The following is a 104329-nucleotide window of genomic DNA, read 5'->3' on the forward strand; positions in this document are numbered from 1 at the left end:
TGAATGGAGGTGGATATATTCCCCTAGGGATAAAATGTAGGTGAGGCACTGAATATAGCCAAAGTCTCTCAAGGAATTTTCCCAGGGCAATTTACTGGCTACATACATCGCCAAAAAAGTCACAAAAGAAGTCATGAAAACTCCTGAAAGGCAAAGTTTTCGTTAAGGTGACTAAAAAATAAAAAACTTCGTAACTTAGTGAGAAAGTCGCTAAATTTAGTAACATAGTTACATAACATGCACTGTGTTGAGATTGGTGCAGCTGCAGCTGAGGGTTACTGCAACACCCAACAAACGAATATTGCTTTTTGAGTTGCCTGGCAGACAGCTCTTTGCAAATAAAACAATGGGCTGTGGATGGCCTACATGATTTATGGTCCTTTACAAAACCTCAATGTCAACATCCATGCAGGCTACTCCTTTACCACAAAACTTCATTAGCAAGACAAAATAGCATCTCTTAGTGTGTGGCTCTTACACACAAATATTGTGCCATGGAAGGTCTACAGAAGCTCAACAGCACCCAAGAATTGGGGATTAAATGCGTAGGTTTTGTGCGAACATCCGCCTTGAGTTAGACACCGTGGTAAATGCCAGTCGTTTCACTGGGCAGAGAACCTCACTTGAAGATCTTGCAAAGGGTCTATGGATTTTGTGTGTTAGAAAAAGCATGTTAAAGAAATTCACAGATGACAACAATACTCACTAATGCGAAATTTGAGCGCAGCTTTATATGCGTTTTCATTTTGCGATATATTGGCTGGCACGGACAATCTGTCTCATGCGGCACATTGCAAATGAGCGAAGTGTGGTGTGACTACCTCGCTAATGTGGAGATCGCGAGAGCCAGTGTGTGCATGATGCATGGGTGATTCACAGCAGCCATTGCCGACAGACTCCCCAGACAATGCGCGCTATTATGGCCATCATCATCACACTACGCTTTTCTTCTCACGCTATCACCATAGCCTCCTCAGCTTTCCACCTTATGGTTTCGCTGCACCCTCCTCTCCACTTTCCTCCTCATGTGTTTCATCTCCCGCGGCACCCCACATTTGCTCTTTGACTTCCATCCTTCGCTTCGTTACGCACGGGACAACGCTGACACCAACGCTTGCTGCAGGAACGGGTGCTTAAGAGCTGTGCTCTAAAACAGTACTGGAGCAAGATAACTATGGCAGCTTTGTTCTCACTAACATCCTCATCTAGGATTTGAACATTTATTTATCACCGGGTAAAAGTCAAGCTGCCCGCTTCATGACTAACTACATGACTAACTACATGACTTAACTTACGAAATTCTCAAATGAATAACATCAATAACAAAAACAGCAGCATGAGCATCAATTGGAGAGCCTGTGTTGCAAAGAACATTAGAGGAGGTCATGTATTTTTGCTGTGTACAGGGCACAAAGTGAATTAAGAACACAAGAGTCTAATAACAAACAACCCATAACTTTATTTAACCACTACGCTACATAATGAGCCTTCAATAACTGTTGCTAGTACCAGTGAACACCTTTGCCAACCAACATTTTACATATATAAGTGCATTTTTTATCGCAGGCAATATCAACCACTCTTATGGTATAGAGATTTCAAGGATGGTTATCAGCTGCGATTTGATCGTTCCATGTCAGCAGCAAATGCTGCCTTAGCTTCAGGTATGAGCACATCCGGGTTGAGCAAAATGTCAAGGCATGCTAAAGCCATGGCTTTAGCAGCAACTAGTGTTGGTGGCTGAGCAGATGGATGGCCTGCAGCATCTGTGAACTCCTTTGTGTGGTTTGGTCCTGCTGAGTCAATTCGGTAAATAGGGTGAATGCTGGGCACTGTGTGGCACACATCGCCCATGTCAGATGAAGCCACAAAAAGGTTGGCCTCACTGTTGCCATCATCAAATTTAACACCTGCCAAAAGAACGGAGGAAAACACATTACTTGGGATAAATGTACATGCGATAACTTTATACTGCTGTTCAGAAAAGCTACTTCCTCGTACAGTAACAACATTTCCATAGAGCAAAACTATTGCAGCAATTACGTATGTGCTGTAGGTATGTACAGTTTACTGCAAAAGCTCACAGAGCATGGGGGCTGTGGAAAATAATATTCTCAGCCAGAGCATGCATTCAGGAATTTGAAAATACTATCTGTGCTTGTGTGTACAAGCTGCATGCTTTTGCCATGAAGAAATGTTTGTTCACTCAAGTGCTCCGTACACTTTTAGGGCCACCACTTTTACAGCCTTTTAAGGCCACCAATACAAGTGAATGAGACAAAACGCACCACATTTTTCTACTGTCCTTACACTATCTGTTTGTCACTTACAAATTGCTGGCAACAGTGAATAACAGCAATACACAGTTGATAACTGAAGGTTTATTTGTAGGGATCCGTGAATCTTCAAAATTTTGAGTATGAATCGAATAGTCCTTTGCTATATTATTCACATTTGATTAGAAAATTTACAATTTGAAATTTATTGAACATTAATTTATTTTCAAGTATAAGGGCTAACAACACTTACTGGAGTCTCGAGGGACAGAGATAGATGCAAAGGAGTGTTCTGACTGATTCTGTTGTAAGGGAGCTGTGATTTTTGTGCAGAGGCACCAGTTCTCGAGCAAGCACACGAGGCAGATAACTTCAGCGCGATAACTTCCAATCATTCACTAAGAATGCTTCGCTTTTAGGCAACCTGTATACAAATTTGTTGTCTTGATATAGCCAAAGCAATTTATTATTTAACTAGTATCACCATATTTGCATCCCTTTAAAACAAGGCTGCACAACTCAAACCAGCAAGGGCCAAAACCAGCTTCTCTGGGAGACACACATGCCACAATTTGGTGAGAAATGCTGCACTCATTTCTTACAGAAAACTGTCTGGTATATTTGCACTCATTGCTGTTCTCGGCATACCTTGTAATGTCACATTGGTCGCTTAAGACTGAAGGCAGCTCTTGTTCAAAATTATCAAAGAGAATGTCAGATCACAGATGTATATCATATAGGTGCTCCCGAAAAGAGATGCCAGTTTCAAGACAATGTTAGCTGTGTTTCTGCGTTTGTTGCTATAAGGTTCTTGCAAGGCCAACAGAGGGGGTGCTTCTACAGCGTAGCATTTAGCTCCATCGAACACTGCAACTAAAGCTCATCCAACTGCAGCGTTTCGGCTTCACTGATACTAAATGGTCGCAAAATAGGTGGACGCTCTTTCTCTCATCCTCAAATGACTTGAAATACTGTGGCACCAGAGCCACGCTAGAACACATGCTATGGAAATGCCAGGGCTTAATACAGGACAATGAGAGAGAAGCCTCCATCGACAGCCTCCACGCGCGATGGCAGGCTGCGCTGCTCAGGTTGAATCTGGAAGACCAACTCTGCGCAGTCTAGCGGGCCAAGGAAGCCACCGAGAGGCAAGAACTCTTGACCGTAACCTCAGTGGGTGCCCCAGCCCACTTACTCACCGGACGCGAATCATTCTGATTTGAAATAAAGTTTTCTCACTCACTCTACCAAAAGGTGCTCGACATAATGAAAATTTGGTGTTGCATAGTCTTCATGTAAATGAACATCTATCTATAGATTCAAAAACATTATCTGATGATGAAAATTATTGAAAAAGATGCAGTTTCCTTCGCAGTTTTTTTTTTACTATTATACGGACAGAAAAAAAATTCTGGCATTTGCTGTTAAAAGAGACAAGTAGGAGATACATCACCATAATCTGCAGCCTATTTTATGTCCACTGCTGGATGAAGGCCTTTCCCTGCTTATCTCCAATTACCCCTGTCCTGTGTCAACTGCCCGTGAATTTCCGAATTTCGTCGCCCCACCTAGTCTTCTGCCATCCTTGACTGCGCTTCTCTTCTCTTGGCACCCATTCTGTAACCCTAATGGTGCACCGGTTATCTAACCTGTGCATTACATGACCTGCCCAGCTCTACTTTTTTCTCTTAATGTCAATTAGAATATCGGCTATACCGTTTGCTCTCTGATCCAAACCAATCTTTTTCTGTCTCTTAACTTATCTCTTGAGTTGGACGCTTTCATTCTTTGTCATTTCATTAGGCCCTTTGTTACTTGGGAGAGCTTGCCTACTGGTTGCCTCGGTGCTTTGTCTCCCACTTCAATTGCTGCCTCTGAAGCCAGCCTAGTTACGGTTTCATTCATTACCTCTATGTCATCTTCATCTCTCTGTTCTAAGGCTGCATATTTGTTTGCAAGTGCCAACCTGAACTGGTCTGCTTTTACTCTTACTGCATCTGGGTTGACCTGTTTCTTCTTGACCAATCTTTATCTTTATCTCTTCAAATTGAGGTGAATCCTAGCCCTCGCTAACTTATAATGACTGCAGTTTGCCCTACCCATCACTTCTACATCCTGCACTATGCTGGGATCAGCAGAAAGTATGAAGTCAATTTCATTTCTTGTTTAATCATTAGGGCTTTTCCAGGTCCACTTTCAGTTGCTATGCTTCCTAAAAAAGGTGTTCATTATTCGAAGCTTATTCCTTTCTGTGAATTCTACCAGCATATCTCCTCTAGCGTTCCTAGAATCGACACCGTAGTTGCCAATTGCTTGTTCATCAGCCTGCTTTTTCCCCCCTTTTGCATTGAAGTCGCCCGTTACTACAGTATACTGAGTTTGCACTTTGCTCATCGCTAATTCAACATCTTCATAAAACTGATCTACTTCATCATCATCGTGACTGGATGTTGAAGTGTAGGCTTGTACTACCTTTAATCTATACCTCTTATTAAGTTTGATTACGACTACTGCTACCCTCTCATTAATGCGTAGAATCCATCAATGTTGTCCGCTATGTCCTTATGGATTATTAATCCTACCCCGCATTGCTTTTTATCTGGGAGACCTCTATAGCAGAGGACATGGCTGTTAGTCGGCACTGTATAAGCCTCACCAGTTCTAATCTCACTAAGGCCGATGATATCCCAAAAAATGTCTGATAGTTCCTCAAAGAGTCCTGTTAAACTAGCTTCACTCAACAGAGTTCGGGTGTTAAAGGTTGCCAGGGTAAGTTCCCTTGGAGGCCTGTCCGGTCCAGAGATTCTTAGCACCCTCTGCTGCGTTACAGGTCTAACCGCCGCCTTGGTCAGGTGCTCTGCAGCTGCTGGTGACCGAGGGCCATGGGTTAATTGTAGCAATCATGAGGGAAGTACAGTGGCAAAACTACCGATATTGCAAGTCATGCTACCAGCGTATAAAGAAGTCAACCCACGAAGCGCTGGTCACTTTATTCCGTGCTTCTTTAAATGTGTAAGTGTGGCATGCTGTTTGTATCCTCATATAAACAGTATACAAAAGCTCGACCGACACCATGGGTCCAAATGCTACTAGATCTATAAATAACCTTGACTAACACTTGCTCACGGTGCATTACCGTGTAAGAAAACATTTGTGAACATTGAAAAGTCAGGCGGACAAAGGCAAGAGCACTAATTTATAGCTACTGCTGCCTATGATCATTCAGTCGAAACATACTGGGAAAGTGCGTGTTCAACTCATTGATAGTGTTGCACTCTTTCTGCAGATAACCAACAGTTTTGGAGGTCGCACACCTTTCTTATTCCCAACAAAAGAACCCATGCTCCAGCATCTTTTTAATTTTAATGCGCTTGGCACCGTCTACAGTTAATGTTGGGCACCGTGTTTGGCACCAATATTGTTGTTTTTCTCAACATATGGTGATGCACTGATAGCAGCAACCAGCATACCACAGTAGTGCGACTTCCATCCGCAGGCTGATAATAATGCACTCACAGGCCTGTGGCCTGTATGTTGTGCAGCCCTTCTTTAAAACAATGTGCAGTGCTATAGTATCACACTTCTCTCCTTCAATAAACACAACATTCCATGTGCATCTGGTGACATGTTGTTCCCTTGTTTCATTACCGTCACTTTTCAAGCTACTTAGTTGACTGGATGTACAGTTGCGAATGGCGTCACATCCATGTATCAAACAATGTAAATAGGCCTCATTATTGTACCAAACTAAACTCCACACAATATTCAATTATTCTATCTTCGACATACGAAGGTTATTTTTCTCAAATATTCATATTCACTTACGAAATCTGACTATTCAAACACTCCTACTTATTTGCCAAACAGATGAAAGTTTTTACTAAATGGTATGAGCACAGCTGAACGCCACAAAGTCAAAATGATAGGTGAAGGCAAAATTTTTGGCACACAACAATTTTCATGCACAAAACAGACATTCAGACAGAGATACACATGTGGCCCTTGCAACGACTGTTAAACAGCTGATACCCATAATATGCCTAACCTTGCTTCGATGCAGCCTCAAAACTCTGCCTCTGCATACATGTAGGTATGGGTTGTAACAAAGAAAAAGAAGTGATTCTGAAGCACATTTTCAGAACATACCAAGTGTTTCGGCATGCTTCTTGTAAAGTCGTGCGAGCACAGAGTTGGTAACAACTGGCTTGAAGCTAAAGGACCGTGTCACTTCCATGGTACAACCTGTGGCTTCAGCACCAGCAGAGATACAAGACATGACCTTCTTGCGCAATTCAGCCATCATGCTCACAGTGGGAGCACGGTATAAGATGTCCATGGCAGAACGTTCTGGGATAATGTTAACTGCTGCACCTCCATCAGTAAATATAGCTGCATACAAAAGTAAAAATTCATATAAATAATTTTGAAATTACCGCACTATTCTAGTGAACTTGAAATGGATAAATTTCAGGAAATAACGATCGTCACTCTCAGTCTAATTAAAGTGACAGTTCCGCAGATATTATACTTCACTTATTCCCTTCCAAAAAAACTGAATCCAGACTCCTCACATTATGTTTTGAGCGGTTTATGCTCATTTAATTAAGCACACATTCCTGAAAAAACACTATTTGCAAGAAGCCCATTAGTGCTTTCTACACTCTTGGTGGCATGACAACACAAGCCAATCACAAATGAGGTGCTGGTGATATTGTTGACAGTTGACGACTATCCTGGCTCAGGGCTTAGCTTCATTAGTTAAGTGTAACTAGCTAATGTTGCCCTACATGTATGTGGGTGAGAAGGCGCATGCATAAAAAGTACTCAACACATGGCTCTTGAACTCTCACTTCTGAGTGCACATAAAAGGCTGGCAGTGGAGGTAGAGTGTCATTTTTGCAAACCAAGGAATACACCAGCTCAAGAACCAATTGATTCTAGCACGTACAGATGTATCCCATGTCCATCCCTTCATGCTGGGATCATCACATGGTTTCAAAATCACCTCCTGGGATGGAGTTGGGGGACCACTTAAGGTCTGGATTGTAAATCGCAAGAAGCCATACTAAAAGGAGCCCAGGCAGTGTTTCACAAGAAGCATTTGATCAGTGTGCTACTTGAGAGGACTGGTGTAGGGACTTGTTCATTCTTGCATTTGTTTTGAAGCCTCCCGGGTACAAATTTGACGTAAGTAGGCTTGCTATAAACATGGAATGTAAGAGGGTTTTACTGAATTTTGGCATATGACAGTAGTATCAACCAACTACACACATGTTACTGACTTGTGGCTCATAGCAGTTCATGCCTGTGCTGATGAAGTTGACAGCCATTTCTACTCCCAAATTTTAGAAATACATTAATTAACCCATCAGAATAGGGCATACAACATAGTCTACAGCATACATGCAAAACTGATATTCACGTTAGCCTCTCTTTAAGCGTCCATTGGAAAATAGAGGCCCCTACCAAGTATTTCCAATTGCCCGTTTTCTACATCCCCCTTCACTCATTTTGTCCAGAGGGAACAGAAAGCTGGGCTAAAGTTCTATCAAGAAAACCTATCCACGTCTAGAGTTCCATCTAGAAGAAACGACTACTAGAGTTGCCCAAACAGCTTCACATATGCAATAGAAATGTGCAAGTTGAGCTTTACTAGCCAATGCATTACCACAATGTTGTACTCTATAATCATACTACACAACATCATAGCTGCAAGATGCTGTGCAATCTAATATGCAAACTTGAAAGCATTTTGACACCACTCTTTAAACCAATATATGTTTCACATTTAACAAAAAATGTTGATTGCATTCAAGATTTCCAGAGAAAGACAATACACAGCCTTACTCTATAGCACGATTATGTACTTTTGTGATATCTCCTTAGACAGTGTTGGCTTAATTGATTGATTGTTGATTAATTGATAGATTTATCAATTCAGTGATTTGGAAATGCATTTACATGAAAGCACCATTCCCATGTCTTTCCGAGTGTTCCTCAACATACAATCTGTTTTATTCTCCCACTCTGCCTTACGCCTAATCCCACCAGACAAGAGCTGATAAGGTGTGAAACGTACCATCAACCAGTGCACCACAGCTTTACTCCATCTCAGTAGAAGATCCATGCAGCACTGTGGAAGCAGCAGGACTTAGCCAATATCAGGCGGTGCTTACAGTGGCTAAGCTCCCTGTTTTCCCCTTTTTTCTCCTCCTCTTAGCCAATTGGAAAGGCCCCACAAAGTGTGTTAATCCGCACTGCATTGTCTGCTAGGCATCTGCTTGCCATCCTCTTGATCCATACTCCCCGAATCAGTAAGTCTGTTGATGCAACAAATGTACTGGTGCTGTATAACATAAGACGTGTTCACATTAATGCAGTAGTAGGGTGTGGCATTATCTATACCCTTTCTCAGTACTTCTGTGTAGCCTCCTTAGCCAACAGCAAGGGCAAACGCTCTTCTGTTCATTTGCACTCATCTGCTTGGCGTCTAGTAGGTGCTTACTTGCCACCCTGCCATATCTGTTATGTTCCAAGACCCATTGGTACAGCGAATACTTGCTATCGTTTGGTAGGAATGTGGTTCACTTGATAATTTCAGTCATACTAGCACTCTGCCCACATTTCTTTTTTTTTTTGGCCGTACCAAACAAAATGGGGCCTAGTGAGAAGTCCCGTTAACAAGAACACTGCCATCAATCAACAATTATAACTGTCCTACTGCCTGATACTATTGTACTGCCTTAACTCCTTCATTACACTAGGAATGTGCTCATTTTCAATGCCTTTACGTTTTAACATTATAATTCAAGACATAGTAGTCAGAAAGCATAATGCAATACATACATACACGTATGTATATATATATACATTATATATATATATATATATTACACACACACACACACACACACACACACACACACACACACACACACACACAATGTATACTGCAATCAATGGTGTTTTGGATGGATGTATAGCAGTAATTTCTCAATGTCGTAGAATTCATATATGAAACTTCAAAGAAAATAATAATTCGCTATTTTTTAGTGTACTTATTGAGTAAAAAAAATCTGAAATCTACAAAGTATGCACATCTTTTCTGTATTTATTTGTTCAAACAGGTGATTTTAACCCATGAACAAGCCCCCCTTATAATGCCTTCGAGCCCTTAAGGTAAAACAAATGAATTGAAATGAAAATATAAATGCATACCTCCTACACGACAGTTTGGCTTGATATGCTGTCTAAGATACGACAGACCATTGTAACACATGACTGCTGCATCCACAGCATTAATCCCATCCCAAGGGGCACCTGATGAGTGCGCAGCTTTTCCATGGTATGTTACACTGATCTGCAAAGAAAAAAAATGTCATGCTAACCTTTTCTTAAAAGTGCCTGATGGTAAATGAACCCTTTCCATGGTATGCTACCATGGGTCTGTGAAGAAAACATAATAATAAGAATCGCAGGTAAGCCACCACAGTAGGATAAGAATTTTGTTGCTTTACTTGTGAATGTACTGGTAGTCTACCATGATTTGCATTATGTTAGTTCATGACAATGTAAACAGCAATAGTTTTGACAGCAAAGTCCACAGCTGACAACTTTTGTCGTTTTAGCAATTTTGTTACTTGACTTAGTGACATTTTGGTCTGTTTAGCGACCTTCTGGATTTTTAATTTAGTGATTTTTTTAGCACCGTGACAGAACAATTGTTGATATTTTCGTGACTTTGAAGTCAAGAAAGTTGTTTAGAAAATGATTTTCAGAACTCACTTTATTATTCAAAAGCTAAAAAAGGTGGCCGAAATTGCCCGTAAGGCACATGGGCTCTGTGATCATGATGAAGCAATGCTGGTCTGCACACACGGAGGCTATACGCTGTGGTTAATTGTGCCGTGGAAAGTAGGCTTCACATTGTGCTCACAAAGTAGTTTTTTTTATTCATAAAATCTACTAGAATGGGTCTTAATGCTGCGGGTGCTGTAGTTTCACTAACTCTGTTCAATTAGTGTGCACTTGCAAGTGTAGTAGTAAATAAATTACTATATTTTATTGCAATAAAATTTATAGTGAAGTTTAGAACGCAGCAGGTGAATACTAATAGGTCAGTTCAACTGTATAAATGCGTACGTATAAGAGTGGCTGGACTGGCATGTTCAAACAAATCTGAATGCAGCACCTCCATTTTTAATGGCTAATGGACAAATCCGTAATTGTCAAAGTTTTTGGGTGAATCAAGGGCTGGTAATGTAGTATTTGATCTGTATAACGGCCATGTAATTATCGTTCCTGTGTAAACAATGACTAAAATCGTGTTGCATAATTTAGCTCTCCTAAAGTGTCAAAAACAAGAAAATTTGCAGGCATAATGTGGCCCAAGTTTATATCATTGTGCTAGGAAAATCAGTTGACATGCTGGATTAGTATATTTAAATTCTGAAGGTGCGCAGGATTTCAAAACTTTCATGCTGCATTGTTTCTTTAAACATATTAGTACAATAAATGTAATCTACAACCTGCTGGTAAATTCACTGTTTATTCCTCACCTGCAAGGGTACTAGGTGAAACGAAACGTTTCGGTATATGCATTACACCATGTTACACTATATTTCAGTGTTCTGAAAACACCTATATTCACTTGACAGTTCTAGCAAAAATTTTAGTGACCTTGGAGCAAAATTAAGCGAATTCTTTTACTCAGTTTAGCGACACACACGAAAAAAAAGTTGGCAGCACTGCTTCAAGGTAGTATATTGGCACTTGCATTCATGTTTGCAGTGCGAACTTAATATACACACACAGAAAGAAACAAGTAGACTGGACAAGCGTATATTCTATATGCACTCATCCAGTCTACTTAGTATATGGCTACCTGTTATGAAAAATTGCATTTTCAGGAATATAATGGCCACTGAGCAGCTTTGGAACAAACAATTGAAACTTTACACAATGTGGACTTTCTGCAAGGCTACAAAATGTGATAATATTTACATGGGAATAACTATGGGTAAAGTCAAAACAAAATACACTATACTGATGGGTGACTTCAATGCCAAGGTAGGCAAGAAGCAGGCTGGAGACAAGGCAGTGGGGGAATATGGCATAGGCACTAGGAATAGCAGGGGAGAGTTATTAGTAGAGTTTGCGGAACAGAATAATATGCGGATAATGAATACCTTCTTCCGTAAGCGGGACAGCCGAAAGTGGACGTGGAGGAGCTCGAACGGCGAGACTAGAAATGAAATAGACTTCATACTCTGCGCTAACCCTAGCATCATACAAGATGTGGACGTGCTCAGCAAGGTGCGCTGCAGTGACCATAGGATGGTAAGAACTCGAATTAGCCTAGACCTGAGGAGGGAACTGAAGAAACTGGTACATAAGAAGCCGATCAATGAGTTAGCGGTAAGAGAGAAAATAGAGGAATTCCAGATCAAGGTACAGAACAGGTATTCGGCTTTAACTCAGGAAAAGGACCTTAGTGTTGAAGCAATGAACAACAATCTTGTGGGCATCATTAAGGAGTGTGCAATAGAAGTCGGTGGTAACTCCGTTAGACAGGATACCAGTAAGCTATCGCAGGAAACGAAAGATCTGATCAAGAAACGCCAATGTATGAAAGCCTCTAACCCTACAGCTAGAATAGAACTGGCAGAACTTTCGAAGTTAATCAACAAGCGTAAGACAGCTGACATAAGTAAGTATAATATGGATAGAATTGAACATGCTCTCCGGAACGGAGGAAGCCTAAAAGCAGTGAAGAAAAAACTAGGAATAGGCCAGAATCAGATGTGTGCGTTAAGAGAGAAAGCCGGCAATATCATTACTAATATGGATGACATAGTTCAAGTGGCTGAGGAGTTCTATAGAGATTTATACATTACCAGTGGCACCCACGACGATAATGGAAGAGAGAATAGTCTAGAGGAATTCGAAATCCCACAGGTAACGCCGGAAGAATTAAAGAAAGCCTTGGGAGCTATGCAAAGGGGGAAGGCAGCTGGGGAGGATCAGGTAACAGCAGATTTGTTAAAGGATGGTGGGCACATTGTTCTAGAGAAACTGGCCACCCTGTATATGCAATGCCTCATGACTTCGAGCGTACCGGAATCTTGGAAAAACGCTAACATAATCCAAATCCATAAGAAAGGGGATGCCAAAGACTTGAAAAATTATAGACCGATCAGCTTACTGTCCGTTGCCTACAAAGTATTTACTAAGGTAATTGCAAATAGAAACAGGAACACCTTAGACTTCCGTCAACCAAAGGACCAGGCAGGATTCCGTAAAGGCTACTCAACAATAGACCATATTCACACTATCAATCAGGTGATAGAATAATGTGCGGAATATAACCAACCTTTATATATAGCTTTCATTGATTACAAGAAAGCGTTTGATTCAGTCGAAACCTCAGCAGTCATGGAGGCATTGCGGAATCAGGGTGTAGACGAGCCGTATGTAAAAATACTGAAAGATATCTATAGCGGCTCCACAGCCACCATAGTCCTCCATAAAGAAAGCAACAAAATCCCAATAAAGAAAGGCGTCAGGCAGGGAGACACGATCTCTCCAATGCTATTCACAGCGTGTTTACAGGAGGTATTCAGAGACCTGGATTGGGAAGAATTGGGGATAAGAGTTAATGGAGAATACCTTAGTAACTTGCGATTCGCTGATGATATTGTCTTGCTTAGTAACTCAGGGGACCAGCTGCAATGCATGCTCACTGACCTGGAGAGGCAAAGCCGAAGGGTGGGTCTAAAAATTAGTTTGCAGAAAACTAAAGTAATGTTTAACAGTCTCGGAAGAGAACAGCAGTTTACGATAGGTAGTGAGGCACTGGAAGTGGTAAGGGAATACATCTACTTAGGACAGGTAGTGACTGCGGATACGGATCATGAGACTGAAATAATCAGAAGAATTAGAATGGGCTGGGGTGCGTTTGGCAGGCATTCTCAGATCATGAACAGCAGGTTGCCATTATCCCTTAAGAGAAAAGTTTATAACAGCTGTGTCTTACCAGTACTCACGTACGGGGCAGAAACCTGGAGGCTTACGAAAAGGGTTCTACTTAAATTGAGGACGACGCAATGAGCTATGGAAAGAAGAATGATCGATGTAACGTTAAGGGATAAGAAAAGAGCTGATTGGGTGAGGGAACAAACGCGAGTTAATGATATCTTAGTTGAAATCAAGAAAAAGAAATGGGCATGGGCAGGACACGTAATGAGGAGGGAAGATAACCGATGGTCATTAGGAGTTACGGAATGGATTCTAAGGGAAGGGAAGCGTAGGAGAGGGCGGCAGAAAGTTAGGTGGGCGGATGAGATTAAGAAGTTTGCAGGGACAACATGGCCACAATTAGTACATGACCGGGGTAGTTGGAGAAGTATGGGAGAGGCCTTTGCCCTGCAGTGGGCGTAACCAGGCTGATGATGATGATGAACTGTACGTATACTTAAATCGCTTTTTAATGGCTTAGGGCATAATGGCGTTAATGGCATCGGTCTATTTAAATAGCTTTTTAGCCAATGCACACCAAAGAGCATTAGTTACAAATCTTCCTTGATGCCCTCTTGTTCCAACACTACACACTGTCACATTAACCTGGCGGAAGAAGCACCTTATTGGTGTGGCTCACTTGTTCCAGAAAGATATGGTTTAAGGCGGCTGACGTGGGTGGTGTCTGAGGAAGGTGAAGGCACGGCTGCATCGAGTGGAGCCACTTCATGTGTAACAGGGATCACCTGGTGGAGGATGCAGTGAAAAAAAAAATTGAATTAAATTATGGGGTTTTACGGCGGGGCGATGAAATTAAATTCGCAGGTGCAAGTTGGGATCGCTTGGCGCAGCACAGGGATAATTGGAGGTCGGAGGGTGAGGCCTTCGTCCTGCAGTTGACTTAAAATAGGTTGATGATAATGATGTATGGATAGAAGCCACGCCACATGAATTGCAAACTTGCCTGCTTTATGCTCGTCAGAGGGAAAAAAATTAAATTATGGGGTTTTACGTGCCAAAACCACTTTCTGATTATGAGGCACGCCGTAGTGGGGGGACCACCTGGGGTTCCTTAACAGGCACCTAAATCTAAGTACACGGGTATTTTCGCATTTCGCCCCCATCGAAATGCAGCCGCCGTGACCGGGATTCGATCCTGCGACCTCGTGCTCAGCAGCTCAACACCATAGCCACTGAGCAACCACAGCGGGTAGGATGCAGTGAGAGCCGGAGTATCGTGATAGGAGCTTTTCTGAAAGACTAACACGCTGAGATGGAGACCAAACTAGAACAAGGGGACCTGGTTCGTAGTACACATCGTGATGGAGTTGGTCGTAACGAAACTTCTGGCTGTTGTGTATGTGAAGCAGAAAGACGAAGATGGGCAATATGGCGTACTTGGACCACTGTGGCTATGGCGTCACGAGCTTACTCTGTTGGCGAGTCAAGTGTGGCGGAAAGCGAAGTTTGTGTCATGGCGCGAGGAATTATAAGCAAACGTGAGAAATTATAGAGTAGTGTCCCAGTCATGATGATTGGAGGAAACATACATGGTCAGCATGTCAGTTATTGTCCGGTTCAGACGTTCGGTCAGCCTGTTAGAGGGTGGTAGGCTGTAGCAAGCTTGTGTTTAGTCGCACATGATCAAAGTAAGTCGTCAATGACTTTGGTAACGAAGTATCATCCGCAATCAGTGAGAAGTTGACAAAGTGCGCCGTGGGGTAAGATGTCTTGAAGCAATTAGTCTATGTCTGTAGCGCAGCTGAGGGCTCTTGTAATGGCATAGCGGGTTACACAGCCCATAGCGACAGCAATCCACTTATTTCTGACATTAGATATTGGAAATGGTCTGAGGAGATCAACGGCAATGCAAAAAAAAAGGGCGGTCGGTACGTCCAGAGGCTGCAGCAGACCAGCTGGAGGCATAGCTGGTTTTTTCTGGCATTGATACAAATCACACGCGGTGGACACAGCGGTTGAGACTGGGCCAGAAAAAACGTTGCTAAATACGGTCATACATCCGAGAGACGCCAAGATGCCCAGCGGTGGGAACATCATACAGTTGCTGGAGTAGTCTTTTGAAGATGAAACGGAATGACAGCAGCTCGGGCCCACCGGGGTGCATGCTGCAGCAATACAGGGCATCATTCTGGAGCACAAACATGCAAAGGGATGGGTCGGACGGATCAGAAAGCAGGCGCTGGATCAGCTGCCATAATGATTCATCGTGCCATTATTCAGTGCCAATGTCTTTAAAGGCAGAGAGCGAGAGAACACCGATTGGTGCAGCCTTCACTAAAACATCTGGTGCATCGACAGGATAACAAGACAGCCAGTCAGTGTCCTGATGTAAACATGACTTGGAAACCACTGTAACCATTGTAAACCATGACTTGTGTATCTGTATTTATGGAGGCATAGGGCCCAGAGACAGAGGTGACCAGTGGGATCCTTGAGTGGAGTCAGTCAACAAATGGCATGGTGATCGGTGGTAACTGTAAATGGTTGATCATTTAAGTCGAGTCGGAACTTGGTCACCGCTCAAATGAGTGCAAGACACTTAGGTTCAGTAATTGAGTAATTGCGCTCAGGCAGAGAGAGGAAGTAGCTGGCGCAGGCGATAACACGGTCATTAAAGGAAGAAGCTAACACGGTTATTGGAACAAGCTAACACGGTCCTTGGAGGAAGAAGGCTCACAAGGAACATGAAGGTCTCCACACATCCACGAGCAGTGACACTAGAGCTTCAAGAAAGCCCTTGTATACAAGGGCTGTTAATCGTGTGCTAAAAATTACCTGGCCAAATTATTTTCGGAGTGTCTGTTTCAGCTAAAAACTGTAAGACTAATTTCAGGTTAAAAAGCGGTTCATTGCTAAGAAAAAATGCCGAGTGAAGAGCTATATTTTCGCTATATCCAGAAGGGAAATACTTTTCCCTTTCTGCTTATGTTGCAGGGCATTGAATAACATGGAGGACTGTGAGAACACTGCCGCACTTACTACAAGTCATAAGATCCCCCCCTGTCATAAGTGAGTACCGTAAGTGCGTCCTATTCTTAATCGGCAAACAAGTACATCCTTGTACCATGCTGTTTTCTGCCTTATACTTTGGTTTTTATCATGTGTAGCTTATTCAATGCTTGGGTATCCCACTCTCCTTGCCAATGATTTCTTAGTTTACAGCGTAGAAAAGACTTTAGGTGTGTGGAAGGGATGGGGATATTTGCATCTATGTCGCTAAAACTCACTGACAAAGCGTTTTCCTCAGCAGCTACGTTGCCTTTTATACCTTTGTGGCCAGGTACGCAGCACAAGGCAATCACTTGGTTGCACACATATATGAAGATGAAGATGACATAGAGGTAATGAATGAAACCGTAACTAGGCTGGCTTCAGAGGCAGCAAATGAAGTGGGAGGCAAGGCACCAAGGCAACCAGTAGGCAAGCTATCCCAAGTAACAAAAGACATAATAAAGAAACGACAAAGAATGAAAGTGTCCATCTAAAGAGATAAGATAGAATTCATGGAACTGTCAAAACTGATCAACAAGGCGAAAATAAGGGATATTCGAAATTATAACGTGAGAAAGACTGAAGAAGTCATAAAAAATGGATGCAGCTTGAAATCAGTGAGAAGAAAACTTGGCATAGATCACCAAGATGTATGCACTGAAAGATAAGCAGGGTAATATCATCAGCAATCTCGAAGGTATAGTAACAGCAGCGGAAGAATTCTATACTGACCTGTACAGTACCCAGAGGAGTCAGAATGCTTCCATTCGAAGCAGTAATGAACAGGATACAGAAACTCCTCCTATAACTAGCGATGAGGTCAGAAGGGCCTTGCAAGACGTGAAATGGGGAAGAGTGGCACAAGAAGATGTAATAACAGTCGATTTAATCAAAGATGGAGGAGACATAATGCTTGAAAAAACTGGCGGCTCTCTATACAAAGTGTCTATTGACTGCAAGGGTCCCAGAAAACTGTAAGAATGCAAACATTATACTAATCCACAAAAAAAGTAGATGTTAAAGAATCGAAAAAGTGTAGACCCATTAGCTTACTCCCAGCATATAAAATATTCACCAAGATATTTTGCAATAGAATAAGGGCAACACTGGATTTTAGCCAACCAAGGGAACAGGCTGGTGTCAGGAAGGGATATTCTATAGCGGATCACATCCATGTCATTAATCAGGCAATCGAGAAATCCGCAGAGTACAATCAGCCTCTCTATATGGCTTTCATAGATTACGAAAAGCCATTTGATTCAGTAGAGATACCAGCAGTCATAGAGGCATTACGTAATCAAGGAGTACAGAACGCTTACGTAAATACCTTGAAAAATATCTACAGAGATTCCACAGCTACATTAATTCTACACAAGAAACGCAGGAAGATACCTGTAAAGAAAGGGGTCAGACAAGGAGACACAATCACTCCAATGCTGTTCACTCCGTGCTTGGAAGTATTCAAGCTATTAAACTGGGAAGGCTTAGGAGTACGGATCGACGGCAAATATCTGAGCAACCTTCGGTTTGCCAATAACATTGTTCTATTCAGCAATACTGCAGACAAGTTACAACAAATGATTGAGGATCTTAACAGAGAGAGTATAAGAGCATGGTTGAAGATTAATACGCAGAAGACAAAGATAATGATCAATAGCCGGACAAGGGAAAAAGAGTTCAGGATAACCAGTCAGCCTCTAGAGTCTGTGAAGGAGTACGTTTACCTAGGTCAATTTTTCACAGGGAACCCTGACCATGAGAAGGACATTCACAGAAGAATAAAAATGGGTTGGAGAGCATACGACAGACATTGTCAGCTCCTGACTGGAAGCATACCATTATCATTGAAAAGGAAGGTGTACAATTAATGCATTTTACCAGTGCTGACATATGGGGCAGAGACTTGGAGATTGACAAAGAAACTGGAGAACAAGTTAAGGACCGTGGTAAGAGTGATGGAACGAAGAATGCTAGGCATAACTTTAAGAGACAGAAAGAGAGCGGTTTGGATCAGAGAGCAAACAGGTATAGACTATATCCTAATTGACATCAAGAGAAAAAAATGGAGCTGGGCAGGTCATGTAATGGGCCGGTTAGATAACCGTTGGACCATTAGGGTTGCAGAATGGGTACCAAGAAAAGGGAAACGCAGTCGAGGACGGCAGAAGACTAGATGGAGCGATGAAATGAGGAAATTCGCGGGTGCTAGTTGGAATTGGTTGGCGCAGGACAGTGTTAATTGCATGGCGATCACAGGGAGAGGCCTTCGTCCTGCAGTGGACGTAAAATAGGCTGATGATGATGATATGCGGAGCGCAGCAAGCTGTACAGTTCATTCAAAACTGAGTTCTTCTGTTTTCGTAGACCAGGGCTCTCACGAAGGTCTCGAATCTATAACGAGGGTCTTGAATCTGGCAACATTGATGCCTTCAGGTAGCACGTGTGGGTTTATTGACCAATTGCCTTCACCCAAAAAGATCACGTTCTTGTGACGCCTGCTGCTGAGAGGATGTTCCACATCCACCGCCTAGGTCTGCGAGTGATGGCGCTGGCTAACACTCCCAGGGTTCTACTAGGAAACAAATACCCAAGAAAATGGGTGGAGAAACGGTGCTGCAGCAGCTCAATTGGTAGAGCATCACACGCAAAACGCAAAGGTTGTGGGATCGTTCCCCACCTGCAGCAAGTTGTTTTTTCATCCACTTTCACTTCCATTAATTTATAGTTTCTTTACTTCATGAATTAGGCACAAGTAATTTGCCCTATGTTGTCCTTGGTGTCAGTGTTTGTTGGCTTTTTATGATATGACTAATAAAAATCAGGCCCTTCGGTTAAGCCCCTTTCTTCTCATTTATGCTGTTTCACTTGGCACATAAGTATATTAACTATGTCACTTTAAGTCTTCACCTTGATAACTGTGTGCTTGAATTGCTTGACCCCATTAAATATTTGGGTCTTATGTTAGACTAATTATTTCAGTCATTTTAGTTATGGCTGTCAATCACGGAACTCAACACATAAAACATATCTTGACCAAGTAGTTCGTCTACAAAATATAGCATTGCACACATGACGTTTTCTAGCAATCGTGAACAGAGTTTCTCACTGCTAAGTCAGCTGCGAACTTTACCGTCTGGTTTTATGTCGGAAATGAAAACTAAATTATTACCTGTTTACCTCTTAGTCACATTGACTCGACTGCGAGTAATATAAACTTCAATTTACTGCCTACTCAATAATATGAAAATCGTTTTGACACAATTTAACAGTGCAAAAATATGCAACTCCATTCTTATAGAGATAAATATGGCTCACAACTTAGCAGTTTCTGTAAAAAAAGTTTGCTTTCACTCATCAATACATAGCAGCCCCAAAGTGTTTATACTTATGTGCAGTTATAAGGAACTTACATGGCCAACACCAATAAATAGTGGAACCAGTTCATTGCTTCTGCTGGGATGAACCATCATGGCCACATCTATGTCAGCGAATGCACCTGCATTAATCAGGTCAATTTTGCCACCACCACTTTCCTCTGCTGGTGTTCCAAGGACAACAATCTGAAGAGTTGGAAATATAAGGTTAAAGTTTGTTTCAAGCAATTCACATATTCCATAAGGATCGAAGCAGAAGAAACAGCACAACCAACTAAAACACAGCAGGCACCAAGCAACTACATGCTTTAACAGTGAAAAGTATTAGCAATGACAACTGTTAATTCCTTAAGGATATAGTGCCACTATGCTATTATCTGACGACCATATAACGATATCGTGTGAGTTACATATAGAGTTTTAAATGCAAAAAATCGGCAGTGAAGTGGATTCCTTTTAGATATGTACACGATCAAAAGATTACAAAAGGTGAGCAGATATGCAGTGTGAAAGGCGACCCGTCACCAACGCTCGTTACAGGTTCGCTATCGTGATCAATTCACGCGCCAAAAATGCAGCAGGTCATTTTCCCAAGATCTCAGGCAAGCAGCTAGCAAAGCGCACCGCAACAGATAGGCTCGACGTCGTCCAGCACAGAGCAGAGAACTAGTAATGCACATGAAAAGCAAGATGATAAAAGGGCGACCCAAGGGTGGGCGCGCATTGCAGCGCGAGTGGTACCTTGCCCTTCAGCTTCGGATCGGCCCGCAACGCTTCCTTCACGGCCACTCCAGCGGCAAACCCTGCTTCAGCTATTAAGTTGTGCCCGCAGGCATGTCCAACTACAGGCAGCGCATCGTATTCGCATATGATGCAAATCACGGGACCACCTGTATTGCACACACACATACATACACGGCAAAACAGGGTTATGCTTGGACGTACGTAAGAGCAGCAGTGCTTCGCCTCCAGGGGTAGCGACGCACTACAGAAACAATTTAAAGAATAAAGCCACTAAACAACATGTGAAGTACAGATAATTATACAGACCTGACCCCACTGAATATTCAGCTCTAAAGGCAGTGTCCAAGTGATATTTTCGCTGGACCTGAAAGCCTTCGTCTTCAAGTGCTTGCGTGAGATAATCGTGGGCTTTCACTTCACGGTAATATAACTCTGGATTTTTCCAAATTGTTTGGCTTATAAAGTTTAGTTTCTCGCGGTACTTATCAACGGTGCTAACTATGACAGCCGACATGTTTGGTTTCTCGAAAATTGATATAGGCACTTTGCACACGGCACAATATAACCACCTCTCATTCAGGTATGCACAGTCCGCGTTGTCGACGACCAAAGGCGACACTCATGCAGCAATCATGGAGTTAAGGACACTGCTGAGAGACCCTGTGCCAAGCTGTGCCTGCTGTGCCGCTGTCCGTTGTCTGCGCGGTTTTGTGCGTGGATAGATATGTGAACAACCTGCAACTGGAAATAGAATTGTTGCAAATGACGTGACTCTTCCACTTCTGGCTGGTTCGCTCTGCACGGAATTTTACAACAAAACGAACATGGAAAAAGAGAAAAACGCTTTATTCGTTAAGCATCCTGTGACAATGACCACGGTGACAGTAGCCCATAACTCGCTTCGAACGCAGTCAGTCAGCTCAATGCCTCCTTTACTAGATGCCTGCCGCGTTGTCCGGTAGCTCGGTTCCGGGCCCTCCATTGGTCAGCTGATGAACGCGCGAAGAACAGCATAGACCTGTCCCACCAGTCTTTCGATGAAGCGAAAATACCCAGTTCGTTGGCGTCCAAAAACCGACGTCTATTACGTATTTCCCACTTGCTGCTTCCGCCTCATTTAACCAGCAAACGCATAGCCTTTAAGATCCGCATTTTCTACAGGGTGTCACCTTGCAGGACGTATACGGGGCGTGGCTTTGGACTAGACGTTCGCGACATACGTGATAGTTTTTACCACTTTAGCATTGTGCATACCATAGAGTTTATAGGAAAATGTATGGTGCAGGCACGTGCCCATCCGCCCCGCCCCCCGACATGTTTACTCTTCCCCAGCTCTCGCTGAACCCAAGGGCCTCAAGGAGGCCATCATCATCATCAGCCGCTCCCTTTTAACGCATTTGCACATGGTCAGCGCAAACTCCACCTTGTCGGTGCAAGACAGGATTTAGCTCATCATTGTCGTGTGTGCACTGTCGAGCTCTAGGTGGCATAGACTGCTATCTTTTAGAGTGTCCAATATATTAGTACGTAAAGTACTAATATATTGGCTGAAGCACAAGATGTCGCTACACTCAAGCGCAAGTCACATTTTCTTGTCACGACGACACTGGATATTTAGGAGAGCTGGAGGTGTTTCATCATCATCAGCAGCAGCCTGGTTACGCCCACTGCAGGGTAAAGGCCTCTCCCATACTTCGCCAACTACCCCGGTCATGTACTAATTGTGGCCATGTTGTCCCTGCAAACTTTTTAATCCCATCCGCCCACCTAACTTTCTGCCGCCCCCTGCTACGCTTCCCTTCCCTTGGAATCCAGTCCGTAACCTTTAATGACCACCGGTTATCTTCCCTCCTCATTACATGTCCTGCCCATGCCCATTTCTTTTTCTTGATTTCAACTTAGATGTCATGAACTCGCGTTTGTTCCCTCACCCAATCTGCTCTTTTCTTATCCCTCAACGTTACACCCATCATTCTTCTTTCCATAGCTCGTTGCGTCGTCCTCAATTTAAGTAGAACCCTTTTCGTAAGCCTCCAGGTTTCTGCCCCGTAGGTGCGTACTGGTAAGACACAGCTGCTATGCACTTTTCTCTTGAGGCATAATGGCAAAGTGCTGTTTCATGATCTGAGAATTCCTGCCAAACGCACCCCAGCCCATTCTGATTATTTCGGTCCCATGATCCGGATCCGCGGTGTTACCTTCGAACTGCGAGGGCTGGCGATCTTCGGGAAAGCGACCGTCGAAACCTGCACGGCCCGCTGCGGCGACTCGCTTTGTAAGGACGACAATGCGTCTCGTCCACAGCCCGTCGGCGCCAGTATGTCTAGACGCAGTCGGCGGACCAAGTACTGTTAGTGGATTCGCCGTCACCGTCACGGTTTGTCTGGAGCGGGGGAACTCCTGGAAGATGTCTTGCGGCGCTGTCTCACGGGCCTTAGAAGTCGTCAGTCAATGGACAGACGCGGCGGCCACTGTCTGCGGGGTCAACTCTGGGATCAAGAGGTGCCTGCTCGGGGCAGGATCATTGTCTGCGAGAACCCTCTCACCTCGGTGTGGTCAGTGAAACCTGTGCGGAAGTGAGTGTGTAAACCCTCCCCCTCAAAGGCGGGTCGGCTACGATGACTTTGGACGCTCCGAATCGGTCGAAGGTTGAACGGCCGTTTTCCCTCACATACGGATCTAGGGAGGACAGAGTGTTTATAAGCAGCCGTTGCGCGGCTGCTGGGTGTGCATTCCTCTTTCAGTCATGCTAGACTGATGAATTGTAACTTTCTCATGTAGATACTGTAAATAAATCCCATATTCCTCGTTCTCGATCAGAACAAGTCTCTCCCTTCAACAAAGTCCTCAGCGTGGATGAGTTGGACGACGGCATGGGCCAGCTACCATTCATTTCATGCCCGACCCCAACCATTACAACTGGCTGACAGCGGTGAGATGGACTTTGCGACGTGGTGCTGTGTCTGCGGTCAGTGCTTGGTTCTTGCTTTGACTCTCTAGGCTTCATTTTATGGTTGTTCTGTTTAGAACAGTAGGGAAGCTGGTTTGTTGATTGTTAGATAGGTTTTGTTTACCTAGGTATGTTTAGCAAACAGGACCACGGCAGTAAAGCAGCAATCATGGAGTTAAGGACACTGCTGAGAGACCAATTGTTGATTGTTCGTGAGGAACTGGGCCTGGAGGTACGCAAGGAAATGCTAAAATGGGAATTATCGAAGCTGATTTCAGAACAGGCCAGTGAGGAGTACATTGAAATTGGGTTAGAACTTCATAGCAAGAGAGAGAAACGGGACATAGAGAGAGTAGAACGGGACAGAGATGAACGCGAGTTGAGAAAAATGCAACTTGTGCTGGAAAGAAAACGTTTGGAGTTCTTTCAAGGAAGTGAAGGGGCTATGGGACGATCAAGTGAGGCAGAATCATACCGCATGGACAGGCTGTTAAAGCCATTTGAGGTCGGGAACGACATAGGATTGTTCCTCAGAAATTTTGTAAGGACTTGCGAGAAGATGAACTTCGGTCCGAGTACATGGCCACAGCGGTTGCTGTCTATGTTGCCGTGTGAGGCTGCGGAAGTAATCGCCAGACTCAGTGCACAAGATGCATATGATTATGCGAAGGTTAAGGCTAGTCTTTTGAAGAAGTACCGCCTTTCTGCTGAAGATTTTGGGCAAAGGTTTAGAAGCACGGGCAGGAGGATAGTGAGGGGCATCCAGAGTTTGCATATGGCTTAAAGTCAAACCTAGTCGAGTGGTTAAAAAGCGCGGAAGCGAACAAGAGCAGAGACTTGATTATTGAATGCTTGTGTCTAGAGCAGTTTTACAGAAGCATCCCACAGTCTGTGAAGATGTGGGTGTAAGACAGAGGAAATGTAAACACTGTGGAAAGGGCGGCTGAATTAGCCGAAGAGTAACCAACGCGTAGAAAGCTGAACGCCGAGGACGGTAATTGGGACGGTCGAAAGGGACCGTGGAAACCATTTCCGTTCAAAAAGGGTTCGCAGACTAGACGACCGGAGCCTGAAGACGTGGAGGAAAAGCCCTCAGAAAAGAGCGAGGAGAAAGCAGAAAAGAAAGTTCGAATCTTTTAGACCGATCCACTGCTATAAGTGCCACCAACTCGGACATATCGCAGTAAACTGCGGGGTGCCTAGCGTAGTTTCTCCTACGTGGATGAAAAAGACGAGAATATGGAACTTTTAAGCCCATATCTTCACGACCTGCAAGTTAATGGCAAACCATGCCGGGTGCTACGAGGCAGTGCCGCCACTATGGACATTGTCCATCCGTTTTACGTGACGGTAGATGACTTCACTGGAGAAGTAGCATGGATCAAACAGGTTGTAGAAGAACACAGCGTGTGTCTGCCCATGGCCAAAGTCAAAATCAGTGGACCGTTCGGGGAGCTCGTTACCGAGGCTGGAGTTTCCAAATTTTTTTCGCTGCCCTACCCTTACATTTTGTCGAATCGGTCGGATCAGTTACTGCGTGACAAAGGGCTTAAACTGGGAGAGGGTGTAGTACAGGCGTTGACGCGACGCCAATTAAGCTCGTAAAATCGCGTCACTCTCGGCTGAAAATGCAAAAGCTGCTCCAGCGGAAGTAGCAAAAGAGGTAACTTCAGTAACCGAATCCGAGCTAAGCTCGAGGGACGAAAAAACGGTTGAGGAAACAATGCCAGCTGACCAGCTCAATGAGAGCGGATCACTAGGGTGTCAAATTCACGCCTGCAGGAAGAGCCAGTTGACGCAATCGCAAGCGAGACAGGGTCGTTACTATCACCGGCCTCAAAGAACTTTGATCAGCTCTTACGTGTGGACATAGTCACTGGCAGCCGAGCAAAAGATAGATGACAGCTTAGCTAAACTACATCACACAGCTAAAGAAGGCATTGCTAGGCGCAACGTGACGATACAAGAGAGAGGAGGATTGTTGTATCGGCATTACAGAGACCGAAAGGGTAGGATTCTATATCAGTTAGTCGTACCTACTAAGTAGAGGGAGGACCTTTTGAGTCTCTGTCATGGAAATGGGTCGTCTGGCCGCCTACGCATAAACAAATCAAAGGAAAGATTGCTTATGGAATACTACTGGCCTGGCTGTTTCAAAGACGTAGAAAACTTTGTAAGATCATGCGACGCCTGCCAGCGCTCGGGTAAACCAGGAAAAACCTGGAAAGCTCCACTAAAGGAAGTACCCTTAATTTCAGAACCTTTCAGACGGCTTGTGATAGACACGGTAGGGCTTCTACCAAAGTCCAAGTCGGGTTACAGGTACTTGTTTACCATGCTGTGTCCGGCTACAAAGTTTCCGGAAGCAATCCCTCTGAAAGAGCTCAGCTCCACCGAAGTAGTAGACGCGCTTTTGACAGTATTCGCACGAGTTGGGTTTCCAGCCGAAATTCAGGAGGATCAAGGGTCTGTATTCACCAGCGCACTGACTTCCACATTCTCGCAAAAGTTCGGGGTAAAGTTGATACACGGTTCCGTCTACACCCTTAACCAAAATTACACTTTTTTGCCACACAACGATAATCGTCATCTGTCTTGTCCGCATTTCCTTTCTTTAACGCGGCGAGCCCGGTACTTTCCAGTAACGAACGGCATGCGCGTTATCAGCATGATAGCATTCCCGACAGGAAAGTAGCGGTTGCGGCGTTTTCAAGAAAGGAAACGCATCAAGGCAGATGACTATTATCGTTGTGTGGCAGAAGGAGCACTCCAAAGGGTGTCAACTTTTCTTAGAGTGTAAGAGTGTATCACCCTCAGTCAAATAGTTTATATAGAGAGGTGGCATTCAGTGCTTAAGCGAGTTTTGCGGGCGCTCTGATACGAGCACAAGGAGGACTGGGCCACTTTAAATGTTTGCTTTGCGAACAGTTCCTCATGAGGTTACAGGGTTCTCGCCAGCAGAAGTAGTGTATGGGACCAGTAGTGTATGGGAGGACACTCCGTTCTCCACTGAGAATGTTAAGAGAGATGTGGGAGGAAAGAGGAGAGAGTCCAGCAGTGGTAGGGTACGTGCTAAATCTGCTGGAACGGCTAAGTGCAACCCACGAACTAGTCGAAAAGAACATGGGAGTAGCTTAAAAGAACGCCAAGTTCTATTACGAAAAGAATGCGAGGCTTCGTACGTTTGACGCCGGAGACCAGGTAATGATCCTGAAACCTTCAAGAAAGAACAAGCTTGAAGTTCACTGGGACGGACCCGTTAAAGTGTTGCACAAACTTTCAGATGCCAACTATGCTCTGAAAATGCCCAGTCACAGCAAGGAGGCGAGGATATACCACTGCAATTTGATGAAGCCGTACGTAGAGCGGAGCGGAGTCGTTAACTTTGCCATCAAGTAGCAGGGCGACACTAGAACCGAGTTTATAATGAGTATAAGGCGACCTCCAACCCTGAAACCAGCCTAGAAGTAGTAAAACATTCGGTAAGCTCGCACGCTCTTATACGCGAGCAGCTAGATGAACTAAGAGGGCTGTTGGGAGAACATCTCGACAGATTCAGCGATCGGCCAAGCAGAACTAAACTAATAACGCATGAAATAGAGCTGACATCAACCGAACCCGTAAGATCAAAGCCTTACAGGGTGTCTCCACGACAGAGAGAAATTATGGAGGCAGAGATACAGCACATGCTAGAGTTGGGAGTTATTGAGCCTGCTAAGAGTGACTACACGACACCGCTAATACTGGTAGAAACCCCTAACAAGGACCCTCGTCCGTTTGTTGACTACAGGAAGTTAAATGACATCACTAGGGATCAGCTGTACCCGATACCCAACATTGAGCTACGAATCGAAAGAGTTAGCGCTGCTAAATACATTTCAACTATAGATCTCGTGCGGGGATACTGGCAAGTTCCCCTTTCAGGAAGTACCAGCCGCTATATATATGCCGCATTTATCTCACCTGTAGGCACTTTTCGCCCTCTCGCCCTCAGCTTCGGGCTGAAGAACGCGCCGTTTAGCTTCTCTAAATTAATGGATATTGTCCTAAAAGACTTGCAGGAGTTCGCCTTGCCATATCTTGATGATGTAGCAATTTTTTCGGACAGCTGGGAACAACACATATCGCACCTCAAACAGGTGTTCTCACGGTCGAGGGAAGTCGGCTTAACGATGAAGGCGGAAAAGTGTAGGTTTGGCTGCTCGCAGGTTACTTATCTGGGCCATGTTGTCGGTCAGGGCACGAGACGGCCGGCCGAGCTGAAATTTACAGCTACGATTGGAGATTTTTCACAGCCGCGCACTAAAACAGACATCCGTTCATTTTTGGGACTTGTGGGGTACTATCAACGGTACATTCCGAATTACTCGCAAATGGCAGGTTCTTTAACGGACGCCCTCCGACAGGGAGCACCGAATAGCGTGCACTGGGATAAGGACAAAGAGAACGCTTTTCAAAATTTGAAAACGCTTTGTTTCTCGTCCTGTGCTTCGCGCACCGGACTATGCAAAGGAATTCATAGTTCAGTGCGACGCAAGCGACAAAGGTATGGGCGTGGTACTTAGTCAGGTCGGCGACGATAACGAGGAACATCCTATCCTCTATGCCAGCCGTAAACTAACTGTAAGAGAGGAAGCATACATCGCTTCGGAGAAGGAATGTGCTTGTTTAGTTTGGTCAGCCCAGAAGTTGTCGTGTTACTTGTACGGAGCGAGGTTCATCTTCGAGACCGACCACTGTCCTCTGACGTCGCTCAATCAAATGTCACACAAAAATGGCCGCTTGCTCCGATGGAGCATCTCTCCAAGAGTACAACTATCCGTTAGATATAAGGGAAGGTTGCATAGCAATGCGGATGGTTTGAGCAGGCTAATTCGAATCCTGCGTTGAGAGATCCCACCTAAATTTTGGGGTTGTTATTGTTAATTTTGTAAAGCCAAGAAGATCCCCTCTCATTTAGCAGGACTCCCTCCATGATTGCTCAATTTGTCAGCACAAAATTCCTTCCAAATTGGCGTAGCGAAATGCAGCATTTGTTGTTTCTGCACTTATGTTTTCTTTGAAACCTAGCGGGTCTAAAGTGAGATCCAAAATACGTCAACTCGGCGCAGAGCCGTGTTGTGGGGTTAGTTTTGCGGTTGCCTGTCCTTGTTGGATGTTTTGGGGCGGTGTCATCATTTCACAGTTGGTCGCTGCATGCCAAGGCACTCCTGCCCCCCCCCCCCCTTTGCCACCAGCCATCCGTTAGCGGTTATCAGCACTGGCCAGTCGAGATTTTCCAGTGCATGGAGGAGCTGTTACGAACGGCCTGCGGGGGCTTGCGAACCAGAGGAGAAGCGACCGACGAAACCTGCCTGGCCCACTGCGATGACTCACTTTATAAAAACAACGATGCGCCGAGTCAACAGGACATCGGCGCCACCATGGCTACGGCGGTGACTCGTTTTGTAAGGAGGACAATGCGCCGTGTCCCGAACGGAATGGCGCCGAGATGTCTGGACGCAGACGGCGGTGCAAGTATTGTTAGTGTGTACGTCGACACCGTCACGGTCTGTTTGGAGCAGGGGAGCTCCTGGAAGATATCTTGCGGTGCCGTCTCACGCAGCTTAGAAGTCGTCAGTCAATGGACAGACGCGGCGGCCACTTTCTGTGGAGTCAACTCTGGCATAAAGAGGCGCCTGCTCGGGGCAGCACCATGTCTGCGAGAACCCACTCACCTCGATGTGGTTAGTGAAACCTGAGCGGAAGTGAGTGTGTAAACTCTCCTCCTCAAAGGCGGGTCGGCTACGATGACTTTGGACGCTCCGAATTGGTCAACGGTTGAACGGCCGTCTTCCTTCACCTAGGGAGGACAGAGTATCTACAAGCAGCCGTGGCGCGGCTGCATTCCTCTTTCAGTCATGCTAGACTGAACTGTAACGTTCTCATGTACTGTAAATAAATCCCATATTTCTCGTTCTCGTTGAGAACAAGTCTCTCTCTTCAACAACGTCCTCAGCGTGGGCGAGTTGGACGACGGCATGGGCCAGCTGCCATCTATTTCATGCCCGACCCCAAGCATTACACCAGTAACTAACGGCACGCGCGTTATCAGCATGACATAGCGTTCCCGACACACTCTAAAAACAGTTTGCACCCTTTGGGGTGTATATTTGTCCCACAACAATAATCGTCATCTGCCTTGCTTGCGTTTCCTTTCTTGAAAACTCGGCGCTCGCTACTTTCCTGTCGAGAATGCTGCGTCACACTGATAACGTGCATGCCGTTCGTGACTGGGAAGTACCGGGCTCGCAGCGTTAAAGAAAGGAAACGCGGGCAAGACAGATGACGATTATCGTTGTGGGACAAATATACACCCCAAAGGGTGCAACTGTTTTTAGAGTGTACCTTTGTCTAAGAGTGTACTCTTAAATTATGGTGTTTTACGTGCCAAAACCATTTTCTGATTATGAGGCACGCCGTAGTGGAGGACTCCGGAAATTTCGACCACCTGGGGTTCTTTAACGTGCACCTAAATCTAAGTACACGGGTGTTTTCGCATTTCGCCCCCATCGAAATGCGGCCGCCGAGGCCGGGATTCGATCCCGCGACCTCGTGCTCAGCAGCCTAACACCATAGCCACTGAGCAACCACGGCGGGTCAAGAGTGTACTCTTAAAACGGTTGCACCCTGTGAGGTGTATATTTGTCCCACAACGATAATCGTCATCTGCTTTGCTTGTGTTTCGTTTCTTGAAAACTCGGCGCTGGCTAATTTCCTGTCGAGAATGCTGTGTCACACTGATAACGCGCAAGCCGTTCGTGACTGGTAAGTACGGGGCTCACATCGTCAAAGAAAGGAAACGTGGGCAAGACAGATGACGATTATCGTTGTGGGACAACATAAGCCCAAAGGGTGTAAATTTTTTGTAAGTGTGCACTCTTACACGGCTGCACCCTTTCGGGTGCATATTTGTCCCACAACAATAATCGTCATTTGCCTTGCTTGCGTTTCCTTGAAAACTCGGCGCTCGCTACTTTCCTGTCGAGAATGCTGCGTCACACTTATAACGCGCATGCCGTTCGTGACTGGGAAGTACCGGGCTCGCATCGTTGAAGAAAGGAAACGCGGGCAAGACTGATGATTATTGTTGTGGGACAAGATAAGCCCCAAAGGGTGTAATTTTTTCTGAGTGCAAAGAAATGTTTGCACCATTTAGAGTGTATTTTTTTGCCACACAACGATAATCGTCATCTGTCTTGCCCGCATTTCATTTCTTGAAAACGCTGAGCTCGTTACTTTCCTGTCGAAAATGCTATGTACGCTGATAACGCGCATGCCATTCGTTGCTGGGAAGTCCCGGGCTCGCCGCGTTAGAGAAAGGAAATGCGGACAAGACAGATGACGATTATCGTTGTGGGGCAAAAGGGTGTAGTTTTGCTTAAGAGTGTGTATGGGTCATTCCACGCCAAGTGATCCAGACTTTGAACTCTACCATCTTCGATGTCTTGAAAAAAAATCATGGCTTATTGCGTTACTGTGAAAAACATTAACCCAGCTTGGTTTTGGCGCAATTTTTTTTCGCGCTGTGAGCGCCATCTTAAATTTGCAAGCGGCAGCAAAACGTAGTCTAACCAAAAAATTTTTACAAAATAAACATTTTTACACATGGCTATGAAAGATTTTCATAAAAATATATTGCTCTTTCATACGCAGTAAATTGAACTGAATTAGTCTTACCTTTGTTCAAAATAAAGACGGAAGAATGTACAAAAACGTGGAATTTCGAAATTTTTTATGGAATTTTATGTTCTCGCAGCAGTCATTCCAATTATTTGTCTAAGTTATCCAGAAGGCGAAGAAGCCGATAAAAATGTTTCGGAGATAAAGAAACATAACGCATGTGAACAGAAAAATTCCAATGTTGAGAAAATTTGCTTTTTGAGGCTTATTCAGCCGTCAATGGCGTAGTGAGGTGGTCCATTTAAAAATATGAAAGATAGTCAGCTACACAGTACCTTTATGTGGCATTTATTTCTGAAAATTTACTCGGAACAATTTTTGTTTTAAGCTAGAAAAAAATTCTGGGAGTCCTTGCGTTCAACCCCAGCGTTAATCCTCTGTTCTTGCTCTTCACTGCAGCACACTTTGTCACCGGCTGGAAATATACACAGAACCAGCGCTCCCCTGCTGGAATACAATTGTACGCTAGGCTTGGATGCTGCCAGCTTCGGCAATACGGGTACTTGCTGAAGGGCGAAAAATGAAGCGGCAGCGTGGCAGGAGGATCAGGAAACCCCGCACGGCAACTGTAGATGCGGGCCAAGACTTCTGCAGCCACGTTCCTCATCCCGCAGCTGCGAGAAGCGCTATCAAATGCAGGTGCCGCTTTCGGTCCGAGCTCGAGCAGACTGGCTAGTGCACCTCAACGTAAACAGTACAGAGCTACCCTTCGGCAGGGATTCGCACTTCACTGTCTCGGCGAAACGGAGTCGGTTTCCGTCATGGCAGTGCCCATGGCGGAAACAAGTCAAGGCGAACGAGCTCGCGATTCTACATTTCCGCCTGCTACCAAGATTTTCCATGCGTTGCGTTTTTTTTTAGTTTGCCTCCAAGTTTCTATATTGCCCTTTTACAACAGGTGTGCCGATAAAGTACAAGATTCGTTCGCATGCTTCGACTTTTGTGCCACAAAACTGCGTTCCTGCTGCTTTCGCGTCTTGCTGCTCCATTTCGCTGCCTGAGAAATAAATGCAAACGGCAAGAGTATGCTGCTTGCGTCTCACGCGCTGCCATATTTTCAGTGCATGCTAGTTTGAGGCATTTAGGTGTTGTTTCAAAGTGTATTTTACTTTTAATAATTTTTCGCAGATTGTGAACTTCCTCCTTGATCAATTGGGTCAAAAGACTGCAACAAAACAAAACAGACAAAAAAGTTGAGAACCATAAATGTGGAAGACCTGTCTCAAACGGATCGGCGCGAGTCTTTATTCTGCGGGCTAAGCAGACTCATATCACAACGGTATATACCCATCACTAACACGTGTACAATAAGGAGTACACCACATTAATGGCTTCGAAATTTTGCAGCAATCCCTTCTCCAAGCATATCAAGAAATGCCGGGGTACCGGGGTGATTACAACGGCCCTCGCCGACAGTCTACCTTCCTTGGGGCTTATTCCGAGAGAGCGGCTCTGCCAGAATTGCAGCCGGCGGTGCTATAGCATGCAGGAAATTGGAACTTCTCAACCGACAGTGCAAGACAGTGATGCCCAATCTGACCACTGCAGTAACCCGGAAGTTATAGGGGTTGACGTCAATGAGACGCTTACGGTCATGGGAGAGAAGCCCCTTGAAGAGAAAACGAGTACTGAAGGCTCGGGAGTAGTACGCAATGAAGAAAGCCAGTAAACTTCATGAAAGCACTGAAAAATGTGTGTATTCATGTCATGGCATCGACCAGCCATCGACATCTGCGGTTAGCGACGAGTTCATCATAAGCGATTATATATGTCTCTAATGCACGATATCCCTCTATTTTTTCGTTTTTTTATCCCTCTCAACGGTGCATACGGGACTTACGTCATACTCAGCGACCCAAGAGTTTAAAGTGGCAAAATATGAATGAACACGCCAGCGAAGTTTTCAAAAGCGAATAAAGAACTTCCACTTTGAACACGGTGCAGTGTTTCTTATGCGTCTCTTTGACGTCGGCTCTAGCGTGCACTGCAGTGAAGAGCAAGCACGGAACAACGCTGGGGTTGAACGCAAGGACTCAACTTCCAGAATTAATTTTCTCGCTGAAAACAAAAAATTGTTCTGATTGAACTTTCAGAAAGAAATGCCATGTTACTGTGCAACTTACTATTTTTCATATTTTTGCTAGGACCACCTCACTATGCAAATGACAGCTGAATATGCCTCAAAAAGCAAATTTTCTCAAGTCTGGAATTTTTTTTTGCTCATACGCGTTACGTTTTTTTATCTCTGAAACATTTTTATTAGCTTCTTCACCTTCTGGACAACTAAGAAAATATATAATTGGAATGACTACTGTGAGAACGCAAAATTTCATAAAAATTTTCGAATTATCGCCTTTTGGTACCTTCTTCCGTGTTTTATATCAAACAAAAGTAAGTCAAATTCAGTTCAAGTTCATATATACATATATATATATATATATATATATATATATATATATATATATATATATAAGTAAAAAACAATCTCTTGTATATGTATGAACAAGTTTCGTAGTCATTGGTAAAAACTTTATTTTGTAAAAATTTTTTGTTAGACAAGGTTTGCAATCGTTTGCAAATTTAAGATGGCACCCACAGCGCGCAAAATTTTTTTTAGACAAAACCACAGTAACGCAATAGGCCATGATTTCATTTCAAGAAACTGAAGATGGTTGAGCGCAAAGTCTGGATCAGTTGGCGTGGAATGACCCGTGTGGAAATGCGCGTAAAGTATGGCTCACACGCGTAGACATTGCAATGCACGCTAATATGCGCACCATCAAATTTGTTTAGATTGTTGGAATGCTCCATCAGTTGATCATTCAGGCCCTCCCATGGGCCTACATATGACTTTCTGCAGCTGAGAGAAATCTCGTAGACTACCCCAACAGCACAGCACACAAATCTGTTAGCATGCTTCTCCATGCAGCCTTGTCTCGAAGTACTTACTCGTGGTACGTGTACTTCAGGATCGGCGCATGCTCACCTTTTCATTGTTGATGCACAAACACGAAAAATGTGCATCTTGATTTATTTCATTTATTATTATTATTATTATTATTATTACTAGGAATGGAGTGCTTGAAGCCTGCTTCACCTACGCCACGGGTCGGCCCGATATTTCACATCTCCAGGATCAGCCCACACTCACCTTTTTATTGTTAACGCATGAACACGGAAAATTCATGGAACCCTAGCTATATACAGCTTCGCTGTAATAGGTCACCCTATCTCTGGTGATTCATTTTAAAAGAAACAGAATAAGATTTCACTGATGCATTTTAACTAGTACTCCTCCCTTCAACATGGCAGTCACTAGGCGGCAAAGTAGCTGTCACAGTCAGTTCATTAACTAAAATTAGCTACCTTTTCAATTATTGGTTCTAATGCACATGTTGCAGCATTGCAGTGGTGAATCGCAGGGGGCTAGAGCAATCTCAGCAATGTTAATTAAGAGCAGTGTCCATCGTTGAAACATTAGGCAAAAAGATTTGACTTTTTTTTTTTGCTCAGATTCCAAAACAGGGTGCACTAATAACCCTGGAAGTCCTGTCCATGCTTGCCGGTGCCATTACCTAGAGCTTACTGTGATACGTGGAGCTTACAAGCACTACAATGGCACTGGTGATTTAAACAAGACTGTGCTCAGCGACTGCGGCCACGCCAGACTGCAATCGCTTAGCTAAACTCATAGAGTGCGTACTTGACTCAGCGAGGTTTAGTAGAGTCCGGCTTCACCCCAAGATACTCATCTTAAAGCCAAAAGATTAATACATACTTTCATCCAGGCATTTCTAGAACCCAGGGCTAAAAACAATGAAGCCACGATGGTGGCAAAGTGAACCAACTAGCAAAATAACAAAAATGGTGGTACGCTTTGGTCTCACCAGCACCGCAATAGCAATGGTGATTTAAACAAGGCTGTCATCAGTGGCTGTGCACATGCCAGACTGATATCGCTTACCGAAACTCACTGAGTAGGTCATTCACTCGAGGTTTAGTAAAGTTCAGCTTCACCCCAAGATAATTGTCATGTTCAAGCCAAATGATTAAAACATACTTTCTTCCAGGCATTTCTAGAGCACAGGCCTAAATACAATGAAGCCATGATGGCTGCAAAGTGAACCAACTTGCAAAACAACAAAAATGGTGGTACACCTTGGTCTGGCTTTGTCTAGCACCACAATGGCAATATAAACAAGCCTGTCATCAGTGGCTGTGGACACACCAGACTGCAATCGCTTAGCGAAACACCCAAAAGAGAAAATAGGATCGTTTCCTGATAGAGTTTCCACAACATAGTGCCGATGCACAGTTTGTAACTTTCAATGTTGAGAAGTCACCCTCAACCTGTTTTCAAGGAATTTAAGGAGTGCATTAATTGTCACACTTAGCATTTTAAGGGCACTTGAATCTCTTTTTACAAAGTCAAGGGTCAAGGACTTCAAGGAAGAGTACAAACCATGCATATGACATGCAGATCTTGACCTTTCCTGAAAATCTACTACAGAATGGTCTTACAAGATACAGAACTATTTCTTGTCAGTTTATCTAGGTTCAGTAAGCTTGTAAAGTGTTAAATGTTTACAATGAATGCACACAGAGTGGGTATCTGCCATAGACGCCGACTACGGGGGGCTCCGGGGCCCGAGCCCCCTCCGTAGTTTTCCGGGGGGGGGAGGGGGCGGAGGCTCAGGCCCCCCCCCTGGGGGATGCCGACCCCCCTCCCACCTAGAATGCCATTACCAGAGCCAACGTTACTAGACTAGTTTCAGTTGTAAAACTCTCCGCCCGCGCGCTTACAGCCGCTGCCGCCACTTCTGTGACAGCCGCCAGATGGCAGCGCCGCAGCCTCGAGCTCGTGCGGACGGGCAGTTTGCGCCTGTTTCACGCTCGCTGGCGTTCTCCCTTGTCCGAATTAGTGATACCAAGAGAAAGCGATATCCACCTACAGCAATAAGATTTATCGGGCCAGTTGGTTCATACTGAAAGAAGGGTAAACTGTACAAAATCAAGAAACGCATACAGCGAAGCGCAGAAGCTGCGTTTCTAAATGTAGTGTTTCTTTTTGTCGTCTTAACGTTTCGCGCAGTTTAGGCTCAGGAGCCTGAAGATCTGGCCAAAGTGCGTCATCGTAGGATGATCTTCATCCCCACCAAGGCTTCTCACCACGCCAAAGAAGCGCTACAAAAAGAAAGATGAGGCCAGTGCTTGAACACACAGGAAAAAAAAAAAAAAAACCCTCCCTGAAGATGGTTAACCAGCGAAGCTGAAACGTGCAGCCCCTGTGTTTATCACTGGGTTAATCCGTAGGGTTCATTAAAGTATTTCTCATATATGAGGTTACACATACAATCGGCTGCGACGGAGAGAACGTCGTCACTGATGATATGCCCGCAGTCCGCCGTTGTCGCTTGCGTTCGATGTCTCGAGTTTGCTCGGCGGCGTGGTTAGCAGCCTCCGCCCACCTTTGCAGCTCGTGATTCTTCGAAATTAAATTTCTTCAAAATTAAACCTGTCCGTTACGTAAGACAATGAGTGGCTCATACTCCCTTCAGCAATGGCTCATACCCTCGTAAACGCGGTCTCCCCATTACGACGACAGAAGAGAAGTGAAATTCTACGCTGGAAAGATGAACGGCAACGCAGCCAGCTGTGGAAGACGACGACGAACGCGGGAGCAATGGCACAAGCATGTGCCGTGGATTTCGCAGAGAGTTCCCGGTCGGCACGAGTAATCGCTCTGTTCCACGCCGAGCGAAGCGTCGCATTGCTGGGCGCACAGAAAAAGTGGCGCGCCTAACTGTCGACATCGTTTCGATAGCCGCCCATGCTGCCAGGTACGCAGCACGTCGGCATCGTCTGCTGATATTCTTAACAAACTCTGCAAAGGCTACAGTTTCGCGGATGACCTGCTTGCTGAAATTCGCCGTCAACAACGAACCACAGAATGCACCAACGCTGCACCGCGTGGTTAATCCGGCCCGCCTAAAGACCCTCCATCCACGCGCCACCGCCGCTTTCGTGTAGGCCCGCCCACAGGCCCGCCCGCGTAGCCGGCTAGTGAGGAAGTGAAGCTGGGTGCGACTGCAGCGCCACGAAGGCGCGGTCGGGTGGCGGTTCCGCGCAACGGCGCCGAGTTTGAAAACTGAAGCTAGTCTAGTAACGTTGACCAGAGCTTTGTCACCCGCATCATTTGAGGTTTCTTTTAACTTTTCTCGACCTTTTCACTTGAAATTTTACTGGGGCTAATAGCTTACTGCGTGATTGTTGGTGCGGACTTGCACGGCTTTTAAATCATACTTTCGCTTTATTTCTGCAAATCCTAAGAATAGGAGGACACGCGCATTAGAAGCACCAACGGTGGCTGCCTCATCCGTATTTTCTCATTTCAACACTTCTTTAGATTTCCACTGTAAACACCATGCACATACAAAATATATTTAAATAAACACACAGGCCAAAGTTTATTATATTTTTGAAAGAGACGGAGGCAGCCAATTAAAAGTTATTTCTAAAGGTATGGATAGCCTAAGCCTAGAGAATGAATATGTTGCTGCATGTTCACCACGCTTCAAATTGCTTTGCAAGCTTTTTTGACCATGAAAAAACAAAAAAACCCACAGACTTCCGTGATCCCTTCGGCAGAGTCTTTTATCAATGGCTTGTGAAATGCACGTGAATGTTGTGTGTCTCAGTATTGCTTCTTTCCAATATAGCAATGCTAACGACTCATGAAAAAAAAAGCATTTCTAATAATTTACAACATTTACGAGGGATGGAAACATCGTCATTTGCATGCGAAGGTCATAAATATATACAGGGTGTCCCAATTAAACATCATGCACCAAGATTTAAATAAAGAGCAATGCATTACTCAAAGAAAACCTAGTGCGTATTGTTTACAGTACTGCTGCCAGTAACTTTTTCATTACTATGATTTCATTAGGTAAATGTAATTAATTATCTAACTCGAGACATACTATCCAAATTATCCATGTGTTAATGAGGCATCTGAAGGCACAGTCAGGGGACATCTAACTGCAGCATATTCAGTGACGTACTAATTGCGTAATAATTTTTTTTTTCGACTGACAAATAAACCCTGGGAAATATGGAGAATACCACGTGACTGCGCTCCCACCCAGATCATAGAGCAGCGCCCTCGAACAGGCTCCCTCCGAGTTATCCAGAACGAAATAAAGAAAATAAAGAAAAACATTGTGATCGAACTAGTGCCTTATCTGCCGCGCCCCGGCCGAAGTAACATGTCGCGTTTGGTGTTAGTTGGAAACAAACTGTGATAGCTGTTGTCTTAGCACGGATGTTTTTTTTTTTTTTTTTTCCACAAAGCCTATCAACACAAAAGCGAATTGACGACGTCAGTGCAAAGATTTAAAGGCGTGTTTTGTTTCGTCCCAGTCACCATGTCTTTCTCTAATAGCAGAAGGTAAGCATGATCCTTGCCTCGCGATTGCAAATGGCAACAAAAGGAAGTCCACAAATATAAATATTAGTCATGGAAGTGTGGCGGCAGACCAAACGTATCGGCTATCATCATGAATTACGAAAACCTGAGACAAATCGGCGTCTTCAAGAAACAGCGGCGGAGGACTCCATTTTTGAGTCCTAGCATACGCACGGATGTTCTAGCATTTATGGCCTCTAACCCTCATACTAGTGTGCAGGATGTGGCCACCCAGGTACCAATTTCCACGTCATCAGTTTGGAGGATTCTAAATGACGGCGTTTCACCCATCCCACCTTGACCAGCACCAATGCTTGGAAGATAGGTACCTGTAGAATGGTCTAGATTTCTCAATTTGGGTCCTCACAAAAGCCGATGAGTCACCGGACTTTTTGAGCAACATTGTATGCACAGATGAAGTCAATCTTCGCAGAAACGCCTAGGTAAATTTGTGCAATGCACACTATTGGAGGGTCTCCAATCCACACTGGGTAAAGCGCAATCGGCACCACAGTACCAGTGGTCGCTCAATGTGTGGTTCAGAATTTACGCCGGTGCTATAATTGGTCCCATCTTCGATCACACACTGACTGGTCAGCGTTACATGAACGAAATCCTTGAAGGAGTGGTGGATGAGTTTTTTTGCGAAGCCCCGCTGTCACGGCTTCCACTTCTGTGGTATCAGTAAGATGGAGCACCAGCACACAGCAGCAGCCAAGCACGAACCCGGCTAGATGTAACTTTTCATGCGCAATAGATTGGAAGGCACAGGCTAGTAAATTGGCTGGCTAGGTCACCTGACCTCTCTCCACTCGATTTCTTTCTTTGGGGTTATGTGAAAGATCGTGCTTATATGATCGAGACGGACGTCAGATTAGTTCAAGGCAAGGTTAGCAGATGTCTGCCGTAGAATTGTGGCATCGGTCATAAAGAAAGCCATTGAAAATGTGATAAAACGGACAAAGTACTGCGTAGCTACGAAAAAAGAGACCTATTCGAACACGTCCTCTAGGCAGGTGTTCAACGGAGCTTACCAATTCATAGATAAGGGCACACTGAAATCTGATCGTGTCTTTTTTTTTCTTTTTTGTGCAGACATCCCGATTGCCAATTCGGCTCATTTAGAAGTGGTATATTTACTTCCTTGAATGCATCATTTTGCCTTTTTTCTACACGTTGGTCTCTTCCCGGTCTGTTTATTTTTTTACACGAACCTGTTCTTGCAGCACGTATACACTTTCATGAAAAATAAAAGGGTCACTTTAATTTGGCTTTGGTGCGAAGCAGGCTTCTGGCGCAAAATATAGCTTCGCACGCACTCTTTCAATGTGGTGCGAGCAAAACTGGGATTTTGAAACATTCTATGCCTATTACATTGCTTTTCGCATTTGGTGCGTGGTCAGAACGGCGCTTCGGCCATGTTATCAAGGGGCTTTTGTTATCACTGTGATCAGTTGGCCTTGAGAGCCAGATAGTAAGTGTGATGTAGAAATGAGAGGAAAGAATAGCTGCGAAGCCGCGAAACCTGCTGTTGGTGCTCCTTCCATACCATTGCCAAGGTGATGCGCTGTCTCTTCGGGTTTGCGACAGGCTTTCAGTTGCTTTCAATCAGATTATTCGAGGGCGCTGCTTTATGATGTAGGTGAAAGTGCACTCACGTGGTATTTTTCATACTTTGTGAGGTTTCTTTGCCAGTCGGAAAAGATTGTATGCAATTAGTACATCGCTGAAAACACCACAGTTAGATGTCATTTTGGTGTGCCTACACATGCCTCATTGACACTTTGAAAATTAGGACAGTACTTCTCGAGTTAGATAATTATTTGATGTTACCAAATTAAACCTTGGTAATGAAAGAATTACTGGCAGCCACTCCACTGTACTGGATACTATATGCAGTAGGTTTTGTTCGAGTAAAGCAACTGTTCTTTTTTTAAGTCTTGGTGCATGATAGTTGGGGAACACTATAATTAACTCAGTAACCAGAATGAGTTCAAGCCATATTCAGTCGAAATCAGAATCAACAGAAGTCATGCGCACCAGCGCTTATACTCGGACTCGCAGAAAAAGAAAAAGAGAGAGAGAGGCTGCAGTTTCGCCGGAAAGGTGAAGCAGTATTAGTGATAGCCAAGTATGCGACAATTACACGAAGGAAGATTACACCACTGAGAGGACTCAAGCTGTGAAATTAAACTGTCTCCTAGCATGAGGTCTTGTATATACTCATATAACGCCGTCACTTCAGCGCTCAATTCTTCGAGGTCACACAATGTTTCTTCAAGTGCAAGAAATATATATATATATATATATATGTATATATATATATATATATGGGGTTCAGAAAGCTGGTCAGTCCCCAGCATACCCCCCCCCCCCCCCCCATCCCCCATCCCCGAAAAAATGAAAACTCTCCACCTATGGTATCTGCCCTGCAGTAAATACTTGAACACCACAAAGTGTAAGCAGATGCCAGAAGTGCTGACTACAGCAATGCAGGGAAGTACAAAGTACAGCAAACTCCCATTAAATTGACTGGCAGGACATGCTAAATGTCTTTGAAAGTTCACATTCAGAATTAAATTCAACATCTGTTTAGCAGAAAGTGGAAATATCTCTTTTTGATGATGATGTACAGTTAAACGTTAATATAACAAAGTATTTAACTTTTCATAACCTCTTGTCCATAGAACACCATGTATTTAGAACCTCAATATAACGAAGTGTGTTTGCATGCGATTTCAATACAACGAAATTTCACTGCAACTGCAAAGGAATGCTGAGACATTAACTAAAAGCTTCCACAAACACAGATAGATGGTCAGATGATGGAATTACAAGCGGCTGCCGAAGTGGAGCTGCATCATGTTCAGTATAAAATCCAAGTGCGATAAGATCCTATCATGCCTTGTGCACTGTGTGCTTTAGGTGCGAGTGAAATGGTATAAAATCCAAAGATCCTAGAGTGCCCTGGGCACTGTGTGCTTTAGGTGCGAGTGAAAGTGTGCGATGTTGAGACAAGATGGTGGCTTCACGAGGGCCTCCTTCCCACCCGAGCAAAGGGAAAGAAGGGAAGGGAGCAAGCTTGTGGTAACGCACTCAAGCACGCGCGAGGGGGCGGAGTGGGGGTAAGTTGGCGCACGTCTCGGCAGTGGCTGTGTATGGCTGTAAGTGCGGCTGAGCACATACGCAGCCACACAGTGGTTTTATTTAGGCATTAAATGAATGACATAATTTGTGTATACAGAAGGAGGCCTCATGGTCAAAGGCTGAATCAGGACCTCCTATACTAGTGAATGTAGAAAAATTGAAGCAGCAAACAGCAATAGCAATCACAAACAATAAAATACACCACAGGCAAAAAAAATAATAATAAAGAAATAAAAAACTGCAGCAGCGAAAACAAATAAAATACATCGCAGGCAGAAAAAGAAAAACAAAGAACAGCAAACCAAGGAACCAAAAGTCAAAATTAGACGGGGTAAGAAACAATGGTAATTCAACACTTCTAAGCAGTCGTCGGATGGTTACAGGATGAAAAACAGCAAAAATAAACTAAAAAAAAGCAAACAAAAAGAAGTCACATCTCTATTCAGCAATGTAAAACAACCCTTGATGAGATGCTTCATCAACAAAAGGTTGTGGACAAGTAGGTATGATAGGGAGAGGGACAACAAAATGAAGTAAAAGTAACCACAATTATGCAGAATATGGCACGGTTGTGTGGAAAGTTTTCAGTTCATTTTGGAATTTGCCAACTGATTGAGAGATTTTGATTGCTGGTGGTATCGTATTCCAGATACGGATTCCAGTGAAGTAGGCCGTTTGTTTGCCATAGTTGGTATGAATTGAAGGTAAAATAAAATTGATTATGTGCAAATCTTGTCAAGTTGGTATTCACTGGGTTGGATTGAGGGATGATGAACAGAGGAAGCTGATTGTTGATTTGCTTGAATAATAATATACCTAGCTTGTATTTGAAAGTGTTATCAACTGTTACGATGTTGTTGGCATGTAGGAGTGCTTTCGTGTCACTACGATAGGGACCACGGGTATGGATTGATTTTGTAAAGTTTTAACGGAGACAAGGTGGCTGCTGTAGGTACTGCCCCAAGATGTAATGCAGTAATTAATATGGGAATGAATAAAAGCGTAGTATAATGAAAGTAATGTAGGCTGAGAAAATATATCAGGGGACTGAACTAAAACATGTATGCCGTAAGCAGTTTTTCTTCACAGGTAAGCAACATGCGAGTGAAATTTCAAGTGACGGTCCAGTTCAATTCCCAAAAACGTAGCCTCTTCTTCTGCTTCAATTGCAAATTGATTTAAAAATCCTGATGGGACATAATTATGTAGGCATTGGTGAGAGTAAAAGACAACGGGCCATGTTTTAGTGGGATTAATTTGCAATTTATTATGAAAGCACCAAGCTGCCAAGCTTGCCAGGTCGTTATTTAGTTTATGTGTCAGAGATTCGAGGCATTTATCAGTGATAACAATTGTTGTGTCATCTGCATAAAGTAAGCATTCTGAAGTAGTAAGACAAGTTGGCAGATCATTTATATAAATTATGAAAAGAAGTGGGCCGAGAATAGAACCTTGGGGTCTAGATTTATAACCTAACTTCTGTTGAGTAAGTAATTTTTTATTAATGAGAGTGCAGCACCACTTATGCCTATTGCATCAAGCTTCATAAAAAGAATGTGGTGGCTGATAGCATCGAATGCTCTGGTGAAATCTACAAATACAGAACCTGCATAGTAGCCCCCATCAATTGCTTTCTTCAGCTTTTCGGTTAAAGATAACAAAGCGAGGTCACTGGGATATGCTTAACGAAAACCAAATTGCGAATGTGATACAATCTTTACAAGGTACAAGGTATTTTGTAAGGTGAATTTCAAGTAACCTTTCGAATATTTTACTGAGAAAAGGCAGTATGCAAATGGGTCGATAGTTGGATATTAGCGTGCAGTCACCTTTCTTAAAAATTAGAACGACTTCATCACTTCGTCTAAAGTAGCGTTACAGTTGAAGAGCAGAAAAACCGAGTAATGATCAGTGATGTCGACATTAAGAACCCCTGCATCCGGCGCTGGTGATAGATTAGAAAGTGCATGATCAATTAGGATGCTTTCACCATTAATGCAGCCAGTGGGGAGAGAAACATTCATATCCAAAACTCCGAAAAACACTGAAATAATTCAAAGAATTAGTGGAAGAGAGGTCAAGTAAGTTAATGTTGAAATCACCCATAATCACTACATTTGTGTGATCAAGAGCTAATGTATGCTATACTTTGTGAAGGGCTTCGCAGAAATTAATGACTGACGAGGACGGGGATTGACAAATGAATCCAAAGATGAAGCGCTTGTTGTCTAGTTTAAGAAAATCGTGGTTGAATTGTACCCAGATACTTTTGCAGTCAGTTACATTTAACTCAATGTCCTGTCATCGTTTACAGTATGTGTTAGAATTGATATAAATAGCTACACCTCTATGACTGCTGCTTGCTCTATGCGAGTATTCACACTTATATGAAGAGAGACAAAACAGATTTTTGTCGTCGTCGCAAAGCCAGGTTTCAGAGATACTGATAAGTGAAAAAGGATTGTCAAGAGCAGAGAGAAGATGCTGTATGTCGTCAAAATGTTTACGGACGCTTCTTGCATTATTATGAATAGCAGAGCAGGAGACAGGCGAAAGAAAGCTGTTGAGTTGGTCAATTCAGAAGTAGATAGCCATAAGTGGATGGACTTAGAGTTGCAACAGATGGAAAATTTCAGAGTGAATGTGGTCTGCTAACAGATTTTGGATAGGTCAGCTTCGAAAGTGATGCAGAGCACTTTGCTCTCTGTAGTCCTTCTGGCTTTGATTTGACAGTTGTCAGTCGATAACAACTTCCAGTTATTCGTCTTTTTTAGGGAGAGTGCCTGAGAAAATAGTGCCTTGTTTTCGGGTGGGAGGTGGTCGTTAATGTAGACAGGGCTATTGGTGGCTCCAGACAATCCAATGTCTTCTAGGCACAGTTTAGCCTTCTGAGCCTTGCTCACGAAATTGGCCTTTTTCGTCCAGGAGCAGAAGCGAGCAAGCAGATTCTTTGTACCAGCTTTTCAGGGTGCCAGTTTGCAATCAATATCACCTATAGTCTGCATGATTGCACTTTATGAGATAGTGCCACGTTTTGTGCTTTTAATACCTTGTTCTCCACAATCAGTGAGGCGTTTTCCTATTGCAAGCTTTCCACGAGGTCATTCATGTGCTCAACGCTAACTACCAGCTCAGTCATTTGTTTAATGTCAGTGAAGTTCACACCAGATAGCTATGCTTTGACGATGAATTCGTTAAAGATAGCGTCAACCAAATCATCAGAACACTTGTCGAGTCTGGCTTCAAGCTCAAGAACTTTTTTTGTTCAGCTTAGCAACAGTAAACATCGCGCAGAATTCAGCTAAGTGTACAGATATGCGCAACATGATCAGTCGCAGCAAGCAACCCAGCATGCGCTACCCGCTGCCGGTGCTTTTCATGATAGTGTTGTCCCAGTGCGGGTGATGCTATCAGCCGCGGGAGCGGAGTGCATGCGAAAGCGTAACTGGCTTTGCTTAATTCGTGCCGCCGAAAAGATATCGTTGACGACATCCAAATTTATCCAAATGAATTCCTTTGTGATTGAAATTTGCTTTTTTTTGATTGCCTGTTAATTCTGAAAATTTTGCGGCTCCTTTCTGTATAAGAAAAATTGATCAGCGACTGTACCTATTTGCATAAAAAAGGTCGAATTTCAATAGAACAAAATTTCGATATAATGAAGTAATTTGCAGATTTCACCGACTTTGTTATATTGAGGTTTAACTGTATAGCACTTTATGGTGCAAGGGTCAGATAAGGCCAAAAAGTGCCATGCACATGGTGATGAGTTTCCAATGAATTGTTTATGAAATGGTGAAATGAACTGTGAATGTTGGATGTACATGGCTGTAAAGAGGGTTAAAATCAGTTGCTGTAATTTTCATAAAATATATCAGTATTAAAATAATGACGATGACTAAAGATGTGTGCCATGAATATAAATGTTTGGTTACAAATTGATGATGCAGAAATAGCTCGTTTTGCTTGTCGCAAGTGGGCACTGTATATAGAATGAGGCAAGAGCGACATGCACTGTAAAGTGTGGCTGCATTGTCCATTTCATGTCATTGAAAAATTGTCCTGTAAAGCAAATTGCCATTTCTTATAGGTGGTACCAATACTCCCTTCCTTGATTGTTAATCCAACTTTCTACAAAGAAAATTTTCCAAACTAATGGTGGAGTAGCAATTTTTCAAACCATTGAGTGGGTGCCACTACTAGTATGTTTGATAAATTGGAAGGTGCAGACACAGTTCTGACTCTATTATATTAATGTACAACAGCCAAGACAATGGCATTCAAAGTTTTCAGTTATTTTGAACACTGATCAGAGCCTCCATTAGCTGTGCACAATAATACAGTGAATTCCCCTTTAAAAACGTTCTATGATGCTTGGCATACATATATATATTGTGAGTGGTTTTGGCATACCTTATCTTTCTCATCTGTAAGCAATTAAACCTAAATATAACGAAGTAGGTAAAATCAGCAACTTGCTTCATTATATTGAAAGTCAACCTTTTATGCAAGTAAGTACAGTCGCCAATCGATTTTTCTTACACGGGAAACGGCAGCAGAATTTTCACAATTATTGGGCAATCGAAAAAAGCAAATTTGAACGAGAAAACAATTCATTTTGATGAATTTGGGAGTTGGTGATGAACGATACGGTTTCATGCCACGTCGACGATGTCTTCACATAGGCGGTATGAATTAAGCGAAGCCAGCCACGCTTTTGCGTGCACTCTGCCCCCGCAGCTGATAGTGTCGCCCCCACTGGGACGACACTATCGTGAAAAGCGCCGGTAGCTAGGAGCGAATGCTTCGTCTGCCTCTCACTTCAACGGGTCACCGAAACTCGCGATTATGCAACCTTTAATACTAAACGCGTGGGAAGACAGCTTACATGATGCCACGCTGTCTTGGCACACCCACTCATTGCACATGCGGCAGATTACCTTTTAAGCAGGGTGCGCAGCTGCGTATGCGCTCAGCTGTGCTTACAGCCATGCGCAGCCACTGCCGAGACACGAGCCAGAAATCTCTCGAGCTCTCCTCCCCCTCTTTTCCTTTTCTGGTGCGGGAAGACGGCACTCGTGCATGAAGTCACCATCTTTCCTTCTCACCCTCACATTCTCATTCACACCTAAAGCACAAAGTGCGTGGGGAGCGATAGGATCTTATCAAACTTGGACTTTATACGAAACACGATGAGGCTCCACTTCGGCAGTTGCTCTTGTTGCACCGCGGGCGATTTGAGAGGTGCGTTAGCAAGCAACCGCTTGTAATTCAATCATTACACAATCTGCGTCCACGGAATATTCTATTTATTGTCTTGGCATTCCATCGCTACGGAAGCAAAATTTAGTTATATTGAAATCGTATACAAACACACTTCGTAATATTGACGTTCTAATTACATGGTGTTCTATGGACAAGATATTATGAAAAGTTAAATACCTTGTTATATCGAGGATGCATAATCATCATTTCAGATCTTCTTGGTGGCTGCTCTCCGTGACCTCGCCTAATAAAAGCATTAGGTCTGCTTCCATCCTTCCAACATAATTACGTATGAACAACTTCCTTGCGATAAAGACAAAGGCCTGGTAGAACACAGCAGTGACGTTTATCAGTCATCAGTCCAGTTCTCCCTTGCCCATGATGGCCATGCGGCTTCATACACCCAGTTTGATCCCTGTAAGGGTAACATGAATAACTTATTAAACATTCATGCAAGCAGCAACCATAAAAAGGAAAGTGAGCATACATTTTTTTGTCGGTACCGTCATTAGGCTATTATTGAAATTTCTTACTGGGGGGACGATCAGGTCATAGATCGTTGACACAAAAATCTGTCATCACAGACGGGCATTTCTAATTTACAGTATATTATTCGACTTGTGGCTCCTCTCCTCTGACTCTCAGCAGCCAGATCAAAAGCCACTCTCAATCTAAAAGAGCTGAAGCACCTCAGTTGAACGCTCGTCAATGTTTTAGACTGGTGAGAGCACAAAGAATGGACACTGCTGGGCAACTTTCATGACAGCCTGACGGCAGGCTGCCATAGACGGGCTAATTGCACAGATTCTGGCCATTGTTCAGCTTCTTCATCACATTTAAAACCTGTTTCATACATAACAGGCAACATTATGAAAGCTAGAAAAAATTCTCCAACTGCCCACATTCACGATAAAAAATTTGTGCATAACATATGAATCAAAGATGTGCATCTCAAATGAATCAAAGTCATGCAACTTGATGCAACATACTTTTATGTCACAATATATGATGCAATTAACTGCATGAAAGGCATTGCAGGTCTGAACCTATTTACCCCTGAATGAGCAGAATGACATGTTTCTGTAAACAGCGGCCACAGTGCAACATTTTTGCTCAGGACCCAAACACAGTATGTCATATACTGGCAGCAGAAAGGTGCATTAATAATGTGTGATTTCATGTAACCTTGTGTTTACAAGTTGGAATATATTTATTTAGCAATACCTTAGAGGTCAAGAGAGGCATTAAGTAAGGGGAGCATGCAGTACAATTAAAAATATAATGACAGTTGCAATACAAAACATTGGCAAGTAGAGAACAGTAGCACATTTAAGGAAGATGGCTAGGCCAACCATGAAGAAAAAGAAAGATAAGTGCTGCATAAGAACAAAAAAAAGCAAGCAAGGGAGCGAGACAAAGAAATAAAACTACATAATCACATTGCCGCATGCTGTTTTGATGAAGTGGTTCAGGAAGGTGTATAGGTATGCAAAGGGCTTTTCATGCCAAGGAACTTATAAACATAATGAAATGATGGCAACAGGAATGAGTAGTTCTTCCGTAGAGTGTTGCAGATAATAAACAGCTGCACTATGAAATGGCAAAATGCGTAAAGTGAGATTTCTATTTCTATCGTGTATGAGACCTCTGCAATTCCAGTGTACAATGAAAGCCATGGTTGTAAAATGAAAAATGTACTGATGTGTGTGAACTTAAAAATTTAAGGCGTTAGGAAACAATACGTGTTTGATGAACGGTAACCATTAGGTTACCTGTCCCTTTTTCAGTGCAGTTACAAGGAGCTTGTCCTTCTTAGAGCGCTCAAAAGAATGCTATTCCTTTGGCGTCAATGCCGGTGAGGTTTTGGGATCGACCTTTATCGCCTTCTCTGAGGCACCGGATAATCAAGAGCCAGGCGCCGAGACATGCATCTTGGGCCTTGGCATTTGGTTTAGTCTTAAGACCTGCAGAACAGCTGTCTGCAGGGCCGTCTTGGATGATGGTGGAGCAGCACTAGCTGCTGCCAGCAAGGGGGCGGACGGAGTTGCTACAGACGTGGCGCTGCTCCCTGCTGTGCCACATTGGCATAGCTTCTTTGAGGTAAGAATGAAAGCCTCTTCCTTGCTTCGAAAAATGAAATCTTCTCTTTTGCTGTGAGGGCAATCACCTCCTTCCAACAGGGACATCATTGTGGATATGCTGCATGATCCCCTCTGCAGTTTACACAGCGTGGGAGAGCGTTACAGTTTTCAGATGGATGGTCGCTGGCACTGCACTTCACGCATGTTTCTTTGCCCCTACATGATTGCCCCTCATACTGCCGGAATCTTAATATGATGCACTCCTATAGGCATTAGTTAAAGCTCTTCACACATTTTCACTTGTAGTTAGATGACCAACAAAGATGCCACATTCATTAACGAAGCACTGATTTGCCAAGTGCTTGCTAAGCAGTGATTGCTTGTGCGCCCTGAACAATCTAGAGGCTGAAATTTTTGGGTGTGTATTATTATTGCATGTTTGCAACCTAAAATTTTTTGCTTTAATTTAGGAAATCCGCTTACTGTAAATACTCAAATATGAGGAATGAATCCTGTGTCATGGTGAATATTATTATAAGCGGGCTTGACGGCAGTATACCATCATACCACATTCACACAGCGGTCACTTCAGTGAGTATGGTATATTTACTAATTTGACAGTTACCTTGTAGCGCAGGCAGTGCAGATATATAAGAAGATCCTTGGGCTCAGGGTCTTTGTACTTGCAACGACACTCCAAGCATTCTTGGCGACGCACAAATTTCACCTTGTCAAAAGCTTGCTTCTCCATCATGGCACGAAATGTCACAGACTCTGCACCTTCCAAGTAGTGATTTAGGCTTTCTGGGAAATGGCTGGTGGCAGGCTTCTCTAAGAGTTCACATCTACCCATTGTGTCACCACCACCACAGCCCTCATCTTCTGGCAAACAGCCATCTTTTTAGAAAGAAAGGAAATAGTATTAGTTAAGAGCAGGGAAGCAGAGTTCAGTTTCACTAGCAGGCAATCTTTTATCTTACATTAATGCAGGTTCCATTTATTTTGAGAAAAATAACATTGACAGTTTTTGGATATATAGCGAAACAGCTATTATTTGCTACTTTAAAGAGATGCTTGCTAAGGAACACTAGGAAAGACCAAATGATGCTCTCATCTGGAACTCATTCCCATGTTGGTGGTGCAAAACATGTTCCACTAGGCCAATTACACGCACATACAGTGCAATGATGTATCAGAAGTATTGTGCCATATTGAAACCAAGCACGGTTTTAAACCTGCTTCCATCTTTAGAGTGACAAAAAATGCTCATGTTGTATTTAAATTAAAGCCTACAAAAACTGATCTTAACACCATTTCACATTCTGCTTAGTTACTCCTGGTCATTTGCATGCATGCTACGCTTAAGAAGTTATGCCTTCATATATCGCCTGATCTCTTGATCCATGTAAGCATTGACTTTTACATCATTTTGGACTTTGTTTGGCTTAATGTTGGGTGCTCATCTGCATTACGGCAAGAAGTTTAGGTGCACACTATGGTATGAATATGGCTGTGTGCATCATACACACCACATCTGTGCAAATATTCTGGTGCCCAAAGCAGAGAAGTGACAATAGTCATGTGCCAAGTGCTACGAGGAGGGGTGGGACTGCCCAGTCATTTTGGAGCGATTTTTGGAGCAAGTAAAATTGCATTTTGGAGCAGTTTGGAGCACACAAAATTGCATTCTGGAGCAGCTTGGAGAAGACCAAATTTCATTTTGAGCAATTTAGAGCAGATAAGATGTAATTTAGAAGCAGTTTGGAGCAGGCCAACTTGAATTTTGGTGGAATAACAGAATGTGGAGTGTGGCAGCACACTTCCAAACCCTGACGGAACACAGAATAAACCAACACGAGTGCAGTGTTGCAACGTCTTAAGCTGAATTTTGAAGCAGATTACCCTGATACTGAAACTGTCTAGTGCATGAAAATTTTGGTAAATGTGCCTGTAGATTTTTTATTAGTTGTAGCAATCACAAAAGACATGCATTCTGGAATAGTGAGTCCAAAATTTCAAAAGCAGCCAGAGACATATTTATAAATACATTTTTCTTTAATGTCTCGACAGTGTTGGTAAGTGCCTGGAAATCCGCTTCACCAATAAAGGATACGGAGAAGCCAGAGTTATGAACTACTGTGGTTTATAGAAATCCATTTCCACATAACAGAAATAGTTTCACCTTGCTGCAAGCCAATCAGAATTAGGGGCGGTAGAAGCACGCTTTGTAGCTATAGCGTGGTAGAATACGGAAGAGCGGGTGGAGCGGTGGCATGGCACATGCTTCCCGGTAAAGTCAAAAGCATCAGTGCCACTGCCATTTAACAAATATATTTCCGTGCCGATGCTCATAATGATAGCAGAAAATGCTCTCAAATTATGCGGTCCAACTGACGTGGTAACCCAATTTCTAGGTCACCATATGTCACCACAGACCCAGAGAGCCGCAATCGAGCCTGGGCTGATACACATATAGTAAAACTATCCCAATCTGTTTTTATTCCAAATCCGTCATTAGCCATTCGTGATAGGTCAAAATGGCTGAGGCCTCGCCCATATGGACACAAAAGCAGATTTGAATAGTTTTATGTTATACCGGCCCTGTGGACAGAGATGCCTGCCCACTGAACCCACTGCAGCATGTGCCTCCCTAATATGTACCTCGCTCGCAATGCCCTCGGCCTACTTTTCATTGTTTTGCACCTCAACTAGGGAACGCTGTGCCACTCGGCCCACTCAACCATATTCTAGTAAAATCTAGATACAGCTGCCCTAGCCATTCTGACAGCAGCAACGACAGCCGGGACTGGCCATGCGCATGCCGACCACTTGCTGGAAGCGCCAAAAAGTCCAGCGTTACAAGCACGTAAATTATGAGAAACTATGCAGGAGGCGCAGTCATGCGGTGTGCGGAATGTGAACGGCTGTACTCTTTGTCGGAGAACGAATCCGCTAGCTGTTTGTGGCCACTGCAGGGTCACACATGCCGAAGATGTTCTGGCGCAGCGTGGCACAACTTCGGTCATTTTTCTGTGTTTGGCACAGTTTGGCAAAGGAGTCCCAACTCTGTACAAGGCATGAATTGTAGAGGTTTACTTAACTCTTTTGTTACCCTGCCTATGAAAATCGATCAATCTGATTTGACAATTTTTAGTAGATTGGGGCACCTGGAAAAATAAAACTTCGAGTGGAGGTATTGTCGAAGCTAACCTCTAGTGCTCCTAGAGGTTCAGCAGAGTGACACAAAATATGCAGTTCGGTCGACTTGGCAACGTAATTTTTAACTACCAGCAATTGTGAAGATAAACAAACTTCTCTTGGTTTGTCAGTTTTTTGATCCAACATATAGGCTGCTTTAAAGATGTCTCAAACAATGGTAGATGCTCATGAGCGCATGCTATTTTGATAATTGTGTTTGGCTAATATAAAGTAAAACTTTGTTTTCCCCAATGTGGGCTGCCTTTATGCCTCAGTGCTTCGACAGCGTATGTAAAAATTATTAGTACAAGGAATCCTTCCCATCGTGTGAGGTTTTCACTCACACAAAAGCACGCAGTCCATTTCGCACCAAGCTTCGACCAAAGCTTCCCTAGCTGTCTAATCTCTTGCATTTTAACACCACCTGCGCAAGTGCTCTTATTTATAGTGTAAAATATTGTGCAACATTCCACATTTCTGTACAGCACTGTACAGCAGCATGGGGAGGCTCCAGCGTCAATTGAATGCACACTAGTCCACCTTGCTTGCACAGAAAAATTTATCAAATGCAATAATCAATTATAAGGAGGCTACTACATGCTCCTCGACTTGACAACCATTGCTTCGTGAGCTTAAACAATTTAGTAAAGCACAAACCAGGTGCCTGCTGCAATGAGTAAAAAACAAATGCTCCCTCTACAATAGGAACTTATGCGTTTTCAAATCTTTTGGTGTGATCAGACTTAGAAAAGCTGGGAACTAGAAACCAGGTGCATGTTTTGCATATTTCCGATTATTTTAACTCTCAGTACTTACAATAAAAAAAGCAAATTATTACTTTCATTCGTGCTCCTTGAGGTGCTTCTATGAAGTTTCACAAAGGAATTATCAAAAATTGTCTGAGCAATTATTACTGTTACACATCCATTCAAACCACCATTGATCAGGCTATAAGTTCATGTATAGCAGTAGAATAAAATGTTAAGACATAAAATCAATGAAAATGAGCACAGTTTAGTGGTAACCACAGAGTTAAAGGAACATTACCTAACAAAAAATTACCAGAACATAATTTTGAGAATTCATGATCACCAGTAAGCGTCTAGAGTCTCTGCAGGAGTATGATTACCTAGGTCAATTACTCACAGGGGACCCTGATCATAGGAAGAAAATTTACAGAAGAATAAAAATGTTTTGGAGTGCCTGTGGCAGGCATTACCAAATACTAACTGGAAGGGAGCTTACCACTGTTGTTGAAAAGTGTACTATTGGATTCTACCGGTGCTAATATACGAGGCAGAAACTTGGAGGTTAACAAAGAAGCTCGAGAACAAGTTAAAGGGTCCCTGAAATGGTTCGGACAAATTTTGTAGGCGCACAGTGTACAGCTACAATAAAACATCTGCGCCACAATTTAAGTGAAGCGTCTCAAATTAAAAAAGCTACGGACAATTAGAAGTTACCCTCCTCCCTAGTCATGCTTTTCCTCCTCAACTTGTTCGCCGAGCGATCTGGGCTAAGCATCGCCTTCACTGGCTCTCTGTCATGATATGATGTCCTATCGTCTACTTCCAGTGTCTTGGAGTCAGTGCGCGAAGCCTCTTTAACCTCTCTGCTAAAACCCCAGCAAGAGCTATCCAAGCAGCGTGCGTTGAGAGCGTTCGGTGACGGCATTGAGCATGTCTGGTATTCTGGTAAACGCAGGTGATCTGGGCGTTTTGAGGGATAGGCGGAGGCCTAAATGTGAGTGGCCTGCATGATGTAGCCACCTGGTGATGCAGAGATTAACCAGGCGAACACAGATCTAATATTGCTGTAACCAAGTGTAAAACATTTTAAACGTTTTCACGATTACATTGCTGCCAAAAATTTACACCAGCAGCAAAGCAGAACACACTTGGTCATTGCTATTCTACCTCTTTGTTTGTCTGGTTGAGCTCTGTGCCACCGGGTGGCTGCACCTTGAAGGCCGCTCATGTTTGCACTTCCGCCCATCTGGCAAAATGCCCAGTCCATCTGTGTTTACCAGAATGCCAGACATGCTAAAACTCTATTGTGGCAGTAATCCTCAGGTGTAAAGTGACAGCTGCAAATGTGTAGATCCTGGCGCCGATTAGATACCGACAGCCCGATGAGCTGCAGCCACACTGCTGGCCTGTTGCTTTGTAGATGGACACAATGCCACAGCTTGACATGTTGCCGAGTGCAAGATTTGCAGCACTTAATGTAATGAGGGCAATCCATGGTGCTTGCGAAAAGAAAGCTCGAGACCAACACTGACCGCACAGATTGCGTCAACACGAAGCATGTTGCAACACAAGTAGACGACACTTGCTGGGTGCCAGAAGTGTTTCAGTGTAGTGATAAATAGTCGTGTATTCTTTCTGTTACTACTTGTTTTATATAGTAGTTCTGCGGAAACCCGCAAGGTGGAGAGAAGTAATGAATAAAGGGAAAATCAGACATCCACCCGTTCGTAGCAATTGCTACAAAGGAAACCCGTATATAGTAACGAATAAAGGGAAAATCAGACATCCACCCGTTCGTAGCAATTGCTACAAAGGAAACCCGTATGGCTTTCCTTTGTAGCAATTGCTACGAACGGGTGGATGTCTGATTTTCCCTTTATTCATTACTTCTCTCCACCTTGCGGGTTTCTGCAGAACTACTACGTCAAACATTTGCCTTTGCTTCGTGTTGTCGACAAATTCGACTTCGCCTTGCCATCTCCTAGCCGCCTGGTTAGCTCAGATGGTAGAGCGGCTGCCCCGGAAAGGCGGTGGTCCCGGGTTCGAGTCCCAGACCAGGACGAATTTTCTTCAACCCTGAGGCTTTTCTTTCGAGGAACCCGTATGGGTTTCCTTTGTAGCAATTGCTACGAACGGGTGGATGTCTGATTTTCCCTTTATTTGTTTTATAGAAACAAATTAACCAGCCTTCCGACTATTATGGCCATAAAGTTGCAAAAATTATCAATCACACAACATGGGTAGCCAATCAGATAGCTCGTCCAAGTGATGTCACGTGCGCCAGCTATGTAGCATGTAATGGGTTGCTGAAAACTCAGCGGTGCCACTACAATCGGAAGCAATGCACAAATTTAAAATCTTAGTTTAAATTACATGCTTTACAGGAGCACTTAAATGTGTCAAGGATCACAAGGACCTACCCTAATGACTCAGTACATCTGTGCAAAATCTGCAAAATCGTTTCAGGGTGCCTTTAAAGGGCCCCTCACCAGGTCTGGCCATTTTAAGGTGACAAGCGCCATGCATACAATGCATGCTAACAGTCGTGTCTGCTAAGTATTACATCGCTACGCGCCACGAAAAGAGCTGAAATTTCAAACCGAACACCGTTTGCCCTTCTGCTCACGGGCACTGCGCTCCCAGCCGGAGAGTAGACGTATATCGTGCAATTGAGTTTACGAACATCGCACTGCTGTGACATCGTTCATAGTGACACGTGACTTCGAGAATTATTCAAAGCAACATCTGTTATCTGTTTGTTATCTGTTGCTTCAATAGACGAATTAAAGTTCAGAGAAATAATAAAACACACAAACCGAATGTCTGCATATTCTTGTTTTGCTTTGCACTGCAGCAAGAGAGATGTACTACAGTTTTTTCTGCTTGTGCCCGCATTGAGCAGTCGCGCGTGCGTAGACAACGGAAGTATGTCATTTTCTACTGTGTTCTAGCGTGCAATGATGCTCCATGAACTGCTTGTGTCTGCCTTATCATAAGAAGCGAACAAATATGTTCATACCCTTATGATACGACTAATAAAGATTGGGCCCCCCCAGTTAACCCCCTTTCTTCTCATTTGTGTCTGCCTTAGTTTTATATAGCACTTGCTTAAATCCCTAGTCAGATGTTCTCTTTCACAGAGCGTAAAATCATGTGCTGTGCAAAACGACGCAACAGCTCGCGCATGACGCCATTAACAGAAGTGCGCCCCACAACAAAAAAGCAAGGAAAAAAAGAATATAAGGCAGGGCCTATGACGTATGTGTCAAGCGATCCTCAAGTTCCAGTATGTGAGAACGCAGGGAAGGAATTTCGCTTGTGGAGGCTAGACGGGGCAAGTGGAAGAGTGTCTCTCGGGACAGTGGCCCTCGCCTTCTGAAATTATGGGTTCATGGCACTGAAATATTTCTATCTTGGCTATTAATTAACCAATGTGAAAAATTGTTGAGGCAGAATGCTCCCTAGAGGGCACGTAATAACTTCCAGTGCATAAGCGAAATTTGGTGAGGGGTCTGGTGAGGGGCTCCTTAAAGGGCTGCTCACCAGGTCTGGCCATTTTGAGTTGACAAGCACAGAGCACACAATGTGCGCCAATGATCGTGTTTGCAAGGAATTACATCGCTACACGTCGCAGAAAGGTCTGAAATTTCAATCCAAACGCTGTTTTCCCTTTCCCTCGCGGCAACCGTGCTCCAAGTCGGACAGTGATGTACTCGTGTCTGCAGTGTGACGTCACTCGTGGTGACACGCAACTTCGAGAATTATTCAAGGCAACATCTGTTATTTGTGTGATCTGCTGCTTCAATTGACGAAATAAGTTTTGAGAAATAATAAAACACACAAACGGAATGTCTGTGTGTTTTTTGTTTTACTTCGCACCGAAGCAAGAGATGTACTTCTGCTTCGTCTACTGGTTCCCACGGTCATGCAATCAGGTGCGCAAAGTACCGTAACTATGCAATTTTCTACCGTGTTCAAGCGCATGATCATGCTCTGCAATCCGCTTGTTCTGCCTCAGTATTCGTGTAGCACTGAATTATACCACTAGTCATGCGTCCTTGTGCACAGTGCCCAAAATCGTGTGCTGCACGGAACGAGACAACAGCTCGCGCACAACGGCGTCAGCAAAAGTGTGCAGCGCCGCAAAAAGAAACGAGGAGAAAAAAAAAAATGAAGGCGGGGCCCGTGACGTATGCGTCACATGATCCTTGACATCCGGTATGGGAGAACGCAGGGAAGGAATTTCGCTTGCAGAGGCTAAATGGGGCAAGTGGAGAGAGTGTCTCACTTGGCAGTGGAGCCCGCCTGCTGAAATCATCAGTTTGCGGCACTGAAACATTTCTATCTCGGCTATTAATGAGCCGACTTGAATAATTTTTGAGGCAGACCGCCCCTTAAAGGACATGTAACAACTTCCAGCGTGTAACCAACATTTGCTATGGGGCCTGGTGAGGGGCCCATAGCAAATGTGGTAACTTTATGAGATAAGAAGACAGCGGTGTGGATTAGAGAGCAAACGGGGTTAGCCGATATTGTAGTTGACATAAAGAGAAAAAAAAAAAGAAAAGAAAGAAAAATGGAGCTGGGCAGGCCATGTAATGCGTAGGGCAGATAACCAGAGGGCCACTAGCGTTACAGAACAGGTGCCAAGGGAATGGAAGCGCCGCTAAGGACGGCAGAAAATTAGGTAGGGTGATGGTATCAGGAATTTGCAGGCGCCAGTTGGAATCAAATAGAGCAAGAAAGGGTAATTAGAGATCACTGGGAGAGACCTTCGTCCTGGCAGTGGACATAAAAGTAGGTTGACGACGATGATGAGCCTTTCGATTTAACTAAAGCCAGTGTCAAAGCTATAAAATAAAGAGCGTTTCCAAGATTGGAATACTGTTTATATAGATGTTTTACATCCCTATGAAGGAAAAAGTTCTGTGCCATTAATGATCTTGTGTTTCAGCTCTCCTCTTCTGTAACAGCCATGTAAGAGCCCTGTGCTCTGCCTGGCTCTACTTAAACCACGAAAGTGAACACACAGCGAGACGCAGTACTAATGATATGATGGGCAGTATCACCAGTTTTCATTAGAATCAATGGGTTGTTGTACACACGTTTTTATGCATCTTTGGTGAGGCCATAATAATGAATCTGAATTATTCAGAAATGTGATTTATTAAGACTTGAATTATCAAGCTTTGACTAGACTTAACAAATCAACAGCAGCATGATCCATAGCAAACACCTGTAATACAAAATTAGTTATAAAATCAGGGCTGCTGCAAGGGTATGATGTAGGACCACCTTTGTCTAGTACCTGCACCAATAAAGCTGCTTGATTGACATTAAATAAGGAAATTTATTTATGCACCTGCAACATGGTATTAGTCTTTCCTAGCACATCCCATGAGGCCATTAGCACCTTACCACCTGTGGGCATCAATTGCTATACTGGTTTGCCAGGAAGATAAATTTCATTACTATATAAAATAAACACTGTTTTCATTGTGTGTACAAGTACTAAAATACTAACTAATTTGTTTTCACACTGGTGACTACTGACAATGTTTTTGTCCTCTGGTAATGTTGGCAAAAAGTAAAAAACACCTGGACCTGAACCTGGATGCACTGTGTTGGAGCATGCATGCTAATTTGCTAGCAAAGCATTTCTCAGTCTGCACCTATTTGTGTGCTCTGTAATCCCTATGCAGTGCAACAATTAGGAAAATGGTACAAGAAGTCGTAGAGAGTCTATGCTAATATTTAGGATAATTTACAACGTAACGCCTTTAGCAACAACTTTAACGGGATGCTTGTACAGACACTACCTTTCCAGTAACGTTTAGAACAAGACTGTTACATTAAGCCCTTTACAATGCAGAGGAAAGTATGTTTTTTTTCTTTCAGTGCACAAATTATGGCATGAAACTTGCACTATGTGCCCATTAAGTTTCTTTAGTTTAAAATTCACAGAAACCTAATTCACAAAGTCTTGAGTATTATGCATGCAACTTGATTATGCTGCTATTCATCCGAGTTGCTTTGCTTGAAAGTGTTATTCAACATAATAAATACAATTTCTTGAAAATCTCATGTGCCTCATGACAATGCAACTTGATCTATGTTTGCCTCTGAATACAAACAGAATTGCCTATGTTAGTTGTGTACATAGTAGCTCAAATTGAATGTGATATCATGATTACACCTAAATGGAGCAACAAGAGCCAAGGCACAGTGCCAGGCCAGTAATGAATGAATCTCGTGTTTTCAGTGGCAAACAAAAACTTGAAATTTTGTTCATTGAATTACAGAAGTCCTTGTTATAATTCAATGGGTTATAACAAAGTATAATCATAATTTCCCTTGTAATTCCCCTAGAAATCCACGCATTTAAAACCCCATTTTAAAGAAGTGAAAATTTTGATAAGACATACCGAATATTTCTCATTTCAGACAAGATTTTCTGATAATTTTGTGCGGATTAAGCTGCAACCCGGAGGCATGCAATTCTGTTTGTAAGTTGTCTGAATCAGCAGTTCAAATCGCCTGGTAACGTGCCAATCTGGCCACACTGCTGTGTGGGCACCGTAGCCGGGTTGCACTCTACCGTTGTTGCCTTATAATGTACACTGGTCAATGCAGCCTTAGTCAAAGGAGTGTATGGCTTTCGTAACAAAGGTAGATGCACTATACATGCTGCGCCTTCTAACCATGGCTGTAATAATCCGTTGTACAAGCCCAGCCCAGGGAATTTGACAACAATCCACTTAGTGGCTCGTTATAGTCTCATGTTCTTGGTGAACACTCAGCTTAGCTTATCTGCACCTTGAACGTGCTGGTGAAGTGCTGCTATAGTTTCTGATTGAGTGCAATGCCACAGTCAGTGGACACCAGCGTAAAACACATTTTTGTTGTTTACAAGCGTCCACTTGTGTACGGCGATGATTGTTGTACGAAATCAAAGGCTTGCAGCACCCTGCTGGCATACTCACAAAACAGTGCAAGACTTATTGTGCCACTACATGAGCACACATGGCAACGGTGAAGATGGATGAGCATTGACAGCTGCATTAGAGGAAGGTCATCTCACTGACGAAGAAGTTGCGAAAATCTGTCACAGTCCTTCAGTGGTGCCCAGATAGATTTTGCGTCGGGTTACCGAGTGGTAACTAACAAGACAGCTTTGCCTTTCCTGGCTGCCAATATAGGACATGAATGCAGACAATTGTTATAATGAAATGTGGTCCCCCTTCAACTTTGTTAATAGCAAGGTATTAATGTAATTTTAAAAATGTTAAATAATTGATCATCACTGGTCCTTGCTACCTTGCTATCAACTTTGTTAATAGTAAGGTATTAGTGTAATTTTTGAAAGGTTAAATAACTGATCATCACTAACTAGTTAGCTAGCATAAGAAATACTGGTGACTTCTCTACATGACTGCTGGAAACATACAATTGGTTTCAAAAAGAAGGCCTCAGTATATATAGTCGGACCTCGATATAACAAAATTTGCAATCTAAGAAACTATTTTCATTTCCCAGTCTTAGTTTAACTGAAAAGAGTATACTTTCTTATGCAAGTTTGATGTAATTTCGTGATATGGTTTCAATTTAATGACGTTTTCAGCCATTTCAAGCATGTACTTGGAGGTGGTATGGCTAGCAAATCTCAAAAATCTATAAAAATGTCGGCTGAGGTAAACCTTATTTCAAGCATTCCTCCTGTATGAAAAGTTTAAGCAGTAAAAACTCTGCCAAAGCCTACACGCCAGGACGCAGTAGGCAGGAAACACCACTGTGCCATTTGTCACGTTGGTAAACAACTTGTGGAGGCCACAGGGCAGTTTGGAGCGCTCAGAGAAATACGAGAGCTGACAATTCTTTGTGTGCAAGGGAGATGAGGAGGGAGTGAACACGTGGTAACGTGATCAAGCAGGCACTAGGGGGAAACGGGAGGGAGGCAGGAGACGCATTCCTATATGCCCTCTCCTCCAAGCTCTCCTCCTCAGGCACTTCCATACGCGGGCCACAGCAATGCACTGCATTTTCGAGGTATTCTGCAGGAGGTGCAAAGGCCGAGTCGAGATGGTTGGTGCCTTGATGCGCATTGTGTTCCTGTGCATTTAGTGTTAGCAGTCACATAATCTCAAGTTTACGAGACATGGTGCAAAGCGTTTGCTCGAGCTGTGACAGTGAGTTGTGGTCATCAGGTGAAATCTGTGCATGTTTAGCCCGAGCGCTTGTGACATTGATAAAACAATGCACCTTACTTCGTGCAGTTGTCTCTTTGATATCACCAGCAATGCTCTGCCTTCCTGGAGAAACTAACTTCTAAGCTTTTTTTTTTTGCTCAGGACAAATACTGTATCTTTTTACACTGTTGCTTTTAATTTGCTAATGTAATGAGCCACATCAATGCATTGCTCTCGGATCTGCATCGCCACGCGCTAGAGCTCATAACCCCGCTATTATGGCCCGACCTTCCTGCGATTTATTTTTAAGTGCTTACTGACAAGATACTATCCCCCTGGAATGCTCTGGGAATTTGTGAGGCAGTTTTTAATGCTGAAACATGAAAACCTCAAATTAACGAAAGTCACAATTTAACAAAGTTCTTTTGCTGCAAGTGCAACTTTGCTATCGACAATATTGTGACGCTCTTACGTGCATAGTGGGTTCACGCCTCAACAAAAAGTATGCGGGGGCACTGAAGAGTGGTGAACGAAGAAGACGACGGGTGGCTGGCTAGCTGAATCTCGACAGGCGCTCAGCTGATCAAGGCCATCGCATCTAACGCTACCCTGCTTCAAAGTAACGCCTTTTGTGAGCGTAACAATATCAATGTTTGGCTGTCTATATTTTTTAAAACTTGGTGCGTGTTTGCAGCACCCTGTAAGTAACATGTGCTTCAAGCAGAGCAAAACAATAAAACATGTATGAAAGCACTACTAGTCAATACCCAAGATACAGTCGCCGACTGATTTTTCGGACTCCAAAAATTCGGACATGGTCGATTATTTGGTCTGCTTCGCAGCACTGCCATTCTCCCCATAGATCATAATGTATAACAACTGCCGAAAGTTCGGACACCTTGCAACCTCTCGTCTGATTTTTTTGGACGCTCCTTGAGCCAACTCGATCAAGAGCACTATGCACAGACTCTGGCCGGTGCACGGTTCGACTTGCTGGATGCCATTTTTGTTTTGAACAGAGCCTCCTTGCTGCCCCACGAAGTGGCGCTACTGCAAATCCCCGCTCATCATCATCGTTTCTGCCTGGTTCGTGGCTACAGCAGTTCCGCTCTCAGCCTAGCAAGCCATGTCAAGACAATCCAGCAGCTGATTTGTTTCTTTCTTCGTGCACGACGCTGCGAGAGGCGACGTTTTTCGTTTGTACGACTGGTGTCGGCGTGACGGTGCAATGAGGTTTGTTTTGTGTGCTGTGTCGAGGTTGCGGTGATCTAACGCGGCATACGGAAACATCACGTCTAGTGTCTAATGGCGCTGACTGTGCCCGCGCAGACTGCGCTGGGGAATGCCGGCCAGCGGGTGCCGGGAGGCCTAGGATTTGTCGCCTTCCGATGTGCTCCCTACTGCCGCCGAAAATGTTCTGCTGCGACCTGTGCAGTGGTTGCATTGCGATTCCGGACACCATCTTATTTGACAGTTTTACAGGCGCTGACACTGCTGTACTGACATGCGCAGAACTCCACGACGGTGAGATCATTCGTCAGGTTTCTGTTGCACCGCCGGACGATGAGACTCCCATTCGAAAGATGACGCACCATGTGCTACGCTGCCGTCGCCTGTGGAGCGTGTTCAAGCAGTGACTGTGCTTTCAGCCGCCTATAGTGACCGTACGACCCTCTCCGAGATTCAGGCTTATCTGATTGCGTGTAAACGGAAGTGTGCAACGGCGCATTCACGATTTCTTCAAGCCTACTGCGGAGCCCGAATAAGTGCGTGGAAATAAAGGATTTCTTTTTTTTCAGGGAGTCTACCAAGTTGACAATTCGATATTCCCTGTATTTTCCAGGTTCTCCCTGAGCACCTTTTCAAAATTCCCTGAATGAGCCAGAATTTTGTTTTATGTCAGGACAGGCTGACACCATGTTGCCCGATGCTGTCACTCTCAAATAAGCATGTCGAAAAAAAAAAAAAAAAAAAAAAAAAGACTTAATCCAGTTTGAATAGTAAGGAGTAATATCTATTTTATTTAAAAAGAAAACAGAAGGAAGGTGTTAGTGCAATGCACAGCGAGAGAAATGGTAAAACTCATTCCAAATTGAGTCGAACATTTTCAAATACGAATGAAAAGGAGATGCATACATAAGTAAATATTTTTGAATATGAGCCATTTCTATCAACTGATAGCAAGCTCATCGGTATGAGGCCTGAACTTTGTCACAACTAAGATTCTCTCTCAGCAGCTGGGAAGTCAACCTCAACTGTCCTGACATACCGTATTTACACGATTGTAAGTCGACCCCTTTTTTTAAATTTGAAAGTCTGAAGTTGGGGGTAGACTTACAATCGAAACCGAAACATGGCCCCGCCAAAAGAAAGCGATACCAACGGGAGCTACAACGTAGTTAGAATTTTATGTTTGCTCTATGGCCCTACTCGTATCTTTTCGCTATCCCGCATGTTTGTTCGCTTTTCGGAAGGGTTTTTCAACATTTTTGAGAGTTTTACAGTGCATGCAACACTCATGGGGGGGTGTCGATAGTTGATGGAAGCGCCGCTGTTCCCATTTGCGGCGGCACCCTCAGAACGGCGGCGCTTGCGGGGAGTATCGGTAGTTCATTAAAGAGCAGACACCGCTCGCTGGTTTCTTTTTCTCTGTTTGAAGGCATTGGTATTGGCATGGTATTGGTTTGACGCGTTCCACTTGACTGCCGGCTACGTGCTACTTCTATGCTTCCCCAGTCGTCATGAGTGCTCCAGGCCCACTAATCGTTCGGCACTCGTTCACAGCAGCGTTCAAGAGGGCTGCCATCCTTTACGCCGAAGAAACAAATCACTGCACAGCGGGCCGCAATTTCGATTTTTCTAAACGGGTGGTGCGAGAGTGGCGACTGCAGCGAAGCGAAATTTTCACCTGTGACGACAAGTGAGAAATTTCCCACGTGCCAAAGTCTGGACGCTTTCCGGAGCTGTAGGCTAAGCTTGCGGCATACGTCACTCAAATGCGTGATCGGTCCCTGCCAGTGAAGTGCGACGTGGTCATGAAACAAGCCCGGACCTTCGCCTTTTAAGGACCTGCTCCGCCGTGAGTACAACGAGTGGCTGGCGGCAGAAGACTGCGAAATTACGCCAACCGGACCTGTCAAAAGAGCCTCCCTGACGGCTGCGTGTGGTTGGGTGCATTTGGCGTGGGCTGCTGTTCTGCAAGATGTCCTGGTGCAGTCGTTTGCCAAATTTGAAATTTCGCTGGACCACGACGCGCTGTGGGACCGCAGCAACGATGACGATGGCAGCACTAGTGAAGACGAGTAGCCCAGTGACCATGTCAGCTACTAATAAATTTTCGTTATCGAATGCGCCCTCGGGTATGCTCTCTTATTTTTTTTTTTTTTCGGTCACGCGATATGTGGGGGGTCGACTTACATTCGAGTCGACTTACAGTCGTGTAAATACAGTACTCTCAGCCTGTACACAACATCTCAGTATTGGGTTTCACTGCTTTAAAGAGTTTATTTTGGTTTGGATGAGGGACACCTGCATCTCGGCTTCAGCTAACACTTTGTTTTTTGAGCGCAAGCTACTTCCAAGAGGTGGTGGCACACTTCTTTCCCGTTAATTCCTCACTGCGTCGGCTCTTTTTGTTTTCACCTCCTTTCTGCCACACGTTCACCCCATGGATCATTTGAAGCATCCTCTTGGTCAGTTGTACAGTCAACGTCCGATTTTTCGGACTCCCTAGGGGCCGCAAGAACATCCGAAAAATTGGGTAGTGCGAAAAAAGAATAAATGCATATCTTTAAATGCCCTTAAGGGCTAAAATTGCCACAGACACATCCGAAAAAGCTCCTAAGGCCTGCCAGTACACTTATTAGGCATATCGATGCTTGTACTGTGACAGGAGACGGGGGTGCACGCGTGTATAATTAATACATACTGTCCAGTGACAATTGCCCCTTCCCACGCTTATGCTTCCCCGCTTAACACTGCTGATGAGGCGAAGCTAACTTTTGAAGACTGGCATTACGCAGCGTGTTGTGCTCTGCGAGCTTCGTAGCCAATCGCGAGGATTACAAAGGCGGAGTCGGTGCCATTGCTGACAGCAGCGAATTCTTTCAATGAAAAACACAGCACCGCACGGCAAGAAGCTTAACAGCGAACATAGAAGCAGCTAGGCCTAACGTTGCCGCGGCGGTGGCCACGGTTGCCAGCGGATCTGTGTGCGAGAGTGCCGGTTCGAGGCGGCGAGATAATCAAAATGGTGGCGGTGGTGGCTTTGAATAATGCCATTTCAAACCTGCAGTCAGGGCAATATACATTGACTATATAGAGTACATGGTGGTGCCGCAAAGCTGTGCGAATTATCGGGCATGTCTGAAAAATTGGGTGTCTAGAAAATCGGTCGTTAACTACTCTGGCAATACCTCGTGCCGATGACACGGCGTCAATGACGATTCGTTGGGATTCCTGTTACTGGAGCCAGCATTAACACGACTTTCGTTCCTTTTCAATAAAGTTACAGCTAATTTTCCCTGATAGAAGCACAAATTTCCCGAGTTTTCCCTGAGTATTTCCAGACTATTCAAATTCCCTGTGATTTCCCGGTTTTCCCGGTTGGTAGACGCCCTGTTTTTTTTTTTTCTTAATCTGATTTTTCGGACACCTGTTTATTCGGACATTTCTGGAGTCCCCGTGAGGTCCGATTAAATGGTTGGCGACTGTATATCCCATAAGCCACCAGCAGCACCACATGAGGTGTAGGTTGGAAACCTTCCCTACTAATAGTAATGGGTAAGCTTCCCCTAGTACAGTTTTCTTGAAGCTCTGGAAGTTAAACTACCGTATTTACTCGCATAATGATCGCACTTGTGTAATGATCGCACCCCTGAATTTTGTTGTCAAAATTCTATTTTTTTTCTTTGCCGTGTAATGATTGCACCCTGAACTTGTCGCAGCGATATGTCGTGTGCCAAGTCTAGCTAATGATGATCGTGCTTACCATCTGTCAAATGCTACACGAACGACTCTTGAAGACATACCAAGCGGTCTGCACGTACCCAACATTTCATTCCTTTCATCACTTTCCGCACTTCCATGAAAAAAAAAAAAAAAAACTACACCCAAACTTGCCTCAGCTTTATTATTTGTAGGCTTCATAATGGTTTTGGTCAACAACAACATAAAAGGCGCCTTTCGATTCTTCTCGTCTGCACTCGTGGGCATGCAACAAATAGCGAGCTGCAATGATAGTGGCCACGTTTACACTGATACGTTAGAAGTGTACTCTATTCATACACCGACGCTTGTAACGCAGCTAAGATATTTGCCCACCCTTAGCGGAAACGTGCCATATTAGGATAGCAGTGAAGACAAATGCTGCAGTTTCAGCAGCATGCCCGCCATGTGTTTTTATGTCACTGGCAGCTAAGTGCACCCATCTGTTTCTGTCCCCTCAAAGTGGACATGGCTACGTTATTGTCGCAAACTTGCCGATGTTAACAGTATTATTCATTACTGATACGGAAGAAACGGTTTCAATGCACGTAATGTACTCACGAGAAGAAAAATAATCGCATTTGGCGCTTTCGGCTTGCTCCACCGGCCACCATTTTTGTTTTGGTGCCCCACACTGACAGCGGCAGTTACCTGCTTGTTGACCCATTCTCATCCCGCAGCAAACGCGGGATGAAAAAAGAAAATGTTTCTTTTCGCGGGAAATTTAACCTGTATAATGATTGCACCCCTGAATTTGCGTCAATTTCTTCGACAAAAAAGTGTGATCATTATGCAAGTAAATACGGTATCGATTTGAAAGTACTGAAGATAGACATGCACTCTGGAAGGCAAAGGTTTTACAGTTACACTTCAGAACTGCTTAAAGACATTAAAATGTGTTACATGTCCATCTGCTCCGGGGTCACTTCTTATACTAATGCAAAGGATCATGCAAAAATTTCTTTTTACCTGAAGTCAAATCCATTTCAGGGCCCAGCCACTTTTTAAGGTTATGTACTTCCAAAAGGTCCTCCACCAACTGAAAATTACATCACAAAATGTCATAAAGTGCCACAGAATGTGATCTAAAAAATACAGTTCTCTTGACATGATCGCTAGCAATACCTGTTCTTTTGTTTTCTCTGTGAGACCACCTTTAGCTTTTTGAGATCCAAAAACTGTGTGATTGTAGAGCGGATCATTAACAATTGGGTAACCTGCAAGAATAAAATCAATCAAAGCAATAAATGTGTGAAAGGTGCAACAACACATGCCTGTCTATACTTTCAACTACCCATTGTCCTCAATGTGCCAAATCTCACCTATGAACAACTCAGTGGTCACCCATTTTATTTTTCTTTGTCTGCCAATTTTAACTTTTATTTGACACATATAAAGCTTTGTGCTTTGGATTACCTCCCTGTCATGCACACACACTATAAGGATCTGACAAACAAAAATCTGAGCTTTCAGTGCATTGTATTTACCAGAAGAATGTAATAATCACGTAATGTCTGTAACAGGGAGAAACAAAATCTGGGAACAGACCTGCTGGTACTGCCCATCAAAAATATTGCCTCAGGATAGTTTGGCACTACTGCAACAAAAATAAAGACAAAAAGCACTCCCCAAACATGGGCTTGCACAAAAACACGCCCTGCACAATCAGAGAATCTGTGAAAAAATGGCAACCTGTCAGTGCAGAAGCTTTATGGAGGAGCAACCTGCATTCCAAATACATTAGTATTAACCTGTATAATTAATCTTGTTCTTTTTCGTACTACAAGCATTCAGCTTCAGGAAAATTTGTAACTGCTTGTTCTTTTTATATGTACCCAAACAGGATAGTATTGCAATCATTGCTATTACTACTTCGCTTCTGCAATTGGTGTAGGGTTGCCACTTGGCCTGTTTTCCACTAGTGCAGATGGTTCTTTCCTCACAGTGCCAGCTGCTGGTTCAACCCTTACACATGCCATTTGTTGGTCTCATGGTTCTCCCTAAATCGAAACATTACTTGCGTTGCGAGTGTTCTGTCAGGCATTCATACATGCCAAGCAACTGAATTGTTGCAACCAGATTACTGTTCGGTGACATGAAACTGTTGTGCTATCCGAGGCTGCGAGACTGCGCAGCCCGGCCTGTCCTTTCACATTTTTCTCCTGAGCTTTCTCTTATGAGTCCTAGCGCAACTTATGTTTCTCTCCGATACATCTTCTCAGCAGCCATCTGCTGTTGGTGCTTATCACATCAGCTGGCACGAGCGGTTTGAGCTGCGAGAGCCAAATGGGTGCAAATTGTTCTTTCACCTGCCTCTCAATAAATTTTAATCAAACAATGTTTGTACTCAACGTTTTACAACATTATATTGTTTTTATTTGGTTTTATATTTTTGCATACAATACTTCTTGCAGAAAACACACCTCCTCCCCTTCTCAGTGCCGTTTTTTTTTTCCTAAGCAAAGGGAGCAATTCTAAACTTATGCAGCTCTAGGGATGACCAGCCAATAAAGTCAACGCATGTATCTTTACTTGCCCAAATACTGCAGGTGCACACGAATTTGATGCATGCGGCCGGTGAATGGCTTGCCTGAGGCAGAGAAAAATAATTACATACTTTCATTACTGCAGTCAAATTCCACTTGAGCAACCTTAAATTCTACAATAGCCAACTATGAGTCGTAACTTAGAAGTTGCACAGGTAAACACAACACCAGTAACATTTCCCACAAGTAATCGCAGCTACCATGCCAGCCTTGTAAACAAAGGCTCTCTGTACAATCCTTTACAGGAGTTTACACTCATGGGCTACTACAGGTTTTCCTGCTCACTTTAATACAAGTGCCACGGAAATAATGTGGGTGCCAGACTATGTAATGCAAGTGCCAAACAATTAATCCTGGCATCATTGCATTTGTTAACGTCAGTGCTAGCACAAATAGGTTGCGTGGTATGGTCGGATACAACTTAAGTCTGCAGTGAAGCCCTGCCCACGCCCTCATAATTGCCGGCCACTGTTCTTCCACGAGGCTGCATATAGTTCGTACTTCAAACTTTCCCTGTTACCTAAATAAGGCGGTAACCACAAAAATGAAATGATAAGCATCTAATTTTGTACCTTTTCACTCGTCTATTATAGCGGAATGGCAAAAGCCTAATTCTTTATTGAACTGGAATAAAATGCTTGCTTCGCTGCAACTATTTATTGTCAAGTTTCACTTCAGTTGGCAGTGAAGTTTCATGAGTAAAACTGGTTCAGCAATAAAATGAACTGTATCGCAGACTTTTGAAGAGTGAAATGCTCAGAGTTTGTCCATGTCTGTTGCACATTTCATCGCTCCCGTTGATGAAAAGACTCTTCAAGAACAGCAGACGCTCCGGAGGTATCAAGTACGACGCCATTTTAAAAATGTCGCATGACGATTTTGTTTGCTTCTGTGATTGGCTGGCGGACTAACACAACCCCACACGGTTTGTGCACCTTGGTTGCCGACTGCCGTTTTTTCAACTTATATCCTACTATAGTGAATTTAGTCCAAGCGCCTGCAGCTTCAACCCAAGTGCCAGTCAATTTAATCCATGCAAAAAAAAAAAAAAAAAAAAAAGAACATCAGGACTGCGAATCAAAATGGCTGAAACACTGATATACAGTTTCAGGAAGATGACCCCACTAAATTTTGTGGTCGCTGCCAACCTTTATCAAATAAATGACTACGGTATTGCGCATAGAAATAAATGCGACGTAATGACCGACCTTATTGGTGTAAAGTGGTAAGAGTTTTAAAAAGTGATTAATTTACATGTTTAGAGACTGAATAAAGGCTAAAAGCACATCTGGTTAGAACTTTACTGAACAATTGAGCAGCTGTCAGTTTAATTATTCATTGGTATCACAGAATTTTGGCTAATCATGTGTGCAGCTGTTTGCATTCTGGGACAAATTTACTGTTGTCTGCTAGCTGACGGCTTTCGGGACTTTCTTGCAGATGCATCAAAAATCATCTGCTGGGCTGGAAAAGCGGGATGGTGTAAGATGCCTTCACACTTCAGACCAGGAAAAAAACTTAAAACTACAAATTAAAAGGTTCCTTCTTTTTATTTTGTATTAATTACGCAAAAAAATTTATACAACCCTGCCTTTCCGTTTGCACATTGCAGAAAAGACAAGCAACCACATTTACGCATAAGACTCTTTACCCAACCAACTCAGCACTGTCTTTTTTTATAACTGCAGACTGATACCTCGAATGCAGAGCATGACAGTATTGGTGCAATCTAGTTTTAGTATAAGTGCTCCATGCATGTCTATCGGCCTCAAGCTAAATGCTACAGTCATTCATTTCATAAATGTCAGCAGTGACACCAAAAATTAGTGCTGCCACCTTCTGGTAACTGTATTTCAGTGTTTCAGCCATTTCAATTGGCATTTTTGATGTTTTTCTTGCATGGATTAAATTGATTAGCACTTGTATAAGAGCTGCTGGCACTTGGATTAAATTAGCTGTGCACAATCTATTTGCATTTGAGATTAAATACGTTGGCACTAAGATTAAATGTTTGGAACCAAGAATAAAAAGTCTGGCATTCAGATTATTTCCGTGGCGGTGGGATTATATCAGATGGCGCTTGGATTAAAGTGAGCACGAAAACCTGCAGAAACATACATAATTGCATCAAAAGATTTGGGGGAAAGAAAACAACTAACTGGGCCATAAGCAACGGCTCACCCTAGCAACACCATAACACCTGTGAGACGTCAACTAATCAAAACGTGTGTCTGAGCACTTGTGCCCGCCATGTCGCCAGGATTTAATAGCACTAAAACACACAAAAATGCAACAATTTCTCATCAACTTACACAGCACAACACTGGACTTTCCATTGTAACTGAGCCTCTTAAACTCTGTCTTGCACTCCTTCCCATGAGCGCTCACACCACAGACTCCAATCTTGTGAGAGATAACCTCTATCGGCTCACAGCAGGTTACTGTGTCACTGCAGAGCATTTGAAAATAGAGTAGCACTAAGAACACTGCCAAAAACTTGCATTGTGGCAAAGTGGAGAGGAAGAAAATTACAATTGAAAGCAGCCTAAAAGAAAACTAATTCAGACGGCAACCCTGTGCTATTCAACAAAACACCAAAGCCAATTTGCCACTGTAGCAGGGAGACAAAAAGAGAAGGAGTGTCATTTATGCATAATTGCATGTTTTATCACAATAGAAGGTTGTGTGCAATAAAATACAAAGGGATGTACCACTTATCAAGCTCTCAAATCAATATTTTTATGCCTCCCCCAGCAGCTTGCATTACAAAAATGGGATGTCAACTATTTGTGCATTAACATTAAAGGAAATCATTACTTTCTGCAAATATGCAACTAATGTAGTACACCAATGGAACTCATGTACAGGTCAGTCCACTGTTAGAGGGAACAAGTGAGCACGTGGCTCATGCTTCACACAACACCATGTAAGGGAAGCAGCAAAATCCAAGCGCATGTGCGAAACGGCACTCATTGAAGTCAATCGCCACGGTACATCACCGAAGTGAATGTTTTTCGATCTGCCATGCAATAACACACGAATGCGAAGTTTCCTCCAGAAAAACAGCACTTCATGTCGCCTATAATGTTATAGAAAGCTCGATCATTCCTATGCTCTTAGCATCCATATAGCTGGCAAGTCAAGTGCAAGTTTACTCCTTTAAATTAGTTTTTTGCAACCGTGGCTCAAGACGTGTGGTTGCCCAACCGCACGCAGGAGAAGCGATGGGGGACAGCAGACGATGCGTGGCATGCACCGCCCATGCGCCATTTTATGCATGCACTTGGTTTTCACTGCTTCCTGTACATGGCGCTGCATGGAAAATGAGTCGCATGCTCGTTTGTTCTCTCTAACAGCGAACTGACCTGTAATACAAGCATATTGAATTGTACAAGCATCAAATGGAACGTTTTACAGCCGTTTTAAAAAACGCATTAATTAAGATACAATTTTATTTAAAAGATACAAAAGATATAGACAAAACACAATGTTAAGACATTTATGTGCAACCTAAGTTACAGATATGAAATCTTGCATGCACAATGAACAGGGGGCAGCTGCATTTTTATGTCCTAAAGGTAGCCTGCATGCTCAACACTACACTCTCAATTTAAAGTGTTCCTATCCCTTTTTCCTATCAGCCAAAGAATAGTGCACAAGTGGTGTTCAATAAATTTCAGGCTTAACACAGAATCGAAAACTCCAGCACAAAGACAACATTTTATTATTTAACCCAGGTTCCTTCAAACGTTGCTGCATATCAAACATCACTTTTCGATATCTTTGATTAGTATAAAGTAACTCTTGATGCACTCCCGCAAATACTCCCAACTCTTGAGCTCATTATCACTGAAAACTTGACATCATCAAAGATCCTTCATGATACGTCAGTTTAGAAAAAAAAAGACACTCAAGGCAAGATCCACAGGAGAGACTGGGTGTCTGGTAAATTTGAAAATTCACTTCTGTGCAGCATCTTGTTGGCCATAGGATGTGTGGATTCTAGCATCGTGATGAAAGAATTAAATTTCTTGCTAAACTGTTCCCATTTTTCCTCGGTGGCCATGCTACTTCTAAAAACATTTTCCTTTCGACCGACCATGATATTTGAGGTCAGGTAGTCTAGAACGTGCGCTTGTGGCCAATTTCATTTTAAAGGCACTAAAAGTATTTAAAGATATCACATTGATCCTGTGGGGCCCGAGGTGCCTTCCCGTGCCTCATCCCCCAGTTATGCAAACCTATCTCCACAAACCCGGGACAGCAATGACCAAATATATTAACTATGACTTGCTTCTGTACTTCATAATCTTCAAGGTGCCTCGCTGCTAAACACTAGCCCTGTAAAATGAGAAGATAGTTCTCCAGGGAAAAAATATGCAGAAAGAACTCACTCTGGAAAACAGCCTTCAACTCGACACAGGTACTCCTTGGCGACCAGCCGTCCCTTGATTTCATTCTCCAGCTCCCGGGCTCTGTCCACTGAACGGCTCATGAGCAGCAGTCCAGACGTGAGCCTGTCCAGCCTGTGTACAGCTGCCACCGATACACCACCACTCATGGAAAAGCAATACTGATACTAACTGAGAAACTACACTCAGAATAAACTAGAATATGCCTACAATTCACAATTAGTACATTTTCTAGGTTTGCAAGTGCTTGTGCGTATGTGTGTAACTGGCGTGATTCAGCCTTGGGCATGAAGAGTGCATTTAGCTAACACTTGTGCAGCAATGCCCTATGATGCTCTTAACCCCTTAAGTGGTTTTATTATATATATTTTTTTATGTATATGTGCAGCATGAGACAGACGGGGGGCAATGAACGGACAATATGCTTATGTCATCCACTCTTTGTCTCTTGTCTGTGTTGCACTGCACATATACGTAAAAAAGATGTTAACTTACCAACTCACCCAACTTGGTGTGTTCGTTTTATAATTTTGACGAAAAGTGACCTTATTTTGCTAGCTTTATTATGGCTTATTTTCAAGCCATAAAGCCTTTTCAACTAATTTGCTTCATGTTTGTAACGTGAAAACCTCATTTTACCCCTTCACTATGCAACATATATGTACTTGTTATTGCCACAAACGGTACAGTTGGAAATGAAGAAAAACGCTATTTTACCCTGCGTCGCTTCCACTGTCACTTTCACTACCAGAGTCGAGCAGCAGATTTCTTTTGCATGCGCGACTCATGTGAGAGCTGTCAGTAGCAGACGCCATCGTTACAAATCTGCGAAAAGGTGATGAAAAGCATGCAATTCCAAAAAAGCGGTCTTTGAATGCTGAAAAAGTGCTGCAATCTATGTAGCAAAAAACAAAAACCACAATAAAGATGCCTTCGCTGCGCTGACGAAGTGGCTGCCATCTATGTTGTAGAACAAGAAGACTGAATCAAGGCGGCCTTCAAGGCCCCAAAAAGGTGCTGACATATAGTAGTAAAAACAGAAAAGAGCGATATAATAGTGGATTTCAAATGCTGACACTGCGGCAATCTATGTAGTAGTTTGCCAAGTTCGTTCAAATCACTTTGAAGATGGGATTAATTTTGTTCATGAGCTAAGCTCATCCAAAGCAAATTTAATCAGTGTCACGTTGACAGGATCACTGTTTTGGAATGGGTGCTCAGACCTAATTTGAACGACCTGCCGTGGTTGCTTAGTGGGTATGGTATTGGGCTGCTAAGCACGAGGTCGCAGGATTGAATCCCGGCCACGGCGGCCGATTTTTGAAGAGAGCAAAATACGAAAACACCCGTGGATTTAGATTTAGGTACGCATTAAAGAACCCCAGGTGGCCAAAATTTCCGGAGTAACCCACTACGGCGTGCCTCATAATCAGATCTGGTTCTGGCAAGTAAAACCTCATAACAAAAAAAAAAAAAAAAAAAAAAAAAAAAAAAAAGACCTAATTTGAATGCTCTACATGTAAATGTGATTATCTGAAGCATATTCATCCGAGTACTGTACAAGACTACATCCTGCCTTCTAGCATATTATAACATTGAATGCTAACACTGTTTCATTATTTTGCAGAAATTACTTTTTACATCAATATGTTGAGGCTCAAAGAAAACTGGAGCAAAGGGAGGCATTACGTTCCCAATTTGAGAGGATCTGGTCTCCAAGGGTTGAATAAATTATTAATCAGTACCAGTCGAAATGTTAGGAACTCCAAGTCCTAGAATTTAAAAAAAAAGGTGATTTTCTTTTATTGCAGAAAATGTTATTTCGAATTTATACATCAAGCATGTGTAACTTTTTTTTGCTTCTATAATAAATATCCCTGGAAGAACATTCTGAATCGAGCATCGTTTGAGTGAAATAATGCATTCATAGATAGCATAAAACATTTTATTACTACATAGATATCTTTTGTTTCTTTGAAGTGTCACCTTTGTGATCACTTGATGTGATCACTTGATGTGATGACCTAGTGCCCCTTAAAATTTCATTCACTCATTCACTTTTAAGTAGGCTTGTCTATAACTAAACGGGATATTGGAACTTTTGTGTGGAATAATGTCGTTAAAGGTGCCCTCAACCACCCCTTGCGATGCGTGGAGTTAAAGGGCCCCTCACGAGTTCTGGCCATTTTATGTTGACAAGCGCAGTGCACACAATGTGTGCTAACAATTGTATCTGCTAAGTATTACATCCCTACGCTCCGTGGAAAGAGCTTAAATTTCAAATCAAATGCCGTTTGCCCTTCTTGCAGGTGCTGTGCTCCCAGCTGGACAGTCGATGTCAATTGTGCAAGTGCACCTATTTACATGGCCGTGCTGTGACGTCACTCATAGTGACACATGACTTCGAGTATTCAAGGCACCATCCGTAATTTATTTAATCTGTTGCTTCAATAGACAAATTAAATTTTAGAGAAATAACAAAAGACAGAAACCGAATGTCTGGATGTTATTGTTTTACTTCGTTGCAAGAGATGCAATTCCATTTTGTCTGCTTGTTCCCACGTCTTGCAGTTGCATGTGTACAGAACGAAACTGTCATTTTCTACAGCGCTACAGCACTGCGATCACGCTCCTTCATCCTCTTGAGCCTGCCTCAGTGGTTGTGATTGTGGTACTGACTTATACCGCTAATCAGGTGTTCTCGTGCAGAGCGTGCAAAATCGTCCGCTATGTGAAACGAGACCAATGCAACACCTCGCACACAAGGCCGTCATTGGAAGTGCGCTACTCAGCAAAAACGTGAGAGAGAGAAAAAGAAAGAAGGCGGGGCCTGTGACGTATTTGCCACATGATCCTCTGGTTACGTTATAGGAGACAACAGGGAAGGAATTTCACTTGCGGAGGCTACACGGGGCAAGTGGAGAGAGTGTCAATGTTGGCAGTGACGCTCACCTCCTGAAATCATAGATTCACACTTCAAATATTTCTATCTCTGCTATTATTGAACTAATCTGAAAAATTATTGTGTTAGAACACTCCTTAGAGGGCACGTAACAACTTCCAGCACATAACCAAAATTTGCTATGTGGCCTGGTGAGGAGCTCTTTACGGAGTTAAAGGGACACTAAAGAGAACCCTTGAATAAGTTCACATCGATAAAGTATTCTTCCAAAACTACTATTTTCATCACTTTTGCAGAAACAGGTTCAGTAATGGAAGAAAAAATTAAGTCCGAACTTCAATTTCTTGAATTTCGCACCGAAATCCTAGCGTCGGTACGTCAGTGCGAGGTCATGGAGAAAAAGTTCTTGAAGCTTGCTAGGTCAAGTCTTTGGTTTCTTCAGAGTGCAATGTAGTCCTTTTTTTACCAGTGAGCAGTTAGCTAGACCCTTGTAGACACTGTCAAATCCATTATGTCATGGCAACCTGCTGCGGGAACCTTAAGGCAGCATCATTACCTTCCTTTCAATTTTGTGTCCTTTCTGGCTCATCAAGCCTCCTTTCACGGTAACAGTGGCTTTTTTGGTATGGTAGAAGCATAATTTCCTAATACATGTAAAGTTATTTTTTTCTTTGGTGTCCCTTAAGTAACTACAAATGAGAGGTGGTGGTGCTATTTTTCCCCGTCAATTGGTGTTTCAACAAATGCTGACAGTATTTAATTCTGCCAAACAACAGAAAACCTACATACACAATGTTTTGTTAATATGAATGCACATGTGCAAGCTCACGTACATTGCCCAATGTTGAGGCCATGTTCAAAGTTGCAATGCCACACCACCAGGTGACCTCTTGTGCTTTCGGCCTGACATTCTGAGAGTGTTTCCGCCAGTTGTGCAGATAACTGGCAACTGTTGAACTTGAAGAGTGCAAGAACATCGTGCAGCTTCACAACAGTGTCTTTATGTAATCAAAACAGTTCAGAGTGAATGGCAGATGGTGCAAAAATGCAACGTAGCATAAAGCCCCTGGAAAAAAACTAAAGTAGCGCCAGCTGCGCCCCTTCGTCTCTGCCTCCTCTCCTAGCAGTTGCAGCAGCGCCTCTAAAGGTGTCTACAAGAAAACTGCGGACATGAGAGCCACGAGCACTGCCGGGCTCGACTGGCGCATGCTTGCTAGCTCGGGAGTTGCGTCTTCAGCGTCCCTCGTCCCAAGGATGTGCTGCCATTGCCTCGGCGCACGTGCTGCATCGTGAGTGGACATTCAAGATGGGGTGCTTGCTCAACCTTCTAAAAGCATAGTGCGTCACGTTTAAAAGCGCGCGATTTCTCAGTGCCACCGAGCTTACCCGGATGTCCATTTCCAGCGCAGTGGCACTGCGTTCAGGAGCGCCAACGCTGAGTGTGTCTGCATGCAAGCACACTTGCATCCGGTCCTGCTTGCTTGCGGGGATGGTTTTTGCCAGTACAAGCATTTCGATGATTTAAATCTTCTATACAACCACTTGCATGACACGGTGTACCCTCTAAAATAGCGAACAAGTGGTAACTGCAACATCAGCACAAACCTGCGAGCTTAAAGCCCTTGAAAAAAAAAAAGGTAGTTCTTTTTTAGGGGCTTCATGTTGTGGATCTAAACACAGTGCGAGCACTTCTGTAAATTGACTGATTGAATACGGCATATTCTTACACTTTTAAGACACGACAAAAATCACGCAACTTGCGTCTACATACATTCCATTGTCGTACTCAGCGTTACCTTTTTGCATTTTTCCTTCTCTCGAACCTCTCCCACTACACCGCTCCGAGCCGCACCGCCCCAGTGTTCCCTAGTGGGATAATTGCACCATCCCATCTCTCAGCCGAGGGCCTTGCTCAACGAATGTCGCACCACGACTAACTTGATTTACAATCTACAAATCACACAAGAGAGGAGATGCCTGCACACTGACACGAATGGCGCTACTTTAGTTTTTTTCCTGGGGCTTTAACGTAGCAAGCAGCAGCATCTTCAGCGATGTATAGACCAATGCACACAGCAGCTTGCATTGAACAGGCAGGAAAAGCCAACAAGTACTTTGCCAAGCACATCACGGAGGACGAGTTTGGGATGGTGTGCACCATTTGTGACTGGTTATGGATTGGCTTGGAAGTGTCTGTTGCACTTGAGAACCACACGCCTACTTTGGCCAAAGCATTTCCAGTGGAACACTACTGGTTTTGTTGTATGCTGTACATGTATAGAGGATTGCTGAACAAAAAGACAAGTTGCTTCATTTGTTGCGGAGCAAGTGGTTTATTTAACCCAAGTGACTACTGCACTTTCCCTTTTAGAATGAGATAAGCAATCACCCGGTTTTGCCGCAGATGCTGTACATACAAATTAAGTGCATGGGGGCAGTTCATAACAGTACATGTTTCACATAACACCGATTCCCAAGATGCATGGAATCTGCAAAATTTTTTTCACTCAATCTTGCTAGTTCCTCAGTGAAAAGTTTCCAGACTAGTGGACAGGAAACCAAAGCTGCCACATGGCTGTCAAGATCGACAGATTTGTTTCTTTGGTCCATGTGAAGAATTTCCAAACATTCTAAGTCTCAATGATCTGAAGCAGTGAATGAAGAACTCGCTCACGAATATTCTTCAAGGCAGGCTAGTGCACTCTGTCAACAGAATAAAAAACATGTCCATCTTTGGAATGTCAATTTAAATTGAAATAACTTGTGCGGTTTTATGCGCAAAAACCATGCTTTGATTATAAGGCATGCCGTAGTGAAGGACTCTGGATTAATTTTTAGCACTTGGGGTTCTTTAACGTGCCCCCACTGCACGGGGTTGCATGGGCATTTTTGCATTTCAGCCCCATTGAAACGGGTGACGAGGCCGGGATTTAATACCATGACCATGTTTTTAGCAATGCAACACCACAGCCGCTAAGCCACCGCGGCTGGTACACAATGGCAATGGAAGAAAACCACATGTGACCATGATGCATTAGTGACCCAATTCATGTCACTGCTTTCGTCCTGTAGTATATTAAAGGGGCCATGAACCACTTTTTATTAAAGTGGACAAAGGCATTTGAAGTGCAAATAGGCTATTAGAGAAATACTTTGCCGTAAAAAGTACTTCAATGCATTCAGCAGAAGCAGAGTTATTGGCAATCAAACACAGCCTCCGCTGTGCTCCCGTTCTTTCTTCAATGCCTTATACTGCGAAGGCTGCACAGCTGGGTGTGCCCACAAGGTTCCACCTTATGAATGTTGCTGTGGCGCGCAGTTCAAATTTCATTTTAGATGTTAACGTAGACGCCATGATTTCCACCTTTGGTGCCTACGATGCGCTAAACATAAGTCAAACACAGCTGTCCTCAGCGAGCCGCAGTGCGCTTAGCCAGTGGACTCTTGGCGACACCCTTTGGCGGCCGCGGTATCTACGCCATGTAGCCGACCGCAGCTTGATGACAGACATCTGCCAACAGCAGCCATCTAAGGGAATGATGAAATAAAGCGTCCGATGACGAAATGAAGTGTCCAGAAGAGTGAGGACAGGACCTTCGGTTGAAAACGAAGCGTTTGAGAGAAAGGTGACTTTGCAATCCACTTGCGAGCTCCACGCACCGCGCACGACAGCAAAACTTGCCTGAGATGTTCACAGCAACATATGCTGCCCACGGACTCTCACATGCCTGAGGGGTGGTTCAGGGCCCCTTTAAAGGCACACTAAAGGCAAATACTAATTCGATGTGGAAAATTTAAATACCATTCCAGAAACCTCGCAACTCTTGTTTCATGCCAAGAAAACACTCAGTTCATGAGAAAATTGCATCCGGAAGGTCTGAATTCAAATCTCCCGCCGTCCAACTGGGGAGTGGTGACAGTGCATACGCTACCAGCGCGATTTGCGGTTGTCAGTGAGTAAAACGGCGCCCGACAGACAGCGGTATGGTGTTTTGCACAAAACGCAAATGCCCGGTCATGGACAAACTGAGCCACAACAGAGCGGAGGATTTACCACTGCAGCTGCTTTTGGTCAAGTGGCGTGGACTGTTCGGGCATCCCACGACATCAGATGGAAGTGGAATTCTCTGCTACTTGCAAGTTTGACGTAATAATTCTGTGGAAATCTGCAAGGTGGAGAGAAGTAATTAATAAAGGGAAAATCAGACATCCACCCGTTCTTTGCAATTCGTACAAAAGAAACCCATATGGATTCCTCGAAAGAAAAGCCTCGCAGTTGAAGAAAAATTTAGCCTGGTCCGGGACCACTGCCTTTCCGAGGCGGCCGCTCTACCATCTGAGCTAACCAGGCGGCTAGCAGATGGCAAGGCAAAAGTTTGACATAATAGTTCTGCGGAAACCCACAAGGTGGAGAGAAGTAATTAATAAAGAAAAAATCAGATATCCCCCCGTTTGTAGCAATTCGTACAAAGGAAACCTATACGGATTCCTCGAAAGAAAAGCCGAAGGCGAATTGCTATGAATGGGTGGATGTCTGATTTTCCCTTTATTAATTACTTGTTTCTACCTTGCAGGTTTGCACAGAATTATTACGTCAAACTCTTGCCTTTGCTTCGAGTTGTTGACAAATTTGACTTCGCCCTGCCATCTGCTAGCTGACTGGTTAGCTCAGATGGTAGAGCGGCTGTCCCGAAAGGTGGTGGTCCTGGGTTGGAGTCCCGGACCAGGACGAATTTTTCCATATGGGTTTCCTTTGAACAAACTGCTACGAACAGGTGCATGTCTGATTTTCCCTTGATTAATTACTTGCAGTTTGTGCGAGTTTACCGAGACCGCAAAATCAACTCGGCACTACACGATAACAAAACTACTCAAACGTTTTTAAAAGCACAGACAGCACAGAGTTAAAAAATTAAGTTATGGGGTTTTACGTGCCAAAACCACACTCTGATTATGAGGCACGCCGTAGTGGAGGACTCCGGAAATTTCGACCACCTGGGGTTTTTTAACATGCACCTAAATCTAAGCACATGGGTGTTTTCGCATTTCGCCCCCATCGAAATGCGGCCGCCGTGGCCGGGATTCGATCCCGCGACTTCGTGCTCAGCAGCCCAACACCATAGCCACTGAGCAGAGTCGAGTCGAGAGAAAACAGAGTCAAGAGAAAACTAAACCTTTCGACCGCCTGCATCATTGTCAAGGGAGCATTAGGTGTTTTGTCAATAAGTTTTTTTCTAAAAATGAAATAGAACCAGACAAGTAGCATTTTCTTTCATGCTATAATGCAATATACAATGATGTTTTTATAATGAGTGGTTGATTACTAGAGATTGAATTTAAATGAGGAGTGCTTTAGTCACTGGGCAAGTACTTGACTGTCCCAGGAGAGTCTCTAATCATGCCCTGCATTTACCTCAATTTCTCCATTACTAAGGCTCTGCTTGTGATAATATTGACCCCTTAGAGATTGTCGAGCATTAATCTATCACTTGAGCTTGACTTAATATTTGCGTTTAGTGTTTCTTTAGGATACATATATACGAATGGTATTCTGAGAGAAACTGTAGCAATCAGGCATCATGGATCCAAGGTGGCACTTCAGTAGTTATCAAGTATGACTTCTTTTGAAGGCGAATGGGAGGGATGTTCTTTTATGCGGCAACTTTGTTCAAAAAAAGTTAAAAGAGGCGTTTTTCGAATAAAAATGGAAACTTCTTGTACTCAAAAACTTATTTACATATTGATCCGGTGAAAACAAAAATGCACACCAGAAGTGAACAAGTAACCACTGACTGTTTTCATGCTGGATAACTTAATGGTCAGAAGGAGTGTGATCATTGTTTCCAATGATGCGGTGGGAGCACAATGAGAAAAAGAATTCGGAAATGTTTTATATCTCAGCTTAGGAAGCACAATGCAACGTGTGCTACCAAGCAAAGCTCTTGACAAAGTCAGCCACGCAGCTAGTGACAAGGGTCGATGATGATGAATATAGTGTTTTGTGGCGCAAGGGCCAAGTATGACCAAAAAGTGCCAGGCCAATGGTAATGAGATCAAAGTAAAGCAATAAATTATGAGCAATGGATTTGACAGGGCTGTAAAGGGGCCTAAAAGATGGTCACTGTAAAGTGCGTAAGAGCTACATGTAATAAAGCTATGACAATGACTGCGAAGCGTGCCAAGGACGCAAAAGATGTATTGTGAAAGAGAATAAGACATGGTTTGGCTTACATAGCACAAAGACTGCGAAACGTCAAAAGATGTTACCAGCTGACAATTTCTGCACACGCAGTTCCCTGTGCTCAGTTCCAGTTTTCTAAGGAAAAGAGGTTTGTTCATGCTACAGGGCTAAGGAAAACCTAATTCATCTTGAAAACTGGTACTACATCAAACTGTCAGCAGCTCTAAACCTTCCATTGTTAACAGCTACCGAAGTGTAAAATTAATATTAATATACAGTGAAACCTCAATATAATGAACCTGGATATAATGTATTATCCAATATAATGAAGTAGTATATATAAAAATTTTCTTGCCAAGATCAGCATGAAACGAATGTATTTTTAGAATGAATATTGCCTAACTGAAAATATTTTCAGTAAGATGCAGCTTCCTTATAATGAGGTTCGATTGTAGTTGATTAACAAATGCTGACCAGATTACCTATTTTTCATGTCCACTGTTCCTATTAATCTGGCTATACAAAAGCAATTTAATTGCTCTATCTTTAAAAATTTTCAACAGTCTTGTGAAAACAAGTTCTGAGGATCCAGTGAAAATATGGCATAAAAGAGAAAGAATATTTGAAAGCTTGTAACGTCCTGTCCATTTTTTATTTTTTTTGTCTCCCTTCTGGCGCATCAAATTTGGCAATTCAGCAGATTACGCAGAGAACAGCTGAATGAAAAATACACAACACCTGTCCACACTGTTTACTAAATTCATCGCGATATAAACCACCAATGAGCTTAGACACAAATCATTCTGTACTGTTGGCAAGGGCCAACGTGTTGACTCACAATTACCACATTCAATTTAAGTAAAGACCAGATGTTGGATTTTGGCAAAAATTTAAATATTGGAAATAGAGCTGCACAATATACTGGCACAACCTCCTGTACTGTTGGTGAATGATCCTGCTAATGTCAATATCCTTTGCCTGGAGCTTTTTGGATAGTAGCAAAAGTCAACTGCTTAGAACCACTCAGTGACATTTAAGCTTATAAGAAAATGCTGATGACAAATGTGCATGCAACAAGTTGTCTGCTGTGCACAAATTTTCTTCCAATTTAGATTTGCCAAGCTCAGCAATCTCCAATTCAAAAATATAAACTAAACAAAAGAAAGCATGGCACATTTATATGAGATGTCTGTCACAATAACCAACAAGACACACTCTCTTTTGAGCAGGAACACATTAAAACCAGTCATATCGTGTAGGGCAGCTGTGCACATCATAGATATCTTTAAAGTAGTTGAAAATGGTAGGGGTTGGGGGGAGGGGTGCATTACTTTCACTTTTACAGAGTAGTCCAAATTATCTACATGACACAGCAAAGCACATCAAATAAGTTGAGCAAGTGACTGGTACAGTGTATGTTGCCTGTACAGGGAAATTTTTTTGTAGCTGGCAGGTTAGATTTCATTTTTTTTTTCTGACAGCCATTGATCTCGATTTAGCACCGTCACATCCCAGAATCGCAGATTTCTCTGTCTTAATTCCAATGATTACAAGAAATGCAGTGAGGCTTTTGCTGGTTGCACACCTTGCATAGCTACTTCAATATACAAGGCTGCAGAGAAATGGAAGGGCTGTGAGTGCTCAAAAGAGGCTGCTGCTATTCAAGATTCGACCCAAGAGCCAGATGGAAATTACGAGCTCCATTTAGTGCGACCCAAGGCTACGACTGCTCCAAACGACGTGTTTAATGTTCAATCTAACAGGCAGGCAATGATAATAAGCTTTACTGAGTCGAGTTTTCAACAGTTTGTTCACTTTCTATTAAGCTTCAAATAAGAGTTTGCTTGTTCTCCCATCAGTACTGCAGCTGCAAGCGTTATCAGATGTTTTACCAGATCATACATTCCTTATCAGTGGGTCCCCTAAAGAAAGTATCAACAGGGTTCTACTGTACTTGAAGATCTACAGGTTGCACTTTTTAAGCTCTTGATGGTTCATACAACAAAATTCCACAATAGCGTTGGATGTATGCTTGCATGGAATATGAATGTTTGACAGATGTTGTTTGGGCTCGATCTAAAGGAGTGCGCGCCATATGCAAATCTGCCATTGCCACAGTGTGTATATATTCCCTTCTTGCCATCAGAGTAATCCACTGAAAGCAATCCTGTGCACACAAATTGTGGAAGGGTTTCCACAAAAGATAAGGCAGTTGATGCTTGTTCTCCAAGTGCACGTCTTCCCTGCTACTTCGAAGTTGTTGAGCCTCTTGTGAAGCCTTTGACCCAACTTATTTGATACATTGCTGAAGTCTGACACACACTGTCCTGAATAGCTAGTGTGAACATGCCAGAAATAAATTAGAGGCAAGCTGTGTGCTGTGGATGCATTGTTTGGAAATCCTGTCTTTCCTCAAAATATCCATGTGCAATGAGACGTACTTATACACATGATGTAGTAGTGCAAAGAACAGACACAGACAGGAATCCAACGCGCTCAGTTTTATATTCTTGTCCTTATACACGACGAAACAAATTCACGTTTAGAAATGTGTTCACTGTGTAGTAGCAAAGTTTCGTTGTCCAATTGCGGAAGTCCCACATAATATCAATCAATACCTTGGCAGTCTCATGAGGGACAGTGAGCGTGCAAGTAGAAATTCAAGTGCTTTGCATTTTATGAAGGACAGTATCAAAATATGGCCCAGTGTTTTGTATCATTTCAGGAGAGACGTGGCACATGTTCCCAGTGTGCTCCCCTGGCTATGCCCCTGTGACTGGCAACTAAAAGTTGCTTGCACAGAGCTTAATCGCAAGATAAATTAATTGTTTGCCGAAATTAAAATTGTGAGCAATCACAATTTTTTAAAAATTTAGTTTTCCAGTGTATGTGTATGTATGTGCCCATTAGTAAGGGCTCATACATATAAGCATTATTAAGCAATAAAATACTGACACTACACTTGTTGGCACAAAGATACCATGAGTACAGGCGGGTACAAAATATTATGGGATCAGCGAGCACATGCTAAACTGCATTCCTGCACCCTCTGGCGAAGCAAGCACCTGGTGTCGAGACATGGCATTGCGCATGTGTTGTCTTTTGTGATTGTGTACCTGCAAATATGCCCACTTCTAGCCAGCTTGCTGTCAGAATTGCGATGAATGCACAGCGTTACACTAGGAGACCGGCACCAGTTTCAGCCAGCACAGCGTGCAATGCATTGTTGCACGTCACAACAGCCGAAACAGACAATGTGCATCTAGCATAATCTTTTGCACTCATCCAGATTCAGTTTGCATAGGGTGCTGTGCACTTCTTGTCTAGACAACTGTGAAACACACTTCAATGTCTTTGATGCCCATTTATGAAACAATCTTAGCAAATTTTATGATGCGAGGTCCTTCCTCTGCTAAACGAACTATCAGCTGCTCACTTATTGACTAGTAATGTGGACACTCACTGTGCAAATTCTGCAAGCCATGTTCCTTGGCCAGGATGAAAATAACAGAGTTGTGACGATACCTTCCACATGGATGAACCTCAGGGAACAAGGTCAAAGAGTAAAGTTAGAGAAAATTACCACTGCTAAACTACTACACTATGCAATGTGACTCGCTATGGGATTTCCACTACTAGAAATGTGCATAAAAAGAACAAGGCTTGCATACTTACAGGTACAGATGGTGGTTTATCAACAACAATCATGTCATCAGCATTATGAAGTATCTTTATGGGTGCTCCAAGAACAGGAACTTCATGCCTGTTAAAAGTTTGCAGATGCTTGGTGGTCAAAATGGAATGGACTAGACCATGAACAGTTAATCAATCTTCAGACACTCAATAGGCATATCTTAAATACCAAAATTATATGCTTGAAGCAACACTTTAATTGAACACAAGACAAACTGAAATAGGTGTGTGTGTGTGTGGTGTACAATACAGAAGATGGAGGCCCATTCAGCATGCCCATAACTTTAGCTTGCTTCAGAAAGTTGTTAGTGAGCTGCACTTCCTCCGCATCCAAAAACGCAATTTCTGGCAATTAATGTTGAACACCCATTGAATTAAACAAGACATGGCAACATGTCCAGAGAAGACAAAAGTCATGGACCTAAAAGCCCACTTTGTGCCAAAGTGCTATCTTTCTGGCTGATACAGCCCAGCTGTTGCTACTTTTCTCGACACTAAAGAGGTCCACATCCAGAGTCGAAGGGAAGTTCAGCTGTTAACAACACCACTCAACAAGCAAATAAGAAGGTGCTGGGAAAGATGCGAGAAGAAACCATTAAAGGGGCACTGTAAAATTATTATAACATAAGAAAACGTTAGTCGTCTGTACACAATACTACCATAAACATTGAAAAAGAAGAAAATAAACTTTATTAAAAAGAATAGTCTGGCAGTTTTGGTTATGGTGGCCTCAGGTGGCAGCTTGAAGTCCTTCGACTCGGGTGGCATCTTCGGCTTGCCGGAGGGCCCAGAGCTGGTCTTCCAACTCTGAACATTTGAGAACTTAGAACGCTGATGGAGGAGTTATCCGGCGGCCCCCGCAGCTGGAAGCAGCGCAAGGAAGAAGCGATCTCGAGGCTTCCTGTACGCTGGTAATGGCTGCGGTTGTGGACGCATCGCAGACGGCGGCGGTTTTAGTACCGTTGTTGCCAGCACATTCCCAGAGCATGTGTCGCAGCGTTACTCTCTGTACGCACACTTTATACGCATCAGTTGGGTATAATCCTGGGTAACAGTGGTGTAAGACGGCCGGGCTAGGGTAGGTATGTGTTTGGAGTAAGCATAAGGTTAAAGATAGCCTTGCTCCTGTTTAATTTATCGTGCAGTGGCGGGAATGTGTGTCTTTCAAGTCTGTAGTGTTGGGCGAGGTCTCTGAACGTGGTCAGGCGATCACCCCATGCCCATTGTGATCCTTGTTGCTGCATTTCTGTTGTAGTGTCCCAATCGGGCAGATCTGATGTCCCACTCTTGGGGGTGGAGGTGGCGGCCACATAATCTGCGGCGGCTCGGCGTGCGAGACCTCGAGCCGTGGCGTGGGCCACCTCGTTGCCCGCGAGCAGGCCATCGGTGTGTGCCGGACTCCAGAGGAGGAAGACCGTAGAATTTTGGGGTTGCGAGGGCAATATTGAGTCGCCGCCGTCACAAATTTGGAGTATGTGGGCCGCTTCCAGCAAGACGCGGCCGCACGCGAAGCCGCGGATTGCCGCCTGCAAGTCGCTGGTCCCAATCACAGCGTTCGGCACTGCGGCGAGTGCAAGTGCTATCCCGGCTTCTTTGGCCGCCTCCGTGTGTGCCGTGGTTACTGTGGCACTCGCAAGGTACTTACCCATGCAATCTGCAACCTCGATCGTGTGTGTGCTTCTCCCTTCTCCATACTGCATGCCGTCTACGTACACTGCCTCGTTGCTGTTGCGAAACTTCTTTTGAAGGTCACTTGCTAGTTTGTTGCATCTCCCAATGTAGTGCATTGGGTGCATGTTCTTGGGAAGCGGCAGAATGAGCAGGCGGTCGCGGATCGAGGCCGGAACTGCAGTCTTTTCTCTATGCTGAGTGTGATGCCGAGCGACTCGAGGATGCGTCGACCTGTCTTTGACTTGGATAATCATTCATATTGCGGGATGTCATGCGCCTCAATTAACTCATCAAGCGAGTTGTGGAGTCCAAACTCTAGAAACTTGTCGGTGCTCGCACTGAGTGGAACGCCAACCGCCCTTTTGAAAGCCTTTCGTATCATGCACTTGACCTTGTTTTGTTTTTTTTTTTTTTCGACCCTATTTACATCAGGCAGGGGGCAACAAACGCTATGCGGCTTATCGCGTACGCCTGCACGAGACGGATCGCGCAGTGTTCACACTTACCATTGCATCTATTCGTGATGTGACGCAAGAGTCGGATTGTGTCATCTACCACACGACGAAGTCTTCGCACCGCCTCTACGTTATAGACATTTGCCTGCAACTGTAACCCCAGGATTCTAATTTTGTCTACATGCGGTATGGGAGTACCGTCTGCCGATATAATGCGTATTTTGGAGTATTCCCATTCCTCGTCGCGCAGGGTTTTACGACTCTGCTTGTGGGTTTGTAGATTAACAGTTCGGAATTGGTCCTGAATCATATCTACTACCGCCTGTAGCGTTCGCTCGACGTGACCATCACATCCTCCCCCAGGAACCCAGAGAATGATGCCATCCACGTAGAGACTGTGACGCGATACGTCTACTTCTGTTAATTTCTCGGGTAGGCCGAGTAGAACTAAAGAGTAATGGTGATCTGATGGAGCCTTGCGGCATGCCGGACAGAGCCGTCTCAAATTCCGGTGATTCCTCGTTGCAGACGCGCCTTCCCGCAAGGAATGTCGCTCGTCGCCGCGTCTACGCCCCGTCCCTTCCGAGCATCTCGGTCCATTCGTCTATGTCCGTAATCGGCTCGTCACCTCACCCCCCTTCCTCTCGTTTCTTGCGGAATGCGTCTCACACAACGAGTTTGCGTTTACGGCCTTTACATTCAAGGTTAGTCCCACGACGGCTCGGGCCCGTATCTATCATGATCTCGATCAACGAGTGGTCACTCCCCAAATATTCCTGCGTATTTTACCAGTGCGCTGTGGTTACATTCAAGACAAACGAGAAGTCTGGTAGCATGTCTACACTAGCACTGTTCCCTCTGCGTGTAGGATCGGCGGGGTTCGGGATGAGTTCAAGCCTTTGGTCTTGCAAGTCTTCCCAAAGGTGTTTGCCCTTGGGTGTTTCTCAGGCGTAGCCCCATATTATTCTCTTGCATGCAGCAGAAAGTCCACTGTCTTGCATAAAGATTGCTCACTCAGTGCTGCGAATTCTAATGACATTCGGTGTGTTCTAAAGGTCGCGGTTCTTATCTGCAGGGTGTCAACGTAGTTTGGACAGGACCACTTGTCGGCGGCTGCCCAAAGAGTGGAGTTTTGCACGACAAGACGGCCGGGAGTTGAGCTCGGCATTGCGCTCCACAGTGCCACGTGGCGCTTCGTAAGAGCCCTCGACTTCTCGCTGTTCTTCACGGCAGAAATAATCACAGAGATATGCAACATGATTAATAAATAAGCGTGGATGCATATTTTGGAGAAGTAGTCATACAGTGAGAGAGACGGATCATGGAAAGAAGTGACTCCTGATGAGATGAAGAAGTTTATCGGGCTTCTCATTTACATGGGTATCATACAAATGCCACGCGTGCACTGCTACTGGAACACGCAGAAATTATTTTCGGGTCTTCTTCCGCCTTCGGCAATGCCAAGAAATCGAATCAAAGCGCTGTTTGCATTCCTCAGTGTGTCCAACCCTGAGAAGACAACAGCCGCATCCCATGGCAAGCTGCATCACGTAGCTTCGCTGGTGAAGCACATCAACGCCTCATCAGCTCAATTTTTTTCAACCTGATCGGAGCCTCTCCGTTGACGAGAGGATGGTAAAGTCCAAAGGCAGATCCGGAATTAGACAGTACATGCGGGACAAAGTTATCGAATGGGGATATAAATTGTGGGTTTTGGCGAACTCCAAATCTGGTTACACTGTTCAGTGTATACATGGGAAAGTGTGAAGCACCAAGTGCACGGGGGCTGGCATTAAATGTTGTGATTCACCTGGCAGAGGACTACCTGGATCAAGGCTACATAATTTATTAAGGCAGTTTTTACACGTCGACATCCTTGTTTGTACACTTGTTGGAGCGCAAGACGCTTGCTTGTGGCCCAACGCGCAAGGATCGTCGGGGCTTTCCAACCGAGCTGAAGGACACTCAATGGGATAAAAAAGCAAAGAGAGGAGATGTTTGGTGGCTACGGGATCAGGACGTTCTATACTTGCAATGGAAGGACAAGCGTGTTGTCCACATGATGTCGACAGCCCACACAGCCAACAATTTCGTACTTGCGAAGCGCAGAAGGAAAGTGAACGATAAGTGGGAAGAAGTATCCGTGAAAAGGTCGATGCTCATTGACAAGTACAATGTGGGCATGCTCAGCGTCGATAAATCGGACCAGCTAATTGAGACATACAATATTCTGATGAAGTGCGTGCGCTGGTGGAAAACGCTGTTTTTCCACAGTATAGACATTGCTGTTGTAAACAGCTTTATTCTATTTGATGAGCACCGACAGCGTGAAAGTGCCTGAATTGTCAAGAGGTTCGCACTTCAATCAGTTCACTTTCAGGCTAGAGCTGGTGAAGCAGCTCATAGGACTTGATGAGCAACAACATCCAGACCCCAAGGCTCCTCCTGCTGTTCCCGCTACAAGTGCCCCTAAAGATTAACAGCACAAGCCGCAGAAGCTACAAAGATACAGGAACTGAATTATGTTATCAAGAACGAAAGGTTGAACAAAAAACGAACGTTTTCTGCGAGACGTGCTCCGCAAACTTGTGCTTCACCACATTACGCAACTGCTTTGTGCGGTGGCAAGATAGCCACTAGGGATAACACTTTCCTTTGTAAAAAAAATAACTGGTACAGATAGAAAGTTTATATTTGCAGGAATGTTGTATACGGCCTTTTTCTTCAATATGTATATTTCGAATTTTTTTATGTTGTCTTGGTGCAAAGCAGCATCGACGTGTTTGCGGAGTTTTGACATTGTTGTTACAAATTTTTTATTAAGTAATTTTTACCGAAGAACTGGTAATAAAGGTTTGCTTGCAAATAATACCATTAGAAAGCACATTCCTTTTGTTACACATTGATACTATACATTGCAATACCTAACATTTGGTGCAGCCACAAAAAAATTTTTTACTAGACCACCCGCGAACTGCTTATTTTCCCGCGGACAGGAAAGTGTTAAGCAGCTTTAGGAGCAGGAGAAATCGCAGTTCGAAGCAGAAATACGTGTTTTTGGAACAGAAATGTTTGCTGTTTGAAGCCCAGAAACAATGCTTTCGAGCAGTAACTTACTGCTCTGGTGCAAAGAGGAAGCTCTGTGTGCATTTAATAAAAAGAAAATGCTGTATGAATTAGTTCTGAAAAACCGCACCCATTATGTATTATAGTAAGATGCATGTTTTTTTCTGTAACTTGCTGCTCCATTTTTTAATAATGTAGAGGAAGATATTTAATCACAAATTCACAGTTAATTCTTCATTTCAATAAAAAGTTAATTCCCCTCAAGCTGTCCTTGGCTTCGTTATCTGTTTCATCTTCTAAACTTGTGACCACAAGTCAAATATGTACAGCTGCCCAATTTATTAATGATATGGTGCGAGTGCCGTATTCTTGCCCATTCATAATAATGCACTTGGATAAGCTCATGCGCTTAAAGCGCATGCTACTCACAGCGTGAGGTATCAAGTATTTCGCTTAGAACTACTGCTAACTCAACTAATATATGCCTGTGTGCTTACTAGATGGAACGGCCTAGGAGCAAAGCTCCAAACTAAGAAAACTGTGTGCGACGCCCACTTCGTGACAACACATGATGCACATCAGGGTGCGTGACAGGCCACGGATGGGCGAAGGCGAAGTGCCCCTGCGGCCACGACCATCGCATTATATTAACTAGAGATTATTTCAACAAAGCACAACACAGAGGAAAACTAGGTGTTTTCTTCATACTGGTGGCATTGTCTTCATCAGCCTATTTTATGTCCACTGAGGCACGAAGGCCCCACCCTGTGATCTCCAATTACCCCTGTCCTGCGCCAACCGATTATAGCTAGCGCCTGCAAATTTCTTAATTTCATCACCCCACCTAGTCTTCTGCCGTGCTCGACTGCACTTCCCTTTTCTTGGCACCTATTCTGCAGCCCTAATGGTCCACCAGTTATCTAACCTCCACATTACGTAACCTGCCCTGCTCCATTTCTTTCTCTTAATGTAAATTAGAATATCGGCTATCCCTGTTTACTCTCTGATCCACACCGCTCTCTTCCTGTCGCTTAACGTTATGCCTAACATTCTTCGCTCCATTGCCCTTTGCATGGTCCTTAACTTGTTTTCGAGCTTCTTTGTCGGTCTCAAAGTTTCTGCCCCATATGTCACCACCAGTAGAATGCACTGATTGTACACCTTTCCTTTTAATGATAATGGTAAGCTTCAAGTCAAGTTCTGAAAATGTCTGCCAAATGCACTCCAGCCCATTTTTATTCTTCTATAAGTTTCCTTCTCATGATCAGGGCCCCCTTTGAGTTATCGACCTAGGTAAAGTACTTCTTCACAGACTCCAGAGGCTGACTGGCGATCCATAACTCTTGTTTCCCTAACTCTTGTTTCCCTATTGGCTATTGATCATTATCTTTGTCTTCTACATATTAATTTTGAACCCCACTCTTAAGCCTGTTTCACATGCAAGCGATTTTGGGCCAGAAACGGCGCAGCGCCCGTTGCGTGCGCAAGCCTCCTTTCGCAATACCAGTTTTCCGAGCGGCATGTGCCGCTGTGGCCACGATAGCAACATTTGGAAAAATTTGCAAGCGGCGAGAGCGGCAACCAGTGGTGGAGCGCCTTGAACAATGACGTAAGATGACGTCGCAGGGGCGTGGTCGAAGCGCGGGCGGCGCGGGGTACCGGGGAACTCGCCCGCTCGAGCAGACGGTTCTAGCAAACAACATTTGTATCAGACAATGTTCGCTACCAGTTTGCAATGCCTCACGCGGTTTTCAACGAGCTGTTCATCACTCAAGTTGTGCAGTGTCCACTTGTTTGGGATGCTAAAATGAAGGATTTTCGCAACAAAGAGGAGGGTTCTTTGAGAAGAAATTATGGACTGAAGCCGAAGGTACTCGTCGTTGCAAGTGATGCATATTTCCATAAAGTAAATTTGGCGCAGCTGGAATTGGCCATGTCCATTGGTGCCTCAAAATTGCTACTTGTTTACAGCTGTCGTTTTCAAGTTCCATTCTTTGGAGACAAATTGTCCCCACGTACTGTTTTCTTTTTGCCTCTTTTTTCTCCCGATGGTGACCACATATGGGTCCGTACAGACGCGATGAAACGACAGTCCATACGTTTTGTTTGCAGCACATGTAGGTGCCTTTTTTTTTTTTTTTTTTTTTTTTTTTTTTTTTTTTTTTTTTTTTTTTACAACTCTGAGCTAGCGTGTTCATAGTTTGGTTGGTCAGTTAAAAGGTGAAGTACCCCGAGCTGTACAAAGGCCGCCGACTTTGTACTCGAATGCCTAGGGGTGAAAAGAGACGCCAGCTTCTTTGAAAGCCGCCCATAGGCCTCTTGGATCGGGTGGCCGAGATGGCGCCCAAACGCCTCGTGGTATTCGAAAGCAAGAGCTGTTGGCCGATGTGCACATGCTTCAAGGCCAGATCGCGGAAATACGAAGCAACCCATTAATTTCCTTCCATGCGGCTAAGTTTTACGCCCTTTTTAATTTTTAAGACTTTTAAGCGGTCGCCTGTAAACAGCTTAGAGAGACGTAAATGTGAACAAAAAAAGTTGTATTCACCGTTCGATACACGGTGTTTTTATCTTTTTACAAGGTTTACAGGCATGAACATGGAACACCAGCTTAATGCTCCGTTCAAGCCCGCAGCTCAAATGTGCCAAAACATGGAAATGTGGAGCAAGGCGCAGCTCTCGAAGACTGCTGAAACGGCTCACAGGCGCTTTTCACAAGCAAGACTCTGGATCACAGCGGCACACGTCGTGCCACAACGAAGCATGTGAAACGAAGCTGCGTCTATGTGCCGCGGTGCCGCTCAGCCGCTCCGCCTTCGCTTGCATGTAAAACAGGCTTAATACTCTCTCTCTTAGGGTCCTCAATAATTTGTTGTAACTCATCCCCAGTGTTGCTGAGCAGGACAATCTCATGTGCAAACCGAAGGTTGCCGAGACATTCGCTGTTGATCCTTACTCCTAAGTCTTCCCAGTTTAAAAGCCTGAATACTTCTTCCAAGCACGCAGTGAATAGCATTGGAGAGATTGTGTCTCTTTGTATGACCCCTTTCTTTATAGGTATCTCCCTACTATTCTTGTGTAGAATTAAGATAGCTGTGTAATCTCTGTAGATATTTTCAAAAGATATTTACGTAAACGGCCTGTGCTCCTTGATTACGTAATAACTCTATGACTGCTGGTATCTCTGAATCAAATGCCTTCTCGTAATCTATGAAAGCCATATAGAGAGGCTAATTGTACTCTGCGTATTTCTCGATTAATTGATTAATGACATCAATGTGATCCACTGTACAGTATCCCTTCCTGAAACCTCTCTGTTCCCTTGGTGTTGGTCCAGTGTTGCCTTTATTCTATTGGAGATTATCTTGGTGAATATTTTATATAATATTGGAAGTAACCTAATGGGCATATAACTTTTCAATTCTTTAACATCTCCCTTTTTGTGGATTAGTATAATGTTTGCATTCTTCCAGTTTTCTGGGACCCTTGCAGTCAATAGACAGTTCATATAGGGATCCACCAGTTGTCCAAGCATTATGTCTCCTCCATCTTTCATAAAATCGACTGTTATTCCATCTTCTCCTGCTGCTCTTCCTCATTTCATGTCTTGCAAGGCCCTTCTCACCTCATCACTAGATATAGAAGGAGCCTCTGTAACCTGTTCATTAATACTTCGAATGGAGGTATCATGGCTGCTCTGGGTACGGTACAGGTCAGTATAGAATCCTTCTGCTGCTTTTACTACAACTTCGAGATTGCTGATGACATAAAAATTTTTTTTTAAATAAATGAATACCCTGCTTATCTTTCAGTGCATACAGCTTGGCTTGTCCTATGGCGAGTTTCCTTCTCACTGATTTCAGGCTGCGTCCATTTTTTACGGTTTCTTTAGTCTTTCTCACGTTATAATTTCGAATATCACTTATTCTTGCCTTGTTGATCAGTTTTGACAGTTCTGCGAATTCTATCTTATCTTATGAGTTGGACACTTCCATTCATTGTCGTTTCTTTATTAGGTCCTTTGTTACTTGTTAGAGCTTGCCTACTGGTTGCCTTGGTGCCTTGATTTCCACTTCAATTGCTGCTTCTGAAGCCAGCCTAGTTATGGTTTCATTCATTAGCTCTATCTCATCATCATTTCTCTGTTCTAAGGCTGCATATTTGTTCGCAAGTACCAGCCTGAATTTGCCTGCTTTTACTCTTACTGCATCTAGGTTGGCCTGCTTCTTCTTTACCAAGTTTACTCTTTCTCTCTTTAAATTGAGGTGAATCCTAGCCCACACTAACCTATAATCACTGCACTTTACCCTACCCATCACTTCTACATCCTGCACTATACTGGGATCGGCAGAAAGTATAAACTCAATTTCATTTCTTGTTTCACCATTAAGGCTTTTCCAGGACCATTTTCTGTTGCTACGTTTCCTGAAGAAAGTGTTCATTATTCTCAGCTTATTCGTTTCTCCAAATTCTACCAGCATCTCACCTCTAGCGCTTCTAGAATCGACACCGTAGTTGCCAATTACCTGTTCACCCGCCTGCTTTTCACCCCACTTTTGCATTGAAGTTGCATATGACTACAGTATACCAAGTTTGCACGTTTTGCATCGCTTATTCAACGTCTTCATAAAAAGCAACAAAATTGGTTTTCACCACAAACTTTCTTTTTTTTTTTTCTTTGCCTGCTAGGTTATTCAGAGCAGGTGCGTGTCGGTGCAGGCGTAGTCCAATACCTGCGATAAACGACAATTTGCTGCAGCATGTAGCAGCATTTCCTTCACGACACAGTTTAGCGCAATTGCCGCAAATTTCCATCACTGCAATAGCCCACTGGGCAATTGTTCGTCACCATGAGTTAGTCCCAAGCGAAAGCTCGCACATGCAGACACCCCTCTGATCTTCTAGTAAACAGGGAAGCAGCAATTGTTAATGTGTGCTCTGCCCAGTGAGTTCTGGCATCAAAGCAGGATTATCTGAAAGTGATGGTTTTGATAATTAATTGAGGATTAACTAAGTGCTCATCTTATTGCTGCTGCTGCTGCTTAAAGAGTAAAAGTGGGCACCTACTTTCTCCCAAGACCGTTTGTTTTCGTTAGTAAAATGGCTGGGCAATCACCTTAAAACACATCAAGCACACTTTGCACTTGATAATCAAAAATACTTTTGCACTTCACATAATTTAAGTACAATTTAAATTACCATGCTTACCTGTGCAAAGTGTTGGCCAGAAGGTCATTGTCTTTGAGACGATAGTCTGTGCCTACAACCTTATTGTTCACTGTTACAAGGCCAGCTTTTATAGCACTTTCCTGGAACACAAATAAAAAAAACAAAAAAAAATCATGCTCACCATGGAAGAACATACACAGGACTCCAAACAAATAGTTCAGTTGAGTAGATACATTGTGACAAAACATTGGCAAGACACATCCCAAACTCATACATAGTGATGTATGTTTAAGGTTACCACTAATTCTTACAATTATAGTTTTTGCCAATAGCAGTTCCATTGACATTAGAAAAGCACCAACACAAATTTCCTCAGCTATTTCTTCTTATACAGTACCCAGAAGAGCCATGATACTTCCATTCGAAGCAGTAATGAACAGGTTGCAGAAACTCCTCCTATAACTAGCAATAAGGTCAGAAGGGCCTTGCAAGACATGAAACGAGGAAGAGCAGCAGGAGAAGATGGAGTAACAGTCAATTTAATCAAAGATGGCGGAGACATAATGCTTGGAAAACTGGCGGCTCTTTATATGAAGTGTCTATTGACTTCAAGGGTCCCAGAGAACTGGAAGAATGCAAACATTATACTAATCCACAAAAAGGGAGATGTTAAAGAATATAAAAGTTATATGCCCATTAGGTTACTTCCAATATTATACAAAATATTCACCAAGATAATCTTCAATAGAATAAGGGCAACACTGGACTTTAGTCAACCAAGTGAACAGGCTAGCTTGAGGAAGGCATACTCTACAATGGATAACATCCATGTCATTTATCACGTAATCGAGAAATCCGCAGAGTACAATCAGCCTCTCTATATGGCTTTCATAGATTATGAAAAGGTATTTGATTCAGTAGAGATACCAGCAGTCATAGAGGCATTACGTAATCAAGGAGCACAGGCCACTTACATAAATACCTTGGAAAATATCTACAGAGATTATACAGCTATCTCAATTCTACACAAGAATAGTAGGAAAATACCTATAAAGAAAGGGGTCAGACAAAGAGACACAATCTCTCCAATGCTATTGGATGAAGGACTGCGTGCTTGGATGAAGTATTTAAGCTATTAAACTGGCAAGGCTTAGGACTAAGGATCAACGGCGAATATCTCGGCAATCTTCGGTTTGCTGATGACATTGTCCTGTTCAATAGGACAGGAGACGAGTTACAACAAATAATTGAGGACCTTAACAGAGAGAGTGTAAGAGTGGGGTTGAAGATGAACCTGCAGAAGACAAAGATAACGATGAGTAGCTAGGCAAGGGAACAAGAATTCACAATCACCAGCCAGCCTCTAGAGTCTGTGAAGGAGTAGGTTTACCTATGTCAATTAATTACAGGGAAGCCTGACCATGATTTTATCGTGAATCGATTTTATACATGTGAAGCAATGTAGACTGCGCATGCGCTTACATGAAAATGCTAAGCGCATGCGCAGTCTACACTGCTTCACATGTATAAAATCGATTCAGTGGTGCAATAAACTTAGTTGAAAGTTTGCGCTTGGTGTGTCGTCTTCTCTTACGTCTGTGTCGTTTTTTGTTGCGAAGTATCATTTGAGTAATGGATTACCAATTTGCCCGGAATGCTGCTCTCATGGAGTGTAGGCACTGTCAGATGAGTGCCACTGGCAATGACCACAGTATAAAAGACAATTTGGCATGAAACACATATTCGGACATATTCATGCACACACACACAAAGAAAGTGCAATATTCCAAATAAATAAACAATTCTGATACCATAAGCCATGAGGACCACCTTGACAAAAAAAACTAGGCCAAAACTTCGCGTCACTCTCTAAGTATGTGATAGCATACTTAGATTGTCGCATCTCAACAGTTGTGCCTGCATGCGTCACAGGTGACCTTGCGCACTCTGATTAATCAATACTTTGTATTTCTTACAAACTTGCGATTTCGTGCACACTGTAATGCATTTGCGTATGCTCAATTTACCTAGAGTTTTCTGTTATAAACGTCCAAAGCGGGTGAAGTCTGCCTATAATGCTATACATAAATGCGTGACCAATGATGGGCTCGAGCCTCTGACTCCCAGCACAGAAACCCAATGCTGTAACCATTATGCCACAACTGTATGCATGCTTCCTTTGTGCCAAAGCCGCTCTTCGAAATGTCGGGTGCATGTTTCACGAACCACTTTCTCACATTCTTTCCCTGCGAACGCGAGTGCTTTGATATGCTGTGTTTGACTGCACTGCCTCTGGGATCAGCCCATATTCTCTGTTAGATATACAGTTAAACGCCTTTATAACAAAGTGCTTGAGGCGTCCAAAACCATTCATTATAAAGGTCACTTAGTTGTAAAAGTCACATAATATAACAAATAAAGCAAACAGAAACATATGACTGATACCAATGCAGAGTGGTACTGTATCCCCTCAGCTGCAGCTTCAGCAATTGCCAGTAGTACTATTTACTGTGGTTTTAACTGTATGCCTTAGTGAAAGTACCTATAGGGACTAGTTTGTCAGAATAATGAATTATGACAAATGAAACACCATATGTCAAATGTGTCTTTAATCTGTCTTCGCCCTCCAGGGAAGATGCCAACCACAAGTTTGCCACTTCCTGGCATTTCCATGCATCCAATGCACTCCTTTTTTCCCCCACTTGCCCCTTTCTTCTGAGAGAGTCCTACAACCAAAAGGGCCACCGCAAATGAGCATGAGGCCAGTATTGTTTATGGTGTGGCAAGATATTTTTAATCACAGGGGACATCACTATATATGAAGCAAGCTGTCATGGCAGCAGACCAGACAGAGTGTCTTGTGCACAAAAAATGCACCATGTGTTAGCAAGATGCATCCCAATCAGCAAGCGGAGAGGACAATGTCCCTGTAGCGACCCTGCTAGCCACCACTCATGAAAAATCATGCCAGACACATAGTAAAGAGGCTGCAAAAACCAGCACAGCACATGTTCATCTTTGCATGCATGATATGCTCCACTACAGATGGTCAATATCCTTGTTCTGAATATTTCACAAGTACTTTTGCTTTGCAGATAAAGTTATGATTTTGAGCAGAAAGAAGGAAGACAAAAAGAAACACTGTTTTTTCAGTTCCAGTTAGTGGCTCTCAGATGAAACATGAGAGACTGCATAAGAACAATGAATGTGCAGTATAGGGTTCAGCCTGCATTAGCCAACAAGAGTAAGGCAGAGAAAGAATTCATACCGCTTTCAAGCTAAGATAACAGACAAGGGTTCAATTTAGAGATGTAAATGCAGCAATGAATGTCTCTTTGCAGTGCAATGTTAAGCATTGAAATGTTTCATTATTAAAAGCTTGTTGTAAATATGAGTTATAGGAGTACTGACACTCTTAAAAAAAGTTTGCACCCTTAGGGGCTTATTTTGTCCCACAACAATAGTCATCACCTATCTTGCCTGCATTTCCTTTCTTTAATACTGCGCCCGGTACTTCCAGGTCACGAACGGCATGTGCGTTACCAGTGTGACAAAACATTCTCAAGAGGAAAGTAGTGAGCTCAGAGTTTGCGAGAAAGGAAACGCAAGCAAGGCAGATGACTATTGTTGTGGGACAAGATATGCCCCAAAGGGTGCAATGTTTTTTAAGAGTGCAGAAAATTTTAGTCTCATTTTTAGTGCCTTCTTGGATAGCCATCAACCCAGTAATTACGCTATAGAGCTTCAACTACATGAGTGTGCAACAAATAATTATGTTGCCTTTTAATGAGACCTGTTCAAAATGCGCATCATAAGCAATATTGCTTTGGATGTGAAAAAGGAGACTTGATCACGTCACCAGTTGTCATGGTCTCGTGGTACCCGATATCACTGACGCGTATACACACAAACACACCACACAAACACACCACGGCCATGCTCTCGAAAGCAAAGTCTATTTAGCACTCCATAGGACAAGAGGGGAGAGAATTTCCATCTGCATTTCTTTGAAAAGCACACAATTGGATGGAAAAGTTGGCAGCTTTCGGTGACATGGTCACTGTATGGCCTTCAAGCATCACAGCAGGCTGACTGGCAAGCTCTCAAGTTGTTTATGATACCACATGACCAACACCTCCACTTTCAGTGATGTGATGAGTCTCCTTTTTCACGAGCCGCATTGCACATAACCATGTAATTATTCGTTGCGCTATCACTCGTGGATCCAGAGGCCCCCCTATCACATTCTCTGCACACTTTGATGAGCCACCAACCCCCCTGGAGTGAGGAATTCGGGCATGATACTGTAATCATGAAGCCAAGTGCTATCTAAAAAAGCAAAGGAGCAGGACAAAAAATTCCATTGTCAGTGCTCCTTTTAGACTTGTCCCTTCGACAAATGTAGGACATTATATTGCAGTATGGTGCTACACAGCTCCAGTCTATTGTCATGTCCAAAATGTTCTCCTGATTGATCACTTTAGTGTGCTGGAATTTCACACAAGCAACAATGAAAAGGACACGGACAAACATGTGCGCTCATATTGCACACATTCGTCCTTGTACTTTTCATTTTGCTTCTGTGAAATTCTAGCACAGTAAAATTAACGATGTCGTACCAACTAGCCTTGGTTGAAGCCTTATTGGATGTTACTCCAGATTCAAGCGACTATATTTAGAGGAAACTGTGGGTCTGAAGCAACCTTACTCAGCATGCGCTGCTACATATACCCTCAGGAGCAAATGCCTGGAGACCATGGCATCAGCAAAAACGAAATGCTACTTCATACACAGCCATCAAACGTGGAATTGTGACTGTGCATTGCATTTGTTGCACATTCACATTGCACAACTAATCTGGGCTTGCTTAAATTTTGAAGAACTTTTTCGCTGTGTATATCGTGCCCAAGCTTTTGCTCACAACTGTTTTGAACTTCACATTCCACAATGCTACCTCAAGCATAAGAGGTACCAGTAAATGTCACTTACACATGTCAGAACAGAATGAATACTTTTGATTCCTGTACATGCACCTGTACAGCTGCATTAGCAAACATGAGTAAGGCAGAGGAAAAATTCATACCACTTTCAAGCTAAGAGAACCCACAAGAGCGCTGTACCCACAATTTAGCGCTGTAAAAGCAGCAATGAACATCTCTTAGCAGTGCAATACCAAAGATGGATTCCCGATTCCTGTATACACTGACTGTCAGTGGAATGAAACTTGAGCTTCTTTCTTCTAAAATCACTGAGTTTCATTTTAAAATTTTGTAGCACTAAAAAGCCTCTGATGGTCAGGTTTCAATAACACGATATATAATGCACCATAATAAATTGTACAGTATCACGAATCCCAAATTGTTTTCTACACATTTGGTTGTCGAGCAGTCGCAACTACTTACATAGACTTCTCTTGAATGAGCTCTGAACTCCCTGGTAAACACATCGACAAGAAGATGTCCTACCCAGCGTCCCTTGCAGAATGTAGTGTAGGTGAAATAGTAAGGGTACACTTTCCGCAGACCTAGAAAGACGCCAGTGAAAAGCGTTACATAAATGCATCACATATGCGTCACAGCGTAGGGAACTAAGTTAATACTGTTACTTACCATGCTGAAAGTAGTATTCTGTCTCGTCGAATCTGTCGCTGCCAAAGCCGGGCCGCAGCTCTTTTTGCCCTTGCCTAATCTAAAAGCACAAATCACAATATTCACAAATGCAAACCGCCTTGCACGTTCTGGCAGTGATTATTTTAAATGAGGACTGCACGTTTTTCTTCCATTCAAAGCCATCTACGAGAGTACAGCAGTTTGGAACTTTGCGGATTTTGGTTTACGTACCAGTTTCTGACAAGAAAGAAAAATAGAAGGAAAACATGCACAACGATCAAATATTGATGCAACAACAACAAATATTGATGCACGCTACACGCAGGCGCGCGTAAACGTCAACTGAAATGGCCATCGACTACTGGCAGCTGTCAGCATGCACGGTTATAACACGAGGTTCCGAACTCAAGATCTGCGGGCTTGCCTTCTTTATGTCCAAACCAGTGACAGGTTCTTCGGCTTTTCTCTTCACTCCGCAACCAGCATCACTCTCCTCTACTATGTCGCGAGGAGACTCATTCAGTGCAGAGTTCATGACTGCAGAAACAAAGTTCCTAATATTATATACTCTCGAGAAAATGGTCCGCAGTACAGCGATAACTAGCATGGAGTTCGTAGCCTTTGCAACTGCGAACAACGGCAGTGCTAAGGTGTCCTTGCGCAATCTAAAAGCTACACGGCAAGTTACAACTACCGCGACTTGCGTACGTCCGTCCACCACACAGTCATGATACTAGAGGACCCCTTAAAATAAAGAACCAACTGGGACCCTATATGCAGCGTCGGCTGGCCGGCTCCATGCGGGGTACCATACGCGGGTTCTATCATTGCTATCATCATCATCATTATGAGTGGTCTCGATGGGTCGCTCCGCGAGCATTGTCGCTCAATTCACAAAGTTTCGGCATAACCGAAGGCAATAGATACACAAAACACAAGAAAAAACAATAACCGCAAAGGAGAAGAAAAATTCGCCCATAATGAAGCACAGAGTGCCACGGGGATACGTTGAATGTATTTCTATATGGTTTCAGTTTCGATCGAGCGTCCGTGCACTCCAAAAACAGTTGCACCCTTTGGGGTGTATATTTGCCACACAACGATAATCGTCATCTGTCTTGTCCGTATTTCCTTTCTTTAACGCGGCGAGCCCGGTACTTTCCAGTAACGAACGGCATGCGCGTTATCAGCATGGCATAGCATTCCCGACAGGAAACTGTTTGACTGAGGGTGATACACTCTTACACTCTACGCCCTTTGGAGTGCCCCTTCTGCCACACAACGATAATCGTCATCTGCCTTGATGCGTTTTCTTTCCTGTCGGGAATGCTATCATAACGCGCATGCCGTTCGTTAATTTACTGGAAAGTAGCGGGCTCGCAGCGTTAAAGAAAGGAAACGCATCAAGGCAAATGACGATTATTGCTGTGTGGCAGAAGGGGTACTCCAAAGGGTGTAAACTTTTCTTAGAGTGTAATCGTCATCTGCCTTGATGCGTTTCCTTTCTTTAACGCTGCGAGCCCGGTACTTTCAAGTAACGAATGACATGCGCGTTATCAGCATGATAGCATTGCCGACAGGAAAGTAGCGGGCGCGGCGTTTTCAAGAAAGGAAACGCATCAAGGCAGATGACGATTATCGTTGTGTGGCACAAGGGGCACTCCAAAGGGTGTAAACGTTTCTTAGAGTGTGTATACCGTGTGTGACAAATATACACCCCAAGGGGTGCCACCGCTTTTAGAGTGCACAAGTGCTCTCCCTCACTCTTAAGCAAAATTACACCCTTTGGGTCATATCTTGCCACACAACGATAATCGTCATCTGTCCTGTCCGCATTTCCCTTAACGCTGCGAGCCCGGTACTTCCATTTCACGAACTTCACTCGCGTTATCAGCACGACAGAGCATTCTCGACAGGAAAGTAGCGAGCGCAACTTTTCAAGAAAGGAAACGTAAGCAAGACAGATGACGATTTCTGTTGGATGGCAAGATACGACCCAAAGGATGTACATTTGTTTAAGAGTGCCGGATGAGATGAAACTTAACTTCCAGACTAAACTAAAATTTCGCTGAAGGGTCCTTTAGCTATATCAGTCCTTGAGCCTCTTAAAGCTAAATTTCCTTGCTGAGTTCCACATTCATAAGCAAAATTACAGCCTTTTAATTGCCACACAACAATAATCGTCATCTGTCTTGTCCGCAGTTCCTTTCTTTAACGCGGCGAGCCCGGTTATTTTCAGTAACGAACGGCATGCGCGTTATCAGCATGACATAGCATTCCCGATAGGAAAGTAGCGGGCACGGCGTTTTCAAGAAAGGAAACGCAAGCAAGGCAGATGACGACTATTGTTGTGTGGCAGAGATACACCCCAAAGGGTTAACTTTGCCTACACTCTTAAAAAGGTTGCACCCTTTGGGGTATATATTTGTCCCACAACGATTATCGTCATCT

At 43.6% G+C, this 104329-nt stretch overlaps 2 protein-coding genes across 2 annotated transcripts; both read right to left on the bottom strand.

The window, feature by feature from the left end:
- Nucleotides 1-1439: 1439 nt before the first annotated feature.
- Nucleotides 1440-21457, bottom strand: LOC126545803 (peptidase M20 domain-containing protein 2-like). Its single transcript, XM_050193807.3, has 7 exons — nucleotides 21247-21457; nucleotides 20729-21163; nucleotides 20420-20568; nucleotides 19715-19864; nucleotides 9495-9636; nucleotides 6423-6665; nucleotides 1440-1910 (listed from the first exon to the last, which is right to left on the bottom strand). The coding sequence occupies exons 2-7, from the start codon at nucleotides 20934-20936 to the stop codon at nucleotides 1612-1614; spliced, it is 1191 nt and encodes a 396-aa protein (XP_050049764.1). The 5' UTR covers nucleotides 20937-21163; nucleotides 21247-21457; the 3' UTR covers nucleotides 1440-1611.
- A 25846-nt stretch (nucleotides 21458-47303) lies between these two features.
- On the bottom strand, nucleotides 47304-102697 carry LOC126545812 (pseudouridylate synthase RPUSD2-like). Its single transcript, XM_050193819.3, has 13 exons — nucleotides 102303-102697; nucleotides 101879-101957; nucleotides 101672-101793; nucleotides 96309-96409; nucleotides 85891-85978; nucleotides 85679-85757; nucleotides 73115-73256; nucleotides 71033-71169; nucleotides 68711-68764; nucleotides 67300-67391; nucleotides 67144-67213; nucleotides 49681-49952; nucleotides 47304-47389 (listed from the first exon to the last, which is right to left on the bottom strand). Exons 1-13 carry the CDS (start codon nucleotides 102483-102485, stop codon nucleotides 47324-47326), a joined length of 1485 nt encoding a protein of 494 aa, XP_050049776.1. The 5' UTR covers nucleotides 102486-102697; the 3' UTR covers nucleotides 47304-47323.
- Nucleotides 102698-104329: the final 1632 nt, after the last annotated feature.

The sequence above is a fragment of the Dermacentor andersoni genome, chromosome 1, assembly GCF_023375885.2.
Source record: "Dermacentor andersoni chromosome 1, qqDerAnde1_hic_scaffold, whole genome shotgun sequence".
NCBI classification, from domain to species: domain Eukaryota; kingdom Metazoa; phylum Arthropoda; class Arachnida; order Ixodida; family Ixodidae; genus Dermacentor; species Dermacentor andersoni.

Coding starts and splice junctions, on each gene's coding strand:
- LOC126545803 (XM_050193807.3), bottom strand. CDS start 20,936: ATGTCGGCTGTCATAGTTAGCACCGTTGATAAGTACCGCGAGAAACTA. Junction 9,637..19,714: donor TATTTATTGGTGTTGGCCAT/GTAAGTTCCTTA, acceptor TTTTCTTTGCAG/ATCAGTGTAACATACCATGG. Junction 6,666..9,494: donor GCCAAACTGTCGTGTAGGAG/GTATGCATTTAT, acceptor TTTTGTATGCAG/CTATATTTACTGATGGAGGT.
- LOC126545812 (XM_050193819.3), bottom strand. CDS start 102,485: ATGCTAGTTATCGCTGTACTGCGGACCATTTTCTCGAGAGTATATAAT. Junction 73,257..85,678: donor TGGCTTGCAGAATTTGCACA/GTGAGTGTCCAC, acceptor TATCGGTGGCAG/CTGTACACAGGCTGGACAGG. Junction 67,392..68,710: donor TGTGCACCTGCAGTATTTGG/GCAAGTAAAGAT, acceptor TTATTCTTGCAG/GTTACCCAATTGTTAATGAT.